Raw genomic sequence first — 139,056 nt, 5'->3', positions numbered from 1 at the left:
GCTGGACATTGGGGCTTGGAGCAGCCTGGGACAGTGGGAGGTGTCCCTGCCCATGGCAGGGGTGGCTCTGGATGGGCTTTATTGCCCTTTCTAACCCAAACCATCCCAGGATTTTATGATTCTGACTTTGACAGCAGCACAGCCCCAGCCCTGGGATCTCTGCCTGAACAGGATTTGTGTGGAGGAAACCTGGATGTGGAATGGCTCCCAGACAATTTGTACCTCAGGAACAGTGACAAGAGCAGGAGAAAATGTTCTCTGGTTTAAATCCCCGACATCCCAACAAACGGTGTTGGAGATTAACTCAGTGGTAAGTGGGGTTAATGCCCAGGTTTCATCAGAGGTGTGTAAAGAAGATATTGAACTCTTTTAGGGAACCAGGTGACTGAAAAATGAAGCCTCCACTGTTGATCAAAGCACCAGCAGAGAGCTAATCCTGAGGAGAATCCATCTGGTTTAAAAGCATTTGGTTTCAATATGGGAAAAAAAATAAAAGAGAACTTGGGCTACTGATCAACAGATCTGGCTTTCCTTCTGCTGTTTTATTAGGAATTATAGCAGGAAAAATCAGAAAAGCCAACAAAGAAAACAGCAAGGAAGCACCAAACAGAAGCTGTGGCAGGGTGGTGCAGAGAAAAAGCTGAGAGAGTGAATTTCGAATGCCAGCACTGTCAGGAAAGTCTGGAATCTGTTGCAAAGATGCTTCTCCTGCTTTATCCAAAGACATCAGACATTGACTGAAGCCTCTGTTTCAAACTGGAAACACCTGGAAGCCCAAAGTGCTTCCCAAATGCTTGAGGCTGAGAAGGGGAGAACAGGGTGTTCTCACCCACTTTTGGGAGATGCTCCAGAGCATTATTTTCCAGACAACCTTGCCTTAGGTGTTGTAATAAAGAGGGAGGGCTCAGTCAGGTGACCAAAATGGTCAGGGAGTCACCCTTGGTGCTGTCCCTGGGGCCTGCCAGGCTCTAAATGAGCTCAGCAGAGCCTCAGCCCATGATGTCCCATTTTTCCACCACAGTGGTCCCAGTTCAGTGTGTCATTGACAGAATCTGCAATGTAAAAAATATTGAATTTCATTTGTTCTTCACCAAGAAGCAGGAGGAACCCACTGTGCAAAAATCACTGGTTCTTCCACAAAGTTCAGCCACTTTTGGGTGACACAACCTTGACTGTGCTAAGTTCTTTTAGCCTGGAACAGGAGAAGGATTTGTCTGGTGATGTTGCCTCATTTTCCAGCTGATTATGATGTTAATGATGTTCTGCTGGATTGCTGCTGAGGAGGGAAAAAAAATCTCAAATAACTCAGCTTGGAAGGACCTGGGGAAGAAGAGGAGGTTTCAGGGAGTCCTCATTGAAGCTTTCTAGAACCTCAAAGGGGCTGTAAAAAGGAGGCAGAGGGATTTTTTAGAGGGGCAGAGAGTGAGAGGACAAAGGGCAATGACTTTTAAATGGCCTTGGGCACTGCCAGGGATCCAGGGGCAGCCCCAGCTGCTCTGGGCACCCTGTGCCAGGGCCTGCCCACCCTCCCAGGGAACAATTCCTGCCCAGGATCCCATCCAGCCCTGCCCTCTGGCACTGGGAAGCCATTCCCTGGCTCCTGGCCCTCCATGCCTTGGGAATTGTCTCTCTCCAGCTTTCCTGCAGCTCCTTCAGGCCCTGCAAGGCCACACTGAGCTCAGCCCAAAGCTTCTCCTCTCCAGGCTGAACAATCCCAGCTCTCGCAGCCTTTCCTCCCAGCAGAGCTGCTCCATCCCTCTGCTCATCCTGGTGCCTCCTCTGGCCTCTCTCCAGCAGCTCCACGTCCTCCCTGTGGCTGGGATGCTGGGGCTGGATGCAGTAGGAAGTGGGAATGCTCTTATTCACCTCAACGGAGCTTTGGAAGTGTCTGCAGCTGACAGGAATTCACAGTGAATTAATATCATGCATCGGCATAGCTGAAAATTCCTGTGTTTCCACAATTAGCAGCCATCACAACTCCCCTGAAATGTTTTTATCCAATCACGTCCCTCTGCTTTCGTATTTTTGTGTGGTTTATTTTACTGCTGGTGCCTTTTTCTGCTCTGTGACTCAAACCAATAAACTGAGTCCATGCTGGTAATAAAAGCTTGGAGCTGGAGGCATCCCACTGTCCTGGTGGCTCAGGGCAGCTCTGCCTCCCAGACAGAACTTATGGGAAAAGATAGAAGAAGCACATTCTCATCCTTTCTTCTTCCCTGAGGAGAAAATATCCCTGGAGCCTTGCAAGAAGTGGGTGTCAACCCTTACGAAAATCAGGTTATAATGAGCTGGCAAAGCTGCTCTTATTGGTTGCATGAACACACGTGTAAACAAAACGGAACATTTGGATTTTTAAAGCAGGATTAAAGTCGGTGTTCAGTGATCAGGACCCTTGGCACAGAGCGCTCCAAACACCACCGCAGACATTTTTCCTTTCCTTTCACTTATTAAGGCATCAAAATGAGATTTCATCCTGCAAACGCAGGGTAAACACGACCTTAAGACAGCAGTTAGGAAAAACCTTTGTTCAGTTCTAATCTCCTGAGATTCTCGCTCTATTCTGGCTGTCATTAGGGAGATTAAGGTGTTCCTCTGCTGTGCCCTGTTTGTTTTCAACACTCAGGCTCCAAACCCGTATCAAAGGTGAGATTTACTGTTCCAAAACATGAGCTCGGGGTTGTTTGAGGGAGACAACGCAGGGAGTCTCTGTACACTCTGCCCGTGACACATTAACCCTAATTTGGAATTATTCCATGTGTTTATTTCAGCCATCAGGAGCCTAAATCTACAGATTTCCAAGAGCTGGCACAGTTCAATTTTAATATATTTTTTGTGGGTTTTTTTTTGGTTGCAGCCAGGATCAGAGCTTAGACACAAGATCATAAAAACCATAAAATCACAGAATGGTTTGGGTTGAATCTGTGGCGTAAAAGAAGATATTTAAAAGCCTTTTCTGGAGAACAAATTCATCCATTTTTCAGTTTGTATCCAAAAAATAAAAAGCTAAAAACATCTCAGAGCTGCAATGAGGCCCAGCTCAGTGTCTTGGTTGGCAAACACCTGCAAACTGATCCCTCAAAAACTTCCTTTAAAACTGAAACCTCTCCTTTTTTTATATATACCACAAGCCCTGGAAGAAGGGTTACACAAATTCAGATATTGCAGGATTAGCAACCGACATCTGGCAGAAGAAATTAATTCCTGCTTTTCTTCTGAGCCTCAGTTTTAAGCAGCTGGTCCTGGCCTGGAGGACAAGATCCTAAAATCCAGCGAGGCCATGCATACAAAAATAAAGTTGTCAGCCTCTAAAGTGATGTGAAGAGGATGTGGGGTGAGAGGAATCTCGGAGGGAGGTTTGATTTCGAGTTTTCTATTAAAAGCACAAAGCATTTTTGCCATAACCCTGCTGTTTCTCACCGCGCTCGTGCGTCCTCGCGCCGAGTTTCTCCTCGCGGAATGACAAATTGCAAATAATTTTTTACTCCCGAGATATTTCCAAAGGGGAAAAAAAAAAAAAAATAACTGACATTTAAAATCTGCGTGCTTAGCAGGTCATTAATTACCTCATTTGGGAGCTGACAGGTCTCATGTCAGGCTCGACGCTGTTTTTCAAGCTGTCACACCCACGCTCTGCCTAAAAGCTGCGGAGGACAAGCGTCATCATTTATAATGCAAAAAGGGGATCATTGATTATGGCCTGATTATTCATCATAATGCTTTCTTTCATGTCTACTTAATCATTGTGGTTTCTTGGAATATGCAAACCTTTCAGGCAAATCTTTCTGCAGTAATCCAAACAGAGCTCGGAGCTGACACCAGCTGGGCAAATAGGGCACGAATGGGGAACAATGCAGGGCACAGACCCCACCTCTGCAGGACGAAGGCAGGTTTGGGGTGGGGTCAGGGAGGAAGGACCTGTGGGATCTGCAGGGCTGAGTTCCAGTGCTGGAGAAATTCCTGGCTCGGGGTCCGTGTTTGCTGTGATGTCTTCGGGATGATTGTGGCAAACCCAGCCCTCTCCACACAGGGGATCAGCCAGCAAGAGTGAAAGCATCAGGCAAACAGAATTCACAGAATTCACAAAATCATTTTCATTTGGAAAAGCCCTCCCAGCCCAGCCAGGCCCAGCTGTGCCCGATGCCCACCTTGTGCCCAGCCCAGAGCACTGAGTGCCACCTCCAGCCCTTCCTGGGACACCTCCAGGGATGGGCACTCCAAACCTCCCTGGGCAGCTCTTCCCAAGGCCTGAGCTCCCTTTCCATGGGGAAATTCCTGCTGCTGTCCACCCTGAGCCTGCCCTGGCCCAGCCTGAGGCCGTTCCCTCTCCTCCTGTCCCTGTTCCCTGGCAGCAGAGCCCGACCCCCCCGGCTGCCCCCTCCTGTCAGGGACTTGTGCAGAGCCACAAGGTCCCCCCTGAGCCTCCTTTTCTCTCCTCCCTCCTCCTTTTCTCTTACCTTTTGTTATCTCTAGACATAACAGTGAGGTCAGATAGTGATTTCCATCAAAAAATTCCCCTTGTCACTATTAACACGTGATTTCTAGGAAATCTGGTGGGCAGCAAAGTCTATCCATATCTGACCTCCAAAGAAAAGGATTTTATTCCAGTAAGGGGTGCAGGAGTGGTCAACACCTTCTTAGGTCCCTGTGGATGTTCTGATTCTTGGGGCTGTTGCTGCTGCCAGACTGATTTGTTGGAGCACTCGTGCTCCCCACTGTATTGATGTGCTCCACACCACGGATGTGGGACTGGGAGTGCCACCAGCAGTGTCACCAGTGTCACCAGTGTCACACGGCCATTCCCATCACTTTGGGCTCACACTGATCCCAGAGCATCAAGCCTTGGAGCAAAGCAGGAAGCTGCCTCCAAAATGAGATCCTCTTTGGAGCTCCACCTTTGCTCCTGTGAATGTGTTCTCAGAAAGCTCAAACCTTAAAATATTTCTCAGTGAGAGGAGCAGAGCCCTGAGGTCCCAAGTGCTTTGGGGAAGAGGCTTGAGGAGGCTGTTTGGCTGCATCTAAAAAAGGGAGCGAGAGCATCTCCAGACTCTGGCTCCGGCAGTGCCTCAGCCCACAGAGATGGAATTATCCCCAGGAGAGCTCTCTCCTATTAATACCTCCTTGCTTTTCACCTCTGTGAGCAGCAAGCTTGGGCTCTTTGGCAGATGGATAACAAAGTTCTTGGAAAGGCAGAGCATCCTTTTGTGGGATACTGTGGATATTGGGATCACTGCATGGCACAGGTCGGAGCAGGAGGCACCCAAAGCGTGGATGGCACCTTCCCTCTGGTGTGGGAGGCAAAGAGGGAGGGGGGGCTTGGAGTTTGGATCCTACAGGAACCCTTGTCACCTCAGGCAGGTCCAAAAATGCAGCACCTCCAAGGGCATGTTTATGGTTTTTAAACATTCTGCAACATCTGCTGTACCTTTACTAAAAATAATTAGTGGCTTGTTTCAAATCACTTTCCTTTGTCCTAAAGAGGCCACAGCATCAGAGGGGTTCAGATTAGGTTAGATAAGAAAAAACTTCCCTGCCAGAGTGGTGAGGCCTTGGGATGAGCTGCCCAGGGAGTGCTGGAGTCACTGTCTCTGGGAGTGCTCAGGAGGAGTCTGGATGTGGCCCTTGGGGACAGGCTTTGGGGCGATGCTGGTGCTGCTGGGATCTTGCCAAATGTGAATTCCTTAATCGAATAAAACCCATTTACAGAAAGAAATATCCATCCACAATCCATATATTTCATTCGATGGGTAATTCTACAGTCCTCAGAATGGGGTTTTCCAGTTTTACAAAGGAAAACTGAGACACACAAATACTAAAAGGCTGCCCAAAATCCATGGAGAAAAATCAGGGAGCTGAACAGACAGTGCCCAGTTTGCTGCCTGACCAACTAAACCCTTCCTCCTCTGTAAAATGCAATTTTGGGGACAAAGGGAAGCTGTTGTGGAGTCTCCAAAACCTGCAGGCTGAGAAAATCACCACCATTAAACGCTGAAGTTCCCGAAGCAGTGTCAATGTTGAGACTAAAACAGAGAAAGGCGTTACAGTTCATAATGGCAGAAAAAGTACTGCTGATAACATTATCTGCGAGGTTAGTGAAGGCAGAACCATTCCTGGGAAGCCTTTTCCTTTTGTCCCAGAGCGGGTTGTTTGCCCAGCAAACGCCAGGAGATATGTGAACCACCTACAGCAAATGTTCCTACAATGAGAGGCTCAGCGGTGAGCTGGGATGTTTGCTCAGGTTTCATTTCCAGCCACCTGCGCTGGGTTTACCAAGCGGGCTGGGAGCCCTCCCTATCTTTTGTGTTTCCAGCTTTTGTTGCCCAGCTCCCACTGCTCCTTCCCAGCTGTGGGAATGAAAATGAGCCTGGCCGGTTTCTTCCTCTGCCTGAAGCTCAGGGCTTCCAGAAATGGAGCCTGGAAAGGGGATTCCCTGCCTTGGGACTCTGTCAGATGCCACAGTTTGAGATCCACAGCAGCGATTGTGGAACAGGGGATCCCAGAATCATCAAGGTGGGCAGAGCCCTCCAGGATCACCCAGTGCCACCCCAGCAGCACCAGCAGCACCCCAAAGCCTGTCCCCAAGGGCCACATCCAGACTCCTCCTGAGCACTCCCAGAGACAGTGACTCCAGCACTCCCTGGGCAGCTCATCCCAAGGCCTCACCACTCTGGCAGGGAAAAATTGTTTCCAATCTCCACCCTGAGCCTCCCCTGGTGCCATTTGAGGCCATTTCCTCTCCTCCTTTCCCTTGGCACACGGCAGCAGAGCCCGACCCCCCCTCACTGCCCCTCTTGTCAGGAGTTCCTCCGAATATTTTGGTTCTACTCCCTCAGAAGGGCAGTGCACCCAGGTTTTATTGTCATGTTAAACGACGTATTTGCCAGAGCACTTTCAAAACAAACACACCCTCCCTGTGCGTCAGCCGAATTCTCTGTACCTGCTGCAATATAAAACAGGATAAAGAATTGGCTCGAGCAGGTCGTGGGGTAAGCAAGTGGTGGGGTTAAGGTGAGAGCTGCTGCTGTGCTGCTCAAGTTTTCTTTGAGCCTCTGGTCTTTATTTAAGAGGTAACAGATAACCAGATAATCTTGTAAAGGTTCAGAACGGAGATTGGAAACAATTTTTCCCTGCCAGAGTGGTGAGGCCTTGGGATGAGCTGCCCAGGGAGTGCTGGAGTCACTGTCTCTGGGAGTGCTCAGGAGGAGTCTGGATGTGGCCCTTGGGGACAGGGTTTGGGGTGATGATGGTGCTGCTGGGGTGGCACTGGGTGATCCTGGAGGGCTCTTCCCACCCTGATAATTCTGTAATTCTGTGATATTTAACATCTACCCGGGCTCTGTTGCCCTTTTCTGCAGAACCTGTCCTGTCTGTGAAGAGAGGGTGCTGTGCTTTTCAGGCTATCATTGGCAGCAGCTCTGACCTTGGGACCTTGAAACCTGAACTTCTTCAGCCTGAGCTGAAAGAAATAAAAATCGTGACCAACTTTTGAAGTAGCAGCAGCCACTCCTGTGGCCCACCCAGTGTTTCAAGCCTGCAGAGCACCACACTGAACATGTGTCAGGATGAGGAAAAGCCGCTCTGGCCAGAGCACCTCTTTCCGAGCTGAGGTTTCCAACTGTTTCCACTCGATCTGCAGGAACGCGGGCACCACGCCTCCTGAATATTTGAAGCTAACTGCAGGCTTCCAGTCTGAAGAGCAGAAACCTCCTTGATGATAAGATCTTTGATGACACATGGGGGTTTTCTGCACTGGAGGGTCACACGTGTCCTGCACTATCAGCTCTGCACATGGAACAGCTGCCACCCTGGCTGAGGAAGTGCTCCCTGGATGGGATATCCTCCTTCCCAGGGCAGCTGTGGAGAGCTGTGCATCCCAGTGCTGAGGGAAACGGCAGGAGGGGGCAGGAAATAGGATCAGGACCACACGTGCAGTTGTGGTGTTGAGCTGACAGCAAGAAACCCATGAAGAGATTGCAAAGGGGCAGCAAGATTTGTGTTTGGGCAGCAGGAGCTGACCTGGATTAGAGAGGTGGATCTCTGACTCATCAGGATGGGGATTAATTTGTGTCTACAGGTGTGATTATCCTGGGAGAATCACACAGAATTACAGAATCATCGAGGTGGGAGAGGTCTTCAGGATCACCCAGTCCCACCAGCAGCACCCCAAAGCCTGTCCCCAAGGGGCACATCCAGACTCCTCCTGAGCACTCCCAGAGACAGTGACTCCAGCACTCCCTGGGCAGCTCATCCCAAGGCCTCACCACTCTGGCAGGGAAAAATTGTTTCCAATCTCCAACCTGAGCCTCCCCTGGTGCCATTTGAGGCCTTCCCTCTCCTCCTGTCCCTGTTCCCTGGCAGCAGAGCCCGACCCCCCCGGCTGCCCCCTCCTGTCAGGGACTTGTGCAGAGCCACAAGGTCCCCCCTGAGCCTCCTCTGCTCCAGCCTGAGCCCCTTTCCCAGCTCCCTCAGCCGCTCCTGGGGCTCCAGCCCCTTCCCAGCTCCCTTCCCTGCCCTGGACACGCTCCAGCCCCTCCAGGGCTCTCCTGCAGGAGCCAGAACTGGGCACAGCCCTCGAGGGGCCTCTCAGTGCCCAGCACAGAGGGACAATCCCTGCCCTGCTCCTGCTGGACACACAATTCCTGATCCAGGCCAGCTGGACTAACCCTGCAGTGCTCAGTGCCAGGTGAAACTCCAGAGTGCCCAAATCCTCCAGACTTCTCGCTAAAACCTCTCCCAGAGTGAAGATGTCCTGGAAAAGCAAAAGACGCTGAAGTGGTTGGTTGGTGGTTCATGCAGAGCTCCAGGTGGGTGCAACATGGGAATGCAATGGAATCATGGAATGATTGAGTTGGAGAAACCCTCCCAGATCACTGATTCCAAGCACTCCCCAGCACTGCCAGGCCACCACGAACCCACGGCCCCAAGTGCCACATCCACACAGCTTTAAATCCCTCCAGGAACGGGGACTCCACCACTCCCTGGGCTGGATAATCCTTCCTCACCTGGCAGACTTGAACCCTCCACAAGTTGAACAAGGCTCAAGGCACCATCTCCTGCAAATCCATGAGATCCTGAATATCCCACATATCTGGGAAAGGACCACCATCCCAGGGCCGTGCTGCAGGATGCTCTCCCCAGGTATTTTTGCAGAAATCTTTCAGCACACATCCCCTGTCCTATTTCCTTGCTACAATTCCCTATAAATCAGTCAGAAGCACAATAAAATTATCCTTACAGGGAAGAAGCTGTAAAACTCCTGTCTTGAAGACATTTCTTTGGCTCTGTACCCACGTTGGGAGAATCATCCATGACATCGCCTTTGCTTTGGGCTCTCCAAGGTGCCTGAGGCAACGAGGCACTTGAAATGTTGATTTTCTTTGGGCACACCTTTGAAAACTCCAGCTGGTGGTTTTTTCCAAGCAGATACATCCCCCCGGGAGAGTGACAGTGCTGGGAAAATCTTCCAGCACGGATTTACAGCTCCCTCAGAGCACTCAGTGAGAGCCAAGGACTCGTTTTAATTCCTCTGCAGGAGTGTATCAGCACTGAGGTTTTCGTGGTGAGCTGGGAGAGGAGTTAACAGCGCTATCAAACCTCAGTTGTTTTATCCCAACACGGCTGTGGTTTGGTCTTCAAACAAGCCCAAAGATAAGCAAATATCTGCTGTGACCCCTCTTGCACCATGGATATTTGATGAGAGCAAACAGCGCTGTGTAATGTGTGATTCACACCTCGCTGCTGCACCACAAACCGTGCTCCAAGGGCTTTTATTCCTCCCCAAAAAGCACTGGAATGAGCTGCCCAGGGAGTGGTGGAGTCACCGTCTCTGGGAGAGTTCCAGAGGGGTCTGGATGTGGCCCTAGGGATGTGGTTTGGGGTGATGATGGTGATGGTGGGACTGGATGATGCTGAAGGGCTCTCCCAGCCTTGATTCTGGGATCTGCTCTCCCTGCAGCCATAAGAACATCCAGAGGATCCTGTACTGGCTTTGCTCCAATTCTCACAGTGAATTCCTAGTGAAAAAACTGGGAAAAGTCAGCTTTTCTGATCCTATTCCCTGTTTAACCCCCTCTCTGGCACCCCAGTTACAATCCCATATTTGATGATTTGGCTTTGCCTGAAAGCAACACCAGGACTACACCAAGAGGAGAATTTTATTCCAGAGAAATTGCAAAAGGATTCTGGGAAGAGCAGGAGAAGGCACAAACCCCCATTCACGTCATGAATCACACGAGTCCAAGCCCAAAAACAATTGCAATATTTCTCAAGTCCCTCCAGACCTGACATTTAAAGCTCACATACATTTCCTGCAAGACTTACAAGAGCTTCTTAAAAATATTCCTGGCTGCAGATGAGTGGTGAGGCACCAAATCCAAGCCATGCACACCAAGAATTTTAACCCAACTATTCCTTAGTATTTACTCTTTTTAAAAAATGATTAAATTAAGGAATAAAAATCTGTGTAAGGCACACACTGAGCCACATCTGGAGGATTCTAAGGCAGAAATAAAACACCACTTGGGTTTGAGATAGATGATCAGGATCTGAAGGTCCTGAAATGCCACTAAAATCCATTAAATGTTTTTCTTTCAAACCCTATTGAGTTTTAAATTACGTGCAGTTAAAGGAGTAGGACACTGTGCCCACTTTTCCCTTAGAAGCTTGTCATGATTAAGTCAAACTTGGGAACCCAGAAAGGATTTGCCAAAGAAAGGTTCCTCAAGACTGAAATAATAAAAGTCTTGAGCAATTGTTAAGCCTGGCCTTAAGTCACAAAGCCAGAGAGCTTAGAGCAGACCCGGGGATTTGCACAGGCCAATTCCCTGTGAGGGTGGGGAGGCCCTGGCACAGGATTCCCAGAGAAATTGTGGATGTGCCCTCCCTGGAAGTGTCCAAGGCCAGGCTGGATGGAGCTTGAAGCAGCCTGGGATAGTGGAAGGTGTCCCTGGCCATGACAATGAGGTGATCTTTAATGTCCCTTGCAACCCAAACCATCCCATGGCTCTCTCCCCTCAGGAAGCAGAAATCACACCCAGTGCCCAATGTGTGGCTTCTGGACACAGCACACACCTTCTGTGGGGATAGAACTCGAAGAGAGCGAGCAGCAAAAGCATCGGGGGTGAGGAAACCATCTGGCAGCTTCCCAAAAGAGAGAGAGGAACGGCAATTCCGTATGGGAACGAAGAGAATTCATCCCAATGTCCAGCCAGGACGGGGACTCCAGGGAAAAGCAGAGAACAAAGTGATGGTGTTGTTCCAGTTTGCATCCAGACCATTGGCGCTGTCCTTGTCTCGACCCTTTTGGAAACCGTTTCTCCTTTTGGCCTCCAGGACATCTTGAGGCAATAAAGCTCAGTGAACCAATTCCACACTGCTGGGAAAAGCTCTTCCCTTTTGTTTTTGGCTTTATAATCCCACCAGGCACCCCCCACTGCTTGTGTTTTGGGAAAGAAGATTTCATCTTTCCCTATCTGCCTTCTCCGTGCTATTTGGGATTTTATAGGCGCCCATCATGGCCCTTTCCTGCCCCTTTTGTCCATTTTCCCAAACTTAGGAAAATTTCTGGGTTTAAGCCTAATTTCTGCAGGGATCACTTCAGTCTCTGCTCTTCTCTTTAATTCTGCTGGATTCGAGAAGTGATGCCCAAAGGAGTGCGTGTTATGTTATTTATGTTATTGCATTATATTATATATATCATCTATTATTACATTTTATATGTTATTATATTATATTATGTTATGTTATATTATATTTTATTTTTTATTTTATTTTATTTTATTTTATCTTATTCTGTTTTATTTTATTTTATTTATTTTATTTTATCTTATTTTATTTTATTTTATATATTATATTTACTGTATTTACTAATTATATTATATTATATTATATTATATCATATTATATTATTCCTGTCTAAAAGGAGGTACATCCATGAGTTATAAAGGACACAAAAAATGCTCTGTTCATTCGTTTTTGGCTCTTGCTGAGCGCTCAACCAACATTTTCACCCACCACAACCCACCTACCCCAAGGTGACACCAGTACCCTGCAGGCAGCCAAATCCCCAAAATAAACATGCCAGTGAACTTCCAAGGTGAAGAATAAATCTGTAATGGAGTGAATCCATTTCTGAAGAACAGGCTGGAATATGGCCAGGGCATCTGGGATGGATCAGGACAGGCTGGATCCATGGGCTGAGGCCAACGGTGTGAGGGTCAACCAGGCCAAGGGCCAGGTCCTGCCCTGGGGTCACAGCAACCCCGTGGAGCTCCAGGCTGGGCAGAGGGGCTGGAAAGCTGGGAAAGGCCCAGGGGGTGCTGGTGCCAGCGGCTGGACACGAGCCCAGGGGTGCCCAGGTGGGCAAGAGGCCACTGGCCCCTGGGCTGGATCAGGAATTGTGTGTCCAGCAGGAGCAGGGCAGGGATTGTCCCTCTGTGCTGGGCACTGAGAGGCCCCTCGAGGGCTGTGCCCAGTTCTGGCTCCTGCAGGAGAGCCCTGGAGGGGCTGGAGCGTGTCCAGGGCAGGGAAGGGAGCTGGGAAGGGGCTGGAGCCCCAGGAGCGGCTGAGGGAGCTGGGAAAGGGGCTCAGGCTGGAGCAAAGGAGGCTCAGGGGGGACCTTGTGGCTCTGCACAAGTCCCTGACAGGAGGGGGCAGCCGGGGGGGTCGGGCTCTGCTGCCAGGGAACAGGGACAGGAGGAGAGGGAACGGCCTCAGGCTGGGCCAGGGCAGGCTCAGGGTGGACAGCAGCAGGAATTTCCCCATGGAAAGGGAGCTCAGGCCTTGGCAGGGGCTGCCCAGGGAGGTTTGGAGTGCCCATCCCTGGAGGTGTCCCAGGAAGGGCTGGAGGTGGCACTCAGTGCTCTGGGCTGGGGACAAGGTGGGCATCAGGCACAGCTGGGACACCTTGGGAATCTTTTCCAGCCTCAGTGATTCTGGGATTCCATGATCTGCTGGATGCTCCAACATCTCCATGGGTGTCTCGCTTCCCTTGCCTTTTCCCTGGCCATGCAGCCCTGCACAAAGTCAGAATTAAGTGACATTCTGTGGGTCTGGCATTCCACTCTCTCCTTCTGCTGGAAACCCTTTTTTAATAAAATCCTGATCACTTCTCACCCACATCACTGAATCCTCAGCTCCTCAGCAGAGGGGAGAAGAACGAAGGAGTCTTTGTGCATTTAATGTTCTGCTGATGGGTGACAAAAATAAAACAAGACATCCCTGAATACTCATAATAAAATTTACCAGGAGACAACAGGAACTGCTGGAGGATAATCACTAAACAGGCCCATAAAACTTTTGGGGACAGAAGACTGTCAGAGCTTGTCTTTCATTTTCCTCACAATATCACATGGTTTTGTCACTAATTGTGCTGTTGGCTTAAGAATGTCTGATGTGGCATTAATTTGGGAACTGTGAAAAATTGACAATCAACAGAGTCACAGCAGATGGGGCCCAATAGACACAAAAAACGCCAAAAAATTGTATTGTTGAATTGTGCACTAAGTGTGTTAAGGCACCAAGTTACTCCACAGGCAGCAAAAGTAACGATCCCTCATTTCCAGGGGTTTGAATCTGCCAGATCTACTGAGGTGGGGATTGGTGTCTTGTGCCATGTCCCAAGGGAAAGAAGGAGAGGAAATGGCCTCAAATGGCACCAGGGGAGGCTCAGGTTGGAGATTGGAAACAATTTTTCCCTGCCAGAGTGGTGAGGCCTTGGGATGAGCTGCCCAGGGAGTGCTGGAGTCACTGTCTCTGGGAGTGCTCAGGAGGAGTCTGGATGTGGCCCTTGGGGACAGGCTTTGGGGTGCTGCTGGTGCTGCTGGGGTGGCACTGGGTGATCCTGGAGGGCTCTGCCCACCTTGATGATTCTGTGCCATTCCCAGCACTCTGGAGAAGAGAAGGCTCTGGTGTGACCCTAGAGCAGCTTTTCAGTGCCTAAAGCAGCTCCAGGAGAGCTGGAGAGGGACTTGGGACAAGGCTTGGAGGGACAGGACATAGGGAATGGCTCCCAGTGCCAGAGGGCAGGGCTGGATGGGAGATTGGGCAGGAATTGTTCCCTGGGAGGGAGGGGAGGGGCTGGGATGGAATTCCCAGAGAAGCTGTGGCTGCTGGCAGTGTCCAAGGCCAGGTGTCCGGGGCTCGGAGCAGCCTGGGATGGTGGAAGGTGTCCCTGCCCATGGAACTGGCTGATCTTTAAGGTTCCTTTCTACCCAAACCATTCCATGATGCCACAATTCTATGCCAGCTGTGCAGCCATGATCCACAGGGTTAATGTAACGTTCCGTCTGTCCTTTCTCTGGGTGACCAAAACTCTCAGGGGCAGAGGTGAGCAGAGCAGTGCCACGTTTGTACCACTGCAGGAGGGAAAAGCTGATTTTCGGCACGGGAATCTTGGAGCAAGACATCACTTAGGAGGGAGCCACCAGAAGAAATCCACATTTAAATACAAACACAGCTGAAATGCAATAGCCACAGCTATCACTGAGACAATCTGCCACTTGCCAACGAGCAAACCACAATAAATGGCTAATAAAAACCGACCTCTGTGAAGCACAAAAAAAAATGTACACGACTGTTATGTTGTGGTTAATTCCCAGACAATACAGCAGAACGAGGGTGAAGTGCTACTTCCTGTCCCTGAAAGGCAGAGAAACCCAAACAGCGAGAATTCCTCGGGCTGAGGAATGCAGACATACATCATGTCTGCAGGAATCATAAAAAGATCAAATGCAATATTTTCTTTCAGTGCAGACAACAGCTTTGAGATTTTCCATCCAGACAGCCTCGAAAAGTGCCTCCAGCATTTGCCAATTACTCCTGACAAAGACCATTTGGTAGTGAGTGATGGTTTAAGTGAAATAAAGCAGTGGAGAAAACTGAACATGATGAAAGGGTTCTTTTCCTCCCTCTGAAGTGCCTGGAAGTTCTGTATCCACGGGGTTGGGTTTGCGCTTCCTGCCGGTGACAAATCCCACGGGATGCGAGCGGGGAGGTGAAGTTTGTTTGACAGTAATAGGAAAGGAACTGGTTTTCATGTTCTTTTAAGCAGCCAGAGAGTTTCTGGCTATAAACAAAGGAGGAGTTGCCGGGACCTCTGTTCCACATCATCCCTCAGAAATTTAAGTGCATTAGTGGAGGGAATGATTCCCCAATATCGAAGTGGTCAGAGGGCAAAAGAGGCTGGAGCTTTCTGCCACCAGCACTTGATTTACAAATCAGCTGCAACCAGTGATAACCAGAATATTCCATATTTTTTAATCATTTATTAACCGATGGAGAGCCTCAAGACAGGTAAATACAGCTCAGGCCCCACAACTGTGTTTAAAGAATGATTTCAATAACTCACTGTTAGCTCTCTTTTGACTTTTCTCCTTTTAGACAGAGGATTGGGGTCCATTTAGCTGCACATTTATATCTAAACTGTCAGGAGTGTTTGTCTCAGTCCTTGTGTCCTCTTTGCTGTCTGCCTGGGCTCACACAGCACCACAGCCCTGCTGCCTGCTGCCCCTAGAACACCAAATGAGCAGAAATTTGCCTCTTCCTCCCAAGGGGAGCAGCATCTTTTTCTAACTAACACAACCCACCAGCAGCAGCTGCTTTGTGAATTATCCAAGGAACGCTCCCATTCCCCCCTCCTTGACATTCAACAGTTGCATCTTGTTCTTGACTTAGATCCAACTCTTGAACCAGTGGGGAAAGCAGGGGGGAAGCTCCAGAGAATGTGGGTGCATTAAGAACATTTTTCACACTGTTTCAGTTTGCAAGGGTCTGGGGTTTCTTGGTTTCACAATCCTCTGCTCATTTCCTCCGACAAAAACATTTTATTTGGAAATTAGGAATGTTTAACCATTTGGTTTTTCAGTGTTGCTTCTCTTCGCTTTGTTTTTCTGGCTCTCCACAACTCCATGACCAATTTTTCTTGTGGAAGGTGTCCCTGCCTGTGGCAAGGGGTGGAACTGGATGGGCTTTAAGGTCCCTTCCAACCCAAAAAATCCTGGGATTCTGGGATACACTGATATAACAGAAGACTGGAATGGGAAATGAGAGATTTCCCACCTGGGTTCTGCGTTCATCTCCATCTGTGCATGGAGCAGTGACACACCCAGATGGACCAATATGACAAAAAAGGCTCCATCACTGCCAAAAAAATGCCAAAAGGTCCCTCCTGATCCCTCCCCAACATCCTCTGCAGGCCAGCCCACCCCCTCCAAGCATCTCTGTCCATGCAGAGCTCATCTCGTGGGAAGGATGCACAAATTCCCTGCAATTCCTTGTTGGCTGCTTCTGGACAAGCTCTGGATGCCAGCCCAGGCAGGCTGGTACAGCCAGGAGTGGCACCAGCCTCCTGCTGGGAGTGTCCCTTGTCCCCTCACCACTGCCTGCCAAGGGTCACAAGGGCCAAGCTGCCCCTGCCAGCTCCTGCCAGAGCAGCCCCAGCAGGAGGGAGCTCTAAAATAATACATCCAGAGCCTCTGGAATGTGTCTGCAAGGGATGCAGAGCTCAGCTGATGATTCCCCCAGCCCAGCTCCAGCATCATGGAATCATGGAATGTTTGGGTGGGAAGGGACCTTAAAGATCATCCAGTGCCACCCCTGCAATTGGGACACCTCTCAATGTCCCAGGCTGCTCCAAGCCCCAATGTCCAGCCTGGCCTTGGGCACTGCCAGGGATCCAGGGGCAGCCCCAGCTGCTCTGGGAATTCCATCCCAGTCCCTTCCCACCCTCCCAGGGAACAATTCCTGCCCAATATCCCATCTAGCCCTGATCTCTGGCAGTTCGAAGCCATTCCCCCTTGTCCTGTCACTCCATCCCTTGGAAATTGTTTATCTTTCTTTCAGCTCCTTTAGGTCCTGGAAGGCCACAATGAGGTCACCCCAAAGTTTCTCTTCTCCAAAATCACCCCAGTCAGAGGAAGTATTTCAATGTGCTCCATCAAAGGACATTATTGAAAGGGATCTGTGCCGAAGATCCGTCCGGCCCGGAATTCTGAAGGAATAAAACACAGGAGCAGACCCTTCTCCACTGCAATCCCACTGATTAAACCAGCAGAGTGGAGTTCATGGAATCACAGAATCATCGAGGTTGGAAGAGACCTTCAAGATCATCCAGGCCAATGATTTGAACTCTGTGTTGAGTGACAGTTCCAAAGGGAATGATTAAAGCTGAGAGAGGAACAACTCCAACAAAGTTAAAAACCAATAAAACTGAGAGAAGATAAAAGACTACAAAGCTTCAAGTTTCACTTGGAAGCAGCAGAAAGAAAACGACATTTTCAACTATTTTTCTCAATTTGGTTGTGGTTTATCACTGATGACAATACTTTTTACTGTTAAAAACATAATACAGTAAATAGGATTATAATTGGATGTGGATATCCTGTAATTTCTTATTTCTCTGCAGTACAGCTGCATCATCTAGTGGAGAGCACAGAGATTGCACTGGTTTTGTATTTTATACAACGAACTTGGGATTAATTATCTTTGGTTTTCCCCTGAATACACTTCACTGCAATGCCTTCTAATAATTCTGGAATTATAGATATTCACCAGATCTTACAGTGGAACGAGTTGCAAATGTAATTTTTTCTTTCCATTTATGGAATGGTTTGGGTTGGAAGGGACATTAAAAATTATTCCACCCCCTGCCATGGGCAGGGACACTTCCCACTGTGCCAGGCTGCTCCAAGCCCCAATGTCCAGCCTGGCCTTGGGCACTGCCAGGGATCCAGGGGCAGCCCCAGCTGCTCTGAGAAACCTGATCCTGTTAAGTGTTTAAAGAAACCCATAAAGTTTTGTTGGGATATTTCCCTGTGTCCCAGAGTTCATTTAATCCATCACAAGAGTCAGACACTCTGAATGCAAACAAACTCTTCAAATTCTGCCCAAGCGTGGCACTTTTTGGGCAACAACATTTTTGAAAGTTCTTTTCTTTGGGAATGTCACCTTGGCAATGTTTTCAGAGTTTATTTAAAAGCTTTAAGTATCGGGCTATGAAGTTGATACTCCCTTATCTCGTCCCAAACCAGACAGGCCTGGAGGCACTCAGCAGTGCTGGATGAGCTCCACAAATTACAGAAGAAAACTCTAAACTGGGAGCCACTTTCTGCAGAAGATCAAAGAAAATCCATGTTGTATTTACACAAACTGATGCAGCAAAGATATTGTCAGGAGGTTTGGTGTTTCTCATTTTTCAGTGACTTCAGTGACTGCACTAAATCAACACCTCTCTTAAAAAATAAAAAATCAAGCTGTGCTGTTTCTGCCTCGAGCTCTTATCACAAGAAATCAGGTGGCTCTTATTACCCTTAGCAAACCCAGTGTCTTTGCTGCAGCCACTGAGCATTCCCACTTTAGCTCTCCTTGAATCCCAGAATCATCAAGGCTGGAAGAGCCCTCCAGGATCACCCAGTGCCACCCCAGCAGCACCAGCAGCACCCCAAAGCCTGTCCCCAAGGGCCACATCCAGACTCCTCCTGAGCACTCCCAGAGACAGTGACTCCAGCACTCCCTGGGCAGCTCATCCCAAGGCCTCACCACTCTGGCAGGGAAAAATTGTTTCCAATCTCCAACCTGAGCCTCCCCTGGTGCCATTTGAGGCCATTTCCTCTCCTCCTTTCCCTTGGCACACGGCAGCAGAGCCCGACCCCCCCTCACTGCCCCTCCTGGCAGGGACTTGTGGGGAGCAGTGAGGTCCCCCCTGAGCCTCCTCTGCTCCAGGCTGAGCCCCTTTCCCAGCTCCCTCAGCCGCTCCTCCCAGGATGGGTTTTCCAGCCCCTCCCCGGCTTTGTTGCCTCTCTCTGGCCACGCTCCAACCCCTCAATGTCATTTTTGTGCAACACTGCACAAGCTGGAAGAGAATCCAACTCCCTGCCCTGTTTGTGTCACTCCTGGGCAGAAGCTGAATTTATTCCCACTCTTGCTCAGATTTGCAGGTTCAATCTGAAAGGGAAGTTATACAAAGAGGGAAATCAAGCATTTTTTCCCACAGTAAGATCCCAGCTAAATCCCTTCTCAGGGAACAGAGAGCCAGAGTCAAATGTTAACAGCACATCAGTGAGGAGGTCTGTTTGCAGCTCACAGTAGGGGCTGAGAGGGACAATTTTCACTCTGAAAACTTAATTTAATGTCCTGTAAAACAGGTGGAGAGCACTCCCAGGGCTGTTGCTTCCTCAGGCACCTCAGCTCCCAGCCCACCTTCAGATGCCCTGTCTTGGACATACTTTAGTTTGAGTCAAAAAAGTTTAAGCTTAAATTTAAGGTATATTTTTATATATACACATGAACTGCTGGGCTCTGCCTTCTTTCCTGCACTTCCAGACCCCCTTCCTGCTCTCCCTGGAGGGTGTGTAGGAGTTCCAGGAGCAGAGCTCCTATCCAAAACCACCTGGAATAAATGTGGAGCCCCCAGTAAAAGCAAACAAACTTCTGTCAATCTCATATTCACCTCACCAAACACATTGTACAGGAGCTGGTCTTATGAAATAACCATCTCCAGGAAAAAAAAGAAACCAACCAAACATCCTTATCTCCTTTACCTCTGGCATCATTTTGTTATAAAATTATAAAATTAGAAACACAGCTGGTGTTAGAGAATGAAGAAGGGTTTATTAGAGGAAGGCAGGAGGTCAAACAGTCGCAGGGGCCGAGCCCCTCTTTGCTGTTGCCAGTCAGTGGCACAGAAGGACCTTGAGGCAAACTGGTGAGAATTCCCTACAGTACAGCATTCCCAAATCCAATGGAATCTCAGGAGGCACTTCAGAGCCAGAGAATCCCAGAATTGTTAAGGCTGGAAAAGACTCTAAGCTCAAAATTCAACCAGCACCACCACCATGGTCACCATTAAACCAAGTCCTCAATGCCACATCCACATTTTTGAACACTTCCAGGGATGGTGACTCCTCGCTGGGTATCCTATCCCAGTGTTTTACAACCCTTTCCATGAAAAAATAGTTCCTGATATCCAAGCTAAACTGACCAGGACTTAATGGGACTGATTAGAGTGTAAAATATGGTGGTAAGTGACTTAAAAATATAATTAAGGCAAATCTGAAGGTAAATTGGCCCCAAGGATGTAAGAAATGGAGTTTCCAGCTCCAGCAAGGATTTCAGAAAAATAAAATGGAGAAGTCTTGTAGAAAATGAAGTAATATATTTATAAAAATAAGCACTTTTTAAAACCACATCATGGAAAATAATCACAACACAACCACAACTACAAAGAAAGTTTCTGCAGCTTAAATATGCCCTGAAATGCTTTTAAAAATTCTCTTTTCTCCAAACCACACAAGGAGCTCGAGCGCTTCACTTCAGCAGAACCTTTCGTGTGAATGTCAGCAAAGAACAAAATTATTCTGATGAATTTTTAAATTATTCTTTGCTGCTCAGGTCCATTAAAAGAGTAATAATCTGGCAATAATCCCAGACCAATTACAGCTGTCACAAGTCCAGGGGGGCTCAAGCTGTTGCCAAATTCAAGTTGCAAAGAATCTCAGCTGATTTTTGAAGGATCTTGAGGTCTTCTGAGCGCAGCATTTCCACCAAAGCCAGGTGGGTTTTGAGGTTCTCTTTGTCCTTTTTCAATTGGGAAATCTGGGGTTTAGACAAATGGGATGAAAGGATTAAAAATTGAGATTATTTAATAGGATATGAAGAGAAAATTTGTGGAAATCTTTAAGGATTTCATTAATTATGTTAAAATAGTGGGGGTTTTAAATTCCACAAGAGAAACTTTAGTAGTAAAAAAGGGAAAAAAAAGGGGGAAAGGGAAAAATCATCACAGTTCTCACCCAGAAAATGACATTGCTATGATGGAGAAAGGAATCTGAGCTCCCTTGTTTTTCCAAATTACCTGGAGAAGGACATGCTGGGTCTCCTCTATTAAAAAATGACAAATTTTTGCTGCTGTGTCCAGAGCCTGCTGTTCATTCCTGGCTGAAGTGACATCACCAAGCAGGGTCCTCCTCCAGCAGGCACTGGAACCAGAATGTTTAAACAACACAGAATTATTTGCTGCACTCCCCAGCTGGATGCCAAACGTGGTTCTGCTGCACTGCCCCTCACCTGGGCTCGTAACCTATCCCAGGGATTTATTTTTAGTTCTTCTATCAATTTATTCCACTCAGCAATGAACCTTCAAAGCACAAACAACTCTGAACAACCCTTTTTTCATTAATTTATTCCCTCCTTTCATTTATTCCAAGCAAAGTGCAGGTTACTATTTTCTATCTCTGATTCTATCTCTGATGTTTGAGGCAGATTTGCCATTTGGAATAAATGTTCCAACTGCACTGACAGTCGCTGGAGATGAATTTGAGCAACTTCCTTGGCCCTGGAATTCCAGCCTGTGGAACACATGACTCAAGGAAATCAAGGCAGGTTAAGAGCATTTAAAATTTCATCAAACCAACAGAAAAAAGGCCTAGAGTCTGAACCTTGAAGGAATATCTGAGGCTTGAAATAGAAAGGGAAAACAATGGGAGTGTGGTTATTAATACAAGAAAGAAAAACACCAAAGCAGCAATAGGGAAGTGACTTCACAGTGAATGGTGTTTTCTGTCTTTCTTCTTCTCACTTCTCACCTGGGGTCAATAAAACAGACACAGGAGACCCAAAAATTGTCCCAGTATGTCCCACACAGCCAGCAGAGAGCAAGAATGAAGGGAAACAGAAAATACTGAAGGGTCTGGAAAACACATCCTGGGAGGAGCAGCTGAGGGAGCTGGGAAAGGGGCTCAGGCTGGAGCAGAGGAGGCTCAGGGGGGACCTCACTGCTCCCCACAAGTCCCTGCCAGGAGGGGCAGTGAGGGGGGGTCGGGCTCTGCTGCCGTGTGCCAAGGGAAAGGAGGAGAGGAAATGGCCTCAAATGGCACCAGGGGAGGCTCAGGGTGGAGACTGGAAACAATTTTTCCCTGCCAGAGTGGTGAGGCCTTGGGATGAGCTGCCCAGGGAGTGCTGGAGTCACTGTCTCTGGGAGTGCTCAGGAGGAGTCTGGATGTGGCCCTTGGGGACAGGCTTTGGGGTGCTGCTGGTGCTGCTGGGGTGGCACTGGGTGATCCTGAAGGGCTCTGCCCACCTTGGAAGAGCCTTGGTGATTCCATGAAATAAAAGCAAATGGCACCTGCACATCCACCAAATATTCAGGGTGCTACAACTTACAAATCATCTGCTCCCAGACTCAACACCTTGAGGGCTGTGAGGAGTCTCCAGGATGGTCCATCCCATCCAAAGGTCAGGTTCCTACAAAGTCAAAGTGATGATGAAGAGAAGGTGAGCTTTAGAGTGATAGTTTTCTTCCTGAGACATGCCAGCCATGGAAGATCTCCAGCTTTGATGGTGGTGTTTACAACTGCTCTATCTCTCACAAGCAGTGAGTTTGCTAAAAAACAGATTTTTTTTTTATTGGATTTTGATACTAGAAGCAAAATCAGACTCCCAGAAAACCTGAATAAAAATCTCACCAGGAAACAAAGAAATTCAGATACCTACTCTAGGAAATCATGATCCTTTAGAATGGCAACTTTGGCCTTTCTCTGCTTGTCCAGTGGTGAGAAATATTTGAGGAGAGTTTCTGCAGAAAAATACAGTTTAAATATTTAAATATTTAAATTTAAATTGTATGTAAAAGAAACCACAACTATCAATTCTGAAATTACATTCCAACTATATTTTTCATGTAGGACTAAGATCAAAACCTGTTAAATTCTGGTGAACTTTCCAGAATTCTCAAAAGCTAACAGCAATCTCCAGGACTGTGTCCTTATAACAGAAATCCTGATTCAAACTGAAGTTAGGAACCACCCTCAGCAAGTTCAGCTTGTGGAAATCAGGATTTCAATCCTGAGGTCAAGGATGCAATCTAAGACATCCAGCTGGAATCTCTACACAGATGCTGTTTATAATCACAATTTTATAAAAGAAAATGTTAACAAAGAACATTTTTAATTTAAAAAAAAATTAAATAATTAAACTCTATGCAAAGAGGTATCAAACCCTTTTCCACTCCTTGAGAATCTACATGCTCCGTTCTCTGTTATTGTGCCTTTCAATGTGCAGCCAGTCCATAAATCCAACCTGCTGAGACATAAACGCTGCTGTGAGGGTTATCCATGGCAACAAATCCATATTCCAGCAGCAGCCTCTGATTATCATGAGGTCCATAGCAGATAAAAACCTCCTGATATTTTTTGCACTGTGAATTTGTCCGAATTTCATAGCTCCTTGTCTGCTTGTTAAACGCAGCCTTGACCTTCAGGGAATGAAAAAGAAAAGGTTTTACTCTTGGCAGGGTGCAAAAGGAAACAAACCTTGAATTTTAAGACCCCAAGGGATTGAACTTCTTGTTCAATTGTGGGGACTTCTTGGAGAGGCCCCAAATCTGCAATCACAGCTGGTCCCATGCAGAGCTGGCCTCTCCTGTGCTGTCCCAGCTCTCCGTTGGCACACAGAGCCTGACAGAAGGTGGAACTGCTCTCTGCACTTCCCTCAGGCTGCTCTGAGGCTTCAGCCAGAGGTGAAGCAACACAGGGACCGTGGAACTTGGAATTCGTCTCAGGACAAGGAATTTGTCTTGCTTTTAGGAGCAGATCAGGGCTGTGTTTACAAGTGGCTCTTCCCAAAACCCGCTCTGGATGCAAATCTCCCCCAGCCACTGTGGGCTCTCCCTGTACCTTGGCTTTGCTGCACAAACTGAAACATCTGAATTACAGAATCCCAGAATGTTTGGGTTGGAAGGAACCTTAAATATCTTGTTCCACCCCCTGCCATGGGCAGGGACACCTCCCACTGTGCCAGGCTGCTCCCAGCCCCAATGTCCAGCCTGGCCTTGGGCACTGCCAGGGATCCAGGGGCAGCCACAGCTGCTCTGGGAATTCCATCCCAGTCCCTTCCCACCCTCCCAGGGAACAACTCCTTCCCAATATCCCATCCATCCCTGCCCTCTGGCAGTTTGAAGCCATTCCCCCTCATCCTGGCACTCCAGTTCCTGAGGATCTGAGATATCTTTCCCCCTGCAAGATCTCTCCCTGACCTCCCCACACTCCTCATCCATCACAGAAATGCAGGTGGCATTGACAGAGTGCATTTACAGATCAAGAAATTTACTGATCTATTTTGAGTTTCTTACCTGAACATTTGGGCTGTGGTTTAGAAAATCTAAATATGGTGCCAATGCATAAACATCTGGCTCCAGGGAAAAACATTCCCTGTGTGGATGTTTCATGTAGATTGTCCTGGTATTTATAGTGCACCAAGCCCACTCCAAAGCGCTGTAGTTAAAAATAGTTCCTGTGTTCTCAGCAAATAAAGGCTGCAGGGAAGAGAAGAAAGCTCTGGAAGATCTGAACAATTCTTGGATCATCATTTTTTGCTCCTGAGCCTTCTTTTTTAAGGGTTTTGGGAGAACATTTATTACATCATGGTCCAAACAAGCAGGGCAAGTGTAAGTTTTGGGTAGAACATCCAGGTAGGGCTTCCATGGAGATTTCTCCCCAGCGTGTTTCTCTGCTATCAAAAACGTGCACAGCGCCAGCAAAGGAGACACACGGGGCTTCCATCTGTTGGAAAATAATATAAAATAAAAATAAAAGTAAAAATAAAAATAAATACCAACACAGCAGATTGGCAGAGGTAAGATGGGAAATGGACACAGCAGTGTTTCATCTCTCTCAGAGTTCTTTGGAAGTTATAAATAGCTTCTGTTTGAAACTTCTTTGTAGCTAATCTCCAAGACTTTTTTGGCTGATTTCAAAGGGGCAATAAAAGCTGGTTTGTAATAACAACTTCAGGTTCACCCCTTGGGTTGGTTTTTTTAGGATACACTACAAGTATTCGATACCCAACATGGGGCTTTGTTCCAAACTTTCTAAAAGGCCATGGCTTTGCAGCCCCATTATATCTTCCTTCTCCTATTGAAGCTTACTCACAAATTCCCAAAAAAACATTCCTAATTGATGTTTAGGTCCAAGCAGGCTCTGAGGCAACTCAAGCTCCAGCCTGTGCTCCCTCTCTCCAGCTCTGCCAAGCAGAAAGGGGATGCTCAGTATCCAAACCTCTCCTGTGTGAGCATTCCACACCCACGAGATGCTGGCACCACTCAGGAGATTCAGTTTGAAGCTCCCGCACCCCTTCAGATGATTCATTACTCCTGAACAACCCCCACCAAAGGCCATCAAGTGTCACTTGTCACTTACTTCACAATGTATCCTCCCAAGCAGCTGCTGAGGACAGTGCCCGTGGTGAGCAAACACTTCTCAGGCAATGAAATAACCAGATCTCCTGCCTTTGAGGGAGGAGAATAAAAAAATCACACACAAGGAATAGTAAAAATCAAGTGTAAAGGACTCATCTAATTACTGTGGGGACTGGTGGTTTCACATGATGGCTGCAACAATCTAAAAGTCAGAAATTACACTCACTACAGAATTCTGAGCTTTGCTTGCTGCAAAAACCATTAAATGTCAAAAAAATCTGAAGAGCTCCTGCATCAGAACCAACATCACTCACCTGAAGAGCTTTTGTTGCCATCAATCCTCTTCCTGTCCCTGAAGAAGAGGGAACAAAGAGCAGGAGTAAATAAAGGTATACATGGAAAATCAGCAGTCGATGATCAGGTCAGCAAGGAAAAGCTCCAAAAGAGCAGACATTATGTCTTACAAAACATAAATCCAATTATGGACTGTTCCAGAGATATACCTCATTTCTTTTTCCTCCAGTTCTCTTTATTTTTCAGGATCTTTTCCCTGCATCTCCCGCAGCATTTGCTGGCCAGTTCTAGCAATTATTTGACTTTTTTTTCCTCCCAGTTATAGCAATTATTCAACTTCTTTTTCTCAATTTTTTCCTCAAACACATCTTTCATCACCAGCTGCAGCTCTTGGTGTCAGATTTCTAACTAAACTTCAGGATTTCTAGTCACAATATTTTTCTCTGATCCATTCTATTCTTGATATCTCTGTCTATAATATTACAAAATGTTTTAAATATAACCTACATAAAGAGAAAAAATATAAGTATAAATCTTTACTGTAAACATTACTAAGTGAACCTCAGCTCTCTGCTGAACTTGCCTAGGGAAAAAAAGATGAACAAGTTACCACGAGGTTAAATTCCAATACTGGAAACTCCTTTATTCTTTAAAACTGTATTATTAACACTTCAAATTTTGGCTTTTTCAGGCCTCCATATCTACTTTTTAATGTTAAATTGACATTCCAAAAACCCTTAAAAGAGTAACTGGCTTTTTTTCCAGATGCCAGCCAGGTGCATAGTTCAAAATGAAAGCAGGAATCCAAAATTCTTAGACAAATCAGAAATTTGTACGATCAATAATTAAAGCATTACCCCAGAACTCTGCTGGCCTTAAATTAGTGCCTTCAAATCCTCTCTCTTTTAGCCATTTCTGAAGTTTAATGTATTCCAGCTTGTGACTGCAGTTGACTAAAAATAGGAAGAAAAATTCATGCTATTAAAGAGCATTCTGTTGGAAAATAAAAGAAATAGAAACATTTTACTCTATAGTCAGAAAAACCGTATTTTGGACATTTTAGAGCATAATAGAATAGCAAGAAAGGCTCCCATTGAACGAAACAAATTCTAGGCCTCTGGGAGTTCTCAGAACTGTGTGAGTTATTCAGCATATTGAAGGAATTTTAGAATAATGTAATATTTGCCATTAGGCAGAAAAGAGAGCTCAGAAAATTCACCGTGCTCTGCTTGGGACTGCAAAGCAATGCCAGAACATTTGTATACAAAAAAAGGTAACATTTATGGATGTATTTTTCCAAGCACAAAGGCTTTTGCCAAATACAAATAATAAAATGACACCTTGGGAAACAATTGGTTATTTTATTATTTAACTCCCAGGGATGAGGATACCTCCATCCATAAAACTCTTCAAGTGTTTTCTTCTTCTTTTTCGACCTGTTCGACCTCTATTTTTCTTCATATTAGGCAACAGATTTCGCCTTTTTTTAGACAACCTGAATTAAAAAAAAAAAAATAAAAAAATCAGTGATTTAGAAACATTTAAAGTCACTTTCAAATTTCTTACTGTGAGGGTGGGCAGGCCCTGGCACAGGGTGCCCAGAGCAGCTGGGGCTGCCCCTGGATCCCTGGCAGTGCCCAAGGCCAGGCTGGACATTGGGGCTTGGAGCAGCCTGGGACAGTGGGAGGTGTCACTGCCCCTGGAACTGGATGGGATGGGGTGATATTTCATAGACTCATGGAATATCCTGAGTGGGAAGGGACCCACAGGGATCACCCAGTCCCACCCCTGTCCCTGCCCAGACCCCCCAACAATCCCAGCCTGGGCATCCCTGGCAGCGCTGTCCAAACGCTCCTGGAGCTCTGGCAGCCTCGGGGCCGTGCCCATTCCCTGGGGAGCCTGGGCAGTGCCCAGCACCTTCTGGGAAAATAATATTTCCCCGATCTCCTTCCTCTTGCCAAAACTGCCCTGAACTGAACCTCAAAGCGCAGCTTTTCCCTGCCATGAGGGTCTCAGGAAACCGGCGTCACCCACAAGCGTTCGGGCTTCTCCAGCGGTGGGGCCTCCACTCCATCCCATTCCATTAGGTTGAAAAGACCTCAGAGATCATCGAGTCCAAACCCCATCCCATCCCACCCTCAGAAGTGGGAATCCTGTGCTATCCAGACCCCCATTCCCGGCTTAGCACAAACGCCCGGGACTGGAGGGAGAGAAACGGCCCCGGCAGCGCTGCGAGAGCGGGAACTTCCTGAGGGACTGCCCGTGCCCCGCGCACCCTCCCCGGGACACCCAACCGCATCCTCCCCTGCGAGCCCAGATTATGAATCCCGAGTCTCTCCCGGGCTGGAAGTGCTGCCCGGTGTCCCAAACCCACCAGCCGGAGGGGACACAAGCACCGACATTCCCTCGCTGTCTCTTTCCGCGACTCCCCGCCCGCTCCCCCGCCCCTGAGGCGGAGCTGCCCCGCCATCTTAGGGGCGTCCCCGTTTCCCTCCTCCGTGGTTTGGAAGTGTCTGTGCTTTGGGAATAACGTGTCCTGTCTTCGCTGTGTGGAGCCGAGGGACGAGGGAGAGGCCCCCGCGGTGCTAGAGGTGGGTGATGGGATGCTGGGTGTCCCCCCGGACCCTTCACCCCCGCGTCCCCCTCAGGGGGTTGGGGTTCATGGCGGCCCGCAGGTTCCCTCCCCGTGAGGGGGACAAGTGGGGACTGAAGGAGACTTGCGGTGAGGTTGGAAGAGGGCTCCTGACTTTGAGAAGTCACTCCGGACCTACTAGAAGTGTTATATCCTCGCTGGATGCCTGCTTAGGGTTACAAGTAAATTTGGAAGAGATACGGCAGTGATGCCAAAAGGGAACAAGCGCAGTGTTTAAACTTGCTTTAGGGGGGGAAATGCAGCTTCTTTAAATGCACTATATCTGTTAGAAAAGCAGCAAGCAGGTTTTCCTGATGGTGTGTTACACAACCAACCATTGTAGTCAGCCTGTGGGCTGCTGCTTCCCCCAGAAAAGGCTGTAATTGCTCCTCCTTCCTGGCACTGGAAGATAAAGCTACACCATCCCTTTTTTTTCATGGTTTGGGACCTTAAAGATAATCCAGTTCCAACCCTTGCCATGGATAGGGATACCTTGCACTACACCAGGTTGCTCGGGTTTTGGGCCTGAGTTTTTAAGTAAAACTTGAGCTGAACCAATTGAATATTCCTAAAAGATGGGAAGCCTTTCTGTGAGGTGTAAGTGCAGAAGAACTGACTCCCACAAAAAGTTAATTTAGTACTAAAAATGAGTCATTAACGTTTTTTAGTCCAGATGTTTCTTTCTTCTTTTTTACCCATCACCAGCTGGCCTTTCTTCAGAACACTTAACACCAGATCTCTCTGTGAATACCTCCTGCTCCCTTAGGAATTTACATGTCTTGAACAGGAATGTAGTTTCTTTCACATAATCCGAGGTGGAACTTTAAACAGTATTTTAAAGAAAAACCACTTGCCTAGGGAGGCTGTGGACTCCACGCCTCTGGAAGTGTTCAAGGCCAGGTTGAACGGGGCTTGGAGCAACCTGGGATAGTGGAAGGTGTCCCTGGCCATGAGATGATCTTTAAGGTCTCTTCCAACCCAAACCATCCCATGATTCTAATTCCTTTTCAAACAGCCGTTTTGTCTGTCTGGCTGAATTTTTCTTTGCTGTTGGCAGTTCCTGGCACCTCGGCTCGCGTCCCGAGGGGACAATGTCTAACGTGCAGGTGGCTGTGGTGACGGGGTCCAACAAAGGGATTGGCTTGGCCATCGTGCGGGCCCTGTGCAAGCAATTCCCGGGGGATGTGTACCTGACATCCCGGGATCCCGGCCGTGGCCAGGCTGCCGTGGCACAGCTCCAGCAGGAGGGGCTGCGGCCGCTCTTCCACCAGCTGGATATCGATGACCTGCAGAGCATCCGAGCGCTCCGGGACTTCCTGAAGGAGAAGTATGGAGGGCTCAATGTGCTGGTGAACAACGCAGGCATCGCTTTCAAAGGTAGGAAGTGCTCTGCTGGGATAGTCCTGTGTTCTGCCAAGCTGTGGGGAGAGGGCAGTGGGTGCAGCCAACACTTCTGTGCCAGTGCTGTGCTGCATTTTCGCTTGGGCAAGCTTCCCATCTTAAGTATGATGTGAGAACAGTGTGCCAGGGGAGGTTCAGGTTGGACATCAGGAGGAATCTCTTCCTGGAAAGGGTGGTTAGGCCTTGACAGGGGCTGCCCAGGGAGGTTTGGAGTGCCCGTCCCTGGAGGTGTCCGAGGAAGGCCTGGATGTGGCATTTTGAGCTGGGGACAAAGTGGGTGTCAGGCACAGCTGGGACCTGATGAGCTGGGAGGGCTTTTCCAGCCATAATGACTCCGTGATTCTGTAAACATGCTTCCCTGGTGGGTTGTGTTTGTACCACATGGAAATATTGAGGCACACAGGGCAGGTGAGCTGGGTTGGATTAATTGTCTCAGTGCCCAGGAGTTTCACCAGGGCCATGGGAGCCCATCACCATCGGGAATATCAGCCCTGTGCCTCAGGGATCTGTATTTCCTCTCTTCTCCACCCCCATGCTTTGGGCTTTGCATTATGTGCTCAGGGACTCCAGCTGATAAAAAAGAACTTTTGTCCCACGGTGGCTTTTGTCATCTCGAACTTTCTCAGGCCATTCAGTCACCTCTAAACCAGTTGTTCACCCAAATCCTGCTGTGCTGAGCAAGAATTTAACCCTTTCACCTTCCAGTGGGCAGAAAGGCTGGGAAAGTGAGAAAGACACAGCAGTTTCAAGGTGGAAGGATGCATTTCTGTTATGTGTATGAAATCCAGAATCATGTTAGCTCCAGACAGAGTCTGGCTGATGGTTCTGTGGAGGGCATTGTGCCCCTGTGTCCCTGTGCCCAGGTGAGAGCCCACCTGCAGAGCTGCCCCAGCCCTGGGACCAGCACAGGGAGGACGTGGAGCTGCTGGAGAGAGGCCAGAGGAGGCACCAGGATGAGCAGAGGGATGGAGCAGCTCTGCTGGGAGGAAAGGCTGCGAGAGCTGGGATTGTTCAGCCTGGAGAGGAGAAGCTTTGGGCTGAGCTCAGTGTGGCCTTCCAAGAGGCAATGGATTCACACTGAAAGAGAGAAGGGAACTTCTCATGGAGTGGGAATGCAGTGATGTTCTGAAGCTCAGTCACTTTTTTGCCTGTTACTTTTTAGGGAAATTGCTTGTGTTCAAGATAAGCTTAATAGGGGGCAACTCTTAATAGAATTGTCTGAGCTTCAGGGTGTGCTCAGCAAAGATTCCAGCAGCAGTTACAGTATCACTTCCAGGTGTTTAGCCTAGAGGTTCCTCAAACTGACAACAACTGAGTCAGCAGCAGGGCACACAATTTAGAATGTGATAAAGGATCCTCTCGTAACTGTTGCTGTTTAAGAATTTGCTGTGATGCTTCTCTCGTAGTTTTGTTTTAATTCTTGCTTCCCAGATTGGTGTTTCTACCCAAGCTTGCTTCTTGCCTCATCAAATTTCTGCTGCCATCCCAGAATTTATGCTTTCCGTTCTTTGTTGTAGCATTGTGAGCTATTGCAGTCTGTCCCAAGACTTGCCATTTGGCAAATCCCAAGATTTGCCATTAAGTTTTGTTATTTTGGTTTTGTGCTGCACTTATCCAGCAAAGAGCTTAATCCAACAAAACCCATTCCTGTATGAAATGGTGGTGGAGCTGTGATTGTCTTCTGGATAACCCTCTCTGGGAAGAGTTGTCTAATAAAGCTCCTCAAATCAAGTGTAGATGTTACAATATATCCTGTTAGACACATGAGTGGCGTTTGAAGGTGGGGAAGTTCTCTCCCACAAGGAAGGGAGGGTATGGAAGCCAGAGTTTGGACTTCTGTAGGTTTTTGGCTCTCCTACTGCCATAACCCCGGCCATGGGTCATGATCTGGCTTCAGATGTGAGATTTAAATGCAAGTAAGTGATTTGCAAGTGAGCATGAGTCATTAAACTGTGTTTTGCAATAAAAACCACATCAAATAATAACCTGTTACTATTTCTCTTTTGAATTATCATGGGTTTGGAGACAAGTGAACACCTGCCCAGTCCGGGCAGGTGGCTCCATCCCTGCCCAGACGGAGCCTGGAGCAATGCTGGGACTTTAACTCTTGGTTCCCCCTCCAAGTGCAGGTGCTGAGCCCACAGCAATCCCTCCCCACTTGTGGTGGTGCCCAGCTGCCACTTCTGTGTGATGAAATCATCCCCTTCCAGAGCAGTTCCATGGTTTCCTTCCACTCACCTCAGCGAGCTCCTTTTCCTGGCTCCAATTCCCACATTTCACTTGTGATCTGTCACCTCAGGGGTGATTTGTGACACAAGTGTTGCTCACGTTTGGGGATGGTTGGGGATTTCTGTTAGTTTGGCCAGACTGCACCAAATCCTGCCTCTGCCCTCTTTGTAGAAGCTTTTCTTATATATTTTGATTCATCATATGCCTGTTTTCTAATTATTAAAAATGCCAACTAAGGTAGACTTTTGGGGCTTGGTAACTTCTATTCAAACAGTATTACAATTCTGATTTTTGTTATTTTTTCCCATTCCTCCCACCTCTTATGACCAGTACATGACACAACTCCATTTGCTGTCCAAGCTGAGGTTACACTGAAGACAAACTTTTTTGGAACCAGGAATGTTTGCACAGAATTGTTACCTCTTATGAAGCCTTATGGTAAGTGAAACAAAGCAAGTAAAGAAATAGTTTTGAGGGAATTTTGGCCCTTTTAAATGGGAAATTCTGTCCAGTCTCAGGCACTGCACCAGTGTTTTGGAGTTTGATGTGGTGCTGTGATGTGTTTGCTGCTATAAATAAAATATGTCTCTCCTAACATTTAAGTACATCGAGGTTTTCAAGAAAAAAAAAAGTCAAGTAGATGAAAAACAAGTTGTTAGTTCCCAGGGAAGAAGGAAAAAACAAAGTAAATGAATTTTGGGGAGAGAAGAAACAGTGCCAACGTTGCAGTCTAGTCCTCTTGTACTAAAGTGAAGGATGACTGTGTTAATAAAGTCATTAACAGAAAGAATTAATTTCTGTGGTTTTTAAAATTAAATCCCCAACTTCACCACCAGAATGGCTGTGAAGTTGCAGGAAAGAGGGGAAACAGTGCAACATAATTTTGGAGATGACGAGTGATTTACTGATTCAGCTGACTTGTACCTCTTGCTGAAGTGCTGGGAGATAAATCCTTAAATTTGTGAATCTCTAGGTATTGTTCCTACTGTGAGTGTACCTACAGATTGTGAGGTTGTTTCCTGGAGGTTTAGCTGAAACTTTTGCAGATTCACACCTTAAATTAACCTCTGTAATGGAGTTTATTAGAAAGAAGAACATTGACTTAACTCTGATCTTACAGGAGCTCTGCAAAACAACCCACCAAATTATTTTACAGGTATTCACCTGAGGAGTGAATCCAGAACTGTGGAGCAGCCCCACTTCAGTGCTGGGCTTAAAATGTGTGAAAATAATCAGTTTTTATTCTCTTTTCAGGTCGAGTGGTGAATGTCTCCAGCATGGTGAGCAGCTCAGCCCTGGGAGGCTGCAGCCAAGAGCTGCAGCAGAAATTCCGCAGTGACACCATCACTGAGGAGGAGTTGGTGCAGCTCATGACCAAATTTGTAGAAGACACTAAGAAAAGTGTCCATGAGAAAGAGGGTTGGCCAAACACTGCCTATGGGGTGTCCAAAATTGGGGTCACGGTCTTGTCCAGGATCCAAGCCCGGTTGTTAAACGAGGAAAGGAAAGGTGACCACATCCTGCTCAATGCCTGCTGCCCTGGCTGGGTGAGGACAGACATGGCAGGTCCCAAAGCCACCAAGTCCCCAGATGAGGGAGCTGAGACCCCCGTTTATTTGGCCCTTTTGCCTTCCAATGCTGATGCTCCTCATGGCCAGTTTGTGAGTAACAAAACTGTCAGACCCTGGTGAGCTCAGGAAGGTGGGGGTGGAAAGGTGCCTGACATTGTTTTCCTGCTTTCACTCCTAATTCCATCATTGCCAGCCCTTTCCCCACTCCCCCTGGGATGGATCTCAGACATGGAGCTGGGATGAGGAAACAGGTGCCTTATCTCTCATCACAGTAGATCTTTCCAGGATCCAGAGCTGCTGTTTGAGGCTGCACAGGGTTTCCTAAAGAGGATGGGGTTGTTTTAGAGCTCCTGTGATCTGTCTGTGGGGGAGACTCAAGACCAGAATCACAGTTGTGCAGACATTCCTTACTATCAGAACTAAATGGAACTAGGTGAAAATAAAAAATAGCACTGATCCACCATTTATAGCCAAACATAATCAGTTGGTTTTATTAATATATCAATAAATAATTTCTGATTTATATTCATCCAAGTGGCTTATTCTGGTAGTAAAAACTTAGAAAGTTTGAAAATATATTTTCATTTTTTGCAGCTAAGTTTGTGGCTGGAATTTGTGATGTCTGCACTGGATACAGAGAGAATAAACTACAGACCTGACACAACAAAGTGTTCCTCAGTTCCTTTATTGCACAGCCAATTTCCTTAATAAATTCTGGATTAAGTGCTTTCCACATAGCAGGAGTAAGAACTGTAAGTGGTGTGGAGAGCTCTGCATGTGCTTTAAATGCTGCTTATGGCCTTTCATGTGCTCAGAGTTGAAAAATTACCTCTTCTGAGGCTGAAGGAGCTGGAAACAATTGTGCATAAAGCTGTTGTTAGTAATGACAAATCAATAATGGGCTTGTTAATTGTTAATCAGGAGTCAGGGAGGCGATGCCAGAGAGCCTCACCTGACTGGGTTTGACATTAGCCTCCCCCAGAATAGGTTGGATTGGGAAGCCTTGGAATGGAAATAAACATTGGAAATTAATATTGTGTGGGGTTATTAATTGCTTATCAGCACAGAACAAAGGGTGGTTATAAGTTGTTTTTTTAAGCATACAGGAGCATTGTTTTTGTGAAGAATTACCTCATCAGTCATGCCCCAGAGCTCCTTGAAGGGAAGGCCAAAAGTTCTCATGGTGATCTATTCTCTGGGAAGAAAAAAACTCAGAGGCCTTGGGTTTAGGGGAAAAATTATAGAATCTGTGTAAAGTTTTGGCCGCTACAATGTAACTCAACCCTCCTGATGTGCCACAGAAAAAAAAAAACCAGTCTGTGTGTGCCCTCCCGGTTGTGCTACTGGGATCTCAGCAAAACACAACGTGGCTCTTGGCTTTCGTCAGAGCTTTAAGAGACTTAATCCAGCAGTGGGGAATCCTGCCTAATTCTTCTTCCCTGAAATGCAGCCTGAGTCACTGAGCTTCAGAAGCTGTGTGTCTATCTGCTTGGCATCTCCAAACATTCCAAACACATGTTGTTTCATGCAAGGACCAGAGTGGAAGAGTCCTTGACCACAGCCACGTAATATCCAGTGCTAAATACAAATTAGTTTTTAAGTATCCCCTGTGATCTGTAAAGCTCCAGCTTAAGTCTAACTCAGGATCTGCTTTGTTGGTTTGGGTTTTATTTTAGTGTGAGCCAAATTCTAGGTTTAGGATCTGCTTTGTTGGTTTGGGTTTTGTTTTAGTGTGAGCCAAATTCTTGGTTTGCAAGTTTTACAAAAGGTGTTAAATTCATCCTGGAGAGTTTTGTTGAGCTGTAAAACTTCTCTTAGAATGCAGCCTGGAGAAGAGAAGGCTCAGGGGGTGACCTCAGAGCAGCTTTTTAGTGTCTAAAGGGGCTACAGGGGAACTGGAGAGGGACTTCCCATAGGGACATGGGGTCAGAACAAGGGGGAATGGCCTGAATTGGAAAGAGAGCAGGTTTTGATTGGATATTGGGAAGAAATTCTTTATGTGAGGGTGGTGAGGCCCTGGCACAGGTTGCCTAGAGAGGTTATAGACTCCCTATCCCTGGCAGGATGGACAGGGCTTGGAGCAGCCTGGGACAGTGGAAGGTGTCCCTGCCCATGGCAGGGGTGGCACTGGGTGATCTTTAAGGTCCCTTCCATCCCAAACCATTCTGTGCATTTCAAATTCTTAAATTAAGCTCTTTGTTAAACCAGCTTCCTCTGTGTCAGGGTGAGGAAGCAAAGTGGGAGGTGGTGGCTGGAGAGTCACTGTCATCTCTCATGGAGGTGTTGATGAGAAACAACTTCCAGTGGGATGAGCAGAAGGAAGGACAGGGGACAAATGTTTTCCCCACCTTTGCAGCTGTGGTGTGCGACTTGGGGAAGGAGAAGCAGCTGTTGGAGGTGGGAACAAGAGGCAGAACATATTGGTCAGGAAGGAGCGTGTCCAGGAGGAGCTGCACCCATTCCCTGCTGCCCCTAGAAGAGGGAATGTGCCCTGGGAAGAGAGCTGGGACAGGGCAGAGTGCCAGGGGAGGGCTGTTTGCTGGCAGCAGGCTCAAGCCAGACTGTGCCAGGCTGGGGCTCTGCACAGGGCATGCATTGTTCAACACAAATTTATCAATTATTTATTTCCTTTCTCTTTTTTAAACTGCCTTCCCGCTTCTCTCCCAGCTCTGTTGTGTGGGAATTGTTTTGTTGCTCTCAGATTTTGGCAAACTTGCTGAGTGTCAAGTTTAAGGGTTAGAAAAGGATGAAATAATAATGAAATAATCACGGTCCGCACAAAACTTTTACACGTGATTTACTGGTCTTCTTTTCATGGCACGTCACTACCATTGAAGGAGAATCATGGAATCACAGAATATTTGGGTTGGAAGGGACCTTAAAGATCATCCAGTCCCAGCCCCTGAGAAAATAACTGGAAACCATCCTAAGTAACACACCGTACTTTAGGACATAAATGTCATGTCTTAAGGAAATCACCAAAAAATCCAAGTTCTTTGCTCAGTCAGGCACATGCTCAGAAGCTCTGACTTGCATTTCCAAGAATAATTCTAAAATTTAGGAACTGAACCTTGAATTGGTGCAGCTTAGAAAGATATTCCTAAAATCTAGTTAGGAAGGGGAAAGGCAGGTATCAAGAAAAGAAACCAGCATACTGATGTAACAGTTAATGCACTTATTGTACTTAATGTAATGTAACTTAATATTTAATGCGTTACTTAATACTTAATGTAACTTATCGGCGGTCCTTGCTGAAACAGTATCCATCCAAATCTGAACAGTTTCTCTTCTCTCACCTTGAATAACTAAATAAATGCATTTCTCTTGATTTTTTTTTCCCCAGCTGCTTTGAACAACCACGATTTTCTGCCTGCATGTTAAAAAAAAAAAAAAGAGAAGAGGAAGAGGGAAGAGGGAAGAAAAAAAAGGGGAAGGGTAAAAGGGAGGGAAGAGGGGAAGAGAAGGGATAGCAAAGGGGAAAAAAAGGGAAGGGCAAGAAAACCCGAGGTTAAATAATATGTTTCCACAGTGTATGAATCCTTTTCGGGCACGATCCTGCATTTTACTTCCCACGGGTATTTTGATTTTGTTTGTTTTGTTTGTTCCTTTGTTTTGCTGTCAGAGAACTAAAAATCCTCCAGCACAATCACTTTCTGCCAAGCCTTTTGTAGCGAACAGATGGCTCCTTACATCGAACTCGAGCCCTCTAGAAATTCGACATTCGACCTCTCGTAAAAACCATAAAAATTTCCCAAAAACGCCTCTTTCCTAAATCCAGCTGGACCAGAAACGAAGCTGGAAGCGCTGACTCTCCTTTACCTGCAGGGCAGGTCCCGGCGGGGCGGGGACAGCTGATGTTGTCCTTATTTCCAGACCACCGGCGGGAGAAGGGAGCGGCTCGGCCGCGATGCCAATGCTCCGGTGCTTCCCGGGGCTCTCCTGGTGCATCCCGGGGCTCTCCCGGTGCATCCCGGGGCTCTCCCGGTGCATCCCGGGGCTCTCCCAGCGCCGAGCGGCCGCGGGGGGAGCGCGGAGCCGCCGCCCCGCCAGCGCCGCCAGGGGGCGCTCAGAGCCCCGGCCTGCCCGCCGGGCTGTACCATCTCCCCGCACGGTGGGGGGGGGGTCGAGGCAGGTGACGCGCTAGGAGCTTTGGCGCTCCGCGGCACGACAGCGGGTGACACCTGCAGAAGGGTGACAGCGACAGCGCCTGACAAGGACAGCGGGTGACAACGGCGGCGGCCTCGGCTCACAGGGAAAGCTGGAGCCGTCCTGCGGCGGGCGATGCCTCGGCGCTCCCCGCGCGGCGCTCGGTGGTGCGGCCGCACTGCGGCCCTGGCGGCGCGGGCGGGGGCGGGGGCGGTGTTCCTCAGGGCCGGCGTTCCTCAGGGCCGGCGTTCCTCAGGGCCGGCTCTCCGTAGCCACTGCGAGAGCCGCTCCCGCCCCGCCGCGGCCCGGGCTGCCTCACGTCGCCGCCGGCGCCCCGGGAGCTGCGGGGGCCTTGCGCAGGTACGGGGTGGCGGGGAGGGCACGGCAGGGGAGCCGGCTGAGGGGGCAGCGCTGTCCCCCCGTTCAGCTGCCCCAGGACAGAATCGCAGGATCCCGGAATGGCTGGGGTTGGAAGGAGATCACCCGCTCCACCCCCTGCCAAGGCGCGGTCACCTGGAGCAGGTGACACAGGAGGTGTCCAGGTGCGTTTGGAATGTCTCCAGACGGGGAGATCCACAGCATTGCCAGGGAATGGGCACGGCCCCGAGGCTGCCAGAGCTCCAGGAGCGTTTGGACACCGTGCCAGGGATGCCCAGGCTGGGATTGTTGGGGTGTCTGTGCAGGAACAGGAGCTGGACTGGATGATCCTGACGGATGTTCCCCAACTCAGCATATTCCATGGTTCTCCTGGGCAGCTGTTCCAGTGCTCCGCCACCTCCATGGAAAGAAGCTCTTCCTCGTGTTGAAGTGGAATATCTTGTTTTAATTTATGGCGATTGCTCCTCGTCCTGACCACTGAAAAGAGCCTGGCACCATCAGTGCTGGAAGTCGACGGATAATCATTTACATCGGGATTTACTAAGGAAGTTTGTGACCTGGGATTTGGGATACGTGCCTAAAGGTCACTGACAGGGGACCTTTGTTTGGCTTTTAAAGAATTTTTTTTATTATTTATTTTCCTGCCTTTGTGTCCAAGCACAAACCCGATCTATTGGCCTTATTTAGATAATTGGATTTTATCAAACCTTGCTCACATCTGGCAGCTGAGGGGAAGGAACATCAATCCACACTAAATCATTACTTCCATCCCTGCTCTTCTGGGTGGAAAGCAACTATTTACCTGTCTTTTCACTGCAAAAATCCAAATTAAATATCCTGAGACCTGATGTGTCCTGTCAGCAAACCGGCTCCCTGATTCTAAGTGATCCAGACAAATCTCTTCTTCATGGAAGTGGCAGCAGCCCTGGCTTGGCAGAGAGCTGCTGCAATAACTTCCCAGCTCCTGCTTTGTTCTCAGGAGTATGAAACAATCCCATGGTTAAGATCCTTAGATGAGATGAAGGAAACAGGGTTCCATTTCTTGCCCAGTGTTTGTATCAGATTACTCTTAAGTTTTGCTGACAGTATCTTGCAGCTTTTCCACTTTGTTGGGTTTTATGGGAGGATTGACTTTCTCTTTTTTTAAAATCCTTGTTGGAACAAGAAGAGCTGGATCTCAGATAAATGTTATTCTCTGATTTCACTGTCTCTGCTGGGAGAAGCACTGCAAACATCCTGATAAAAACAAAATTAAGTCCTCTCTGTAGCCAAACAAACCAACCCAACCAACCCAATCTGGCCCTGATGACACTGTGTGATAATTTTATTTTTCCATGGAGGTGGATCCAGGTTGGCTGGCACAGAGTGGTTTTATTGGCAATGCCTGAATCCTGCTCACGGGACTGCAAAGGTGGCTTAAACCTTTCTCTTTTTTGAATTCACCCAGCATTTTGGGAGAGTTTCCTCCCCAAACCTTTCTATTGATAGAGTTACAGTTGTTTATTACAAAATATTTAAAGTTGTAAAGGATATGGAGGATGGCTTGGGTTTATTTTTGTGTCCTAACAGCAGGAGACTGAATGCAGATGTCTTTCAGAAATGTAAAATATTTTGTCACAGAGCTGTGATTTCTTTTCTGCATCAGTGATGCAGCAGGGATTGACCTAAACCTAAATCTAAGCATATTTAAAATATCCTAGATAAATATTTTTATGTCTTCTAACAGAAGTGGTGTCAGAGGTAGCAAAGGAGACAAGGAAGGGTTTTTAAGCAGGGAAAATCCCACCATGCTTGTTTCCCATTGTTCTAAACCAGGTGTATGTTGGATTTTCAACCTAAATGCCTTGCAAAACACAGGAAAATCAGGTCAGAACAGCTTATTTTTAAATATAAAAATATACAGATCCTTTTTGTTGAAATGCAGGAAGATTATAATGCATGGCTTGGCATTTTGGCACAACACCTTGGACTTGTACTTGAGCATCTGCTGCTGCCAAGTTGAGATCAGAGCTCTGAGAGCTCCTTCTGCTGTGGGCTGAGAGCCCTTTAGCAGCATTCCTCTGGAAAGCAGGATTTTGATTGGGAATATTTCCCATTCCATGCTCCAGGTAGCCTTGCAAAGCCCAGGTGATGAGCTATGAGAGCCATTCCCAGCTCCCCAGCTCCTTGTCAGCGCTTGGAGTGGGACTTTGGAGTCCTTCCCTTTGTTACTGTGTGACATCCACGTGCATGGGAGGGAACAACACGTTCCAGAAATAGGAAAAAGTGACTGCAAAGCTTTTGGAAGAGCAGTGCGGAGTTACAGTCATGGCCAGGGAATTATTTTTAACTTTGTGTTGAAATTTGGATCTGCTGACCTGTTATTTGTGCTCTGTCAGTGCTTCTGCATATTTATCGTTACCTCAAGTGTGCCAGAACTGAAATTTGGGTGATTTTTGTAACTCTTTGCCTGTTTTAGTTTACCAGGAGGTTCCACCTTGCTATGAGAACCCAAGATGGATCCAGAAGAGCAGGATTTACTTGGGGATTACAGATACAGGAATTACTCTTCAGCAATTGAGAAAGCTTTGAGGAACTTTGAATCATCCAGTGAATGGGCAGATCTGATCTCTTCCCTTGGCAAACTCAATAAGGTACAGTGTGAAGGGAGTATTTTGTTATTTGTTTGTGAGATTTGTATTGTTATGAACTTTTCTGTTGCTTCCAGCTCTTGGAAAAATTGAAAATTCACTCAAGAAAAATAATGGAAAGAGCTAAGTCAGTATTTTTTATATAAATGTGAGAAATTCTGGTGAAAGCAGCAGAGCTTTCCTGCAAATGGTATTTGCTGTCTTTATGCTGCTAAATTAGTTTAATTTTTGCATCAAAATGCTGCTACTTATTCTAGAGCAGCTAAAAAGCTTTTCTAGAAAACAGGAGGTGACCAGTTTTAGAATATTTTCTGAGTCAAAGCTTGTATTTAAAGGTCACATTTACTTGACTGTGCCCTCCCCTTAGATTTGGGGAAATTTGGTGGTGTCTTTTGTATGACCATGGAGAGAGACAGACAGAAAGAAATATTGGTTTGGAACAGGAGCTCCATATTTTTGCCTTCACTGTTTCATCCTGATTGCTGTTGAGTCAAGAGCCAGAGACCTTCAAAATGCTTTTCTCAAAAGGGAGAATAGGAAATAATTAGAGTGAGAGGTGGCTTTGATCTTTTCTCTTGATCTAGATGAACACACTGAACTGGTGAGCACCTACCTGAGACTCTTACTGAGGTGCAGAATTGCCAAAAGATGTGGCAGCAGAGGAGAAGCCAAGGGAAAAGCTTTCAGCTGATCCAGCAGTCCATCTGCTGTGGGATTTTATGGATTTAATCTTTTTAAGAGCTTAAGAATTGGTGGAGCAAATCATCCCCAGTGTTCATCCCTGTCTGTTATCTGAAAATCAGGATGGTGTGGCAGGGGAAGGTGTTGCCAAAAGGAAGACTGGGAAAGAAGATGTCACTAACTGTTCCCTGAACTCCTGGGTCTCCTACAGCCTCAAACAGAAATATTATTGTTGAGTTTTATCAGGGTTGGAGTTTCTGACAGAAAACCTCTTTTTTCCTGTAGTCAGTGGGGGAGGTGGATGAGCAGGAGGGAAGAGATCAGCAGGATCTCAGTGAGAAAATTGCTTTTACACACTGCATGTGGTTATATTAAAGATCCTGGGGGTCACTTGTGTGCAGGGAAAACTGACAATAATCACACATGAAACTGCTGAGAAAGGGAAGGACAAAACACAAGAAATCAAGAAGTTCCGAAGCTCTTTCCCAGAGCAGTGTGAAATCTGTTCTTGCCTCTATGGGTGTAATATTTTCTGAGGCTTTTTCTCCTGCAGGCACTATTAAGACACACAAACACTCTCTTATTTCCACAAAGCTCAGTGGCATCACCCTCCAGGTAATCCAAAGTCTGGAGAAAGCAAGACAGGCTCTTACTCCTTAAAAATGAGGTAAAAAAATGGAGGTTGGTGAAGAGAAACAACTCTGCTACTTCTCTGTTGTTATTTGATGATCTTAAAATCTCTTCCAACCATGATGGTTCTACTCAGGATAAACTGGAGGTTGTTTTTCAGTTTCTTTGTTGCTTCCACAGCTCTAAATAATATTTCGTGGAGACTTGTAGAACCAGGGAAGCAACATCTGAATGCTCAGCCAGAAGGGTCAGTTGGCAGATCTGGAGAGATTTTATTTCATCATTTAAGGGAGATGAGCTTTATCTGACTTGACACGACTTCAGCACAGACAGCTTCACCTTGAATTGCTTTTAGACAGGAAGAGGAATAAAAAAATAAAACTATTTTTTTGTTTTGTGACTCATCTCTTCCTTAAAGTAGGTCAGATGAACATTATCCTAAAATTGTGTGTGTTCCTCATGGGTTTTATGGGGAGCCTGAGGTGAGTTACTGCAGTTTTACCCATGGTTTTGGCTGATTTTTGGGTTTCTGAGGTCAGGTGAGATGAATCTCCCCTTCAGAGTTAAAGAACTGCAGGCACCAGGTGTGAGCATGAGGGAGTTGGCAGAATTGGCTCGTTTATTTTACACCCCAAGTTGATAAGGGAAAGATCTAGGGGGGTTATTTTGAATAATGTGGCTGTAATATAACATTATGGGAAATGAGAAACAGTGGAAAGTAATATTTATAATAAGAATATAATGAGCAGATGCACACAGGCGGATGAAACAGGCAGTCAATATGGGCACCAATGTTTTAAGGAAGCTTTCAGCTTCATTTTCAGTGAGAAATCACTTTCATACTTTGATCAAAAAGCTGCTGGGCTGGAGAAATGTGGCCTTCTAAACTTAGAAACAGGTGGTGGTTCAGTGTAGGTGGGTTTGACAATGAAACTGGTGCTTTTAACGTTGTTTTTATATCCACAATGCCTGTCACTCTATTCAGAGTATAAACACATAGCAAATGCATATAAAATGTTCATGTAGTGGGAACTTCAGGCAATTAAGAGGCTAAAAATATGATGAATTTAGGAAAATCCAAATTTTTAATCCTGATTATAAACAGAAATTTTCCATAAATTTCAACTCTGGGTGTAGGTAAGTAGTAGATAAGTGGCACAATTTGCAAAATGAACAACTAAGGAGTAGAAAATATTGGATTCTGCATCCTGGTTTTGTAAAGAAATTAGGAAAGGGGGGATTTTTAAAAACTCTGAAATTTGTGGTGGGCAGGCCCTGGCACAGGGTGCCCAGAGCAGCTGGGGCTGCCCCTGGATCCCTGGCAGTGCCCAAGGGCAGCTTGGATGGGGCTTGGAACAACCTGGAATAGTGAAAGGTGTCCCTGCCATGGCAAAGGTTGGAACAAAATGATCTTGAAGGTCCCTTCCAACCCAATCCAATCTGTAATTTTAGTAGTATTTGCTCTGAAAACAGCACTTTCAAACTGTTTTTATCCTTGGACGTAACACAGCTCTGTAAATCCAAGTTTTAATCTTTACTTTGCAATTTCAAAGTAAATTTTTAAAAAATCAAACTGCTAACAGAAAATAAATCGGTGACTTTTTAGTTCTGAAGACTTTTCTTGCCTCAGGAACTTTGAGGTGAACCTGATCTCACCCAAATCCTTGTTCTGTTTGGAGGGAAAGGCAAAACAAGCCCCAAAACTCATTGCAGCTGCACATTCATTGTTGGAACAGCAGCACTCAGTGTCACAATCCGTCTGTAATTGAGGGAGAGAAGAGGAGGATTCTTCTCAAGCAGGGATTTAACGAGTGCAGCCATTAATTAAGCACTTGCTTCATATGAAAACTCAGACATCCAGGGCTTTAAACCAGCTGCTGGCTCAGCTTCAGACTTCTGCTGAAGACAAACTTTATTTCTATTTTTGAGAAGTTCCTTTATTTTTTCCCCAAACCCAATGGACAAATTCAAGGTGCGGGATTAAGGATATTTTAAACACCTCTTTCCCCTCTTTTTAAATAGAACTCCAGCTCCAACCACCTTTAAAATTAATTCTATTCATGGTATTTCTATGGAAGCTGGAACTCTGTTTGCAATTTTTTTTTTACTTGGAAAATGAATCAGTGGAAAATGGAATCACAGGTTCTCCTTCTCCCCCTCTCCTCACAACCACTGTTGTTTAAACAAGAATTATGGTATCTCCTAGTTGAAGGTAAGCTTAGAAATTGATGCTACCTGTTCCTGGAATTCTAGTAATGGAAATAAAAATATTTGCTTGATTTGCACAGGGTTTTTTATCATTTTTTTAAACAGGTTTCTAGTGCAGAAGGAATTAAACCAGGAACTGAGGAAATGCAAATATTGCTCTGTGTGCGTGGTTTAATTTTAAGGCACAGGTGCAAAAAATAGCAAGTTTTCCCTTTTTAGACAATTCTGTGCTTTTTATAGCCCAACTTCACAGAAATTCTAAGCATCCTTATGTGCTAGTGTTGCAAACAACGGTGTGGGATGGGATCTCAGGTTTATTCACCTCTCACAGCCAAAGTTGTCATTTCAGCACTCCTGGATCCTGCTTCTGTGTTCTTTTTTTCACTTGTGGAAGCTCAGGATATTTAAAAATCCACCTTCTCGACTTTGCCTGTCAGCTCAAGGGGACTATTTAGCATTTAGAAACCTGTCTATTATCGTGTCACTCTTATTTCAGTGAACACTTTGAGATCCCTCTGCTAATTCGTGCCTTTCAAGCCTTTTGAAATCCTTGGATCTCTGCAGTTCTGGGGAAGCTGGGAAGAACCTGGACCTTTCAGCAAAGCAGCAGCCAGGGGCTGCTGGGAGGGCTCTTGGGGCAACCACAGCCTTCTAAAATGTTGGAGTGTGGTTTAAAATCCCTGAATCTGCTGGGAGATCAGGGATAACTGGGAATTTTTAACACAATGGGATCTTGGGCAGGAATTGTTCCCTGGCACAGGGTGGGCAGGCCCTGGCACAGGGTGCCCAGAGCAGCTGTGGCCGCCCCTGGATCCCTGGCAGTGCCCAAGGCCAGGCTGGACATTGGGGCTTGGAGCAGCCTGGGACAGTGGAAGGTGTCCCTGCCCATCCCTGGCTGATCTTTAATGTCCCTTCCAAACCATTCAGTGATTCTAAATATTCTGCTTATCTATCCCTGATGTCTGGGGGAGGGAGTTCTTATTTTCTTCAAATCCGTAGGAAAGCTGGAGCCAAACCAGCCATTTGCTGAGATGCCATTATTTCTGTAGTGGATCTGATTCTCTGTATGATAAACAGTGAATGTTTCCATTTTCTGCCTGGCTGATATTTCAATTCAAACTGTTGGAATATTAAGATGGTATTTGTTCAGGCTGAACACCGAGAGGGAAAATATTTACCACTGGCCTTTTTTTTTTAAATTAACTCCTTTTAGATCTGTAAATATACAGAGAGGGTGTGGGCAAACACATGCCAAACAATATAAATAGAAAGTTTCAAAGTCCAGCTTTCCAGAAATCTTCGAAGTTCTTACAGGTATTAAGGATTTTAATGTTGAAATAATATTCCTCGTGTAACACACAGGGAAATGTCTCAAATGTAAAAGTTATAAAAAGGGTAACTGCACAAATATAACCTGGTTTAGCTAAATATGTGCAATATTACTCTATTGTTGGATTCTGGTTTTTATTACCCATTAAAATGCAGCTCTGCCCATCCTGGGGGAGGGAAGGAAGGAAACGAAGTGGCTCTGAGTGACATCTGTGTGTCTGCTGGGATGGGGTGACATTTCTGTTTGCTGTTGTTATAAACTCTCAACCTTTTCTCTTCTTGAATAAATTTACTGCTAGCTGCTCTTATTAAAAGGTGATGGATTTTATCTCTTCCCCTTCCTGCTGAGAAGTGTTCAGGGTTAAGTGACCTGGTCTGAGTTTATTCCAGGAAGGGTTATTCCACTTCCTGCTGCTTTTCCAAGCAGGATAGAAGAACCTCAAGTTAAAAATGATTACATAGGATAAGGCCATGATTTAACTTTAGGGAGAGATAAGAATTTGCCTGATCCTGAAAACCTCCCAAATGTCCACGTGCTCTGGAACATCTGCTTGTGTTTGCAGACCGATCAAAGCCTGAAGTGCCCTTGACTTGCAACTTTTCTTTTTAATTGTCTCTGACTTGAAGAGAAAACTTACTTATTTCCCTGCTGAAATGCTTTGCTGGCTCAAGGAAAGGAGGAACCTTTCCCAAGAAGAGAGGCACAGTTTTTCCTAAAACCTGGCCCAGCAGCAAAACTTACTTAAGTATTTCCTGTCGTAAAGATCATTTACTTGTACATCAATGCAGTGAGTTACTCAACTTAGTGAATGCAGCCACACAGAATTCCAGATCAGAGGGTTTTGTCCCATTTCACCGTGTCTGCTTTGGGTGGAAGGTTTGTTATTTTTGTTTCAGCTATTAGGAAAAAAATTCTTCCCTGTGAGGGAGGGGACACCCTGGCACAGGGTGCCTAGGGAGGTTGTGGGGTCCTCATCCCTGGAAGTGTCCAAGGCCAGGCTGGACAGGGCTTGGAGCAACCTGGGATAGTGGAACAAGATGATCTTGAATGTCCCTTCCAACCCAAACCATTCCATGATTCCACTCATTAAATGAGAATTTATGAGGAAAGATAAATCTGTAATTCTTTCTTTATTCCTTAAAAGCTGAGATTCTCTTCTTGTCACTTCCCTACTTCCCCTGGAGGTAGGATAAGGATACCCTGTCCCAGTCCTGTTCTTTGACTTCCTTTTCCCTCCTCTCAGCAGAGTCAAACCAGGCTTTTCTAAATTTTCCATGGCTGATTCTATATAAAAAATCAAATGCAGAATTGTGCTGTTTCAGTGTAACAAAATGCAGTTAGGAGTTAAAACTCTTCTCAACATTCCTCTCAACCTCTAACTTTCAGTCATTATATATTTTGTATTTCACATTCTAACTATTTATTCTCTCCTTTCTCCCCCAGGCTCTGCAGAGTAACCTGAAGTATTCTCTGCTGCCCAGAAAACTGATCATCAGTAAAAGATTATCCCAGTGCTTGCACCCAGCCCTGCCCAGTGGGGTGCACTTAAAGGCTTTAGAAACCTATGAAATAATCTTCAAAATCATTGGCACAAAATGGCTGGCCAAGGATTTATTCTTGTACAGGTAATTTACATTTTTTTCTAAGGCATAAAATGGCTTGCCAAGGATTTATTCGTGTACAAGTCATTTAAATTTTGTTTTCTAAGGCATAAAATGGCTTGCCAAGGATTTTTTCTTGTACAAGTCATTTAAATTTTGTTTTCTAAGGCATAACCATCTCAATCTATTTTAATCAACTCATTTTTTTTGTCTTTCTTTTGGATTCAAAGCTCTGGTTTGTTCCCTCTGCTGGCAAATGCAGCAATGTCAGTGAGACCTGTTCTCCTTGGGTTGTATGAGAAATATTTTCTCCCTCTCCAAAAGTCTCTCCTGCCTGGACTCCAGGCCTTTGTAATTGGGCTGCTGCCTGGCTTGGAAGAAGGATCAGAAATTTATGACAGGTAAGATTAATTATTCCATATTAATTGAAGCAATATGCAGTATTTTGATTTTGAAGGGAATTTTCGAGAAATTTCTGTCAGATTTCTATAGATAAAAGAGCTTCCAAAGGGGGATGAATTGTGGGACATGGGAAGATGTTGAAGTAGAAAAACCCTTTCCCCTCTGTTGTCATCCCAGGAGGAGAAGAGAAGAGGAAAAGGAGGGTTAAAAATAGATGTGCTGAGAGAAAAGAATAAAAACTATTTCTTCAAGCTCCTCTGAACTCCTAAATAATTCACCTGACTCCCCAAACCACTGCTCTGGAGATAAATTCTATTTGAATACTTTAACATGAGAGAGCAGCTGAATTCTTTCCAATATTTCTATGTAACTTGACAAAAATATGGAGCAGGGAGTTGATGGGAACTGCAGATGAACTTCCAAGATCTGACCTCTGGTTTTATACCTTTCTTCCCCATTTCTGATGGCATCATTTTCCTCTTTGCCTTGAGCAAACAGGATCACATGGTACTGACCACATATTTCATAAATCTTGTGAAGTATTTGTGCTAAAATTCATTTAATGGGAGGTTCTTCGGTGAAATACAAATTTCCATGAGGAAGTTTTTCTTTTGTTTACTCATTGCAATGGTTCTGGTGCAAGAATATCATGACAGAAGATGTGTTAGGTTAATTTTCAATTCTTTTTCATGAGAGGCTCTCCACTGAGTGTTTTCAGAACCTTCAATACTGCAGACTAAAATTAATCCATCTCCTGCTGATCCTGAAAGGGAACAAAGTGCTGAGGTTGTGCTTCAGCCTAGACACCATTTCCTGCTCAAAATATTCCTGAGTTTGTGCGCTCACACACAGAAAATGGAAAAGGAAAACTGGTTTGAGGGATTTTTTTATAAGGAAATGGAAAAGAACATCACACTGGGAGGATGCTTCCTCTTCTGAGCTGGGCTTTTTCCTCTTTTCTCCATTTGCATTCCTCTCGTGAGGTTTTAATTCCTCCTTTATGGTAAAATACCAAAGTATTCCAGAGCAGGGAATGTGCCTCCAGTCACAGGACTTCCAGTGGGATGGCCTGGAATTCATTTCAGGGTGTCCTGTGTGCAAGGTGTTTTATCTCATGGAATCATGGAATGGTTTGGGTTGGAAGGGACCTTAAAGCTCATCCAAATTATCCTATTCCAATCCCTTCCAAGGCCAGGGACACCTTCCACTATCCCAGGTTGCTCCAAGTCCTATCCAGCTTGGCCTTGGACACTTCAGGGACCCAGGGGATTTCACATCTCTTGTTTTTCTTCATCCAGTGTTTTAAAAATTAACCCTGTTGTTTTGAAAATAGAAATTTTTAGGATAACTTCCAGCTCCCAGACTTATAACATTTGCTTTCAGACTTCAGCATCTGCTTAAATTCCTTCCAATTTAGTATTTCACACCTCTGCCCATAAACCTTTTGCAGTCAGAGGTACTGCAGTTGTTTGGTCAGAGCTAAATATTTGCAGATATTTCCTGAAGAAGTTTCCAGTGTATGAACAGAAACTTTGTTTTAGTGACAAAGAACTGAGTGGGTTTGATTGTTTTTGTCCAATGAGATTTATCCATCATCACCTGGTCTAGGGGAAGCTTCCCTGCCCATGGCAGGGGGTGGAACAAGGTGGTTTTTAAGGTCCCTTCCAACCCAAACCATCCTGAGATTCAAAGAAATCATCTCAACTCTATATAATTACATTCCTGTGGTACAGAATCAGCTAACAAAGGGGTTTTCTCTCCTGTGGGCTGTGTCTGTGTACAGAACAGATGCTCTGCTGGTGAAGCTGTCCCTGCTGATGGGCCAGGAGGTGTTTTATGGGGCCCTGTGGGGCAGTGTCCTGGGCAGCCCCTCCATCAGGCTCCCTGCTTCCCTCTTCGTTGTCAGCCACATCAACAGAGAACTCTCTGGCAAACAGCAGAAATTCATGCTTGGCACTGATTATAAACTCACAGTAAGTTCATTTTCCACTCCATAATCCCAGCAGATTGGGTTTTCTCTGGATTAAATTAGGATAGCATGCAGTTAACAGTTTTTGGATAAGAGAGGCTGAAAGGTGCATGATATGAAATTGCTTCCTACATTTAATTTGAAGAGCAGCTTTTCTGGTTACAGTGTTTAATGTGCAGCTCCCAAAGTGTTTGCTGTTCTGAAATTTAGTGTCTTTTTAGTTTTGCACTAAAATGGAAATCTTCTGTAGGGAGTAATTCATGTTGAGTGATGGAATAAGTGTAAGATTAATTAGAGTACTTTAATATCTGCATTTTGGGAGGTTTTACATCTTGTAACTCTGGGACATTCTGTATTGTTACAAACCCAATATTAACAATTCTTTTAATGGCCACAAAAGTTTGTTTTAACTCATTTTGGGTGCAGGAGTTAAACTGTAATTTTCCTCTTATTTAAACAAAATATTGTTCATAGGTAGCCAGATTTTCTTCCTTTCCTTCCTGTGATTATTTGATGGTCATTCCAATGTTGTGTTTTCCTTTTACAGATAAAGTCTTTGTGTGTGTCAGTGCTGGATTCCAATGTCCTTGTGCAGAGGAACACTCTGGAAGCAATCCTCTTCTTTTTCCCATTTTACACAGCTCTGGTAAGGGGATTATTTTGGGATTGTCCCATGGAAGGTGTGTTCTGTGCAAGCAGCCCAGCTCCTCACCTCTGTTATTGCCAAAATTTGAATTTTGAACCTTCAAAATCAATGAATTTTGTGGTTTCTTGTGCCCCATCAGTTCTAGGAGTAGAGGAGACTCTGCTGATTCTCAAAGTCTTTACAGCTTCCAAGGCTGAAGATGTGATTTCGCAGGGGCTTTTGGGGGATATTTGGGATGTGCTTGAAGTATTCAGTCATGTGGAAAAAATACGGAGTTTATTCAAGTAGGATTTTAGAATTTGGAATTGTCCACATTAAGTTATTTCTGGTAAAGACCAGGGTAGAAAATATTACTTAAAACAAAAGTTGTTCCATTGTTTCCTCACTTACCTGTGGGACAGGCAGTGTTTTGGATGGAGGAAGGATTTTTAAGTCTTAAGGAGAGGAGAAGCTTTGGGCTGAGCTCAGTGTGGCCTTGCAGGGCCTGAAGGAGCTGCAGGAAAGCTGGAGAGAGACAATTCCCAAGGCATGGAGGGCCAGGAGCCAGGGAATGGCTTCCCAGTGCCAGAGGGCAGGGCTGGATGGGAGATTGGGCAGGAATTGTTCCCTGGCAGGGTGGGCAGGCTCTGGCACAGGGTGCCCAGAGCAGCTGGGGCTGCCCCTGGATCCCTGGCAGTGCCCAAGGCCAGGCTGGACATTGGGGCTGGGAGCAGCCTGGGACAGTGGGAGGTGTCCCTGCCCATGAAGGGCTTGGAATAGGAGGATCTTTAAGATTCTTCCCAACTCAAACAATCCTGTGATTCCATGATCACAATTGTGTCAGATCCTTTGAGACTGTGTCACATTTCTCGAGATTTTTAGCACACAAACCATTTTCCTGTTGATGGTTTGTTACCTTTATCCCAAAACATTACTATTCCCAGGTAAAAACCCCACCCCATCACCAATTTGACTCCTTTCAGTGCTCACAAACAGCACTTTATTTTCCACCCTAGGACTGCAAGGAAAGCACCATCCTGCTCCGAAGGGCTGATCTGGTTTATATCCTGTCAGCAGCCACCCAGACACTGCTGAGGAGAGACATGTCCCTCAACAGGAGATTGTATGCATGGCTGCTAGGTACTGTACAAAATCCAGGGATTTTCAATATTCTGGATATTTGAGAGCAAAAAAAAAAATCAGTGTTTAAAATTATAATATGGTTTAGCTGTTAATGAATGATAGTAAAATAAAATGGTGTTTATTTGCCGTAAGTGCCTTAATGCAATGAAACATTTGGCAAACAGGGCTTCTCTTGGTGAATTTATTTCCCTCTGAATCCCTGGGTATCTGATAAATTCTGGTTCCACCCACAGTTTGTTGTGAAGTGGTTCAGTGGATGGAAGGAATAGGGCACTATTTTAATCTTATTTTTCTGGAAGAAATAGTAATTCCCACATTTATCTGGCCTTGATTTTGATTTATGTGCTGTGCTGAACATCTGGATGCCCTCGAACTCATCATTTTGTGGAAATGACAAAGGTTAAAAATGCAGTGTAATTTCAGTGTAATCCCCTGTGTTCAGTGCTCTGTGCTGCTCCCTGAGCTCCTCCTGCCTCTGCTTTCTTGTAGGCTCTGATATTAAAGGTGGCACTTTTGCTCCAGACTCCACCACTTCTGAAGACCATGCTGTTTATTTCTTTGCAAAATACTCTAAAGATCTTTTGGTTGAGGTTGGTGTCCATTTTATACAGATATAGTCCAGATAAATTCATGATCCTTTAAATTTTAGCACAAACTGTGTCCAGAATTACTCCCAATTATTGCTTTGTCCTTCCCTCTCTGTCCCTGTGGTTACATTTCCATCCATCTCAAAGCCTCTGGGCTGTGTTTATCCCAATATTGGATGTGCTTATGGAATCTAAGGAAACCAAAGGGAAGCATCTTGGCTGAACTACCTGAATTATTTAAAAATGTTTCTCTGGGTAAGATCAGCCCTGAGTAGAGCTGATGGAAAGATTGCATTGATTTGTTTACCCTGGATGGAAAATTGGAGTTCATTTGTAGTCAGTCCTAAACAAAATCAAATTTGGAAACACTTCAGCACTTAATAAGAAGACACTCTGTCTCTGATGTATAACATTGGGATGTTTTCCTTTTCCTAGAGTTTGATTGTGATTCTGCATCAGAAATTCCCAGAGTCTGACCCAGAGGAACAGCACCAGGCTTATCTGAAACCCTTCCGGATCCTTATCAGCCTCCTGGACAAACCTGAAATAGGTAAAGTGTTTGTCCCAGCTCTAAATAGGACTTAAAACCCTGCACAATCCTTCCTGACCCTGACTCTGTTTTCTGGGAATGTGCAGGAGGCTGTTCCTTCCCTTGGCCCTGCTCTGGAACAAGGTTCCCTCTCCAGGTTGTCTCTGGCCACCCCACAGAGCCCTGCAGAGCAGGGATGGATCCCAGTGAGGGAAATGCACATCTGTGCCCTCCTGCTGGGTCAGCACAACCCCAGGCTGGGGACAGAGTGTCTTGAGAGCTGCTCAAGCTGGGAAAGGCCCTGGGGGTGCTGGTGCCAGCGGCTGGACACGAGCCCAGGGGTGCCCAGGTGGGCAGGAGGCCACTGGCCCCTGGGCTGGATCAGGAATTGTGTGTCCAGCAGGAGCAGGGCAGGGATTGTCCCTCTGTGCTGGGCACTGAGAGGCCCCTCGAGGGCTGTGCCCAGTTCTGGCTCCTGCAGGAGAGCCCTGGAGGGGCTGGAGCGTGTCCAGGGCAGGGAAGGGAGCTGGGAAGGGGCTGGAGCCCCAGGAGCGGCTGAGGGAGCTGGGAAAGGGGCTCAGGCTGGAGCAAAGGAGGCTCAGGGGGGACCTTGTGGCTCTGCACAAGTCCCTGACAGGAGGGGGCAGCCGGGGGGTCGGGCTCTGCTCCCAGGGAACAGGGACAGGAGGAGAGGGAACGGCCTCAGGCTGGGCCAGGGGAGGCTCAGGGTGGAGATTGGAAACAATATTTCCCTGCCAGAGTGGTGAGGCCTTGGGATGAGCTGCCCAGGGAGTGCTGGAGTCACTGTCTCTGGGAGTGCTCAGGAGGAGTCTGGATGTGGCCCTTGGGGACAGGCTTTGGGGTGCTGCTGGTGCTGCTGGGGTGGCACTGGGTGATCCTGGAGGGCTCTGCCAGCCTTGATAATTCTGTGATCCTGTGCCCTGAACTGAGAGGGCCCTTTAAAAAAAGCACTTCCACCCTCATCTCCATATTCAGCCTCATTTGTTCCATGGAGTTTGTCTGCTGGAATGCTCTTCCCTGTGCCGGGTCTGTCCCGTTGTGTCCATGCAGCACCAGAAGGATGAGGCTCTGCCCATCCTTATTTTCAAGGGCAAACTCACCTTTCTGCACTAAAGAATTAAACCAAAGTGACATGACAAATTTATTAGGATTTAAAAATATTTGGGGTGGGGAGTGATGTTGCCAAAGAGGTTGTTTCCATTACAAATGTATTGATTCACCTAATTTAGAAAGTAAATGAGAGACATCGCCCTACTGGCTGTGTTGCTTGGCTGTCTGACAATCAACATTGATCTAAAGTACAAATAAAGGGATAATAAATCCCTTTTAAATCAGGGATATTCAGCTAAACTGCACTATCCAGTTTAATCTTTCTGTTCCAGTCAGCACACAAAGTTTAACTCCTTCAGCCTTAAGCCATTAAGACTTTCACTCCCTTTGGAAATGGATTTAACGATGCAACTATTATTTAAAGGCATCAAATTAAACATCACAAGAATCTTTGACTTTTCTGCTGTTCTTAGTCACTTAAACTTGTTCTTTTCATTTTTGAAAGCACTCATTGCAATGCTTTATACACTACTTTTTAAAAAAAATTTTTAAATTTTTAATTATTCTATTTAATTATTTTAATTATTTAATTAGAATTATTTTTAAATTATCATAGTTTTAATTACTATTTATTTAATTAATTATTTTAAGTTACAGCCATTGGAATTATTATTTCTTCAACCCCTCTGTAGACAACTCTTGGATTCTTTTTTCCCTTCCCTTGCAGGGCCACAGGTTGTTGGGGATCTGTTCCTGGAAGTTCTTAGAGCTTTTTATTCCTACTGCAAAGACACCCTGGGTTCTGATCTCAAACTCAGCTACAATCAAAGTGGCAACATCCTGGCAAGGTAGAGACAAGTTTTCAACTCTGAGCTGAAACTGGACCTTTTTTTTGAAGCTAAATTGTTAAAATCAAGCAATTTAAGGAAGGTTTAGTTTGTAACAGGATGACTTTCTAGAGAGGGGATCAGTTTTTTTCCCTGACTTCCCCTTTTCCCCACACACAATGGATTTCTCTTGGATTAGCAGAGAAAAAATTAAGTTCCCTGCGTGTGATGAGTGTTGAGTAACCACAGGGACATCAGGCTGCTGACAGAGCTCAGCCTTGTGATTTCCATCATCTGAAAGATGCTCCAACTCCAGCTATTCCAGAATGATTTAGTCTTTGATTTAAAATAATCAATGTTTTTTTAGCTTGTAGAGAAAGGGGGAAAGAGATTTCAGAGTGCATCAGCTCATGGGATGTGGATCCTCACTGACATCTGGTTTTCTTTTCCTTTTCTTTCCCTTCCAGTGCAATCAAAGAGAACAAAAATGCTTCAGAAATTGTCAAAACAGTGAATTTGTTGATCACATCCTTAAGCACTGATTTCCTCTGGGATTACCTGACCAAATGCTTTGAAGATTGTTTCAGGTGTTTATGTTGTGTTCTCAAAAATGCCACTTCAGAGCTGTCTGTTAAGGATAATAATATTTACTGAAGCTTTTAAGGGACATCCCACGTGGTAGAACCAGCCAGATCTGTAAGTTGTGTCCACAAATAATTCAGGAATGCAACCAGGTAAACAATTAGATGGAAATTTCAACCTGGGAACAGAAGAAATTCCTTTCAAATCAACAGATAAAGGAAAAAGGGTTGGGAGGGGAGGTGGAGAGGCCTTTATAGAAGAAAAATAAAGATGCTAACTGGTCTTTAAGGCCCCTTCCAACTCTGATTTTATGATATCTCCCTTTTTATAATTTTCTAACTCTAAGAAAGAAGATTCTGCTTCAAGTAGTGAGACACAGTCTGAAAATTAGCAGCTCTTCATCATCCCACACAGAGTTTAGGTTGTTTTGACAGAGTATTTTCTCCTGCTGTGTTAGAAGCCCTTTGCCTCAAAGCTGTTCAGTATTTTGTGCTGATTTTAATGAAGCTTTTTGTTTTTAACCAGAATTTTGCCATGAAAAAAACCAAACAAACCTTACATAAGAATGTGTCTTTCACTCCAGAAACAAATCCACGGAGATGAGATATCCTCTGGAAAGCGTGAGCACTCCTCCCACCATTTCAGAGCTCTGCACCCTGCTGGTGTTCCTGCTGGATGTGATTCCTTTGGTAAGGCAGCCTGGTTTATCAATCACTGCTCAGTGATGGAAGAGATGTGAGAACTCCTTTAAACATTCCTGATTTATTTCAGGAGCTCTACTCCGAAGTGCAGACCCAGTACCTCCCCCAGATGCTCAGTTACATGGTGCAGTCTCTCCTGGAAAACATGGAAGTGTTGGGATTGCCAGAACTCACCCATGCCTTAAAGACCTGTTTTAAGGTGCTCAGCAAGGTGCAAATGCCCCCTTCCTACCTGGACGTTGAGACAGGGAGTGGCAATGGGGTAAGTGATTTTTCAACCCCTCAGAGATGGTTAAAACCCTTTAAAACTGTTGGTTTAAATAACTTTGGGACATAATTTAAAATGCTAATTGTCCTTCAGCCTAGATGAGAACTGCACCTGAAGGGAGCCACAGGAAAGATGGAGAGAGACAATTTCCAAGGGATGGAGGGACAGGACAAGGGGGAAGGGCTTGAAGCTTGAAGAGAGCAGGGGTAGATGGGATATTGGGAAGGAATTCTTCCCTGTGAGGGTGGGGAGTGGCTGGGATGAAATTCCCAGAGAAGCTGTGGCTGCCTCATCCCTGGAAGTGTCCAAAGCCATCCTGGACAGGGTTTGGAGCAGCCTGGGACAGTGGAAGGTGTCCCTGCCCTTAGCAGGGAGTAGAACTGGATCATTTTTAAGATCCCTTCCAACCCAAACCTGTAATTCTATGAAATTTGTAACTGCAACAGTAAAGATTTTTTGAAACTCCCCTTTGGCTCCTTCCACAGCACTTTGATGCCTTGTTACTCTCACTGGGTGTTCAGTTGTGGCCTGTTTGAGTTATTTGTGGCACTGAAGGAGTTCAGTCCTGTCTCAAACTGGGGCTATAATTCTGCCCCTGAGAAGGACGGGATCGAAATGGTTTTGGAAACAGAATGCAGTAGCTAAAACCTGGAGCTGCCAAATGCAGCCCAGCTTCACAGCTGGTTAGGTCTGCAGGGCTTTCAATTAATATTTCAGTGGAACACAATGGGGCATTGTTGGTGTGCAAAGGACCATGCTAAGGAATGAGGAATAAATGGGATAAAGCAACCCCACAAGCACAGCCTGCCAAAGAACAAGTACCTGCATTTGAGCAGGAATAATGCAACAGATGGAACACTGCTCTGGGGGGAAATTGCTTTTAAGGGAACACACCCCTCTGCTAAGTTTCTGTTTGATGAGTCAGTGTGTGAGGTTTATACAGACATTTGTTGGGTTTTAAAGGGAAGTGAATGGAGCTGCTTACAAACAACTGTGATCCTGGAAATCACAAACCGGAGGTTTTTTTGTCATTGCTGTTCCCCAGTTTAAATCTCTGTTGGCAGTGCCACATTAACCACATCCGTATCACTGTTCCAGAGCCCAGTGCCAAAGGAAGATGTGGATATAACCCTGGAGACCAAATCTGTGCTGCAGGAGGAGGATGAGGCTCCCTTCCCTCCCCTCAAGTCAGAGGACAGTGGCATTGGCCTGAGTGCCTCCTCCCCAGAGCTCTCCCAGCACCTGGGGGTGCCCACAGTGACCCTGGAGAGGGATGATGTCTGGAAAAAAGGAGGGAGCATCCAGAAAACTCTCTATTGCATCCAGGAGCTGGTGGCCAAGTTTTCCAGCAATTATATTTTTGGGGTGCAGCTCCAAGAAATGAGTAACGAAGGGATTGCAGCAATAAATCTGAGTGGGAAGGAGAAAAAGGAGAATGGCTACAGGTTACCTGAGAGTGGCAACAAGAAAAAGAGTCCTTGGGATGCCAAGCAAATCACGGTGCCTCAGGTGAAACAAATGCTCTCCGAGCTGTTCTCAGCCCGGGGCTCACCCTTCAGGAGCAAGAATTCCAGTCCTCTGCTCTCTGAACATAGCTCTGGTCACAAAAAGGAAAAGGAGGAGGAAGAGTGGGACTTGGAACTGGTGTTGGGACCCCTCCGAGGTGACTGCAAGGAAGCTTTCTCTGCAGCTTGTCACCTGCTGCTGGATTGTACCACATTCCCAGTTTACCTCTCGGAGGAGGAGATGGAGCAGTTGTACCTCTCTCTGTTTCAGGGGCCTGGTAAGAAAAGCTTCCTTTCCTAGACAACCTGAGCATTTTTAGGATACAAACAATGAGAGCTGGGCTCTTTTCAAGGCCAGAGCCAGTAAAAAAGCACTTTGACAGGGTTGAAGGCAAATTGTGAATTAAAGACTCACCCACCTCAGCATCTGGGGTATGTCTGGCAGCTGAATTTTGTCAAGCTTTTTAAATTCACTTTTTTTTGGAAAACTTCCACTAGAAAATTTGGAGCTGAAGGGATAAAAAGATCTCCTGGCCTGTGCAGCCTTGTATGGTTCAGGATTTTCAGGATATCCATCCCCTACTGTCCATAGGTTGTGTCCCCCCCAAACAACGGATGTTTTAGATGAAGATGGGTGTAGGTGTAAAACTGAAGCTCTAAAACATAACAGAGGCAAAAATCATCTCTTTTCCCAAACCCTCAGGATTCAAAGGAGTTCAATGTAACAAATAAGAATAATTTTGTATAACTGGGGGGCCTGATTGCTGTTGGAATTCCAGTTCATTCCTTAGCTTTAGCAGGAGCTGTGATTGGCCTGAAGGGTTAACTCACAAAGAGGTTTGTAGGGAATGGAGAGGTGGGAAACTGGAAAATCGGGTTCTGTTCCTCACCTCACTCCATATTCCAGCTGTCTGATGATATTCCCATCATCTCCATGGGTGAGCATGGCAGGGACATGGAATACTTCCATTGTTCCCTCAGGAGAGGCAAAGATGGCTTGGATTGATGTCAGCCACTTCAGTTAGAAATTTATACATCCGAAATGAGGGGCCTCAGTGCTACTGGAAGAGCATCAGGAGCCCTCTGGGGTTGTTTGTGATGATGGCAGCTGGAAAACAGCAGCTGTAAATAATGCTTGGGAATAAACACAAATGGGAAAGCAGAAATCCTGTAATTATTTGGGTCCTGCAAGAGCTTTCTGCTGGGAGAAGTAGAGAAAACACAGAGAGGTTGTGGCTGCCTCATCTCTGGAAGTGTTCCAGGCCAGGCTGGAGGGGGCTTGGAGCAACCTGGGGTAGTGGAAGGTGTCCTTGCCATCTTTAAGGTCCTTTCCAACACAAACCTTCTGTGATTCCGTGAGATACTGACGATGTCAGCATGACAGTGGGATCCGGGCAGTCATTTTGGTCCTGTGACCTTGATTAAAGGATTTTTGGGAGTATGACCCCAACCCTGAGGTTGTTTCAAACCCTTTCTGTCCCTTCCCTTCTGAGCAGGAGGCGATCCCAGCTTCCCTCTGTGGCTGAAGTCCCTGATGACCATCTGCTGCTGTGTCAACGACTGCTACGTGCAGAACGTGTCCATCTTCACCCTCCTGGAGGTCATCAACCATTCCCAGTCCCTGGCACTGGTGATTGAGGACAGGATGAAGAGGTACAAAGTGTCTGGCCACAACCCTTTCCTTGGGAAGCTGCAGATGGTCACCCTGCCTCCCATTGCTCCTGCAGTTCTGAAGATGATCTCAGAGAAAACAGATTTCTACCAGGTGTCCATTTTGTTCTCCTTTTTAACTGTCCAGCTACACTGACCCTCTAATTCATAGAATCCTGGGATTCTGAGGCAATTTGGAAATGCCTTTTGCTAACAGGAGGCCAGGAAAGAAATGGCTCTTATTATGAATATAATTATTCTTAATTATTGATATAAATATTATCCTTTTTCCCTAGAGAGTTGCCTGTGTGCTCTGGAATCAGCTGAACAAGGAGACTCGGGAGCACCACATTGCCTGTGTGGAATTGTTCTACAGACTGCACTGCCTGGCTCCATCAGCAAATATCTGTGAAGACATCATCTGCCAGGCCCTTCTGGATCGGGATAAAGTAAGTCCTGGATGCACTGAAGCCCCTCCAGCACTGTGGAATTGTTCCAGTGCTTCCCAAATTTCCTCCTGTTCCCTTCTCCATGTCTTGACTCCCGTGGTTGCTGTGTCTGACAGGCTCTGTCCATGCTTTTACAATTCCCTGGGATTTGTTTTAGTGCTGGATTTAATCCCTGGATACAAAATCTATCAGTACATATTAGCTGGAGTTTTTAGTTCAAGCCCAAATCCTGTAGTGTCTGAAAACTTGCAGCTTTTGTCTTTATTTCCCACTGCCCCAATATGTGTAAAATCACTTTATTTTAACTTGATTTTATAGTATTTGGTTTCACAATGAGATGTATTTTAAGTGAGCCAGTTATGAAGTAATTTCCTTTCCTTTTCCTTCCCTAATTTAATGACAGAGCAATTCTTTGACAACCAACACTACATTTTGCACAATAAAACTTCAACCAGCCACTTCCAATCTTTGCTATTGTTTTCCTTCCCTTGCAATTTTGAAACATAAAAGTTTGGAAACCTTTTTAAAGCTTTCCACCAATAACCACTGCCTGGATACCAATGTGTTCCCATTTTCATCCAACTTGGAAACCTCCCTAAATCTCCCTTGTTTCCTTGCCAAGGGGACAAGGCTGGAAGCTCTGTTCAGATTCTCTGTCATGTGGCACCTGACCAGAGAGATCCAAGGCAGCAGAGTGACTTCCCACAATCGCTCCTTTGACAGGTATTTCCACTTCCATTTGCATTTTTATATTGAATTATACTGGGCTTTATTCTCTTTTTCTGAGGGGAGGAGGAGCTCTCTGTAGGGAGAGTAAAAAGTGAGCAAAAGGAAGATCTTCCACTTCTTGGAGTTTATCTTTGCAGGGCACTCTGTGCATGCTGTGGTTTTTTGGGTGAAGGAAGTTGCTGTAAAAATAGAGAGAGCTTCATAAATAAGGAGCAGCTTTTCTGGAGAGCAGCTCTTCTTTATTTTGGAGTGAATTAAATTTGCCTTCCAAAGAAAACAGCACCAGCTCCTTGTGAAAATAAAAAGTTTAGTTTTACTTCCTAGGGGATAAAATGAGATAAAAGCAAATAAACATGGGAAAGAACTTTAAAATCTGCTGCTTTGCAGAGTGGGAGGATTTGTGTGGCAAATTCCTGACCTCAGTGCAGGAAAAAGTGCTTGACCAAAGCTGTTGGGAGCAGACCTGAGCCATTGGCTGGCGCTTCCTTCAATACACTCTGGGTGTTCCCTGCCAGGATTTTGCTGCTCGATTTAACTTTTTTTCGGGATTTCAGCTGTCCTTGGTGCTGGTTTCTCCCTCAGGTCCCTGTTTGTGGTGCTGGACAGCCTGAACTGCTCGGACGGGGCCATCGGGGCGGCGGCTCAGGGCTGGCTCATCCGGGCGCTGTCCCTCAGCGACGTGGCGCGGATCCTGGAGCCCATCCTGCTGCTCCTGCTGCACCCCCGGACCCAGCGCACCTCCATCAGCTACATCAAGCACAGGAACTCCCCAGGTACAGCTGGCACCGCTCACAGAGCTCCTGCTGAAGGGAGCAGTTGTTCCCCTGCATCAGATCCATGGATTCCTGCTCATCCCGTCCCTGTAGTGATGCCTAAGGCAGAGCTCAGGACTAAATCATTCTAATTGAAGGATCTTTCCTGTTCTGGTGGCTGCACCTCCCTGATGGTTTGGATTGCTCCCTGCTTTGCTCTGGGATCTTGTCCCACACTTCTCATTTTTTTCCTAGATGATCCACACTGCTCACTGTTTTCAGGATCCCTTCCAGAGCAAAACTAGGTCTGCAGCCAAAAGGAGTCCAGGAGCAGATGGGTGATGGTGTGAGGAATATTTTGCTGTTTTAGGCACACAAAAACAAACCCCTTCCTCATCCTGATGACTTCTGAAAATTGAAATATGTGTCCAAAGATCTGTTTTCATTCAAGAGCAGAGCTGAGCCTTTGTGGCAGAGGCATCCCAGAGCTAGGATGTGGAAGCAAAATATTTGGAATTGAAGATGATGTCCAGCCACCCAGATTTAAGGTTTGGGATTGCTGGAAGTGGAACGGATATGAGACACTTGTATCATTTACAGGCTGGGGCCAACAGTGTGAGGGTCAACCAGGCCAAGGGCCAGGTCCTGCCCTGGGGTCACAGCAACCCCGTGGAGCTCCAGGCTGGGCAGAGGGGCTGGAAAGCTGGGAAAGGCCCTGGGGGTGCTGGTGCCAGCGGCTGGACACGAGCCCAGGGGTGCCCAGGTGGGCAAGAGGCCACTGGCCCCTGGGCTGGATCAGGAATTGTGTGTCCAGCAGGAGCAGGGCAGGGATTGTCCCTCTGTGCTGGGCACTGAGAGGCCCCTCGAGGGCTGTGCCCAGTTCTGGGCCCTCAGTGCAGGAGAGCCCTGGAGGGGCTGGAGCGTGTCCAGGGCAGGGAAGGGAGCTGGGAAGGGGCTGGAGCCCCAGGAGCGGCTGAGGGAGCTGGGAAAGGGGCTCAGGCTGGAGCAAAGGAGGCTCAGGGGGGACCTTGTGGCTCTGCACAAGTCCCTGCCAGGAGGGGCAGTGAGGGGGGGTCGGGCTCTGCTGCCGTGTGCCAAGGGAAAGGAGGAGAGGAAATGGCCTCAAATGGCACCAGGGGAGGTTTAGATTGGAGATTAGGAAAAATTTCTCCATGGAAAGGGTTGTAAAGCATTGGAAGGGGCTGCCCAGGGCAGTGATGGAGTCGCCTTCCCTGGAAGTGTTGAAAAATGTGTGAAGGTGGCAGTTGGGGACATGGCTCAGTGCTGGGTGATGGCTGGACTCTGCTCTTGGAGATCTTTTCCAACCTTAACAATTCCGGGATTTAGCCCAAATATCCAAGTTTTTTTCCTGGAGCAGAGCAGGAAACAGCAGAGAAGTTTCTGGGAGTTTTATGTACAGAAGGCTGCTGTCACCTGCACTGTGCCTGTTCCCAGGCTGTGCTCTCAGCGTGATTTTTTGGTGTCAATTGGCAAATAAATGTCACGCAATTACAGCATCCACAGGGATGCTATAGAAACACAGAGCTGATCTACTCCTTCCTTGTCCCACAGCATTTAATCAAGGAAAACATTAGCTCTTTAATTAATTAATTAAGCAATCCCTCTGTTGCCATCCTTCTCATTTCCCTCCTGATCTCCACAAACACTGAATATTCAGGAAGCATAGAAACAATTGTCTCTCCTAGGGAGTCTCAGCCTAAAAGTGTTTCATGTTTTGATCCTGCTCTCTTTGCAGTAGGTTAGAACTGCTCTCTAACCACTTTAAAAGAGAAACAATTCTTGCCTTAAGAATAATTCTTGCCCATTTTTTTAGCCCCACTCATTACAATTAATATGGGACTGGAGCAGAGTAGCTTTACAAACCTTTTTTAAAATGATTTATTGAATATAAAGCACGTTGTGTTGACTAAATGACCCTTAAAGGTCCCTTCCAAGCCAGACTATGATATGATTTTATGTGTGAAATAGAAAATTAAGTGAAAAAAATTATTTTTTTCAGACTATGTTCGTGATTGGCTTTGCAAGAAAAAGGCTCCTTTGAAAGAGTCTGGCATCTCTGAGAGCAATTCCGAGGAAAACCTTCCCTTGAGCCACTTCACTGCTGTGGATAGAGAAGCAATTTGGGCTGAAGTGGAAAATGATCCAGAGAAGGCAGAGCTGAAAGCTGAGCAGCCTGAAAACGATGGATCTTATCAGGACGCAGAGGCTGATCCAGACACCAGCGAGCACACGGAATCTGCAGACACCAGCACAGGCCATGACAGTGACAACACCTCCTCCTTCTCCCCTTCCCTGGAGCTGCAGGAGCTGAGCAACGAGGACAATGAGGCCACTGCTGATGGCAGAGAGGCCCCAACCCACGGGAATTCCCTCAATGCCTCCCTGTCCGAGAGCTCCAAATCCAGCACGGGGCCCAACCTCGTGAGGGCCGACTCCGAGAGGACTCAGGCCTCGGAGTCTCTGTCCAGTGATGAAGAGGTGGACTTGGAGCTGCAGGAAATCACCCAGTGCAGGCTGCTGAAGCAGCAGAAGGAGAAGCAGGAGATGGCAGAGGCCCTGTTCAAGCACATGCTGCTGTATTTGCAGCCCTACGACTCCCGGCGGGTGCTCTACGCCTTCTCCGTGCTGGAGGCGGTGCTCAAAACCAACCCCAAGGAATTCATCGAGGCCGTGGCCACCACCAGCATGGACACCAGCTCCACAGCACACCTGAACCTCATCTACAACCTCTTGGCTCGCCACCAGGAAGCTCTCGTAGGGCAGAGCTTTTATGGGAAGCTGCAGCCTCAGTCGCCCACCATGTGTCCCCATTCCCTGCTGATCGAGCTGCTCACCTACCTGTGCCTGAGCTTCCTGCGCTCCTACTACCCCTGCTGCCTGAAGGTCACCCACAGGGACGTCCTGGGCAACAGGGATGTGCAGGTGAAAAGCGTGGAGGTGCTCATCAGGATGATGGCCCAGCTGGCCACCGCGGCCAAGGCGGCCGAGACCAAGAACGTGGAGTTCATCCACAATTTGCTGGGAAGGTGCAAAGTGCAGGAGTTTGTTCTGCTCTCGCTGTCGGCGTCCATGTACGTCAGCCACAAACGCTACGAGCTGCTCGTGGCTGATGGCGCCCACCACGGGGCCCAGGAGGAGCTCTTTGAGGAGAGCCTGATCAATTTTGGCCATGATCAGATCTGGAGTGAGCACCCGCTGCAGATTGAGCTGCTGAAGCTCCTGCAGGTGTTGATTGTCTTGGAGCACCACCTGGGACAGAGCCCTGAGGAGCAGGAGAACCAGTCTGACCTCTCCAAGGAGTGGCGGCAGGCTGTGAACTTCCAGCAGGCCATTGGGGCCATGCAATACGTGTATCCCCATCCCATCACTTCCCAGGGGTTGTTTGTCTCTGCTGTGGTTAGGGGGCTCCAACCAGAGTATGGCCATGGGATGCATCCCACGTGGGTAGGATTGGTCACCAGTTCCCTGCCCTATTTTGGGAAGTCCTTAGGCTGGACCGTGGCCCCGTTTGTGGTGCAGATCTGTAAGAACCTGGACGAGCTTGTCAAGCAGTATGAAAATGAAGCTGTGAAGACTTCTGCCAAAACATCTGCCAGGTAAGAGCCACCGGGGGGGATTTGTTATCCTGAGAATTCCCCTCACCACAGAGCAGTGAGTGTGTAGGAACTCCCTGGGTCAGCTCCATGGCTCCCAGGGTTTGATCCTTAATTCCTGCTGCACCTGTCCCTAGAGTGAGCTGGAAGCAGGATTGTTGCAGCAGCTGGAGGAGGAGAGGAAAGAGGAGCAGCAGCTGTGGTACTTCTGTCCCCCTCTGCCTTCCATCCAAGTATAAAAGTTCCCAGTTTTATGGATCCTTTTGTTTTGACATTCCTGACCTGATATTCCTGACCTGACATTCCTGACCTGATATTTCTGATATTCATTCCAGTTTTAGCTAGGGAATAGAAGCAGGAGTGGCATTTTTAATCAAGGAAATACCTCTCGACTTATTAACCTGTTTGGTTTTTTTTTCCCCCCCTCCAAAGCTTAACTTCTAAAAGAGAAAACGTGACTCCTGATTATCCCCTCACCCTTCTGGAAGGGCTGACAACCATTGGGCACTTCTGTCTTCTGGATCATCCCAATCCAACAAAAAAGGTACATGGGAATCCCCTGACAACAGAGGCACTTCCCTTTTCCTTCCAGGTGAATAGAAGCAGTGAATTGTACAAGAAAATAACCTCAGAGAGGCCTCATAGCACACCCAAAGAACTGAACTGAGTCCAAGTGGAAGGACTGAGCTTCATTTTCTGCATTTGAAGCCTGCAAAGTGAATTTTAAATCGTTATTCATGACGATCATGGTGATGCAAATATCAGTCCTCTGTCATCAACAACCTTTTCTTTTCTCTTGAGTTGATGTTTTGATGTGTTCCCTACAATTTTTAGGCTCTTGTGCATAATAAATTATTTTCATATTGATATTTTTGGGGTTTTTTTCCCAGTCATCCTGTTCAGCTGAACCTGCCAACCTGAGGAATGCCAGGAATGCCATCCTGGAAGAGCTGCCTCGCATTATGAACACCATGGCCCTCCTCTGGAGTGTCATAAAGAGAGAAGACTCCCAAAAAAGACCAACTGACTTCTTTGGGACAACTAAAGGCTCCTCTTCAGTCTACTTTAAAGCAACCAAAGTAGGAGCTCTTTTAAAATGCTGATTTTTTTTATCTCTGCATCCTCCCCAGTGCATTTTACCCAGAGTTCTTTAGTTGTTATTTTCTGTATATCCTGGGAAAAGAAATGATGCTTTATAAGATAGGAGGTGGCCTTTGCCTTACATTGATAGTTATTTTTCTCCCCTTTAAAGACACTAAGAACAAAAATATTGGATTTCCTGAATCCCTTGACAGCACAACTTGGAATCCAGCTGATGGCAGCAATTGCAGCAGTGTGGAACAGCAAGAAACCTCACAGGAGTCACAGTAAAACCAAGGTGAAACTAAAGAAAGGCACCCTTCCATTTCCTAGATAAAGGCAAATGTTACATTTATAGGGTCAGTTCTCAGCTCTGTAGATTCTTTGGGGGTTTTCATATATGACTGAAAAATCTGAGATGCTCTTATTTAGAAAAAGCATCAGGACTACAATTAAACCTCAATAACCAGTCAAATAAAACCCACACCGTGGCACTCTAAATCTGAGAGCAAAAGCCTTTTTTTTCTTCAATACTGGACTGCAATTGGACAATTATATTTTAAAGACCATGAATCAATTTGCAGAGAAAGTGAGAGCTGTCTTCTCTGTAACTCATTATTTATTCTGGGCAGAACCTTTTTCTTTCCTGCTTTTACTGGAGCAGAATCCAGATGTTTCCATAAGGTGTTGGGAGAAGATCTTTATATGGCAAGGGCTGTGTGTTTGATTTAACCTCTGTAATTTACATTTAATTTTGATATTTGGGTAATCACACAAAAAGCTGGTTTGGTCTGAGGGATGTGTCTTTTGTTTTGTTCTCTTTTGTCAGATTCTCCCAGTGGCCAGTGCATCTCAGCTTATCCTTGTGGATTTAATTTGTGCCCTGAATACACTGAAAACTGACACCATATTATATCTGGTCAAAGAGGTGGTCAAGAAACCAGCACAAATCAAGGGGGAAGAGGTAACCAGGAAGCTAATTCCAATTTCTTAATGTATTCCACCCTGGATCTGTTCCAATGGGTCTTTAAAGCATTGTTAGGAAGGTTTTCTTTTCAATGTGGGGATTCTCTTTTGCTCCTGAATAAGTTTTGTTATCCACAATGTGGTTTGATCCACAATGAGTAGGTTCTTTGGAATATATCAGGAGATGGTGATGGGAAAGGGGGAATGGTTTTAAATGATCAGAGAGCAGGGTTAGATGGGATATTGGGGATAAATCCTTCCCTGGGAGGGTGGGCAGGCCCTGGCACAGGGTGCCCAGAGCAGTTGGGGCTGCCCCTGGATCCCTGGAAGTGTCCAAGGTCAGGTTGGATCTTCTTTTTCCTTCTGATGGCAAATAAATGTGGGTTTGCTTTTCTTTTCCAGAAATCTTCTCTTGTGGATATCCCAGTGCTGCAGTTCAGTTATGCTTTCATTCAGAGGTAATTCAGTCCTGCTAAAAGAGAATTTTCTGTTTGACTCCAGTGAGAGAACAGCCAATATTGCCATTTCTGCTTTCCTCTGATCTTCATGTCCCAGAACACTTCTCTGCAGGAAATGTGCTGTCACTTGGTTGGTGACACACAGACACAGAGTGCCAGGGCTGTGACACTGGAAGGGGAAGTGACACTGACAGTCAGCAAGGACAGGATCCCAAAGACTGATCCTGAAGCTTTTAGGCCACCAAGTTACCCCTGTGTGTTGCTTTTTGTTCTTTCCCTAACTCCACCTTCACTCAGGTGTGGTTTGGTTTTATTTTTTTTGCAGACTCCCTGTCCCAGCCCTGCAGGAGAACTTCCAGCCCTTATTAGGGCTCCTCAGAGAGTCTGTGCAGTTGAACTTGGCTCCTCCTGGACACTTCCTTCTCCTCAGGTACTGCATGAGAGAGGAGAAGTCTTACAGAGGTTTTACACTGCAATTCCTAACTCAGAGTGCTCTGCTCTCCCCATAGCACCCTGAATGACTTTGTGACAAGGACACCCACCCTGGAAAACAAAAAGGACCAGAAAGATTTGCAGGTACAGTGGGTTCATGTTTACCTTTGAGTTCCTAAACCTGGCACTGTTCAGGTGAGGAAAAGTGGAGATGACCTGATCTGCCCTTTGTACCTGCATTCCTGTGCTCTTGGGAATGCCTGAACGTGCATCCACACATTCTGGCTGAGGCCTGGTGAACAGGGGAGACTCCAACACGAGAGACAAACAGAATTTTGCCCCAAATACCTGAAATCTTTTCCAAGCTGTTTTCACTGTGCAATATTATGATCTTTCTCAGAACTGAGCTCATAACACAAGTGGGATGTCATGAGTTCATGTCCTGTGTGTGAATATTGAAATCTCCAAGCTGTCTAGGAAAATCAGTGGCCTAATTACCCTTGGAGCAATGGGAATGACTGACCTCAGCTGTTGTGTAAAGAAAGGGTGGAGCAGAGCAGGGTTCTCCTCCTGTACTGCCTGATTTCACCAGGACAGTTTGAACACTGCTTACCTGGCTGGTTTTGGCTGTGAGGAGCTGTTGTGGTTACAGGACTTTCATGTGCCAACAGAGAAATTCGATCTCCCCTTCTGCTTCAGAGTCCTGCCAGCAAAATGGCAGCAATGACAGAAAATGGTGTCATTTTACAGCCTCTGCTTTGCTTTGGCTGGATGGTGTGGATACAAATATGCAGCTGGCAAGAACTTCTCTTGCTTCTTTCCAGTCCCGTGGGATACTTTTCTCTCTCACTGAAGATATTAGCAGAGTTCCATAAGCTATGAACACCTGCGACCTTGCAGAGCTTTGTTTATGGTACAGTAGAAAAATATTTTGACAGTGGATGTTTTAGGATTTTAGCCAATCACCCCAAGGAGTGGCTGATCCTTTGATCAATTTGACTATGAAGAAAAAAAGTCTATAAAAGAGTTGTAAAATAATTAAATAAATGAATCTTGCTGCACAATTCTGCCTGTTGGATCTCTCTTCTCCTCCCTACCACTGCGGGATGCCGTGATAGGATGGGATTTGGTTTCATTGCAGCTCCTCACTTCCCTGGGAATTAAACACACCAAGTGTTCATCTGATGCCACTTTGGTTATGTTACAGGAGGTGACCCAAAAGATCCTGGAGGCTGTGGGGACCATTGCTGGTTCTTCCCTGGAACAGACCAGCTGGCTGAGCAGGAACTTGGAAGTGAAAGCTCAGCCTCAGATTTTACCAGATGAATTCAACGTGGAGGATGTGAATGGTAACGTGGCTTTCCCTGAATCCTGCTGCTCCCTCTCCGCTGCTGGAGGCACTGAAGAGCACGAGGGGTTTGATGATGTGGGGTTTGCATGAGTTTACATTTCAGTGTAACACCAATGTGCAAATAAATGTTCTGTTTGGGCAGCAAATTAGGAAACAACAACATTTAGACCTGTCTGAGGAGAAAACTCTATTATTTTGCCTCTTTTAGATACAACAGTGGCACCATCTTCCATGGTTTCTGCCTCTGCTCCTTCAATCTACAGTGTCCAAGCCCTTTCTCTCCTTGCAGAGGTGAGACCCTCTCATCTGGGGGGTTTTTGGGGTTATTAAGGTGAGGAAGATTTTCCCAGTAGATAAAATGGGAGTGTAAATCTTTTGGGGACCATTCCATTGCCCAAACTTCCAGCCTGAAACATGGCAGGCTTTCCCCTTTGGCCAGAAGTGCCAGCTGTGGGTTTGAAGAGTTTTCCTTTGCCTTTTGCAGGTCCTGGCCTCTCTGCTGGACATGGTTTACCGCAGTGATGAGAAGGAGAAGGCCGTGCCCCTCATCTCCCGCTTGCTCTATTACGTGTTCCCGTATCTGCGTAACCACAGGTGAGCCTCTCTCTGCTCCTGGGGTTTCCCTGTCTGATCTTTTTGACACTTGTTTTTCCCTTGTTCCTCCATTCCCTGTTTCCATTCTAACAAGGTTTGAGCTGTGTTTCCCCAGGAGCTGAACCTGTTGTTGTTGGAGCTCTGTGCCAGCAGTTTCTGCTCAGCTGTGGGGGTTCCCCACCTGGGATTCTGGGCTTCCCTCAAAGCTCCCTTTCTGTGCCTGTCAGGGAATGGGGATGAGGCAACAGAGCATGGGCAGATCCCAGGATCCACCAGGAAGCAGGGAGAGAATCATCTCTCCCTATCCCCTTCCTGGTTTTTCACCAAAAGCACAGGTGTGGGAGAGATGGATGATATCCAGTGGAGACACAGGGCATGGAATCCAGACTGGTTTGGGTTGGAAAGGACCTTAAATCCCATCCAGTCCCACCCCTGTCATGGCAGGGACACCTCCCACTGTCCCAGGCTGCTCCAAGCCCCAATGTCCAGCCTGGCCTTGGGCACTGCCAGGGATCCAGGGGCAGCCACAGCTGCTCTGGGAATTCCATCCCAGCCCCTTCCCACCCTCACAGGGAAGGATTCCTTCCTAAAAATCTCATTCAAACCAACCCTTCTGTCAGTTGGAATCTATTCCTGAACTTTTGAAAAGCCTATATTGATCATTTTTGTTCTCTTCCCCAGTGCCTACAACATTCCCAGTTTCCGTGCTGGTGCTCAGCTGCTCAGCTCCCTGAGTGGATACGCCTACACCAAGAGAGCCTGGAAAAAAGAAGTGCTGGAATTGTACATGGATCCATCTTTTTTCCAGATGGATACTTCCTGCACTCAGTAAGACGTGGGGTTGTACCACTCCAAGCTTGGATTCTGAGTTTGCAAGGAAAGGATTTAAAGGAGAAGACTAAAATTGGGAAGAAAATTCCATTTAGTGCTTTCTTATGGAATGGGATAATGTTAAAAATGGGTCTTGCCACTAATTCTGCTCCATTCATTCTTTGTTAACCCAGATAAGAGTCTGCACATGAATCCTGTTGGGAAACTGTTTCCTTGTATAAAAAGTTTGACCCAAATCATTTCTGAGGTGAACCCACACCACAGCTTTCCCTGGATATCTAATTCCTTCTTTCTCTCCTGCAGCTGGAGATCCATCATTGATCATCTCCTCACACATGAGAAAACGATGTTCAAGGATTTGATGAGTAAGTATCAGCTGCTGATGATTTATTTCTACCTCAATTTGTAACCTTTTTGCATTTGAGCCACTTGGGTGCATTTTTAATACCCTGCTGTATCCATAAAGTGCTGACTGTGCATAATTGACCTTTTTGTTAACTTCATTCCCAGCTAAAGCTGAGTTCAGTCCAGATTTTGGTCATGTCTAAAACACACCAAAGGAGGCTTTGCTGTGCTCCCACATTCACATTTTGCCCTAATTTTGAGTTGTCTGAGTGTGACCTTTTCCAGGAGGAGACTTTGGCAAACGCTGCCCAAACTCTGCAGGTGTCTGCCGTGAGCTGCAGGAAGGTGGAGCAGCAGTGCAGCAAACTCTGGATGAATGTGCTTTGACCTCTAATTCAGGCTTGAGGAGAGTGTGGAAGAACAAATCCTGAGGGAAAGGATGGGATAGGACCCCTTAAATTGGCCTCAAGCAGCTTCAGTCTCTTTTTAAGCCTTTCTAAAGGAATAATGGAGAGGTTACAACACAAATTCATGGTCAGTGACCGAGAGAGTTTTCCTCTGTAGAAGATTTCAGAACACAGGGATTACTTTCAGCCCCAAACCCGAGCAGTTTTTCTGGGGTAGCTAACTCTGCTCTGTGTTGCAGACATGCAGAGCAGTGCCCTGAAGCTGTACCCCAGCTTTGAGCAGAAGGCAATGCTGCTGAAGAGACAGGCGTTCGCTGTCTTCAGCGGGGAGATCGACCAGTACCACCTGTACCTGCCCCTAATCCAAGGTGAGGCTTCATCCCTGCCTTTCCCTTCAGCTGCAACACAGATCCCTTGGTCCAGAGCAGCTGGGGCTGCCCCTGGATCCCTGGCAGTGCCCAAGGCCAGGCTGGACATTGGGGCTTGGAGCAGCCTGGCACAGTGGGAGGTGTCCCTGCCCATGGAACTGGCTGATCTTTAATGTCCCTCCCAACCCAAACCACTCCATGATACAGATTCTGCAAGAAAGCAAAGCCACCTCTTTGCCAGCACAGGCTTCTGTTTTTTTAAATTTTGAACAAAATTTATGAATCTCTGAATTCCAACAGATAAATGTTCTCAGCAAGGAGAGACAGCAATCTTGGTTTCAAGGCCTTTGAAATGTTTGGAAATACAACTGGGAACGTGATTATTTCATGGCAATGTTCCAGCCACTCTTGAGCTGTTGTTCTCCTCAAATGTCACTTTGACCAAATTTTGTGCACTATAAACCCTTTCAGGCTGTGTCTGAATTTCAATTTAGTTATCTGTCTCGGTTTTGAAAGACAGGTGTCTGCTAAGGAAGGCAGAGGCCCCCCTTGAAGTGGCAGATATAACCCCTTTTCCCTCCAAGTTATTATATTTTGAAATCAAGAGCCTTTAGGCGAAGATGTGGGAAATAGGAATAACAGTTCTTTACTATATATATATATATGTATATAACCAGTCAAACAAAACAACAACAACTATGGCAGTAACAGCAATCACAAACCCAGTGCCAGCCTTCTCGGCTGTCAGGCTATTTCCCCTCGGGTGCAGTTCCGCTCGCAGCCGGCAGGGGCGCTGGCGGCTCCCGGTGAGCAGGGCAGGTGCGATGGTTCCCCCGCGGCTGCAGGGGGCGCTCCGGAGCGAGCTCGGGACACACGCGGCACCGGTGCCCTGGGATCCCGGGAAGGGATGGAACAAAGGCTTCACAAACCGCTGGGCAGTTGATCCCGGGCTCTCAGGGACAGCAGGCTGGAACGGCAGGGACGAACGCAAATCCCGGGTGGCAGACGAGATGTATCCAGATGGGAAAAACCCACGGAGGCCCAGGCAGGCAGGGCGAGCAGGGCTACAGCGTAGCGAAAGCTCGAAGCAGCAGCGGAGCAGGGCAGCCACAGCTCGGTCTCCAGCAGGGCAGGGAAAGCGGCTTTTGGGGTCCCGGCGTTGTTTCCAGCAGGAAGAAAGAACGGCCAAAAAAGAAAGAAGCAGCAGCTCCTTTCTCTGCAGCTTCTCTCCCCGGACGCTCAGAGCGAACTGAACTCACACCCAGGTATAGACAAAGGAGTAGCCAGGTCCGCCCCACTCCCCTTTTGTCTTTCTTAAGTACAGCTATTTGTCCCCTAGCAACATGCATATGGGAGAAAATTCCTTTAACAGAGAAAAAACAGACTAAACTAAAACCCCAACATTATCCACCCCGAATTTTTTCCCATACTAACATGTTACATGAAACTTAACTTTTTTAACCATATAAGTCTATGCATTACCCAAATTATATACAAATATACATGCTGGTACTGATACAAGTACAGAGCCATGGGTAGTTCACCCTAAAACAAGGTCCCCTTGAGGTAAGCATCGGGTCTCTCCATCCTTTTGCATCACCCACCAGGTGCAGCCTGGTCCCTGAGCAAAAACAACCCCACGGATGGGTTTGTCTTTGCTCAAGGCAGACTTTACCCAAACAGTTTTTCCAAGCATACCTCTCATGTGCACCACTGGAACCTTATCCCCGTCTGTTGTTTGTAGGGGTTCAGATTGGGCAGGGCCTGCTCGGCTGGTGGAACCTCGAGTGTTAACTAACCAGGTGGCTCTTGCTAAATGCATCTCCCAGTTTTTGAAAGTCCCCCCACCCAGTGCCTTCAAGGTGGTTTTAAGCAGTCCATTACACCGCTCAACCTTCCCAGCTGCTGGTGCATGGTAAGGGATGTGGTACACCCACTCTATGCCATGTTCTCTAGCCCAGGTGTTTATAAGGCTGTTCTTGAAATGAGTCCCATTGTCAGACTCGATTCTCTCAGGGGTGCCATGCCTCCAAAGGACTTGCTTTTCCAGGCCCAGGATGGTGTTCCGGGCAGTAGCGTGAGGCACAGGGTAGGTCTCCAGCCACCCAGTGGTGGCTTCTACCATTGTGAGCACATAGCGCTTGCCTTGGCGGGTTTGAGGCAGTGTGATGTAATCAATCTGCCAGGCCTCCCCATACTTGTATTTGGACCATCGCCCGCCATACCACAGAGGCTTCACCCGCTTGGCCTGCTTGATCGCAGCGCATGTCTCACAATCATGGATCACCTGGGAGATACTGTCCATGGTTAGATCCACCCCTCGGTCTCGTGCCCACTTATAGGTGGCATCTCTGCCCTGATGACCTGAGGCATCATGGGCCCATCGAGCTAGGAACAGTTCTCCTTTATGTTGCCAATCCAAGTCTATCTGGGACACCTCTATTTTCGCAGCCTGATCTACCTGTTTGTTGTTACGATGTTCTTCATTAGCCCGGCTCTTGGGGATGTGAGCATCTACATGACGGACCTTCACGGATAGCTTCTCTACCCGAGTGGCAATGTCTTTCCACTCTTCAGCAGCCCAGATTGGTTTTCCTCTGCGCTGCCAGTTTGCCTTATTCCACCTTTCCAGCCAACCCCACAGAGCATTGGCTACCATCCATGAATCAGTGTAGAGGTAGAGCTTTGGCCACTTCTCTCTTTCAGCTATGTCCAGAGCTAATTGGACAGCTTTGAGCTCAGCAAATTGGCTCGATCCACCTTCTCCTTCAGTAGCCTGTGCAACTTGTCGTGTGGGGCTCCATACAGCGGCTTTCCATTTCCGGCTAGCGCCTACAATTCGGCAGGAACCATCGGTGAAGAGGGCGTATTGTCTTTCACTCTCTGGTAGCTCGTTATATGGTGGGGCTTCTTCGGCACGTGTCACCTGCTCCTCTTCTTCTTCAGAAGATAACCCAAAAGTCTCACCTTCCGGCCAGTTCGTAATTATTTCCAAGATCCCAGGGCGACTTGGGTTTCCAATTCGGGCGCGCTGCGTGATGAGGGCAATCCATTTGCTCCAAGTAGCGTCGGTGGCGTGATGCGTGGAGGGAATCTTTCCTTTGAACATCCACCCCAGCACCGGTAGTCGGGGTGCCAGGAGGAGTTGTGCCTCTGTGCCGATTACTTCTGAGGCAGCCTGGACTCCTTCATAAGCTGCCAGGATTTCCTTCTCTGTGGGAGTGTAGTTGGCTTCAGACCCTCTGTAGCTTCGGCTCCAGAATCCCAGTGGTCGGCCCCGAGTCTCACCAGGCACCTTCTGCCAGAGGCTCCAGGATAGACCCTTGTTCCCGGCTGCAGAGTAGAGCACGTTCTTCACCTCTGGTCCTGTCCTGACTGGGCCAAGGGCTACGGCGTGAGCAATTTCCTGTTTGATCTGGGCGAAGGCCTGCTGCTGTTCAGGGCCCCAGTGGAAATCATTCTTCTTGCGGGTAACCAGGTAGAGAGGACTCACGATCTGGCTGTACTCGGGAATGTGCATCCTCCAGAAACCTATAGCACCTAGGAAAGCTTGTGTTTCCTTCTTGTTGGTCGGCGGAGACATTGCTGTGATCTTATTGATGACCTCAATGGGAATCTGACGTCGTCCATCTTGCCACTTTACTCCCAGGAACTGGATCTCTCGGGCAGGTCCCTTGACCTTGCTCTTCTTGATGGCAAAACCAGCTTGCAGGAGAATTTGAATTATTCTCTCTCCTTTCTCAAACACTTCGGTTGCGGTGTTCCCCCACACAATGATGTCATCAATGTACTGCAGATGTTCTGGAGCCTCACCCTTTTCTAGTGCAGTCTGGATCAGTCCATGACAGATGGTGGGACTGTGCTTCCACCCCTGGGGCAGTCGATTCCAGGTGTACTGCACGCCCCTCCAGGTGAAGGCAAACTGAGGCCTGCACTCTGCTGCCAGAGGAATGGAGAAGAATGCATTGGCAATGTCAATAGTGGCGTACCACTTTGCTGCTTTGGACTCCAGCTCGTACTGGAGCTCCAACATGTCTGGCACGGCAGCGCTCAACGGTGGAGTCACTTCATTCAGGGCACGATAGTCCACAGTCAATCTCCATTCCCCGTCAGACTTGCGCACAGGCCAGATGGGGCTGTTGAAGGGTGAGTGGGTCTTGCTGACCACCCCTTGACTCTCCAGCTCGCGGATCATCTTGTGGATGGGGATCACAGCATCTCGATTTGTCCGATACTGCCGGCGGTGCACTGTCGAGGTGGCAATTGGCACTCGTTGCTCTTCCACTTTCAGGAGCCCAACTGCAGAAGGATTCTCAGATAGTCCAGGCAAGGTGTTCAATTGCCTAATGCCCTCTGCCTCCACAGCAGCAATCCCAAATGCCCATCTGAGTCCTTTTGGATCTTTGTAGTAGCCATTCCGGAGGAAGTCTATGCCCAGAATACACGGGGCCTCTGGGCCGGTCACAATCGGATGCTTTTGCCACTCCTTCCCAGTCAGGCTCACCTCAGCTTCCAAAAGGGTCAACTGCTGTGATCCCCCAGTCACCCCAGCGATGGATACAGGTTCTGCCCCCACATGTCCCGATGGCATTAAAGTACACTGTGCCCCAGTATCAACCAATGCATCATATTTTTGTGGCTCTGATGTGCCAGGCCATCGGATCCACACCGTCCAGAAAACTCGGTTCTCCCGTGCCTCTTCCTGGCTAGAGGCAGGGCCCCTCTAGCCCTGGTTATCATTCTTTCCCTGGGTGTACATGCTCGAGGTACCTTCAAGGGGATCCGACATATCATCCTCCCTTCTGTAATACCTGGCAGCTCGGTCACGGGAGGCTGAGGCTACCTTCACCTTAGCGGAACCCCCTCGGTTAGTGCCTCCCTCCTTGAGTTCACGCACCCGCGCTGCCAGGGCAGAGGTGGGTTTCCCATCCCACCTTCTCATGTCTTCCCCATGCTCACACAGGAAAAACCACAGCTCAGCTCGTGGGGTGTACCCTCTCTCTCTAGCAGGGGGACGACGGGCTCTGACTTGGGGGCCTGTGACTCGCACTGGTGCCACACTGACCCTCCTCATCTCCTCCCTCATCTCCTCCATCTTCTCCTTCATCTCCTCTTTGAGGTCCTGGACCACAGCAGAGACATGAGCTTTTAGCGGGCCATTGATCATGCTGTCATAATGCCTGAGCCTGTTGGCAACAGAGCCCACTGTTTCTCGGGTATTGTCAGCATCAATCGTTGCAATGAAGGTGGTGTATTGTGATGGCCCTAGCCTTGCCAGGTTCCACATCATCTGTCCTGTGCACCTGACCTTATCGGGGTCATTATCATGCTGTCCATCCTTCCCAAAGAGTACCTCTAATATTGCCACCTCTCTTAGCTGTTGGATCCCTTGCTCGAGTGTCTTCCACTGCATTCTATGATGATACTCCTGCATTCTTTCTTTGTGAATGAACCTTTCTCTCACACTCATTAAGAGCCGCTCCCAAAGAGAGAGAGGCCCTGGCTCCCTCACAAATATCTGGTCCACACCTGGGTCCTGGGTCAACGATCCCAGATACCTTGCCTCACCACTATCCAGTTGCACACTTGTGCCCATAAGGTCCCAAACCCGAAGCAGCCAGGTGGTATAAGGCTCACGCCCCCTTCGCACAATGTCGTTTCGCATAGCACGGAGACTGTCGTGCGACAGGGACTCAGTGATGACTTCTGGCTCTGGCTCTCCTGCTGGTTGTGAGGGCCCTGGTTGCCCATCATCATTAACTGGTCGTACTGATTTGGTCTTATACTTCCTCCTTTGCACAGGGGCGACTGCTGCTGGCTGTGGTTGTCCTTGTGGTTCAGCTGAAGCCTGGATGGTTGTAACATCCGTGGGTTCCACTGCTGCACCATCGGACTCACCCTCTTTGGGGCAGGGAGAGGGTTTTTCACTAGCTGAGGAGGTGTATTCCCTTAGCAATTGGCATATCTCCTGGCGCACCTGGCCCATCTCCTGGCACATCTCCTTGCGCACCTGGCCCATCTCCTGGCATATCTCCTGGCGCACCTGACCCATCTCCTGGCATATCCCCTGGCGCACCTGACCCATCTCTTGGCACATCTCCTGCATCCCTTTTGCCAGTACCCCCACCCAGTTTGGGTAGTCCATTTCTGAGGTGGACTGTTGGGCAGTATCAGTCTGTGGGGCGGGATCTCTAGTGTCTGGGGCTGTGGCAGGCTCTGGCTCTGGGGTAGGATCTCTAGTGTCTGGGGCCGTGTCAGGCTCTGGGGCAGGATCAGGCTCTGGGGTAGGAACTCTACTCTCTGGGGCCATGTCAGGCTCTGGGGCAGGATCAGGCTCTGGGGTAGGATCTCTAGTCTCTGGGGCTGGTGTCCGGGTAGATATCCAAGCCAATCTCAACTTATCCTTGAATGCTAAATAGAGTAGGCCTATCAGCAGCAGATGGTTAGTATTCAGAGGGAATTTAAACCCTTCGAAAATTGATGGGGTGGGCCCAAAGAACTGGTTGAGGGGTCGGGAGAAAACTTCTCCTGGTGTCATTTCCTCACAGAAGGTACCATTGTTAACATAACCCCAAAAACATGTGCTCAGTGTGTGATAGCTGTTTATCCATGTGCCCACATTCCAGAGGAAGTTAAAAACCCATGAATTCCTCACCTTCTCGACCCATAACGCAAGCTGGATAACAGCAATGGTAGCCTTAGTCAGAGGACCCATATTCAAGTAAGGAGCTGCAAAGGGGAAGAATATAGCCACGGCTACATGCCACCCGAACCAGGGTAAACTAGACCACATAGTGCTGCCTAACAAGGTTCCAATATCCAGCACACAAAATAAAGTTATCGAGGAACTGTTATTCCTTTTTCACCTCTATCTCTTAATGCCCTTAGGCCCCACGTTGGGCGCCAAGATCTGTCTCGGTTTTGAAAGACAGGTGTCTGCTAAGGAAGGCAGAGGCCCCCCTTGAAGTGGCAGATATAACCCCTTTTCCCTCCAAGTTATTATATTTTGAAATCAAGAGCCTTTAGGCGAAGATGTGGGAAATAGGAATAACAGTTCTTTACTATATATATATATATGTATATAACCAGTCAAACAAAACAACAACAACTATGGCAGTAACAGCAATCACAAACCCAGTGCCAGCCTTCTCGGCTGTCAGGCTATTTCCCCTCGGGTGCAGTTCCGCTCGCAGCCGGCAGGGGCGCTGGCGGCTCCCGGTGAGCAGGGCAGGTGCGATGGTTCCCCCGCGGCTGCAGGGGGCGCTCCGGAGCGAGCTCGGGACACACGCGGCACCGGTGCCCTGGGATCCCGGGAAGGGATGGAACAAAGGCTTCACAAACCGCTGGGCAGTTGATCCCGGGCTCTCAGGGACAGCAGGCTGGAACGGCAGGGACGAACGCAAATCCCGGGTGGCAGACGAGATGTATCCAGATGGGAAAAACCCACGGAGGCCCAGGCAGGCAGGGCGAGCAGGGCTACAGCGTAGCGAAAGCTCGAAGCAGCAGCGGAGCAGGGCAGCCACAGCTCGGTCTCCAGCAGGGCAGGGAAAGCGGCTTTTGGGGTCCCGGCGTTGTTTCCAGCAGGAAGAAAGAACGGCCAAAAAAGAAAGAAGCAGCAGCTCCTTTCTCTGCAGCTTCTCTCCCCGGACGCTCAGAGCGAACTGAACTCACACCCAGGTATAGACAAAGGAGTAGCCAGGTCCGCCCCACTCCCCTTTTGTCTTTCTTAAGTACAGCTATTTGTCCCCTAGCAACATGCATATGGGAGAAAATTCCTTTAACAGAGAAAAAACAGACTAAACTAAAACCCCAACATTATCCAATGCAAGGAACTCAGCCCAAAACTGATGGTAAAGTAAAGAATTTTGTTTTGCCACCTTCTGTAAGGTGGAGAGGGACCTTTCACAAGGGATGGAGTGACAGGACAAGGGGAATGGCCTTAAGCTGAAGAAACTGGGATAGATGGAATATTGGGAAGGAATTGTTCCCTGGGAGGGTGAGGAGGGGCTGGGATGGAATTCCCAGAGCAGCTGGGGCTGCCCCTGGATCCCTGGCAGTGCCCAAGGCCAGGCTGGACATTGGGGCTGGGAGCAGCCTGGCACAGTGGGAGGTGTCCCTGCCATGGCAGGGGTGGCACTGGGTGGGCTTTAAGGGCCTTTCCAACCCAAACCATTCCATGGTTCTACATTTCAATTCCCAAAACACCACAAATTCAGGAAAATGCTACTTTTATTTCATTTTTTCCCTTTTTTTATGCTTCCTCCAGAGCGCCTGACTGAGAACCTCCGTGTGGGCCAGACTTCTCTGGTGGCTGCCCAGATGTTTCTGTTCTTCAGAGTTCTTTTGTTGAGGATTTCCCCTCAGCATCTCACCTCGTTGTGGCCAATCATGGTTACAGAATTGGTAAGGAAGAAGTTTTGAAAAAATATAGAAAATATTTTTAAATATAAATATAAAAATATTTTAAATACATTAAAATTATTACCTTTTAATTTTCTATAGAAAAAAATGTAATATATTTAATATTTATATTAAATATAAAAATCTATTTGAAAAAATCAGCCTGTGGGTTTTCCCAGTTTACCTTTTTCCTCTTCCCTGTTTGGAAATGCTTTCACAGTTTTACATTAGTCTGATAATTTGGGGGATGAAGTGAAATTGTCATTAGGAAATTCCTTTTGGATCAAATTTGTTGCTGTTAATGGAATCTCTTGCCTGATTCATGAGTTTGTTACAAGTCATAAAGGTTCCTTTTCAATGTAAAGCATCACTTTTAGTTGGGATTGAGTTGTATGAATATTTCAGCATCTCCAAAATTGCTTCTTTAAAGATCCAGACATTTCTACAGCTGGAAGAAGATTTGACTGAGGAAGAGGAACCATCAAAGTAAGAATTGCCATTTGAGAGATTTCTTTAAAATAATTAATTTAATTAATGCGCTGGGATAGGGAGGAGTCAACAGGATATTTTGCTATTGCACTTTTATATTCTGGTACTGATAAATCATAATTTAGGGATATTTTTAGCAGTTAAATTAGTGATATGCTTAAAAATACAGGTATTAGTTATTGGTTGTGCACAAAAATAAAGTTAAATGCTAAGTCAGCAGTTGGCTATTTTAAAATGCTGCCCTTTTTTGGTATATTTTAGATTATTTTGCTCCCACAGAATAAAAATAATTGCACAAAAGCTCCTTTGTGTAAGTGTGGGCATTTCTCTTGTGCTGACTGAAAAACCTTGAGTGGATTTGTGTTTTAAGGGGACATTTCTTAATTTAAACACAGGAGCAACAGCAAAATGAGCAAAGCTAAAGGCTCTGGAGATGGCAGTGGGGCTGAGATCCAGCCCAACGAGCTGTGCCTGTACCTGGCAGCCTGCAAATTCCTGGACACAGCACTTTCCTTCCCCTCTGACAGGATGCAGCTCTTCCAAATGTAAGTCCCTCTTCTCCTCTGTTCCCTTATCCCTTAAAGGAATCCTGTTTTCCTCAAGATTGCATTTTGCCTTTCATCAGTTCCTCCTACAAGTGGTGATATTGAGATCAATGGAATTTAGGGGATTTGGGAGAATAATTTGGTCTTGGTATAGGAGGATTTCACCATCGTTTTTAGGGCATTCCTTAACTTGGAAAATTGGGAGAAGAGAAAGGTGGAGATTGTTTCACATCTGCCACACACCTGGGAATGTTTTGGAGCTGGCTGTATTTAAATATTGACAAATTAGTAATGTGATAGTTCATTAATAGCAAAAAAGAACATTTATGACAGATCTTTCTAGAAACAACCAGTGCTGCACTAAACCAGGCATGATGCAAACAAGGGTTTTCATCTTCTCAAGGAATCAATCCATTTGTTCCAGGTACAAATGGGCCTTCGTGCCAGAGGTGGACACGGAATCATCTCCTGTCACCTCTCACCTGGTGGAAAACCACCAGGAATGCAGACCCCACATCGTGAGGATCATGGATCTGCTCAAGATGAAATATGGGGTAAAGAAACTTCTCCTTTCTTTTTCTTTAATCCATTAACTTACTTTTCCAAACACAAGATTTAAAGTCATTCAAGGGATTTTTAGATATTCCCTGTGAGGAAGGGGAAAAGGCTGCCCAGAGCAGCTGTGGCTGCCCCTGGATCCCTGGAATGTCCAAGGCCAGGTTGGATGGGGCTTGGAGCAGCCTGGGACAGTGGAAGAGCTCATGGATGAGCTTTAAGGTCCCTTCCAACCCAAACCATTCTTTTTCATTTACCTTTAGTAAATCCCAGATCTTTTTTTCCTTGCAGAACCCAAACCACCCAGAGGGAATTCCCAGGAATCCCAGATTCCCCCTGCTGACCCTGCGCTCTGTATCCAGCATCACCCAGCTGCTGCCTTTCTTCCAGACTCTGTGCTGGGCATTCACAGCACGTGGCAGTGACTCCCAAAATTCCCAGCCCTGCGCAGCTGTCTCCATGGATTCTGGTGGCAGCAATGGCATCAGGATCCTGCAGCAGCTGGAAGACAGTGTGGAATGTGACTTCCTGGAAAACATGGAAAGTTGAGCCTCATGTGGGACCCTCGTGGTGGATCAACAGCAAATACAAGGAAAGCTTGGCTGAAATTCCTGTTTTTCCCCCAGATTTCCAGCTACATTTTGGGATTCTCCCTGCTGTTGCAGAGTGCTCTTCAATTATCCAGGAGCTGGTGGTAAAAAGCAGGAATCTCTAGTTCCTGTGGTGGGGAAAAAAGGGCAGTTTGGTGGGAATTTCTCAGAGTTACTGTATTTTCCTTGTTTTCCATGGGAAGGATTAAAGACATTTTGTAAATAAGGGAAGAATATTTTTGACTTGGTGGAAGTAGCAGCTGCCCTGTGACTTCTCCAGGACTGTGAAGTGCTTTTGGAACTGTGTTCTGAAGGAAAATTGAAGGAAAATCCAATGTTGCATGTCAGTGTACAATCAGTTTGAAGGTGAGTCATTTGCTGAGGTGAAAGCCCCTCAATTCGGCCTAAACTGAGCAAATCCTAAACAAGTCCCCCAAATTCCTCACAGGTGGATTTTCTAAGTCTCAGCATTGTGCAGAGAACTGCAGCTTTGCCATGTCTGTAATTCCAGCTCTGTGCTAGAACAGCATCTTCAGGCTTAGCAATTCCTAATGAAACAGAAATGTGCATAAATCACGAACCTATGCAGGGACACTTTGTAATCAGCATTGCTTGAGGGGCTTTAGATTTTAATTAATGGATCGAAATATTAAAATTCTTTTTTTTTTTTTTTTAATTAAAAACTTTGGTTCTTTCAGTGACTCAGGTCACTGCAGCTTCTGAAATGCAACTCAATGAAGATAATGCTGTAAAACCAGAAATTGCTGTATTCCATCAGCTTAACTAAAATGAAAATAATATTTTTTTTTTTCTTTGTAAAAACACTTTTGGTACAGAAGAATGTATTTGGCTGTTCCTGGATGGTGAGAGAGGTAGGGAGATCACCCCAGTGCTTCTGCTTAATTAAAAAGCATTAATGAAAAGGGAAATACGTGGTTTAGTGTCAGTAGGTTGGGATCCAGTGATTTATTTTTCCCAAACTCCCAGAACAAACATGGGAGGCTTCTCTGCAGTGGCTTTTAGGTACAGATGGATGAGGTTCTCATCTTGGGATTATAAACTAAAATAATAAAACATCCTTTACTCTGCTAATACTGGAATGCTGCACAAATATAAAGCCACAATAGGCTTATGCTAAACTTATTTAAATTCTTTACACTTTTACAGTGAAGGAAGGTGGTGGACTGAGGTGTGGTCATGAAGAATGTGAATTATTTGTATTAATATAATTTATTAATGGTCTATAATGCTGTTGGAATGAGCACAAGTGAAAAGTTACCCTTTGAAAGCATTACTTGAGTATTGGAGCAGGCCACTTTTTTTAAAATGTTGGTGTTTATTTCCAACCTATCTTCAATAATTTTTATGGATAATATGAATACTCAGGAGGATTTGGTAGTTTTACTTTCAGTTTCCTGCTGGTTGCATTCTATACTTGGATATTTCCCTTAAAATGCTGATAAAGGAGAGCAGGGCTAGATGGGATATTGGCCAGGAATCATTCCCTGGGAGGGTGGGGAGGGGCTGGGATGGAATTCCCAGAGCAGCTGTGGCTGCCCCTGGATCCCTGGCAGTGCCCAAGGCCAGGCTGGACATTGGGGCTTGGAGCAGCCTGGCACAGTGGGAGGTGTCCCTGCCCATGGCAGGGGTGGCACTGGATGGGCTTTAAGGGCCTTTCCAACCCAAACCATTCCAGGATTCCATGATTCTATTATTCCGTGATTTTATCAAATGGCTATTAAAATCTAAGACAACTTTTTGTCATTAAAAGTTCTGTAAAATTTAGTATCTAAACAGATCTTGTGTAATTATCAACAGCCTGGGGATAAGGAGGATAGGTCTCAACTAAAAAAAGCCCTGCTTGAGTGCTGGAGGGGCACAGTTCCACAGGCCCAAAGGGGAATATTTTACTCCTTCATTCCATAACTTTATTGCTTTTCCATGTGGGACTAACAGTAGCTGTTTTCCCCTTATGCTCCTGCTGATAAATCCACTGAGGAAGGGCTGTCCTGCTCTAAGCTGGTCCTACCAAAGCAGAACAACTTCACTGTCCATGAATCTGGAACAGTTTTGCCTGGAGCTCCAGCCCAGGAGAGGAAATGCTTTTGCTTTGCTGTGCTTTTGCTTTTTGGTCTAACCAAGCTCAGCTTTATCTTTCGGATGCGCCAGCTCCGATACAGCAGAGCCACAGTGCACAGAGGGAGACTTTGAAATATTCCAAAGGATTTCATTTCCCTGAAAGAAAAAATTAGGAGGTGCAAGCAAGGTAAACTGCTGAAGAGCAGCAGGACTTGAAGTGTAGAGCATTAAGTGATGGTTGTGTATCCCATACCATATATGAATGTAATTCTTCTAATAATATTAAATGTTATTTTGCAATACCTTTTCAAATGCAGTTCTTATTTTTCAACCTTCCTTCACTGCTCATTCACCAACTTTTTAATTTTTATCTGACTCTGGAAAAGCTCCCAAATTCAATTCCAGAATCATTGGAAATGATCTCCAAGACCATCAGGTCCCAGCCGTGCCCGATGCCCACCTTGTCCCCAGCCCAGAGCACTGAGTGCCACCTCCAGCCCTTCCTGGGACACCTCCAGGGATGGGCACTCCAAACCTCCCTGGGCAGCTCTTTCCAAGTCCTGACCACCCTTTCCAGGAGTTAATTCCTCCTGAAAATCCCATTTTAGGGGATGAGGGCTCTGTATCCCAGCAGCAGAGCTCACTGCTGGCCCCTGCCTTGGGGGAGGCTGTGCTGCTGCCTCCCTTCCCTTCTCATCATCACACGGCCCTGCTGCTCCACCTCCTGTATCCCTGCTTTTACATCCCTGGAATTCCCACACTGAGATCCCTGTCCCTGCCTGGGACAAGCTTTCTGTTGTGACTGGAACATGGAGCACGTGGAGGCAGCTGCTGCTGCAGGGATCGTGGATCCTGTATGGAGGGAGAGACTTCCCAGGGAATCGGGGGCTGCTGCTGCACAACTCCAGCCTGAACATTTTCACATATCCAAGGGAAATGCCCTGGAAGTGCTGCCTTTCCTCCAGAGGGAAGAAAACTCTTCTGTACCGTGAGCTTTAACACCTCAGGCTGGAGCAGCGTGGTTTAAATGACTCTGGGAAAGCTGCTTTTCAGATTTCACCCTTCCCCTGTATCCAGGGCCTCCCCTGGAATATGGTGTGAGGGATTGATGTGGATGTGCCAAACACCGAGAGCTGTGGAGCCATCCAAGGATTGTTGGTAAGGACACATTATGAGAAAGAACAGGATGTGGCCGGGGAAGGGGCCATGAGGAGGTGGAGCAGCAATTTCTGGGACAAACGGCATTGTTCTGGCTCCTGGAGATCAGCACAGGCACAGGGATGAGGTCAGGGAGTGGGTAAGGACTGTCAGACAAAATTCCCAGATGCTCCTCCAGGGTCACCCTGCTCTGCTCCAGGAGACAACCTTGGCTGCTGGGGTCAAAGAAGAGAATCACGGAATCATCAAGGCTGGAAAAGACCTTTAGGCTCTGTCACGGTCCAGTTCTTAAAGTTCTTAAAAATGCCTCTGCCTGAATTAAGGTGCAAACGATACTATATGCCAAAGTCAATAGTAGGTGATAGTAAATATGAGAGGGGAAAGAAAGAGATAGAAAATAGGTGTGGGGGGAGACAGAAAGAGAGTGACAGAGACAAACTAAAGAAAATAGCACCATCCGTGGATCCCAACGCTGGACTTCTGGTGGTGATGGTCCCACAAAAAGCACAGAATCCCATGGGTTAATAGAGCTCAGGCCAGGCGGGAATGCCCGGGTGTGTCCCCTGGTGGGGGAGTTTGTCACTTACAGCAGACTCTGGATCTGTTGCATCCCGTGCAATCCTGTGGTGCAAAGCCTCTGGGGAGCCTTTGGGGGGTCTTTGATGGATTCTGACACCCCCTCAGCTGCCTTTCACGTCAATGTCCTGTGGATGTGGCCTGTGGGGTCGGGGGTTCCACGGCTGGGCCGGTTTGTGTAAGGGAGGATGGGTGTTCAGTGCCTCTGAGCAGAGGTTACACCCCAAACCTCCCCGCCCTCTCTGTGTAAACCTGGCCTCCGCGGGCTGTGGAAGAATCTCCGCTGTGTTTGGCTCTTTCGTGGACGCATTCCTCTCCCTCAGCCTTGTTTGTTTTTCCCGAGGCTGGGATGATTGAACAATAGCGTATCTAGGCAGCTTAACTTACAGTCCAAAGTCCCACTCACATATCCCCAGGGAGGCTTCTGTGGTTGTAGCTTCTTTGCACAGTTTTTGTTATAATGGGCAAAACTCTTTCATAACAATGTTTAAGGCATGGACCATTTCAATCCCAGCACCACCATCATGTTCACCATTAAACCCCATCCCCAAGTGCCACATCCACAAGTTTTTTTGAACGTTTCCAGGGATGGTTACTCCACCACATCCCTGGGCATCCTGTTCCAATGCTTTACTACCCTTTCCAGGAAGAAACGTTTCCAAGTATCCAACCCGAGCCTGCCCTGGCCCAGCCTGAGGCCGTTCCCTCTCCTCCTGTCCCTGTTCCCTGGCAGCAGAGCCCGACCCCCCCGGCTGCCCCCTCCTGTCAGGGACTTGTGCAGAGCCACAAGGTCCCCCCTGAGCCTCCTTTGCTCCAGCCTGAGCCCCTTTCCCAGCTCCCTCAGGAGTTCTCCAGCCCCTTCCCAGCTCCCGGAAGCAGAAGAAATGCGAAAGCAGAAACTGCGCTGGGGAGCCGGACAGGGACACGCCGAGAGTCTGCCTGGAGAGCAGCAGCGCTGTGGGAAAGTGCCCCGGTGGGAAAAGCCCTGGGGGTGCTGGTGCCAGCGGCTGGACACGAGCCCAGGGGTGCCCAGGTGGGCAGGAGGCCACTGGCCCCTGGGCTGGATCAGGAATTGTGTGTCCAGCAGGAGCAGGGCAGGGATTGTCCCTCTGTGCTAGGCACTGAGAGGCCCCTCGAGGGCTGTGCCCAGTTCTGGCTCCTGCAGGAGAGCCCTGGAGGGGCTGGAGCGTGTCCAGGGCAGGGAAGGGAGCTGGGAAGGGTCTGGAGCCCCAGGAGCGGCTGAGGGAGCTGGGAAAGGGGCTCAGGCTGGAGCAGAGGAGGCTCAGGGGGGACCTTGTGGCTCTGCACAAGTCCCTGACAGGAGGGGGCCGCCGGGGGGGTCGGGCTCTGCTGCCAGGGAACAGGGACAGGAGGAAAGAGCTTTAAGCTGTGCCACGGGAGGCTCAGGTTGGACACCAGGAGGAATTTCCTCTTGGAAAAGGTGATCACGCATTGGAAGGGAGTTTGGAGTCCCTATCCCTGGAGGTGTCCCAGGACGGCCTGGAGGTAGTGCTCTGGGCTGGGTGACAAGGCGGGGATCGGGCACAGGCTGGACTGGGTGATTCCGGAGCCCTTTTCCAGCCGGAACAATTCCACGCCTCCGTTTCCCCTCCCACCGCCCTCAGCCCCGGCCCCGCGCGCCGGGGAGGGGGCGTGGCCTCGCGCCAAGCCCCGCCCCCCGCGTGCGCGCGCCCGGCGCCGGAAGCGCCAAAGGGCCCCGGGGAGGCGGAAGCGCGCGCGGGGCCGCGGCCTAAAGATGGCGGCGAAAACACAGGGAGGGATCCGCTTGAGCGCGGTGAGTGTGAGGGGGCGGCGGCACCGCGGCCGGCCGGGGGGAGCGGCCTGAGAGACCAGCTCGTTCCAAGCCGCTGCCATGGGCAGGGACACCTTCCATCATCCCAGGTTGCTCAGAGCCCCGTCCAAGCTGGCCTTGGACACTTCCAGGGTCACTCCCTCAGCGAGGGCGGGGAGCGCCGCCTCGTCTTTCCGGGGGGACGTGGGGCCGGGAGCTTTCCCGCCCTTATCCCGGCTCAGATCCTGGAAAATTAAGTTATATCGGTCCGGCTGGGCTGTGCTGAGGGGACGGTGAGGGCTGGGGGTGGGCTGGGTGTTGGGGGCGGGTTTTCCCAGCCTCTGGTGAGCGCCGTGACCTCTAATTGCCAACTTGTAACTTCAAATCTTAACTACTTTTATTGCAAGCGGCCTAATTACATTTTAACTCTAATTACAAATAAGGGGGGTGAATGTTCACGCAGTTAAATGCTCCTGTGTTGTGCTTTTCAGTTGCAGTATTGTTGCCGAGCTGTTGCGGCAGTTGGTCGTTTCTTTATTTGTGCTGATATAAATGAAGTTAAAGCTGCTTTTTCAGATGAAACAGGAGGGTTTTTTTCAAGTCAGTGCCTCTAAACCTCACCTTGAGCTACACCTGGCTCATCACCTTGCTTACAGAATGGTGGAAAGAAGCACGAGTACTACGATGAGTAACTTAGCAAATATTTGAGTGAAAAAGGTGTGTTAGGATATGCTCAGCACTGCTGGAATTACAGAATCATTTAGGAGGAGAAAAACCTCCAAGATCCTTGAGTCCAACCTCTGTCTGAAATTTTATCACCTAATATCAATTGATGTTATCTGAATTTCAATTTATATTACCCTAATAAAAGTTGCCTTGATTCTAGAGACGAGCTCTAAACATCATCTTCTTGAAGTTCAACAATTGCATTTTGATTGTGATTTCAGGCCTTTAATTCTTGCAAGTGTTTAAAATCCACAGATGGTGTGATATTTTATTAGAGCTGGGTTGTTCTGCTTGTTCAGATAAAGACTTTGATTTATTATTACTTTTTGGACATATCATGAGTCTTCTTGAGAGAAGAAAGTACCGATAATCAGCCTTTGCATCTGGCAGTTCAGAGTTTCAGATCATTCTCAGGTTGAAATCACTTTGGCAAGCTGCACTCTCAGAGGTACAAACGAAACAAGATGCCCTTGGTAACTTTCTGAATTATTTTTAGGCTGCTCTTTGGTTTTGTCTGTCGCAGGCTCAACTAAGAATTTGCATTCAGTGGCTTTCCAGTGAAAGCTGTGGGTTTTGTAGGGTTGTTGGGGTTTTTTTTTTCCTCAGGTGAAGCAGCTGATGCAGTTTGGGGCAGGTTTGTAAAAGGCTTTGTAATCCAGAGAATGGTGGGGAGAGCTGATGGTCCCAGTTCTTTGGGAATAGAAAGTATTTCCCGTGGTTTCAAAAGCACTTCCAAACAGCACAGGCACTTGGAAGGCCTGGTAACTCATTCCCACGCTGGAATTTCTCTCCTGCTGTTGCTCTGGCAATATTTTTGTCCAGCTGAACAATGAAGCAGCTGAGGGAGGGGATCCAGGTTAATATTTTAAGAGCGGCTTTTACTTTGGATCGGTCCCTTGATGTGGTTCATTGCACAGTCGTGGAACTGGGATTGTGTAGCTGGGAGGGAGAGGAGGAAAAATTTCGAGAAGTTTCAGGAGGAATTTCTTCCTGGAAAGGGAGGTCAGGCCTTGGAAAGAGCTGCCCAGGGAGGTGTGGAGTGCCCATCCCTGGAGGTGTCCCAGGAAGGGCTGGAGGTGGCACTCAGTACTCTGGGCTGGGGACAAGGTGGGCATCGGGCACAGCTTGGGCTCAGTGGTCTTGGACGGCTTTTCCAACCTAAACAATTCCGTGAAAATGGCAGTGTTGTTCCCAAGAAGTTGTTACATAAGTGGAGGATAAACCAACATGCATTTTTCCACTCAAATGTGGGATAAGTTACTGCAGTGATGCCGTGTAACAAAACAGAAATTTATTATGTGCAAGCAGTAAGTTCCAAAATGAGGCAAACTCTGCAATGGTTTTGGATTTGTGCAAACCTTGGGATCTGCAAGGGATGGGACAGTTCTGGTTTGCTTGGAAAACTAAAATTCCCAAAGCTGCTTGTCATTTTTGAGAGATAAACTGTTTTGTTCTTCAGTATTTGCTGGTTGTAACTGTAGGGGATGCTCTTCTCAGGACACTTTAAGTTCAGATATACCCAGCTGGAAGAAGTGGGACATTTGAGTTGTATTTGGCTGCACTTGGTCTCCGGAGGAAAAATGAAATTACTAAACAAAGCCTACTTAGTAATGAGATATGTTTGGCTGAGTGAGCAAAACAGCTGGATTGGCAAAGTGAGTGTTCATCTGGGGACCAGCTCTTACTGAACGTCAATTAATTATGAGCTAATTAAAGTGGTGCATTGATGAATTAAGTGTAAGGGGACAAATGGACTTAAATATTTCCTGATGAGTTCATCAGGACTTAGGGAGTGGTTGCTGACAGCCGGATTGCTCTGGAGGAAACTACAAAACTGATGGCCTTAACCCACTGTTCTGTTCTTTAATCTGGTTTTGTGCCCTTGTTTCAATGCCTGGTATGATGAAAGCCAGGCTGGATGGGGCTTGGAGCATCCTGGTCTGGTGGAAAGTGTCCCTGCTTGTGGCAGGGATTGGAACTGGATGATCTTTAAGGTCCCTCCCAACCCAAGCATTCTGTAATTCTGTGATCAGATGGTGCTGTCTGCTCTGAGATAACTTTCCCATGAATTTCCTGTGGGATACTTGCTCGCTTTTTGCTGAGGGATGGGAGATGTTAGAGCCAAGACCCCAGTTGTTCCAGTTCCCATCTTCCAGCCCTTCAACGACCTGCTACAATTCCCAGTTCTGGGAACCACCTTCCAGCCTTTCTCAAACCCTCCCCCAAGCAGTGGTCCAGAGAATATCAACGCAATTCTAGTGATGTTGTTTTCAGAATTCCCAGTGGTTCACAGCAGTGAAATGAAGGGTGTGGAGCTGTTGTGTTACACAGGAAGGTTTTATCTCTGTGCACCCAGAATGATTTGGTTCACAGGGAAAAAAGGACATTTATTGGTGATGATGGCACTCTGGGTGACACTGAGGTTCTTTCCATCCTTCCTCAGCATTGTCTGATGGTCAGAGGAGGTGCTTCTTCCTTTTCAGGAGGAATTTCCTCATGGAAAGGGAGGTCAGGCCTTGGCAGGAGCTGCCCAGGGAGGTTTGGAGTGCCCATCCCTGGAGGTGTCCCAGGAAGGGCTGGAGGTGGCACTCAGTGCTCTGGGCTGGGCACAAGGTGGGCATCGGGCACAGCTGGGCACAGCTGGGCTGGGAGGGCTTTTCCAGCCTCAGGGATTCCATGAGATTCCCAAGTGTGAGTTGATGCCTCTGTCAAAACCACAGTCAGGACTTCTTGCCAGGTCTGTATTGCTGAAATTCCAGTGCCAGCAGGGAATCCTGCACTTCCAGCCTCCTGTGTGGCTGGAGTTGTTCTGTGTTTCAGCAGGGAGCTGATCAGATGCAAATCCCTGAATGTGCATCCCTGTGGTGGGTTGGGATTTTTAAAAGTGATTTTGTTTTGCCAAGAAGGGACTTCAGGTGGGAAAAATCCCACTAATTGTTTGTTGTGTGTTTTGATCCTGAAGCTTAGAAAACAAAGGAGCAGATGCTGCCAGTTCTGTGGAAGTGAAGAGAATCACCCAGGGATCTGAGGATCCCCTGAGTTCCTGTACAGCAGAGGGAGAAATCCAAAGATCCTTTTGCCCACGTGCCATGGCACATGTGAGGTTTCCATTAATAGCCCAGAGGAATTTTCTCTCAGATTCAAAATTATTTGGAAGCATCTGTTGGGGGCACCCCTGCTTAGCCTGACTCAGTGCACCAGATTTTGTAAACCTGGAGCTCTGCAGCACAGATGGCAGCGAGGAACGTGGTGTCTGTTCCCACTTGTGCTCCAGAGAGAAGTGCAGGGATTAAGTTGCAGTTGGAAGTGTGTCATGTGCTGCTGTGACCTGAGAATCAAGGTGATGTTTCTGTTGCTCTGAACCAGGGGTGTTACTGCTCCCTCTGCCTTCCTCCTGCTCTGGTACCTGGTTTGTGACTCTAGGATTTGCTTTTAGCATCATTCCTTTTCAACTTGGAGCCTTGAAGTGGTTGCTCGCTTTTATTTGAGCTTTACTTTTATTTACACTTTATACTGTTATAAAAGTGCTTGTCAGTGAGTAACCGTAAAAATTAAGTATGGATGTGTACACAGTATTTTAAAACATCTTTCTGATTTTATGTGTATAATAATGTGGATTATATTCTGGTTTTTGTGTAACTCAGTGGTACAAGGGCTGTTTTCAGTGTTATGTGTCCATAGGTGCTGCTTTTTCTGCCATCAGCACAACTCTGGCAGTAGGGCTCGAGCCAATTGGTGCAGGGGGGTTTGTGTTAAAGGCCTTGTGAAAAGTGTAACCACAGATTTCCTCAGTGATAATGCAAACACAACTATCAGTTGCAGCAGTTAAAATTTCACCAACAGTTGCATGGACAGATCCTTAACTTACATGGATATTTAGTTCTGGTTTTCCTAGTCTTGAAGTGAATATATGTGAACCTAGGATGGGATGCTTGGCAATGCTTTTGTCACTAAGTTACATCCCATAAAGAGGTGCTTTTTTGCGTATTCCCACCTAATTCTGGTAGTGGCTGTGCCTTTGGTTACATAAAATGTGTGAGATCCAACTGCTTAAAGCACAAAGCACCCCTGGAGAGGGTCTGAGAGGTGATTTTGGTCACTGTGGGCACAGACAGTGACCCACGGAGGGTATTGGGTGCTGCTCACTCTTGGCATGAAGTTTGAATCCTGGTTTAAGATGTGAGTTTTTAACATCTGAGAGCTTCTCTTAGTGGATTTGGAACCACAGCTTTGATGTTTTCTATAGTCCCTGCCATCATTATATACTAGTAGTTCCTTATATTTCTATAAAGATGAAGACTGCTAGGATGACAATATAACCCATGCTCAGAATATGCTGAGACTGTGCTGGATTTTCTCTTCAAGAGCTGAATCAACGTTCCCTGCCAATACCCAGAAATAAATTCAATTACAGCCTTTTGATGGGGGTGTCCAAAACAGCTTCATGGAATGTTCCTTCCTTTAACAGACTGTTTTCTGCCTTGGAGAGCACAAACTAATGCCCTTGCTTGTGGTTTATTCCAGCTGTGCCCAAAGTTCTTGCACACCAACTCCACCAGCCACACCTGGCCCTTCAGCGCAATTGCAGAGCTCATAGGTAGGTGATCAATAGCTTGGAATAATTTTTGTTCCTTGTTACAAAACCTTTTTCCTTCAGGTAGAGGAAGACCCGGCTGAAGATCCTCAGTGTTTTGCTCTTTGTTCTGGTCCTGTTACCTGCATTACCTGGGGCTTGTGCATCTCTTTATTAGCTCCACCTTGCCTTTGATTTTGAACAGAATTTAACGGGACATGTCCAGTGTTCCTCTTTTCCACAGTCAGGGAATGATGAGCAGCCTTCCCTTCCCACACCTTCCCACACCTTCCCACACCTTCCCACACCTTCCCACACCTTCCCACACCTTCCCACACCTTCCCACACCTTCCCACACCTTCCCACACCTTCCCACACCTTCCCACACCTTCCCACACCTTCCCACACCTTCCCTTCCCCCTAACAAAAGAAAAGAGGGATTTTTCAGCTGGATGAGGCCAAAGCTGTCGTAAAGGAGGAAACCAGAGCCCTGTGGCTGTGGAAAGGACTGGCTGTTTTGGGAGTAAAATATGTTAAATCATTTCAGCTCTTTTAACACTCCAGCTACTTCCAAACTTTCAGGTGTACCTGTACATCCTCTTTTGTGATGCTGAAATACATTTTACAAAATATTTCACTGTGATGCAATTTGGACTTAAAGTTTGTAGGAAGGAACCTGCCAAGCTGCAGTTCCTTTTATTGGCTTGAGCTGTTTTATGTCTCTCAGTTGAACCTGCAGAACAGGCAGTGAGGCAGAGGTGCCATCACATCCCACCTTTCCTCCCTCCTCACAGATCCCAGGGGGATGAGGGGAAGAGATGGAAGAAAGTGGTGTTGGGGCAGATGGGGTTGGGCCTGGCTTTGCTGCCAGGAGTGGTTTGTGGTGTTCTGGTTTCTGTTGCACTCATGTTTCACTCTTTCACATCCTGTAAACACAAATTTGAGTCTGAAGCATTTTGCAGTTCCCCTCTGCAAGAGCTGAGAGAAAGTAAACATTGCACCAGCTGCTCTGCAGACAGGAAATGAAACTGGAACCTTGTCTTGCTTTCATTTTCTGTTCTCATGTGAGCTGCTCACCTCCAGCTACACTTTTTGCCTCTGTGTTGCTGCCATCGATAATCTGGGGAATTTTGTGCTGGTTTGGGTGAGGTTCTCCTGGTTTAGATGCAGCTGTTCCATCCCAACATTTTTAAAATGTGTTTGCACTTAAACAGTTGAATTTGTGCTGTTTAGTCTCCCACCCTGTTTGCTCTCCTTGCCCTCAGATAATGCCTATGATCCAGATGTGAGCGCCAAGCAGATCTGGATTGACAAAACCGTCATCAATGACAACATCTGCCTGACATTCACGGATAATGGGAATGGGATGAACTCGGAGAAGCTGCACAAAATGCTCAGGTAGGCAACCTCTTTACCTGCCTTGTGGAAATTCCAGTTCTGGTTCTGTTACTGCTCAGCTTATTCCTGTTTCTCATCTCTAATTCACTGATTTTGCTCATAAATTCAGCATTTCTGAAGGTAAGTGAATGTCCAGGTGAGACTCCAGAGCAGACAGGTACTACTAAAGCTTCCCTGTAACTTTGTCAGGGAACTTTCACCTCATCGTTTCCTTTTATCCCTTCTCTCAGTGTTCCCTTGATGCTGTGGAAACTCTGTAGTGCCTACTAGTGGAGATAAGGAGAATTCAGAGCTTTTTCTAATTACTATCATCATAATCATTATTATTATTATTAATTGCTTTAGTTTAAGTTAGTGAATGAGAAAAGAAGGGAGATTCAGCTCAAACCCCTTGGAGTATTACTAATAGAAGCTATTGGAGAAGTTTTAATGAATGATAATGTGACTCGTCTTTTTATCTTTAAATATTCTGTGGGGTTTGAACCGATTTTTCTCTTATTTTTACAGTTAGCAAAGAGCTTTCTGTCCAATTTCTCTTTAGGATAAAAAACTGCTCTGCCTGCAGATTTAAATTTGAGTAAGATTGAGTTCAAGCTGTTATTTCTCTGTCAGATACCATAATACCACAGTAACAGCTTCCTAAATTCCATATGCAGTTCCCTGCTTTACTTTAAGTGTGACCTGTAAATGGAAATGGCAAACTTGTGGATCAAACATTTCCTAGGAAGTGGAGAGAGGAAAAAGACAGGGTTAGGGGCTTTTTTTAGAATGCCATAAGAATGCTTTTACACCTAATTCCAGACAGATGGTATTTCTATGCCATACTTAAAAGCTGGACGTGGATTTTCCCAAGTTTTTGCTGTGTGGTTTTAGCAGCATTGTCCAGGTGATTTTAGGATGTAATTGTGCAGGAGTCCCTGACCTCTGAAACAAGAGAGAAACTCGTTGGGTTATGTAATTTGGCAAGTCCTGCACTCGCATCTGCTGAACTCTCAAGTTTTCCAGGGATTTTTCCACTCTCCTCATGTTTCCCATGTTTCAGCTTCGGCTTCAGCGAGAAGTCGGTGATGAACGGCCGCGTTCCCGTGGGACTGTACGGGAATGGCTTCAAGTCAGGATCCATGCGCCTGGGAAAGGATGCCATTGTCTTCACCAAGAATGGGGAGACCATGAGTGTGGGGCTGTTATCCCAGACTTTCCTGGAAGTCACCAAAGCAGAGCATGTCATGGTTCCTATCGTGACGTTCACCAACCAACATATCCTTTCAGCATTCCCAGTGAAGGGTTGTGGGCACATCCCAAATTTGGGAGATAGCATCACCAAAGGAAATCCTTGGCTGCTTTTATGGATGTTTATATCAAAATTTTCTCCTTGGAGAGGAGTCAAAAGGCAAAAAATTCTGTGAGATGCCATAATTTGTTAAAACCTTGAAGCTTGTAGGAGCTCTGAGATGTGGAATGAGAAGCTGGGAAGTGAGTCCAGAAATTTCCTCATTTTTTGGGATCATCACTCCATTCCAAGTCCCTCTCCTTAACACGGTGCCCACGGCAGATCAGTGATCCAGCAGAATCCAAGAACAGCCTCAAGGCCATCCTGACACATTCCTTGTTCTCTACTGAGGAGAAATTACTGGCAGAGCTGGATGCCATCATAGGGAAAAAAGGCACCAGGATTATCATTTGGAATCTTAGAAAGTAAGATAAATCCAGTCTCTTGTCTCTCATTAATTTTACATTTTATTTCAGTGTATGCAAACACAGAAGGGTTTGGGGGTTTTTTGTGTGTGGAATAACTGGAAAAAGGCTGTGGGCACTTAAATAACTGGGAAGCTGGACTCAAAATCTATGAGGAATTCCCCTTTTTTTCCTTCTTTCCTGGCTCCACCACAATACCTCCCCTTGTATTTGCTTTTTTTCCCCTATAATTAATACATTTTTCCATCTTAATTCTTAGAGATAAAAACGACAAACCAGAATTTGACTTTGACAAGGATAAATACGACATCAGAATTCCAGAAGACTTGGATGAAACAGGCAAAAGAGGCTACAAAAAACAGGAGAGACTGGACCAGATTGTTCCAGAAAGTGATTATTCGCTAAGAGTACGTGTTGGAATTTTAAAATTGGATTTATTTGTGGAATAAAAAGGGTGTATATGTTTTAATTTTAATATAATGTCTGTTTTGTAGGCTTACTGCAGTATTTTGTACCTGAAACCAACTATGCAGATCATCCTGAGAGGACAGAAAGTGAAAACACAGCTGGTTTCCAAAAGTTTGGCCTTCATCGAGCGGGATATTTACAGACCCAAATTTCTCAACGTATCCTTTAATATTTCCATTGCTGAGCTGAATTCTGTGACTTGTTATGGCTGGATTCTTCTGGGTGTGTTGCAGTTCCACTGATAAAATTTGGATTGTTTTGGGGGGTTTTTTGGTTTTTTTTGAAGTCATACTGAAGGAATTATCTCAATATAAGAAAAGAAAGTTTTTAGACCCACTCAGAGTAACTCTGGTTTTTGTGTTCCATGAGATTCACCCTATTTTTCCTTAATACCTGCTAAAAGGCCAAAACAGTCAGAATTACTTTTGGATTTAACTGCAGAAACAAAGATCATTATGGAATAATGATGTACCACAAAAATAGACTCATCAAAGCTTATGAAAGAGTTGGCTGTCAGTTAAAGGTAAGAAATTGAGCCTTCAAAATATTTTAACATCTTGACAAATTTCATTCAAATGCTGATTTTAAAAAAGAATATGGATGGAAAGTAGGATATTGATGTATACTTTATAAAATCACATTTTTTGCTGTGTGCAGCAGTTAAAAATCATATTAAATTGTTTGGTTTTGAGGTTGTTTGATACAAAAATATCTGAGCATATCTTTCAGGACAAAAAGAGGGGTGGAAGAGAGGATTTGTTATTTAGGGGGTTTATATCAAGATTCTCTCCTTGGAGAGAAGTCCTAAGCCTAAGAAAATCCTTTTTACCCAATGTAGATGTAGTTAATGATTACCTCCAGCAAACTCTTGCAATATTGGCACGGAATTTGGGTTGGTTTTCCTGATAAACCTTCATTCCTTGCAGGCAAACAACATGGGCGTGGGTGTTGTTGGGATTATTGAATGCAACTTCCTAAAACCAACTCACAACAAACAAGATTTCGACTACACCAACGAATACAGGTATTTTTATCTGCACTTTCTACCCCATATTGTCATTTCCTGGGAAATACTTGATAAAGCTGCTTCTTTAAATAGGAAGAAGAAAAGTTTATGGTGTTCTAGCAAAACCTGGTTTAAATGCAAACAACTCCTTTTAGACCCCTTTTTTCTGCCCCCTCTTTGTCTCCTTCTGTTTCCTTATAAACTTTCTCCCACTCCACGTATCCATACCAGCCTTGTTCCCATGTTTTTCCCTGGATGTTCTTTTCCCTGGCTGTTTCCCTGGCTGTTTAGGAGGAGGCATTTTCCATGTGCCCAACAGTACTTTTCATGTGGATATGGAAATTTGTGATCCCTGAACCATTTCCTGTGTGAGGCACCAACAGTTCCCTTGGCAGAGGGGCAGGAATTGGGAATGCCCTTGGCAGGCACAGTGAGCAGGGAATGTTTTCCACTTGTTGGGCTTTTTTTGAACACTCACATGAAAAGGGGGTTTCCTCAATCCCTTGGGTTTGATTTGTCTGTCAGCCCCCCAATAAATCTGGGACCTTTTGTGTCCAGCCAGTCTGTCCAAAATATAATTAAATCAATATCCAGACAAGTGGGGAGAATCACAGGATCCTTAAGGTTGGAAAAGACCTCCAAGACCTCCAAACCTTTGAGTTCCTGGACATAACTTTGGGGTGGAGGTGTGAGTTAATCTTACAATTAAATTATAATGAACCAAGTTGTTCTGAGGAGAGTGATTTCACCCCAGCTGCTGCTTCAGCAGCAAAACAGCTTCTCCTGTCTTGGCTGCTCTGTGCTTTCTGAGCTTCTGGTCCCGTGGAGTTCCCATTCCTGCAGAGATTCCAGCAGAACCTGGCTGTGGTGTCTCTGCTTTGCTTCACCCTCCTCTCTCTCAGCCTGTGCTTCAGGTTGCTGTGTTAACATCCAGGGACAGATTCCCTGCATGGCAACTGCATTCCATCCAGGAAGCAGAAAGTGCATTTCACCTTTAATTTCAGTACTGTTACACTTTTGTTACAACGGGAATGGAACTTCCCAGCTTTCTCTGATTTTTACCCCCACATTTGGCATGTGAGTGGGCACAGTGATATCACACTTGAAAAGTCTTCTAGAAAGGTTTTTCTGCCAGGAGTGCTCCAGGCTTTCAAAAGATGGTTTTGTTTTGGGCTGGGAAGTTGTGAACCTGATGTAAAGGTGCTCTGCACTTCCTGCCTCCCCAGAAAAGGGATGTGATTTGGAATGTGATCCCATCCATGCATCCCGTCTCATTTCTGCCCTTCTGGTGCCTCCTGGCTCAGCAATCCCTGCCTGGGTTCAGAGGTGACCTGGATCCAAACTCTCTGGGTCACATGAGTTCACTGCACAAACATTTGTGTTGGTTCAAGGCCCGGGGCAGTGTCAGGTGGCTGGGCCTGGTTACTCATCCACTGGATTGCTCAGAGGTGAATTCCACAGGCTGACAGGAGGCTGTCCTCACCTTTAGCTCACCTGTGGGGTTTGTTATTGTTCCTCACCTCTCCCTCCTGTGTGGGAGTCCCTGAGCTGCACGATGAGCCCTGAGCAGGAAACAAAGCTAAAAATGAACCTGGGTGAGACTGGCCTGCTCCTTTAGCAGTGTGGAGACTTTATCCTGCGTTAAAGTGACCAAATGTTTGCCAGCTCCAGCTTTTTTCTCACTGTTGTGCAATTAGAAATACTAAAGTGCTTCATGCCCTTATTCTGTCACTGGAGTTAATAAAGGTTCTTTCTGTGCTAGAATTGGATTATTCAAGGTGGTCTTTCAATTCTTTTCTTTGTAGACTCACGATAGCAGCACTGGGAGAAAAGCTCAATGATTACTGGAACGAGATGAAAACCAAGAAAAACGAGGAATATCCCTTAGCTCTGCCCGTCGAGGAGATCCAGTGAGTCCCACCGTGACGGCAGAGAGCTGAACACACTGTCACTGCTTTATCTGACATGAGAACACTCTGCCATGTGCAAACCCTGATTCATTTTGGTTTTTTACCGCAGGAAACAGCCTGACCAGACGTGGGTGCAGTGCGACGCGTGCCTCAAGTGGCGGAAGCTCCCGGACGGCATCGAGCACTTGCCAGAGAAGTGGTACTGCTCCCTCAACCCTGACCCGCAATTCCGGTAAGGACACAGGCCAGGGGCTCCTCCCAGTCCTTACTGATCACCTGGCAGCAGCAGGGGTGTTCAGCTCTTTCTGTTGTGGGTTTTTTCCTGTTCCTGTCCCTCCCCCAGGAATTGTAATGTGCCAGAAGAACCAGAGGATGACGATTTAATACATCCGACATATGAGAAAACCTACAAGAAAAAGTGAGTTCTGGAGACTTTTACAAGGGGCTCAACACTAAAAACTACCAAGGAGAGCAGTGCAGCAGTTGGGGTGAAAGTCCAGCTCCCACAAGGATGTAGCTCCATAGGAATTGGCAGTGTGGGAATAGGTTGGGATGTCCCAGAAGCAAAATCTGAGGGCTGTTAGGAGACCTTGGCTTTGTTACTTTCAAGGTCCACATTGAGGCAGCTGAAAAGCTCAATACATTTATTTAAGAATTAAAGGGTTCTTTGCTAAGGTGTATTACAGTGTATGACAAAAACTGATTTGGGTAATTGTAATGCTGGCTCACATTCTAGAAAGGAGAGTTTGGGGTTGTTTCAATATTTTAAAAATAAATAATCTGAGAGGGAACTTACTTGAGGTTAAGCTAACTTCAGACCATACAAGCTTCCAGGTTCCTGAGGAAATTTTCATTTAATAAACAAGAGTACTTTGATTATTGTATCTAGCTGAGATGAGGAGTACTGTGTTTGCTTTTAGATCTTAGATTTCGTCTTTATAATGAATGAACAGTTTGAATCTAAGCTTTTAATTTATATTTTTTCCTTGCTGCTGTGCAGGGACAGGGAAAAACTGAAGAGGCGACTGGAGTACAGCCACCAGGTAACTCCTGAAGCTGGCAGGAGCCTGCCCTGGGTACAAATGTCTGCTTTAACATCCAGTTTTACTCTGATGGCTCTGCAGGATTTGCTCACCATGAGGAAACCCAAAATCCCCTTTCTTTGCTGCTCAGTGATGGAAAATCCACCATTTCTGTCTCATTAGGAAAGTGTTTGAGAGGGACAAAGGCCTTTCGCCAAAACTAAAAGATATGTCCGTCACTTGTGGCTGTTTTTATGGCATGAACCCAATTCTTGAAGGGGGATTTGTTGGAGAGAGATGTCATGAGGATATGAAAGTAAAGATACCCTTAAAAGTGGGGATCTCAGGAGGTGGGGATGGACAGAGCTGGAACAGCTACACTTGTGCAAGGAGATGCTCAAATTCAGATTAAATCCAGATGCAGACCAAGGTGTTTGATGGGAATGTCTGAATTGTAACTCAGAATCAAATTTGCTAAGTGTGATTTAATTTCAGTTGCATTCAAAGTCAATTGCTGACCTAAGATCACATCATTTCTAGAGAAGAGATGCTGCATGTGTTGTTTTAACCTATTTATTTCATTTTATTGTTTCTCTGCCATTAGATCTCCCCCAGTACAAAAGTAATTTCTAGAAGTGAAACAAAAATTGCTCATTTTGGGCAAACTGAGTGAACCCTGAGCATCTTTCCCAGGGATGTCTGTCCTGGAGTTTGTGTCTGATGGGCAAACTCCAGACAGAGACACAGCTTGGGAAAAGCTCTTGCCTGGGATTCTGCACAGCACTTTCAAATGGAAAACAGGGATTTGCAATAGTCTAGCCAGCCTTTCTCATCCCAAAATCCTGAGCCTGGGTTCAAGGAGGTACTTGGATATGTAGGTGTCAGAATTTTAGGTGCTGGTATATAAAGAACTGCTTAAATCTATCCCGAAGAATCTACTAATATCTGTTTATTTCCATTCTTAACTTACATTGTCTTATAGATCAATAATGAAATGTTTTTAAAAACATCTGTTTCTTCAAGTAAAGACTTCAAAACATTCTCAACTCCGAATGCAAAGGAAGCTCTTCCAAGATTACTTTTACCAAAATCATCAGATGCTTCTGTTAGAAGATCTCTGCCTATTTTAATTAAAGTATCTTCCCCTCATTTGGATCCTGACAGCAGGTGAGTGGACCTGCACAAAGTAGATTCCTGTTTATTTTTAAAATTAATAACTTCTTAAGGAAAATGATGGTGTTGGGGGCAGCTTCAGCTGCTAAAATTCCTGTGGGAATTCTGGGAGCACAGGAAGCTCCAGGTTAAAGGGACCTGGAGACTTTGTCAAGTACAAAAGTGAATGCAACAAAATGACAAGGAGCATTTTTAGTGATTTGTCTGCTTAGGAGCAGAGTTTGTGTTATCCACAGGCTGTTCTCCTGTAGGGATGTTCCTGGGAATACTGAGTCTGTTTCAGAATAATGTGTGAGTGTGCTGATGGCAGGCACTTGTTTTTACAGGAATTTAGTCTGGCTACACAAATTGAAATCCCCTGCAGGGGGACATCCCTTTCTAGTTCTGGAGTGGTGGTTTTTGAACAGTGCTCAGAAAAACACTGAACATGGCTGGAAACGAATGATTTGGCAGCATCTGAGCAATAAACTGATTATTTTAATGTTTTCCTCCTCAGTCTCAAAAGGAAGACACAGAGTTGTGTGACACCTGTGTCCCTAAAGACACCTCGGCTCGGTGACAAAACATTCAACAACCATGAGGAGGAAGATGATGATGAAGATGTCATCATTTTAGAGGAGAGCAGCACTCCAAAGCCTTCAGCAGATCCTGATGTTCCCGTGGTAAAAACGGAATGTATCTGTTTGGATCAGGAGGAGAAGCAGAATGTAAACTCTCCCGTGGGAGAACCCTGCAGTGCAACCACTTCAGAGGCAAAAAGTGAACAGCTGAGCTCAGCAACACAGACAGAGCTCCCAAACCTGGTGGTGAAAAAGGAAGAGGTGGAAGACATCCCAGTCCAGGTTCCTGTGGCAGGGTTGGAAAGGGAACAGCAGAAGGTGAATGGTGTTCCTGAGACATCTGTAGAGATGGAAAATGAACTGAAAAATCAGCTGCAATTATTGAACAGAGAAAAAGAAATGTACCAAAGCAAATGTGAAGCGTTAACCAAACAAGTGGAAGCACTGGAACAGCAGCTTTTGGAGATGAATAATAAATATGTAAAAAAGGAAATGTGCCATCAGGCAACGGAGACAGTTCCCTCCTTTGGAGAAGGAAGCGCTGATGGGAGGAGTTTGGCCGAGGTGACAGCTCTCTATGAGCAGGCCTTGGGGGAAATAGCAACGCTCAAGGAGCAGTGCAGCACCCTGCAGAACCTAAAGACTGAGTGCAGCAAATGTGCTGATGGTGAGAGCAAGAGTGAGGTGGATGAGATTGCTGTGCAGCTGGATGAGGTTTTCAGGCAGCTGGACAAGTGCACCATTGAGAGAGACAGATACAAAAGTGAGGTATGTTTGTTAAAACACTTCTATCACTTAAATTATCTCTATTTTTACTGCCTTTTCATAGCACACAGCGTTTTGAATAGTTTTGACAGCTTTATTTTTATTTTGATTGCCAGATTGAAGTCCTAGAAGTGGAGAAAAATCAGATGGCCTGTCAGTGTGAGGAGCTCAAGGCAGAGCTGGCACAGTTAAAAGCTTCAATCCCACAGGCTGTAGCACATGCAAATGAGTCTACCACCAGTAAAGTAGAAGACTCTGTAAATTTTTCTGATGGAGAAAGGTATCAGTTTTGCTCTTTCTAGATGTTATTTCAAGATTTTTGCTTGTTGGTTGTATTTGAAATGTTTTGATGAAGGTTATGTCTGATAATTGTATAATAAAATGTGATGCTTGGAATTCTTTTCTACTGCCTTTTGTGACTCCTAACGAATGTTGATTTTTTTTTTTTTTAATCAAGTGATGTTTGTGATTTATGATTTGTGTGAGCAGGGTTAGCCACTGCACAACAGAATGGCAAACTGATACTTCTTAAAGTATCCAAAATGTTGGATAATTTCTGAACACAACTTGCAAACCAAGGAAAGAAAAGGGAGGCAGGAAAGAGGGTGATCATTATTTCATGCTGTGTAATGAACTTCACTTTGCGAATCTGTTTTTCTTTTGAATCAGCTGAAAAAGAGTCTGGATTTGAAACCTTCCTGTATCAACTCCTTGCTGCAGGCAAATCCTGTGGAATCAGGGTCCAGGGCATGTCTTGGAAGGGCTGAAACTTCCAACTAGAGAGCTTGCAGCTCTTGGAAGTGGGAATAGCACACATGCGAAAAAACCCAGAGCAGGAGCTGAGGTCCCAAGGGGGGAAGCATCACCTGTGATAAAAAGGGACTCAGTTAAAGGACCATTTAAACAAATTGATCCCTGGGATAAGAGGCATTTCAGAGGGAGCTGGCCTTGTAGTATCTCCAAAAGTTGACATTCCTGGAAAAAGGCAGTTGTTATGCCCATATTTAGGACAGCCCGAGCTCCATTCTGGCACTGTAGCTTCAATCCTGGGGAAAACATGGAATAAATCTACCTGGAAGCCACCTGCAGCCCCTTGAGAGTCAAAAGGGAGTAAGGACAACCAGCATGGGGTGACTGAGGGCAAACTGGGGATGAGCAGCAAGGCCAGGAATGGAAAAGGCCTTTGCGCCTCAAGTCCTGTGTCCAGTTCTGTGTCACTTCAAAAGGACATTGAGGGGCTGGAGTGTGGCCAGGGAAGGGAACGGAGATGGGAAGGGGCTGGAAAACACATCCTGGCAGGAGCAGCTGAGGGAGCTGGGAAAGGGGCTCAGGCTGGAGCAGAGGAGGCTCAGGGGGGACCTCACTGCTCCCCACAAGTCCCTGCCAGGAGGGGCAGTGAGGGGGGGTCGGGCTCTGCTGCCGTGTGCCAAGGGAAAGGAGGAGAGGAAATGGCCTCAAATGGCACCAGGGGAGGCTCAGGTTGGAGATTGGAAACAATTTTTCCCTGCCAGAGTGGGGAGGCCTTGGGATGAGCTGCCCAGGGAGTGCTGGAGTCACTGTCTCTGGGAGTGCTCAGGAGGAGCCTGGATGTGGCCCTTGGGGACAGGCTTTGGGGTGAGGGTGGAACTGGGTAATCACAAAGGTCTCTTCCACCCCTGAGGATTCTGGGATTCATGGCTTGGGTGACAGACCAAAATGAACTCAATAAATTCCTGATGCCATCAAATTGGAGGGAACTCAGGAGGGCAGAGCTGCTGCTGAGGGACTTTGACAAACTGGAGAAATGGGCTGGGAAAAAAGCTCCTGAAAATTCCACAAGGGCGCCTGGGAAGTGCATGCAGGAGAACCAGCTGGAGACAGCTCCTGGGAAAGCAGCTGGGAGGAAGGTGCCTGGTGGTGCTGGGGGCGTGGCAGTGCAATGTGAGCTAGCAGTGCACTCTGCTGGTGGCACAAACCAGTGCCTACTGGGCTGGACTGGCCAGGGCTGGAGAGTGACTCGTGCTGGGCACTGAGAGACCAACCAGGGAGTGTTGGATCCAGCTCTCGCTCCCTGCTGTGACACTGGCAGAGGGTGGCAGGGGAGTGGAGGATGAGCTGGATAATTTCCAGAGACCCTTTTCAATCATAAAGAAGAAACTTACCCACATTAAAATTGATCTGTCAGCATTAAATTTTATTTTTCCTTATAGCTCTGACTTGTGTTTACTAAAAGAATTAGCAAATAAATGCAGGACTTGGAAGTAACTTCCCCCACAAGTTGATGGAGATATGGCAGCACTGGGAGAACTGGTTATGGAGATGATAAAGGATCTGAGAGTAGAAGGAATTGGGCCACAGAAGGGATGGCTCATGGCAAAACAATTTGATCAGGAAGAGGACACAGCAAGGACATCCAGGAGTGAAACCAAAAAAGGGAGGCACAGCCTTTTCCCTGGAGTATAACTCTTATTTCCTATTCGTATTTTAAAGTCTTTGGACAAATTCCTCCTTCTTGCCTTCTCCTCTCTTTTTCTCTCCTTTTGTTCCTGTGGGTTGTGGTAGTTGGGGTTTCTAAATGGATAAAAATACCAGGATTTAATACTGCTTTGAGAAATAAAGCTGGTGTGGGGTAAAGGATTGTACTAATGCCTACTCAGAAATATTTCTGATGGGAGTTCAGTTTAGTATTGGTTTGAAACTAAGGGAATATTCACCTTCTAGCTGAAAAACTGAAGAGAAGCTTGGAAAAACTGGTACATTTAGAAATAATCTTGATGCAGTTTTACCTGCATCGGTTTTTTTCTTGGTTTATGGGGGTGATGGAGCCTCTCCAGTCTGGATTATCAGTCCAGCTCTGTTAGGTGAAGGACTCTGAGCATTCCACCTCCATCTAATCCTGTCTAATTCTCTCTCCCCAGCCTGAAGCTCCGCTCTCTCCGAGTGAACGTGGGACAACTCCTGGCCACAATCATGCCTGACCTGGACCTGCAGCAAGTGAATTATGACATTGATGTGGTGGATGAAATCCTAGGGCAAGTTGTAGAACAAATGCATGAGATCAGCAGTACTTAATAGCTCAGTGTTTCAGCAGTGTTTTATTGCTCTTCCATTATAACCTTTAGGTTCCAGATTGTAAATAGAGCTGCTTCACTTTATATATTTGACATAGGTGGATCTCTCAGTGTAAATATTCCACATGTTTAGCTGTTCCCTTCACTTCCTCTTCAAGGAGCACTGTCAGTACTGACCGACCCTGATGTACTTAATTAAGGATTTTGCTTTGGAAATGTATTTGTAATTAAATTTGCAGATATTTTTACTATTAGGAATCTTAATACTTTTCTACAGACACCTTTTCATTGACTTTGGATCTTATATAAGCATTAATACCTGTGAGTATTTCCTCTTCCAAAGTAGTGGAATATCTTAGAAATGCAAAAAAACCAACTTCCTTGATTTCCTTCCCAGAGTTGTTGTATCCCAGTGTTGTTCCATTGCTCCCAGCAATGTTCTGTGTTGCATCCATGGGATAGAAATGTAAGTAGTAGGTGAGAATTTGGGGAATATTTGTGTGTTTCTACCAAAAGAATGCTTCTTTAAGGGTTTTATCCTGAAAACTGGTGATGGACCAGTTGGATGGAAGCACTTGGAAAAGGAGGGATGTTTCTTCATCTGTGGTGTAAACTACAGAGTGACCTGGAGCTGAAAATGTTCAACTGCTTTAGACAGTTTTTATTATAGGAAAGGTAAGGGAATTCCTCTTTTTCACATCTCCCCTTTTAGAGTTCTGTGCTCTAAATCTTCCCATTTGTCCATGGAAGATGGGTGGGAAAACCTGGAAGCAACAGTACCGAGAGAAATTCCCAGCCAGCTGCAGGGGTTTCTTTCCAAGTCACTGGGAATGACAAACTGGGTGGCAAAGACAGCAAATCCATCTTTTCCTCTGTGGTGGGACTGGTCACCCAAAGAGCCATCCAGAAAAATGGGTCTTGCTTAAATATAAAAAATAAATTTAAAAAATCATTTGAAAATCATTTAATTAGTGTTCAATATGTTAATTCTTAGGAAGTATCTTGTTGTTTTTTTTTTAATTCAGCCAGTATTGGCTTTTGCACTGCTACTGTCCTGAGTTAATTCCTTGGTGTCCCTTTCAGTTGTAGTTCAGTGGAATTTTTTCCATGGACAGTATTTCAATGGAAGATCTCTCTCTGTGCCAATAAGGGGAATGCACTACTGTTGTACTTTATAAAGGAGAAATTGAATGTTTGATTTGGGAAGAGGTGGCTGTAATATAACTACGTATGACTTTTGCAAAGTTTATATTTCCCATTTCTTGGTGTGTAGCTTTTCCATTTCTTAATCATTATTTATTACGTTTCATCAGACTGTAGCTGAATTTCTTGTAGACAACTGGCAAAATAGAGCACATGTCTATATAAAAAATGGCAAATTTACAATGTACATTTACACTTTGGACAACGGTGGACTTATGGAAATGGTTTCTATTTACTTGTTAAAATGTATTTTTTGTAAAAAATAAAAAGATATAAATCTGAGTTTGCAGAATCTCAGCTTGTGTTCGTTTCTAAATAAACCCTGTGCGGAATGGCTGAAGTGTTGGGTGTTACAAGGAATCCTGGCTCAGTCTGGTGTGGGACTGGGCACACCAGTATGGAAATGGTATGGGAATGTCCTGGAGATGGAAAAAGCAGCACTGTTATAATCCAGGGGCTGTTAATGGAATGGAGCTGAATTTCAGGAAGTTCTGGTGTTGGATACATGGATGTGCTTCCCTGCCTTCTGCTGCAGGAGTGGAAGTTCACCAAGCACGTGGACTTGCACCATCCTGGCTTCCTAAGGGAGGTCCTACTGCCATGGAACTCCTCACGACTTTGTAAAAATAATTTTAAAATCCCCTATGCCGTACACATCCTTCTCCCTCAGCTGGAACGAGGATAAGGAAGGGGTTGGATGGTTGCATCCAGAGGGTTGTGGGTCAGGGTCTGGAGAGCAGCATTGGGGGTCCCTGGGGTGTGGAGACTGGGATTAAGATCGATGGAGATGGATGAGGAGAGGACATCTGTCAGGATTTAGTTCAATAAATGGTCTCAAACACTGCTGAAGGAGGGAGTTCCCACTGGATAACTCACCTAAGACATGGATGGCAAACAGGAAGGTGTATATTCCAGGCCTACATGGAGGGGAAAGGTTTGGGATGAGCACAGCACAGGGCAGATTCCACTGTGCAGACAGTGGGAAAAGTGCAGATTCAACACCAGGAAGGTGCCAGGCTTGGTGAAGCAGATTTGGGTGACCTGTTTGGACAAAAATTCCCACCATGGCAAACTGGGGGAAGAGGAAACAACTGCCATCCCAGTTTGTGGAGGGAAGGGCAGCTGGAGCCGGGCCTCATCCCTCCGTGGGGACAGGCTGCCACCTCTGCCATGGCTGCCCTGCCCAGGGACCTGAAGGGACACTCAGAGCTGTGGCACAGAGGTGGCGAGTCTGGGGGAGATGGAACCACAGCCCCACAGCCCATCCTGGGCTTCTCTTGCAGCCCAACAGCCCCGTGCTCAGGTGTTATTGTCCCCCCTCAGGGTGGCACAGGAGGGCACAGCTCCTGCCATGGAGCACTGGCACAACACAAGGCTGGGAAGGATCTGAGCATCCTGTTGGCCCCGGAGCTGCAGCAGGAGCTGAAGAGGAGGGCCCTGGCACAATGTGGAGCCAGAGGGACTTTTGGGCTGTCCCAAGGAGAAGACTCCAGAATGACAATGACAGTGAGCTGTGCCACAGGGATGACAACAAAGAGCTCTCCCATGGGGATAGAAAAGCTGAGAGAACTGGGATTGTTCAGCCTGGAGAAGGCTTTAGGGTGACCTAATTGTGGCCTTCCAGCACCTGAAGGGAGGTGACAAGAAAGATGGAGAGAGAAAATTTCCAAAGGATGGAGTGACAGGACAAGGGAGAATGGATTCAAAGTAAGAGAGTTGGTTTAGATTCGATATTAGGATGAAATTGCTCCCTGGGAGGGTGGGCAGGCCCCGGCACAGGGTGCCCAGAGCAGCTGGGGCTGCCCCTGGATCCCTGGCAGTGCCCAAGGCCAGGCTGGACATTGGGGCTTGGAGCAGCCTGGGACAGTGGGAGGTGTCCCTGCCATGGCAGGGGTGGCACTGGGTGGGCTTTAAGGTCCCTTCCAATCCAAACCATTCCATGATTCTATGATACAGAATTAGTCTTCCTTTGTTCTCTGCTGCTCCCTCGCCTGCTGGGGGCTTGTGGGGAGCTCTCAGAGCACCATTTTGGGCTTCAACCGCCTGCCCAGCAGCTCTTCTTCCCGTGAGCAAGAAGTGAAAGCAGATGCCATTTTCTCACGATGTAATTTTTCATTACTGTTTTCCAGGCAAAAATTTGCACTTGAAACAGGGACGTCTGGGAACACGTTACCCTTAAAGACTTTTATATATTTACACCGGTCAAGCACAGAAATGCCTGGGGGGGAAAAAAAAACCAAAAAAACCCACTCTTTTGAGGAAGTGCGAGCATCGGGCTTTTTTCATTTTAGGTTTATTCTGCCGATTTGAGGGCTTTTCCCTCCGGCAGCCCCCGACGGCTCCTGAGGCGGCGCGCGGGGCGGGCGCGCGCATGCGCGGGGCGGCGCAAGGCGGGAGCGCGCGGGAGCCGCGGGCGGGCCGCAGGTGAGGGAAGGGGAAGGGGGGGGCCCAGCGGGGGGAGCCGCGCCGGGATTTGGGGGTCTGGGGAGTAGGATCGGGGGTCCCCGCGGTCTGGGGAATGGGATTGGGCATTCCCGGGGCTCCGGGAGCGGCCAGCGGCGCCTCTTCCCTTCCCCTGCCCGCGCCGGGCCGCCCGTGCCCGCTCGTTGTTTGGATTGCTGACGGGGTTGTTACTCCAAAAAAGTTTTTCCCTCACGTCTTAGACTGATGCACAGGGCTTGATACCGTCCTCTTGCAATCCCCAAACATGAACTTTAGCTATAAGAATCATAACTTTTAGGAACAGCCTTCCTCAAAGCATCTTGTCAGTCTCTGCAGCGCAGTTCCAGGCTCTGCTGGCGGTGCCTGGGAAATCTGCACAAAGTTTGGCCGACTGAGCCATAAAGAACAAGAATTGATGTGGGGTTTGCTCTGTTGTCTCCAGGAAGCATGAAGGTCATCACCTGTGAGATAGTGTGGCATAATAAGGAGCCGGTTTACAGCTTGGACTTCCAGCATGGAGCGGATGGGAGGATCAATCGCCTGGCCTCGGCAGGGGTGGACACAGCCGTGAGGGTGAGTTAAACCTGTCAGGGTTGGGTCCGGAGCATGTGCAGGGTGTGGGGGTTTGTTATCCAAAATATTGGGTTATTGGCAGGTACGTGCCACGGGGAGTGGATGGTTTGGGGAAAGGGTGTAAGACTGCACAGCTGTCTGCAGAATTATAGGGTGGTTTGGGTTGGAAAGGGATTTCATCCAGTGCCACCCCTGCCATGGCAGGGACACCTTCCACTGTCCCAGGCTGCTCCAAGCCTTGTCCATCCTGGCCTTGGGCACTGCCAGGGATCCAGGGGCAGCCCCAGCTCCTCTGGGCACCCTGTGCCAGGGCCTGCCCACCCTCCCAGGGAACAATTTCATCCTAATACCGATCTAAACCTACTCTCTAATAATTTGAAGCCACTCCCCCTTGTCATTACATATTCTTGTATATAGTCTCTGTAGTAGTTTATTCCAGCTGTCTCAGCTGTCTTTTCTCTGCCTCACTGGCAAATTGACCTCTTCTTCCCTGGTGGTGCATATGTTTCAGGGATTTTTTTTAATACATATTTTAGGGCTAGAAAAATGTCTGCTTTCTTTGACATAAAAGATGCTCCCTGACAGGAGGGGCAGTGGGGGGGGGGTCGGGCTCTGCTGCCGTGTCCCAAGGGAAAGGAGGAGAGGAAATGGCCTCAAATGGCACCAGGGGAGGCTCAGGTTGGAGATTGGAAACAATTTTTCCCTGCCAGAGTGGTGAGGCCTTGGGATGAGCTGCCCAGGGAGTGCTGGAGTCACTGTCTCTGGGAGTGCTCAGGAGGAGTCTGGATGTGGCCCTTGGGGACAGGCTTTGGGGTGCTGCTGGTGCTGCTGGGGTGGCACTGGGTGATCCTGGAGGGCTCTGCCCACCTTGATGATTCTGTGACATTACATCTTGTCCTCAAAAGCTGAAACACTCTTGTAACTAGATCTGGAAAGTGGAGAAAGGCCCAGATGGAAAAGCCATCGTGGAATTCCTGTCCAACCTGGCGCGCCACACCAAGGCCGTGAACGTCGTGCGCTTCTCGCCCAGTGGGGAGATCCTGGCCTCTGGAGGGGATGGTGAGAGCTGCTTGTCCTCTGTCTCATCCCAGATAATTTTGAAGTTAAACTAAATGAAATCCACCTGCATTACGTTTTGCATGAACAAAAAAGAGTGGGGAATAAAGCGGCCTCCTCTGATTTCTTCTATAGATGCTGTCATTTTGCTGTGGAAGCTGAATGACAGCAAAGAGCTGGAGCCGTTGGTTTTTCAGGATGAAGATGAAGCTCAGCTCAACAAGGAGAACTGGGCAGTCATTAAAACTTTAAGGTAATTTATTATTTGATGAGTCTGGTTTCCTTTTCAGTGTTTTTCGTTTCCCCAGTGCCTTTTATCACGTGGTGCAGTCTTCAGTGTGTGTAGAACTTCAGTGCTCTCTACAATTCGCTTGCTCTAATATTAATCCTTTTAACTCCCTGTTAATGGGGCTCAGAAAAAGGAGGGAGAGGGACATTTTAAATAATCAGAGGGTGACAGGCCAAGGGGCAATGCTTTTAAGTTGAAGAAGCAGTTCCTGGCAGCTGCTGAGGTTGATGTGAGAAGAGTTTCAGAAGTGCTTGAAGCACCAGCAGGAGTTTTTATTTGCCTCTGATTTTTTTTTTTTTAACCTGAAAATTCATAAAACTCATGTTTACACGTAGCTTTTAATTTTCAAATTAATAATTGGTTTCTCCTGCCTTCTAGAGGCCACTTGGAAGATGTGTATGATATTTGTTGGACCTCAGATGGAAATTACATGGCATCTGCTTCTGTAGATAACACAGCAATCATGTGGGATGTCAATAAAGGTAAATGCTGCAGTTATCCCTTGAAATTCCAGACGTGCTGGAAGTGCCACATGGCATTTCCCCAAAAAAATTTGAAACATCTTTCTTGTAATTGGTTTTTTGTGTGAGTTTCTGGGCTTGTGAGGCTGTGCTATATATAGGTATAAAATATTCTCAGGCCAACAAAATTTACACCTGAGGCATCTCTTCACCTTGGAGTATTTAGGATAACTTCACACATTTTTTCCCCCCAAACTCTTGCACAAACATCTTTTATATTCCTTACTCCACTTTTTGGTGTTGTGCAGCATGGCCTCAGCTGTGTTTTTATCATCCTTTTGAAAAGCTGTTTATTTTCTTTGAAACTTCTCAGCTTCTGGGATTTCTTTGCAAGAAAGCAACACTTAAATAATAGGAAAGAATCCTTCCTGTGACCAGTATTCAACAAAGTATTTCTAAGATTCTCTGTAACTTTGTCTCATCAATGTTTTGGCTCTGAGACCTTCACTTGTGGAACATTACTGGGGTCAGAGAGCTCTTGACTTTACTTATCTGAGTTCTAATATTAATCTAAAATTAATTCTAGTTACTGATTAAGTTTGTAGTGAACAAACCTTAAACTGGCACTTGAGAAGCAACTTTCTCTGATATTCTTATCAGCCACCATCCAATGAACACTTTTATGTTTAAAAAATTATTTCTCTACATTTTGAAACATTTTTGGTCTTGTTTTATTTCTGCAATGTTTGGAAACACATTTGAATTTATGATCTGAAAGCTGTTTGTGATTTCAGGACAGAAAGTTTCAATATTGAATGAGCACAAGAGTTATGTCCAAGGAGTAACCTGGGATCCTCTGGGCCAGTATATCGCGACCCTGAGCTGTGACAGGTGAGCTCTTGGTCCAAATGCTTTGCCTTAATATTTTAACTTGTAGTTAATTGTTTTTAAGGTGAGTTCCCACTCTTCAGGAACCTACAGTGCAGGTAGGAACACCCTGGCAGTTCCCTGTTTCCTAATTCCCTCATTCCTCCATAAATCCATGTGCTGGGACTTCCCAAACCTTATGGAGTCCAAACATTGCCAGGGGTTCATTGGTTCTTTAGACATCAAAACACGTCCCTCTGGAGGTGTCTTGTGAGGAGAATTTTAATTAGTGATTATTTGGTGATCCAGTTTTATATTTCGTGGTGCTGACTGAGAAGGGAGGTCCTGGGGCATTTTGTGGAACTTGGGGTGAAAGGAAAGGCTGGGAGAGCTGGGATTGTTCAGCCTGGAGAGGAGAAGCTTTGGGGTGAGCTCAGTGTGGCCTTGCAGGGCCTGAAGGAGCTGCAGGAAAGCTGGAGAGAGACAATTCCCAAGGCATGGAGGGCCAGGAGCCAGGGAATGGCTTCCCAGTGCCAGAGGGCAGGGCTGGATGGGAGATTGGGCAGGAATTGTTCCCTGGCAGGGTGGGCAGGCCCTGGCACAGGGTGCCCAGAGGAGCTGGGGCTGCCCCTGGATCCCTGGCAGTGTCCCAGGCCAGGCTGGACATTGGGGCTTGGAGCAGCCTGGCACAGTGGGAGGTGTCCCTGCCCATGGAACTGGCTGATGTCCCTTCCAACCCAAACCATTCCATGATTCCCTGCTGGCTGACTCTGCTCTCCCACACAGGGTCCTGCGAGTTTACAACACCCAAACCAAGCGAGTGGCCTTCAATGTCACCAAGATGCCATCAGGATCAGGAGCTGAAGGAGAGGTACGTGGTTCTGCTGGGGCTGGAGACTCTGCTGGGTGCTGTTTCATGTGGGCTTTCTGTTCCATGGAACCAAAGGATCAAATATTTTCCATTCAAATAATTCCTATGCCCCAGAATCATGGAATCATCGAGGTTGGAAGAGACCTTCACGCTCATCCAGTCCCACCGTCACCACCCCAAAACCACATCCCCAAAATTTCTTGCTGATTCAAGCAGTAACACAATCCCTTAGTTGTAAATGTTAAAAACTGAGGAAAAAGGTAGTACTTAACAGGAGAAACTTCAAACATACCTGGCAGTAGTTGAGTTTATTAATGGATGTGACATCTCAATAATATTTGAAAGTTAACAGCCTGGAATTTTCAAGAAGGTAGTTAGGTTTTTAAGAAAAATAGGAACTTTGGATAATTTAGGAAATTCTAACCCTAAGAGGGAAAACAAAGAGCTTTTTTTTCCCCTCCCAACCAGTTCCAAGTGATAGTAAAATAACACCTCCAAGCTGGCTATAACTTCATTCATTCCTTCTATTCATTCCTTTTCTTTTTGGGGGAAAACATTTGTAAGAGTTTTATAGACACTGAAGAACAGGCCTGAGAGCAGGCACTTTGCCATGAGAGAAGTTCTCTTTTAACCTCTAATCCTGGGGTTAGAATCAAATGCCTGAGGAACACTGGGTGTTAAATAATGTTGTTCTCCAGGTTATGACTATTTTTTGATGACTGGTTTAAGGCGACAGCTCTGGGAGTGTTTTACTTTGCAGCTGAAGAGGGATCAAGGACTATTTTTCTTAGCTGTGAAGAATTTATAGCGAGGTTGAAGGAGCCATGGCTTTTGAAATGTTTTAGTTGAAAAGTTCCATCAGGCTGGATTGTCCAAGTGGATGTTTTGTCTCGCTGGGATTCCAGCTGGCACATTCCTGGCCCTTCCCACAGTCCTGTTTTCCGTGTTGCAGGCAAGGAGCTTTCGGATGTTTCATGATGACAGCATGAAGTCGTTTTTCCGCAGGCTCAGCTTCACTCCTGATGGCTCCTACCTGCTCACTCCAGGTATGAGAACATCTCCTGCGACTTGGGTTGTGTCACAGAGGTTGGAAAAGATTCCCAAGGTCATGGAGTGCAGCCTGTGCCCCATGCCCACCTTGTCCCCAGCCCAGAGCACTGAGTGCCACCTCCAGCCCTTCCTGGGGCACCTCCAGGGATGGGCACTCCAAACCTCCCTGGGCAGCTCTTCCCAAGGCCTGACCACCTTTTCCATGAGGAAATTTTTCCAAATATCCAATCTAAACCTCCCCTGGCCCAGCCTGAGGCCGTTCCCTCTCCTCCTGTCCCTGTTCCCTGGCAGCAGAGCCCGACCCCCCCGGCTGCCCCCTCCTGGCAGGGACTTGTGCAGAGCCACAAGGTCCCCCCTGAGCCTCCTTTGCTCCAGCCTGAGCCCCTTTCCCAGCTCCCTCAATCTATTACATTCTAGTTTGAATGTTCTTCAGTATTTCCAACATGTCAGGGATGCAGATTTGTCCTAATTAAGCCATTCCTCCTTCTCCTTATTAACTCCACTAGCAATCCACAGCATCAGTTTTCTCTTGTGATAAAAGTGATATTTGTGGCATTTTGCTGCATAAATTGCAACACCAGAACTCTTAAAATAAAAATGAAGGATAATGAGTGGTTTCTTTTGACTGGCCTCTCTTTGTTTGGGTCCTTCCCTCAGAACATTCTGCATTCAGAGTGAAAACAACCCTGCAAGGAGGGATCAGTTTGTGCCTGTCCAAGCTCTGCTGTTATTGATGTCTGGCAACATCAAAAAGCAGCTGTGAGGAGGGAAGTGTATAAGGGAAATAAAACCAGCACTAAATAAATATTTGGGATGCCTTTTTAAGTTGTATTCGAGTTGCACAGCTTTTGCCCAACTGACAAGCCTAATTCCTGGGAATTAGAATGTTTATGGACAAGCCTAATTCCTGGGAATTAGAATGTTTATGGACACAAGGTGTGTGCTCAGGAGCTCTCTGAGGTGATGAGTAATGTTGGAACCTTTGTTTTTGCAGCTGGCTGTGTGGAATCAGGAGAGAACGTTACAAACACCACCTATGTTTTCTCCAGAAACAATCTTAAAAGGTAGGGTTTAGTGACATAAAAATAGGTTTTTATTAAAAAATAAATAATTCAAATCGTGCAAGGCTGTTTCCTGAACTCCTGATTCTCTCTGAAGGCCCGTGGGTCACCTGCCCTGTCCTGGCAAGGGAACTCTGGCTGTTCGCTGCTGTCCTGTCTACTTTGAGCTGAGAGGAGCATCTGCTAAAGGTATTGGCAGGCTTCAGGGAGTGGGAACTCACAGCAAATCTGGGAAAAGATGTGGCTGGTCACTATTTTATGCCCCAGCCTTTTAGCATTCCTCTAAGGCAGTGCTGTACCACATCTTAGAAGCTGTTTCCTGATTCTGAGACTCTCAGTTCACCGTGAGTCCCCCGTGAGCAGCTTTTGGTCAAGTGGATAAATGTTGTTCCTTGGCTTCTCAGGCTGCAGAAACACTGTTAAATATTTTGCTCGAACTGTTAACCATTTTGTGTTCAAAATAAATAACCTGGTTTAGCACCAGAGGAGCAATCCCATGAAATAATTCCTGTTAGTCTCAACTGCCCACATCACAGGGAGTTGGAACAGTTTGCAGCAACCACTGGTGTTTATTCAAGGAAGCAGTGCTGGTGTTACTGGGCAGAACAGGAGTTCTGAGCTGGGGATGGGATTGTGTGAAGTTGCACAAGAATTTATCTGGGGATTGAAATCCAGCTTTATTGTGTGGCTCCAGGAGTGTTTATATTTTAACAAGACTGACATTACTCAGGTGAAAAGGCAGAGCTTGGCTCCTTTCTTTAAAGGTTAAATCTGGAGTATTCCTTACAGGATTTACCTGTTCTATTTCCATCATAATTTTAGATCCATTGTGCTGCAAAGGAAGGAGATGAGGATCTGCAGTTGCTCTCTGTAGCTCCTCTAAAGGGCCACTTTAGTATTAAAATTTATGTAAATACACTGAAAAATTCCAACTGGAAAATACAGAGCAAACTTTACAAAACAAAACAGCAGCAAACCAGAGGGAGAAAGATTCTGCCAATTTTTCTTCAACTAAGAAAATCAAGTAAATTTCAGACAACAAAAATGTTAAATTTTACGTTTTACACAAGCGCTGTCTTCTCAGTGTTTATCTTGGTACTGATTAATAATGTAATTTTAGTTAAATTAATGGCCAAGTGCAGTCACTATCTTGCAATAAATACAAGAGAATTCTCCCTGTTCCTTTCTTGGCAGATGAAATCAGTCCCAAATCCCCCCCTGCCCTGTTTAACCTGCCCTATCGGTTGGTGTTCGCTGTTGCTTCAGAAGATTCTGTGCTGTTTTATGACACTGAGCAGTCCTTCCCCTTTGGTTATGTTTCCAACATCCATTACCACACCCTGAGTGACATTTCATGGTAAGGAATTGTATTCCTAAGATTTTGGGGGGGGGAAATGTCCTTTTTCCATGTCCAGGTTCTGTGCAGCACCTTGAGCCTTGCTTTGGGTTTATATTTCATTTATGACACACACATGGTCACTCATCAATGTCTGAGCAGCAACCCACCCCTTTTTTACAGGAAATTAGAGAATTGTGGCTCTTAATCAGTTGGGTGAAGGTTGAAGTAAAATCCTGGCCTTTAATGGAAAAAAATAAATCCCAAACAGGTCCAGCGATGGATCCTTCCTGGCCATTTCCTCCACGGACGGGTACTGCTCGTTCGTCACCTTCGGCAAGGACGAGCTGGGAGTGCCCCTGAAGGAAAAGCCCCAGATCAATGTCAGGACTCCTGGTGCAGCAGACAAGAAAGCCAAGAAGAGCCAGTCCCACAAAGTGATTTCCCCAGGCCCCCGGCTGGCAGAGGGGACCCCTCCCAGCAGGGATCCCCCCGTCCAACCTCGACCCCCTGGCACTGCTGGCAAGGACCTGCCTTCCACACCTGTTGGCATCAAAACCATTCCAGTGCCATCCTCAGAGGAGAGGAGAAGCAGCCAGGCAGCCAACCAGAGCAGCAAAGCCCCCCAGCCCAGGAGGGTCACCCTCATCACTCTACAGTCCTGTTTCAAAACACCCAGGTGAGATTCCAGTCGTAAATTCAGGGGCCAAGACAAGCTGTGCTTGTGCTACATTTAAAGGCTGAGCTTTGCACACAAATTCCCAACCCTGGCTGTGGGTAGGAGCTGTCGTGATGTGAGGATTTTTGTTGTACTGCCAATGAGAGGTCAGAATGTCTCCTAAATGTGGAGCTTTTAGGTTTCTGCCTGAAATGTGAGGCAGCAAATTCACGTGACCCTTCACAACAAAAGGCGTTTGGCTTGGCCACGAGTTGGACTTTGATCCTTGTGGGTCCCTTCCAGCCCAGAATATTCTCTGATTCTGTCTTCAGGTCCAGTTTTCTGTACAAAAATGATATCTGAAGCCTTCAGCTGCCAAGAACTATTTAAAGACCCTTCTGCCAAAGAATATTTTAAGAAGTGAAGAGTGCAAGCCTAGACAGGCCCTCTGGTTTTTAGAAATGGCCAGTAATCCAGGTATTGATTGTATCAGGGCTCTGAGCACCCTGCTCCAGTGGAAGGTGGCCCTGCCCATGGCAGAGGGGATTGGAAGTGGATAATGCTCCATTCAGCTTATAAAAAGAAGGAAAAATGTGCAGTAAAATGTATCTGAACTACCTTTGCAGTTAACTGATTCTATATGAATTAAATCTTGAAGTGAAATAGTCATGGAAATGATGTCTATAAAGCAATTCAACTGTTTCTGTTCTTTTAAAGGAGAGTAAACTTGATTTCCTTGAAGCCAGACACTCCAACCTCTGCATATCCAGACCCAGCTCCTGTCCCTCCTTCCTCAGAACAGGAACATGGTGAGTTTCTGTGGCTCTTAATACCCAGCCAAGTCTTTTCCCAGTCAGTTTTTTTCCATTATAGATTTATATTATAAAATAATCCTCACTCTAATCGCAAATTCTAAAGCTTCTCCATTGTCTCTATGTGTCTGAAAGGTGCTTTGGGCAATATGAAATGTGTTCTCACTGCTCTGGGGCAGCTGATTGTGACTGTTCCTACAGTTTTATAGCAGTGAAACCTAGGATAAATTCATGGATGTGACGTTCTCCAGTTTTTAAAGACTTTTGTACTTCGACCACATCATTGTTTCAGGTTCTGGACTCTCTCAGACCAGGGTGGGGGTTTTTTTGATATGGATTTATTCACTTGAAATGATTTCCCTGTCTGCTTCTTCCAGAGAGATCACTGCCCTCTGATGAGAGCCTCCAAACTCCCCCAGCACAAAAACGTCCCAGGACTGAGGAATTGTCCCTTCCTGCCCCTGCTGGAGATCAAACCAGCTGTGATCCCAACAAATAAAGGCTGAGCAGACTCCTCACAGCCTGAAGTCAAAGCAGCCATGTCTGAGTGCATTTCTTCTTGCAAAAGTTCAACCCTCAACTCCCAATTCAAGTTCCCTGTGCATATTTGATGTAGAACTGTGAAGAAGCTGCCAGTGGAAGACACAGGTTTCAGGAATGTGGTTCTGCCGTAGAAGAAATAATTGGGAAGTGACTTCAAGAATAAGGAAATCAGGGAAATCTGGGGATTAAAAATCCATCCAGTAAGCTGTGAGTCTCCATCAGAGTTCCTAAATCCACATTTATAAAGCATTATGTCTGCCAGTAATGCGTCTGGCAAAAAGAATTGAATGCATTCATAAGATTTGATGTGGTTCAAGACCTAAAAAAGGGGGAAATTGCAGCATTTTGGTTTATTTCTTCAACACTGTGTCAAATAATGCTCCTCGGTAGCTGTGGAGTGGAGCTGATTGACTCTGAAAGCAGCAGCAAAGATCAGGGCTGAGATGTGGAAGCAGAAACGGGAAGATTGAACTGCAAGAAACAAGCAAAGGGAGGAAACCCTCTGAAGAGCTGCTGTAAGAATGAAACAGCAGCAAGTTCTTGTTTAATTTCTGGACTTAAAAAAAGAAATGCAGGTATGAGGTTTTCCTGAGGCAGCAGCATTTGAGTGTGTACATTGAAATTTCCCCTTTCCTTTTTTCCCCAATAACTCCCTTAGCCAATAAAACACACTCCAGTGGATGGGAAACTTCTAAACCTGACATTTTTTAGCATTTAATACTTCATAAAAGCAGAAATCTCAATATTCCAGAAGTGACTCACAGAAGTCTCACAGGGAGGAAATATTAACAAACACCTCTGTCAGTCTTTCAGGCAAATGAACTCTTGCCTACAATTAAATTTCAACAATTAATAAGCAAGAAGTTGCAGGAAGCTTGATGGGATCTTGGTTTTCTCACTGTGCTGAGGATGGATCTTCATTAGACTTAATTAAACCTGGGTTTCCTTCTAGTGAAGAATCATAAACAGTTAATTCTTACATTTATTTCTCTGGCTTGCTGATAGATCTTTTAAAAAATTACATTTGTGTCCTAATTCTGCATTCTTGATTTTATATCTGTCCATTCTCTGCAAAAAAAATTGTTTCTATTCCTTCTAGAATTACATTTTATAGTTGACTGAGGAAGATTCGTCCTTGAGAGCATTTCTCAGTTGGGAGATGCAAACTGAAAATCCTGAAATGCCACAGGCAGCTCCAGCTTTTCCATGGGTGTCTTTAGCATCATTTCTGTGGGATAGGGAAGCCCTGTGGATCATCTCCAGTGCAAACTCTCCCTCAAAACCCGCTTTTCCATGGTTGAGTTTCTGCTCATTAAAATCTTGAGGATTTCTTGCTCCTCCCCAAAAGCACGTGGACATCCCACCTTAAAATGCAGATATTTCTGGGAGCCACTGAACTGGGCAGGCCTTGTTCCATAGAGCTTTGTAGGTAACTGCACCAGGGGTTTCAAGTAGATTTTGATATTCTTCAGATAGGTTTCAAATAGATTTTGCAATTTTTTAGTTGGGTTTCAAGTGGATTTTGCGGTTTTTCGGATGGGTTTCAAATAGATTTTATAACTTCCTAGCTGGTTGAGGATTCACGTTTGTCTTGTTCCTGAAAAGACTTTCTGCTGTGTAATAATGGTGAATTTTTAGACAGCCAGACCTTGTACTCCTGTGCTGTTGAAGTTTTAATTTTTAGCTATCCAGATGTCAATATTAATTTATCTTGTCGTTAATTAACCACTGCAATTTGGTCAAAGTTTCCTTGATCCTTACCCATGGATTCCAAACAGACTCTGTATTTTCTGTGCACATTCCCTGTGTTTATATGAACTTTGTTACCAAATAAAGAGCATAAAGACCATAAAATTAATCAAGAAAAACAGACTTTTCAGGGAACTCTGTGTGTTTCCTGCTCTGGCAGCTGCAGGATCCTGAAGAAGAGGCAGATGAATTATGTGACAACAAAGTGTCATGAATTAAATGACATCAGGGACGTGATTCCACCACTTCCCTGGGCATCCTTACTTTGCCAGGAAGAAATTTTTCCCTAATATCTGATCTAAACTGGACACAGCCCTCGAGGGGCCTCTCCATGGGACAATTTTTGGCAGTCCCAAATCTCCTAAGTGCTGCCTGTGCACTGAAAAATGGAAATCACGGAAGGCAGGCAGGTGTGAGATGCTCGTGCCCAGGGGGAGCTCCTGATTTTCTCTGGCCACGTGGAAGGTGGGAAATGGTTGAAAAGGAGGAGGGTGTCCATGGAAATGGCTGGGGGAGGAAAAGGGACAGGTAGGGAGTAGTTGGAGCTGGCATGTGGAGAGAGGCTGGAGAAGGAGACAAAACTGGCATTTGAGGAGAAGAAGTGGATGGGAGGGAAGCTGAGAGGGAGTTTGGTATCTCTGGGAATTCCTGTGCAGGACTCAGCCCAGCGAGGATCCTTCTTACCCAAGAGCACCTCATTTTCCAGGTTGGGTTTTAGCTTGGAGGTTTTTTGTGGGTTTTTTTTTCCCCTCTGGGATAGGGAAGCTCTTTTTTGCCACAAAAAACGCCGGTTTTTCAGTCTCCTGCCAGCAGGTGACAGCGTTCCCTAAAGCAAAGCAAACGGAGCAGAGCTCCCCTCTCCTCCACACTTCCATCCCTCAAGACATTTTTCATCATCTTCATTTTTTTGTTGTTCTACCAAGTGATTATTTCTGGCTTCTTTCCACGTGGTTGAAGAAGAAAACAGGGTTCTACAGGAAAGAATTCCTCCAGGAGGAAAACACCACAGGATGACTTCAGTCCCGAGTTGAGCAGAGCACGGCCCCTCCTGCTTCACTCAGTGAATCCAAAGGTTTTTCCAGGAGGAATTGGCACTCCAGAGTCTGCAAGCAATGGGCCTTGGATTAGCCATGGTCATGGGCTGAGGTGACACAGATTCCCAGGACTGCACATCCAGCAGAGCCTCTGGCTGCGGGTACAACCCACAGAGGTCCTGGCAGTCTTTATGGAGAGACTGGTGTGGATTTGGGGTTTTGGAGAAAAGTCCACCGAGGGAAGAGCATTCAGTGCCTGGAGGAGGTGACGAGAAAGGAGAAGGAATGACAAGACCCAGGGAATGGCTTCCCAGTGCCAGAGGGCAGGGCTGGATGGGAGATTGGGCAGGAATTGTTCCCTGGGAGGGTGGGCAGGCCCTGGCACAGGGTGCCCAGAGCAGCTGGGGCTGCCCCTGGATCCCTGGCAGTGCCCAAGGCCAGGCTGGATAAGACTTGGAGCAGCCTGGGCTAATGGAAGGCGTCCCAGGGGGGTTGGAATTGGATGATTTTTAAGGCTACTCCCATCCCAAACCCCTCTGTGCTTCTCCAGGTATTTTCCCTGCTCGTTCCAGACCTTCCTGCTTGGGAGATCTCTCAGCCCTGACTTGGCAGCACTTTTGCCAATCATCTCCGAAGCAAAATCCCCACATTTGGTCCTAATTATCCCCTCCCTGAGCAGCCCCGAGCCCCACACAGCAGCTCTGTTCTTCCTCAGGTGTGGGATTTTGGGATGCTGCCATTCCCCTTCCAAGGGGAGCTGGCAGAGCTGCAGAGAGACGGGGCTGGGGGTGCCGAGACTTCTCCTCCTCCTTCCCAATCCCTCTGGGAGAAGTTTATCCATGCAGCCTCATCATCTTGGAGTCTCCCTACAGGTGCTCCAGCACCAGCAGAAAAGCTGGAATGGGCAAACTGGGAGCAGTTTTCCCTCCTGTGGCTGCCGAACTTCCAGCCAAGGGACACTGATATCGCTGAGCTGCTTATTCCCTCAGCTGAAAAATCCCAGGAAAAGCCACGGCCCCAAGGCCTCCGGGCCTGCAACCCGAGAGGATTCTGCCTCTCAAAGCATGAATAATTAAAAAGGTTCACAGATTTCTTTATGTCTGGAAACTGGGCATAAACTGGGGCTCTTCAGTGCCTGGGAAAAGCTGATCCTGGTGCTCCTGAAAGGAGAGGAATCGGTTTCTGTCTTTTAAGTTGTTGCCATCTTTTCTGGGAGGGCTGATTGGTGTTTAACACCCCACATCTTCGTGTTTGTGCTCCAATTGTTTGTATTTCCCACTTAAAATGTTTTTCCTTGCTGAGAGTTTAACCAGGAAAGCTCCATTTTGAAGGGAATTGTTTCTCTGTGCATTTTCCCCCCTCAAGACTCCTCAAGATTTGAGTTTTAAGCATAACAATGATAAATTCTGATGCTAAATAATGTCAGGTTTTGTCTCAGCATAAACTTTCCCCCTTCGGCCACCAAAATAAATAAATAAGCTAGGCAGGCATTTTTGTTTTGACTTCTGCCAAGCTGAAATAAGGAATTTTGGTGTTGTTTGTGAAGGGAAATGGAAACGTGCCAGGCTGGATTGGGAATGGCTGTGGGATCTCAGCCTGGTCGATTGATCTCATTTAAAATGGTACTTTGAGCTCACTGAGTGCTCCTCCTGCAAGCCAAGAGCTGCAGGAGCCCGTGGATGGTTTTGTTTTCCCTTTTCCTGGCACCAGTGGGGTTGCACCAGCTGGATGCGCTTACAAATAAATAGCAGGGTAGGGAGGAAGGTGTGGATTTACTCTGCAAGGAGAAGGGAGAGAAGGTGTTGGCTGGGTGCTCCAATATTCTAAATTTTCAATCCATAAAATAGCTGCATCTCTGCTGTGGGATGGATTATTAAAGGAAGATAAAATTGACAGCCAGGAACAGCCAAGTCCGTGTTCCTTGCTTGGAGAAGCAGGAATAGCCCAAACCAGGCTCCTGCTGGAATACTTGACTGGATAAAATATGTAATTCTGAGCAGACAGTGCAGGAACAGGGATGGGTTATTGTCCATGACAATTATTCCTTGGAATGGGGAATCCTGTGTAGTGGGAAAGAGTTGGCATAAAACAACTGCACCTTGTGCCCAGACAGGATTTTCCACCAAAAAAACTGGAGAAGTTTGCCAGGACCTGGGATATGTTTGTTCCTGGAGCAGGTGGGGTGGGAAATTCACCATTGTTTCTATCCACTCTCAGCTTCCCAGGAGTTGGGAAACAATTTTCCAAACAAATCGCAGGATCACGGCATGGTTTGGGTTGGAAGGGATCTTAAATATCCAGTGCCACCCCTGCCATGGGCAGGGACACCTGCCACTGTCCCAGGCTGCTCCAAGCCCCAATGTCCAGCCTGGCCTTGGGCACTGCCAGGGATCCAGGGGCAGCCCCAGCTGCTCTGATGTGGGCTGTGGGAATTGCTTTCCTTGGATTTTTCTTGTCAGTGTAGAAGAACTTGGTGTGATACTGCAGAGAAGGGATTGTAAGAGAAAATACAATAAAATCACTGAAAATCACAAGTTATTCTAGCAGTCATAGGATAAAGGAATTCAAGAGCTGGAACATTACAATTTCACTTTCAAGCCATGTCAAAGATGAAGGATATTGAAAATGATTCCTTATCCTTTTTTCTTCCTTCTTGTTTCTGCAGGAAGAGGGGATTTTCACTTCTAGGATTTCTGCTTGGACAATTTAAGATGAATTTTGGAGTGAGGTTTTAAATATGATCTATAAAATCCCTGAGGATCAGGGGCACAGTGGAAGGGCTGGGATCCCCTTTTCTGTTGTACACACGTTCTTGCTATAAAAATAATTTCTCTAAATATATCCTGTAATAGTGACAACTTTAAACGGTGTCTCTGAGCTTCCACAGCAGGATCCAGGTGCAATCTGCTCTCTGCTGATTAATAAATTCAGGCTCACGGCCGAGCCTTTGCTGGGAGCAGCCACATGATGGCAACATTGCTAATCTTTAACTTTGTTCATTGGAGCAGCTCCTGGAGCTGGGGTTTAGCTCAGAACAAGGTGGGGAGTTCTGCAGGAACACTGAAGTTCTCTGGGATTTAGAGGAAACCTTTCTTTCATGGTTGCTGGAGTGACAGGACAAGAGGGAATGGCCCTAAGCTGAGGGAGGGCAGGGTTAGGTGGGGTTTTGGGAGGAAATTCTTTATTATGAGGGTGGTGAGGCACAGGTTGCCCCTGGATCCCTGGCAGTGCCCAAGGCCAGGCTGGACATTGGGGCTTGGAGCAGCCTGGGACAGTGGGAGGTGTCCCTGCCCATGGCAGGGGTGGCACTGGGTGGGCTCTAAGGTCCCTTCCAACCCAAACCATTCCATGATCCCATGAAATCAAACCACTTTACAAGACACTCTGTGGCTCTCAGCTCAACATGGGCAGGATTTTAAGAGGCAGGAGCAGAAAATGCCACTTTCCTCTCTTTTTTTTTCCCTTTCCCCCCCTCTTTTCTTATTTCTCCCATTTTATAAGCCACAGTGGAACCTGTAAAAGGTTTTTCCCTGGTGACAACCAAGCAATTCCTGAACTGGTACAACTCTGAAACAAAAGAACAGGATCTGGCACTGCTGATGGAGCTCAACAAAGTTCAAGCAAGATCTTCATTTATGCCCTCAAATCCTGGACATGATAAATACGGGGGAGTTTTGGTGGAGACTGGAAGAAAAATGTGTCCTTCCAGCCAAAGTAACTCTCTTCCTGACAAATGTTTTGCTGGATTGTTATTTGAATGAATATTTAATAGAAAACATGCAACCTGCTCTAATAAGAGCACATTCATAATTTCGAGCAGGCGAGCCCTGTCCAAAATTCCCTTGGCTTTGCTCTGGGTAAGGAATAACTTAAGAAGGAAATGTTGGACTGCAGCTACTCTTGGCTGAAGGACACAGTACAGCAGGAACAGCTGTGGAAGCAGATTTACTGCAAGAAGTGAGGCTGCTAAAATCCTGACAGTACTTTGATTTTTTTTTTTGTTTTTTTTTGTTTGTTTTTTTTTTTAATGAAAAAGTCCAACATAGAGTTTATGACTTTTCATACAGTTATTTATTTTAGGAATAAGAGAGCTGCCAAACACAGCAGGTAGTTAATACCCAATTCAGACTGTGTTTAAATAGGGAAGGAGCTATTGGCTGCATCCTTTGGGATTCTGTGATTGACCCACAGGGAGCTGGAGGTGGCTTTTTCCAGAGGCTTTCAGGTGAAACGTGAGCGGGAGTGTTGGCTCCCTTGGAGGGCAGTGGAGTTGGAATCAGATGTAGCAGATAACTCAGCTCATCCTCTACTGAAATGAGCTTTTCCTTTGAACAGGGAAGATGGATCTGCTGGAGAGAACCTGGAGCTGGGATGGAGATTCAGTCTCTGCCTTGTTCCAGACATGGATCTTTCCTGGTGAGGGTGGTGAAGGTTCTGGAGTCAACCCTGTGAGGAGCGGCTGAGGGAGCTGGGAAAGGGGCTCAGGCTGGAGCAAAGGAGGCTCAGGGGGGACCTTGTGGCTCTGCACAAGTCCCTGACAGGAGGGGGCAGCCGGGGGGGTCGGGCTCTGCTGCCAGGGAACAGGGACAGGAGGAGAGGGAACGGCCTCAGGCTGGGCCAGGGCAGGCTCAGGGTGGACAGCAGCAGGAATTTCCCCATGGAAAGGGAGCTCAGGCCTTGGCAGGGGCTGCCCAGGGAGGTTTGGAGTGCCCATCCCTGGAGGTGTCCCAGGAAGGGCTGGAGGTGGCACTCAGTGCTCTGGGCTGGGCACAAGGTGGGCATCGGGCACAGCTGGGCCTGGCTGGGCTGGGAGGGCTTTTCCAGCCTCAGGGATCCCGGGATTCTGTGACTCCTGTGCACAGGAAGGAGGGTCAGGGTGCTGTGCCCCAGCTGAGCTGCCCATGAGTCATTGGTGTGAGCTTTGAGAGTGATTCTCCCTGAAGATCCCATGCCAGGCAGCACTTTGGGACCAGCTCTGGAGGCTCCATGTTTGGCCCCTGCTGTTCCCAGTCATCTCAGGCTGGTTTGGGGGATGAGAGAGCTCAGCCACATCCCAACCCACAAGGGACTGGGGGTCACTGTTTGGTGCTGTACAGTGGCCACTTTTTAAAACCCCTGTAGTGAACTTGGCAGCATTCACTGAACCCTCCTCTTTGTTTGGTATTCACCATAAAAAAGGAGGGACAGCAATCCTTGCATCCCTCCCGAGTTTGCTCTGAAGTTAAATCATGGAATCACAGAATGGTTTGGGTTGGAAGGGATCTTAAAGATCATCTGGTTCCAACCCCCGCCATGGGCAGGGACACCTCTCAGGAGGTGATGGAACTCATCAAGGAGAAAACAAAGAATATAACAAAGTTGGCCAAAACACATCTTCAAAAGGTGTTGCAGGAGGAATAGAGGAAACTTTGGCTGAGACTGGGAAAAGGGAAGCAGCTCTTGCAGCAGGTGGGGTTGACAGAAATTGCTACAGGTCTGGTCATACTGAGGGAAAGCTGGAGCTGATGCCCAGAGACCACAAAACCTCCAGAGGAAGGGAGGGTGCTGTGTCCATGGAGTGTGAGCTTCTCTAAAGACCAACATTCTCCTGTTTGGCCCTTGGAAGCAACGAGACATTCCAGAAGTTCTGTTCACAGCCCATTTCGGGCTTTATGGATCGGTTTGCTCGTGTCTGCCAGGTAACTCGTGCCAGGAGGTACCAAACAACAGCTGGAAGACTCCAGATTGCTTTGGGATTGTGGGAGAGGAGGAGTTTAGGCTGTGGGAGGACCCTGAGGTGCCATCAATGGGGTTCAGGGACTGGTGGCTGCCTGCGCTGCATATTCCAGTGCTTGGGATGTGCTGCTGGACATGGGATCAGCACCACGTGCTGAGAGGTCCCAAATGAGGATGTTTGGGATCCAGATTCCAAACTGGATCCAGATTCCAACCACTGGATGAGTTGAGAACTGCCAAGAGCTTCACTCCAGGGGTGAGGGAGTGGCATTTCTGGTGGGGCATCTGCCAGCTCACGGTGCCAGGACTTATGTGAGGATTTGGATCCAGCGCAGCCGTGTTCGTTACGTGTGCAGACCACTAAAGGAACACTTGGGTATTACTGGGGATGGAAATTCCTTTTCCTTGCTCCCACTTTTCTCCTGCTGGCAACATCTACTTGATGGTTTGCCCTTGTAGAGGAAGCAAATACCAATTCCATAAAACTCTAGAAATCATCAACAATTGCAAAGCTGATTCCCTGAGTTCATAGTGTTCAGTAAAAGGAAAATATTTCACTGAACTGTCCTGATTTCCAGGTTCTTCCTCCTCAACTTCCTTTCAAGAGTGAGGGGACTTAACATGATCTAACTTTGCATCCATGATGAAACCCAAATCTGGTATTGCCTTAGCTGACCTTTACCATGTATTTCGCAGAATCATCCACCTTAGAAGGGGCCTTCAAGAACATCCCTCCCCTACCATGGGCAGGGAAACTTCCACTATCCCAGGTTGCTCCAGGCCCTGTCCAGCCTGGCCTGGGACACTTCCAGGGATCCAGGAGCAGCCACAACCTCTCCCAAGCAATTTAGTTCTAACTCTGTTTCCCAAGGTTTGTGAATACCTCTTGATTTTTGCTCTCCATGTTTTCCATGGAACAATAAAATGGGACTAAATAAAACAAAGAGGCAGCTCAGGGCAGGTGGAAGGCTGGGACTGCTCTGTCAAAGAGCCTTTTTCTCCCACAGAGAGCCATGAAAAGCAGCTGAGGTTCATTAGCAAGGCAGCCTAATTGGGCTGGAATTTCCAGGGATAGCAATAGTGGCAATAGCCCGAGCCTGGATGGATTTGAGAGCACCCCCAGTGATCAATACCAGTGATTATGACATTTTAAAAATAAAATTGCTTGTCCTTGACTCCAGTGGAAGGGAGAACTCCCTCACACATCCCACAGGCTGCAGCTGCTCTGCTCAATACCAAACACTTTGTGAAATGGCCAACAAAAGCCTTTCCTTGCCATCCCATCCTTCTTAGCGGGAAAAATCCCCCTGACTTTGATTCTCTTTGCTCTGGAGGCCTTTTAGTTAAAAGCTCTCTAATAGATTTGGGAGTATTGACAATAATAATGAGCTTATGGGTGAAACTGTGACCTCAGAGAAGTCAATGGAGCTGGAATTCCAGCGTTTTAAATATACACACATCTCTATGAAGTCCACACATGTGCTCTCAACAGGTCAGATCTCTGCATTGATTCACTCTGTTTATTCACTCCACTTTCTAACAGTTTGCTTACCAAACATCTTTGAAGTGTGAGCTGATGAAATTAATGTGTTTTCTTCCTGCTTAAAGCAGAAAATAAAATTAACAACCTTTCCCCCCAGGAAAAAGGAGGGAGGTTGGGTTTATCCTGCCTTTCTTGTCCATAAAGCATTTAAAACCCATTCAGATGCCTGAGTTTATGGAAAAGTCAGTAAAGGGTTTAAACAAATCTTCTGATGCCATGTGCTGAAGCATTGGAAAGGATGATCCGAATTAAACTGGGAATCAACATGTCCAGATGCCTCTTTAGTGATAAGAATAGGAAATGTAGATAATAGGGACATGTGGACTAAGTTATATTAATCATTTTCAAGAAAACAAGTGAAAAGAACATCTCTCTCATGTTGCAAAGTGAGGTTTGCAAGGAAGGGGGTAATGTCTTTTGGTAGATCAGAGAAGGAAAGAAAAAAAGAAAGAGAGAAAGAGAGAAAAAGAGAAAGAGAGAGAAAAAGAGAGAAAGAGAGAGAGAGAAGAAAAGAAAAATAAAGAAACGAAAAGAGAAAAGAAAAGAAAAAAGAAAAGAAAAGAAAAGAAAAGAAAAGAAAAGAAAAGAAAAGAAAAGAAAAGAAAAGAAAAGAAAAGAAAAGAAAAGAAAAGAAAGGAAAAGAAAAGAAAAGAGAAAAGAACAAAGAAATTTATGTCAGTTTTAGCATGGAGCAAGATTCACTGGCTACCAGCTCTGTGAAAGAAACCATTTCCCTCTTTATTGACATCCAAGCACTTCCAGGTATTTTTGCCAGGACTTTATAAACTCTTCCCACTCCTGTCACATATCCTGCCTGGCTGGGAATTGCTGCAGTAAGAACAGCCCTACACAGGAGTATTCCCACCACACCAACACTTGGCAAGGGAAGGAATTTATCAGTATATGGCAAAGAGCCCCCCTAATGACCCACAGCCCATTTCCTCACTTGGAATTGCGCTCCAGCATTCATGGCTGTCCAAAGCCCTGGCTCAGGTTGGTATCTAATCACTTGGCAGGATCTGTTACAATGGAAATACAGGAAAAGCCCACGGAATTGACCACCTCCATTGGGCTGAAAGTCATCCCAGAAATCCATAGTGGACTACGAGCAGTTTGTCTCCATCTTCTCTAAGAAGCCATTGTGCAGTTTGTGTTCATTCCCTGCTCCTCAGGGTCTGTCACTGAGATGTTTGCAGGGTCAGTGATCACAGAATTTGGGCTGGAAAGAACCTTAAAGCTCATCCAGTTCCAACCCCCTGCCATGGCAGGGACACCTCCCACTGTGCCAGGCTGCTCCCAGCCCCAGTGTCCAGCCTGGCCTTGGGCACTGCCAGGGATCCAGGGGCAGCCCCAGCTGCTCTGGGCACCCTGTGCCAGGGCCTGCCCACCCTCCCAGGGAACAATTCCTGCCCAATCTCCCATCCAGCCCTGCCCTCTGGCACTGGGAAGCCATTCCCTGGGTCCTATCACCAGAAATAACCAAACTCTGGTCCCAGATCCCTTTTATTATTATTGGTCTCAGCAGATTGCTTAGAAATTCCATTTCTTTTTAAAAATTCTGGTGGTATTAACTTGGATCAATGCTGAAAACCCTCTGTCCCAGTTCAAATCACCTTCAAACAAAAGGCAAAGGCGATCAGCCACAAAAAGGAAGGTTCAGGCTGGAACCAGGGGAAATGCTGAAAATTGCCCAGCTCTGGAGGTGACACAAGGTGATAATATAATTACAAACAGAGATTTTTGCCAAATTAAGATCAGTTGCCTCACAGATCTTGTAATTAATTTTTTTTTCAGTATGTTGGTCCATATGTTGCATGTGGGAGACCTGTAAATTTCTGGTTTAACAGGAATACAGTGATTCTATTTTTTGTTGTAATTTTATGTCATAATATGTGTGCCTGGGACTTCACTGTAACGTGAAATGGAGAGGGCTGGGCTTCTCTGCTCATTATTTTGATTTTTGATTGTTTGAATGCATTGTGGAATGATGGAATTTTGTGAGGATTTTAGAAGGAAATGTCTGGATTTGATACTCCTGACAAGCAATGGTCACAGTCCATGAGTGTTGGCGTGGAGGGTGCCCTGTGCCCCAAATGAAAATTCCCCCAAAATCTCCAGAGGGGATGGAGATACCCTTGCTAACCCTGACACAAAATACCAGCACTCATCCCAAGAAATGAGCACATTTCATTACATGGGATTTGGGAATAGGATTTAAGGAACTGTTTTTCCACTCTCTATAATGCACAGATTGTGCAGAATGCTAAATCTGCCCAGAATCTAAATGCCCATTCTGTGACAAATTCTGAGAAATTTGATTTTAAATTTTAAAAATATGTTTAATATCAAATGTCTGGTTTCATTCTATTCCTGACATCTGTAAAAAACCCCAGCTCTGAGCCACTGAGAGGGTTTGCTTCCCTCGTGATGCATTTCAAAAATGCGCTGAAATTTTATTTTGATCAGGTCAAAACATTGTAATGTAACTTCAAATATTGCCTGTAACAGGCTGTCAAATACGTCTGTCACGGTGCCATTGAAATTCATATTGCAAGGGACTGTAAAAAAAAACAAACAAAAAAAGTTAAGTCGAAGCAAAATTAATACCTTGTCATGACGAAACGTTCATGAATTATGGAAATGAGGAACCAAGCAGGAAATCAGTGCTGGAAATCACTGTGTATCCCCAAGACATTCCAGGTTTTAGGGAAAACGGTGTCTTTTGGGAAGAAACAAGGAGTTGTGGCCAGTTCTGCCTCACAGGGCACCAACTCCAAACCAAAGCATTATTATTAACAAAACCCCCCTTGATTTACCTGCCTGCAAAGCCCTGATTGGAGGTAGACAGGAACGTGCTGCCTTGGGAATACCCCAGCTCCTTTGCCTTTATTTCCCAGGTTTTGCAGGCAGCAGTTCTGCATCCACACCCTTTCCTCCTCCGGGACGAAAGGAAAGGGATAAACAACTGTAACATCAATTCCAAGTTCTCTCATGCCACGCACAGAATCCTGAGGCAGCTGTGCCAGATCCCAGGAACTCACACGTAGTCACTCAGTCTGTAGCCGCTGTGGGACGCAGATGTCAGGGAAGGAGCGTGGTTTCCCTTGGAGGCGCCCGGTCCGCTCCCGGAATGTGGCGGGAAAGGCGGCTCCTCGCCGAGGCACGACGCTCCCAGCAGAGCCCCACCCAGCATGGTCAAGGTTGAGGAGACAAATCCAAGATAAAGAGCCTGCCCTATCTCATACTTCATCCCAGCGGGCAGCGTGGGGTTGTAGAAATCCATAACGATGTCGCTGGTGCTCCATGAGACCGGCACCAGGCAGAGGAGCCCGGCCCCGATGAAGCCAATCCCGCCGGAGCCGGCGATGGAGGCCTTGGCGGGGCTGCCCTCGGCGCAGCGCGTGCACCTCATGCCGACGACAGCGATGGCAGCGGCCAGCACGGACAGCAGGCAGGAGGTGACCATCATGGCACGGGCGGCGCGGAGGTCGGCGGGCAGCGCCAGCTGGGAGCGGTGCGCTTGGCACTGGTAGACGCCGGTGCTGTGCCACACGCACTCCATCCACAGCCCCTTCACGTAGGCCACAGCTGTGATAATATTGGTGCCCACGTGTGCCGAGCGCCACCAGTGCGGCAGGATGGTGGCAATTAACGTCCCAATTAGGCCCAGCAGGCTCAGGGAGAAGCCGAGCAGCTCCAAGGCCCAGCTCGCCATGGGAGTGTTTGTCCTGCCCGGTTCTCTTAATGAGGCACCTCCGCTTGGGTTCCCTCGGAAAAACACGAGCTTTTCTTGGAAGATGTGCGGCTGTTTTACTCTGACACCTCCTGCTCGCCTAATAAAAGGTAATTGAGGAAAAAAGCAGTTAATTATTACCCCAAAGCATTGCCTCTCCAGCCAGTGAGGTGCATTCCAAGTGCAGTGAGGGCAATAATTAGCATAGTTATCGCTGTTAATCGTATTTTTGTGGAAGTAATGGGAAAGCAAGCTTCCCTCTTCCCTTATATAAACAGCCTTCTGCTGCCCGCTGGGAAGAGAACTCAAGACAATTTATGAAATGGAAAAAAAATATTTTAAATGCAAATATTCCTCTTCCCAGCAGGCTCTTCAAAAAAACAAACATGATTTCCTCCCTAAAGCAGAGAATTAGGTAGTGTTAACACTTGGAATGAAGGAGATTTATAAAGTAGGGAACTCCAGGTTGCTTTACGCGATGAAAACATTCCCAGAAGGTCGTAGCAGGACTAGGAAAACAATAAGGGTGTATTTGCTCAAAGTAGGGAGCAAAGAGAGTGATTTAAAACCTGTGGAAGAGGATAACAAATATTGGATTAAAGTCGCTTTCCTGACTGGCCAGTATTTCTTGAGGTTGCATTTCAATAAAGCAACTCCAAGGGGAATAATTTTCATTAGGGTCTGTGGAGTTTCACGTCGTGATTTCAGTTTGTGGGTGAAATGTGGAATCAGGTGAACATCCTGGAACTTCTGAGGGGCAACACCTTCACAGTTTGGTGGTGTATAAATCCAAGCTGAAAAACAAGGAATGGCAACTTTTCCTTCTGGATAAATCCCAGATTGAGTGGCCTTTTCCAATGGCTGCCTTGCCAGCTCTGTTATACATCATGCATCATGTGTGTGGGCAGAAACCCGATATTTTAATATATAAAATAACCCTTGTGTCACAATCCAGCTTGGAATTCAGAAACAGGAACAAATTTAGGCTCCAGTTCTGTCAAGCCCCATGCACGTGCTGAACTCCTGCTCGGAGGAGAAAGTGGAAGTGTTCGCAGGACCTGGCCTGAGCAGGAAAAGGGAGGAAAACCATCTGGATCAACTCATCAATGCCATCAGGACAGCCGAAGGATGCAGAGGGAGCAAAGTGAAAGCTGCTCCACATTCCGCTTGTCTCAGACTTGTCTCTAACGAGTCTGGAGTGCTTCAGGTGAACATCAATCAGTGCCAGGGTTTGTCTCCGTTGTTGTGGCATTCACTGATCTCTGCCTGACAGCAAAATCATGGAATCATGGAAAGGTTTGGGTTGGGAGGGACCTCAAAGCTCATCCATCCCATGGGCAGGGACACCTCCCACTGTGCCAGGCTGCTCCCAGCCCCAGTGTCCAGCCTGGCCTTGGGCACTGCCAGGGATCCAGGGGCAGCCCCAGCTGCTCTGGGCACCCTGTGCCAGGGCCTGCCCACCCTGCCAGGGAACAATTCCTGCCCAATCTCCCATCCAGCCCTGCCCTCTGGCACTGGGAAGCCATTCCCTGGCTCCTGGCCCTCCAGCCCTTGGGAATTGTCTCTCTCCACCTTTCTTGTAGGATGGGGCATCTCTTCCCAAAACAATCCCTTGGACATTGAGAAAATAAAGGGAAAAATGGAAAAGCACAAGGATTTTATGGCCTAGGCAGGACAACACCAGAGGCTGAGGACTCTGTACTTCCACTCATTCCTTTCACTTGGAGTGTGCCATGGGATGGGGAGGAATGGGATGTTGGATTTGCTGGCTGGAAGGGAAGAGCAAAGCAAAGAGCAGCTTTCCTTTAGTGTGCCTGGTTTTAGGAAAGCTTTTTCCTCCTGCTGTGACTTCCTGGCGTTTCAGATCCTCTTTATGCAACACTTAAGTGAAAACACCTGAGTTTATGTGGCTGCTGAAGTAATTTGCCTCATTTGCATATCCCGAGACAAACACAGAGGGTTTTATATCCGAAATCATTGTTCCAGGGGAGGTCAGGCTGCAGATTTCTCTCAGCTACCACAGATATGACAGGCCATGGGTTAGGGCCAAGCACAGCACAAAGGAGCAAACCATTACCTCCAGCACTACTGGAGATATTTTATTTCTGTTCCAACCACGAGAAGTCCTCAGTGTTTGTTTTCCCTGCAGGTTATATGGGTTTGGTTCCCATATTAAGGAAAATTAAGCAGCATTTTCCCTTTTTATGTTATTATTTGTTTCCCGTGAGGCACATCTGTATCCAAGCATGCCACCCATCTCAGGGAAATTATCCTGGGAATATTCCTCCAGGATCAGGGAGATCTACACATGGTTTTGGGCCATAGCAGGACCATAAGGGACCTCAAGACATCACACAAGATGTTGGCAACCGAGCTGGAAATGGAGCTTGTGTCTCCTGTGTCCTCAATCCTCTCACATCCCCGGTTTTGCCTGGTCTGGGAATCTCCCACTCCCTCATGATGAGCAGATAGCACGACCCAAGATTATCCTCTCTAATTCCTCATCCCACACACGACATCCACACATTGCCCACATCCAGAGGAGTGCTCCGGGTCGCTCTGGTGTGTTTGCAAAGAGGCTCCCGAGGTCGGGCACGAGGCTTTGCAGCTGATCCCGGGGAGAACACGACCTCAAAGGAAAATGTGATTTACACCACCAGTCCTGGGAAATGGACCCCCGATTTAATGGAGGTCAGAACACTCTGGGGCTCGGCAGCAGCTATTTTTAGACGTCATTAAGGTGTTACTTTTAAACATTAGCCATTAAAAGCTTTCTAATTTAAGCAGCCAGTGTTAATTAGCCCCGCTTGCTCGGCGTCATGTTTTCCATGTGCCTTCCTCAGCAGTTCCAGCTGCCCCTGGTGCTCAGTAACACTTTCACTGCTGGGCACCAGCCTTCCCCTCCTCGCTGCCAAGTGGCAGAAGCAGCAGGAACTCAAGACATTTATCTCCAGGAACATCAGCAGCCTTGTGGAAATGTCTCACTTTACAGCTCAGCTCAGGAACATTCAGTGGGATCAGATGAGCGGCAGCTTGGATGTTCCTTGTGGGCTGAGCCAGTGAAATATTAAATCACAAATCAGCCCTTTTTTTCTGCATGGGTTGTGTTTGTTGATATTTCTTAAGGAAGTGAGCAAATTTTGCTTTCTCACTGGGGAGTCACCCTTTTCTAGCAGGGAACAGGAGGAGAGGGAACGGCCTCAGGCTGGACCAGGGGAGGCTCAGGTTGGACACCAGGAGCAATTTCTTCCTGGAAAGGGAGGTCAGGCCTTGGAAGGGGCTGCCCAGGGAGGTTTGGAGTGCCCATCCCTGGAGGTGTCCCAGGAAGGGCTGGAGGTGGCACTCAGTGCTCTGGGCTGGGGACAAGGTGGGCATGGGGCACAGCTGGGACTCCATGGTCCTGGAAGTTTTTTCCAACCTTAATGATTCTGGGATTCTGTGAACCAGAGCCAGCCTTTGTGGGGAAGTAAAGATGGCATCTGGGATAAAAACCAATAAAAAAAGAGACACAATGTCCATGTTTAGCCTTCATGACCTTCAAGGCCCATCTAAGCACTGAGTGACTGCGAAATGATGTGACAATTTATGAAACTTTTGAATTCCCTCACCCTGCCAGCTCCTGCCAGCTTTATTTTTATGAGCACAGGGGCTGGAAAGACAGTATTTCCATACAAACTTTAGTTCTGCCTGATGCCATGTCTGGGATAAATCCTTGGGCTGGATCCATGGGCTCTATCCCAGCTGCCTCCGCCTTGGGAGCCACGGCTCCAGAGTAAGCTCCAAATAAACAGCAGAATCTGATGTCACTAATCTGGGTATTTACCCAGGATTAAATAACAGATGCATGTTTTACTGCTGTCTCTTTCATTGTTTCTCATTTTACTGTTTCCCTGCCTGTAGCAGTCTTATCCTTTTGTTCCTGCTCTTTCCAAGCCCTTTCTCCAGACCTCTGAGTTGCTCCTCTCGTGCAGGCTGTGGCTGCTGTGCCCCTCCCCTGGGCTGCAGGTGGTTCTGCCAATGAATTCTGACCCAGGAATTTTGGTATTTCTCTGTGCACCCTTCCCAACTTCAGTTGTACCTTCAGCACCCACTAATTCTGCACCAATTCCCTCAGAAATGCCAGAAATCCCTTTCAGCCTCCACACTGGGAAGGCAAAATGATGAGATGTCCTTCTTACAATGTGCTGGACCTCAGCTGAGCCAAACCCTTAAGTATGTACTCATTTTACTTTTGAAATTAACTTTCCTTGATTAATCTCTTACAACCTGATTAATTAATGTTTAAGGCTCAGAGCTTTGGGGCGTGCTCAGGTTCACCAGACAGGTGAGTGAGGTTCCACACCCTGGCATTGTAAATTCTGCTGTTTCAACTTCCCAGGCCCTCTCACTGCTCGCTCCTGCTCAAATATTTCCAGGGGGAAAAAAATAAATTGCCTGGTAAGAAGAGCTCCCTGCTTGGATGTGGGCGAGGGTGGGCAGATCTGAAGGGAAACAAGGCCCGCCTGGCTCACAGCAAAATTCTTCTCTTCATTCCCACCCCTCTTTACTTTTTGAAAGAGGAGATTAGGAAATCAATAAAAGTTTGAGAGGCACATTGTAACCCAGCCTGATCCTACACCTACTCCCACCGCCTCGCTGCCACGGATCAGGGCAGTGCAGCTGCTGCTCTCTCTGCCAGATGTGCAGCAGGAGCCCTCCTCACATCCCTGAAGCCTCCAGCACCTTCCCTGTGTGGCTTCATGGATTTATAACCGGCCTTGCAGCACCTCAGTATTTTCCCAAATTTCCTCATGGGAGCCAGGGAAGGTTTTTGGCGTTGTCTTGGCTGTGGGTGCTGCCCTTCAGTTCATGGCTTGTTCCTGCTTGGGACCAGTCACACATCATCTCTGCTGGATTTAAAATGATCTCTCTTTGAAATACTCCTCAAAAGACACCAAACTTTTTGTTTCCATCATGGAATTATGCAGCTTTTCGTGGCGTGTTATTTGGGGTTTTTCTTAGAGGAGCAAACTGGAAGTTTCATCTTCACCCTGAATTTTTATAAAAGTCAATAAACCTGGAAAAACTGGACAGGCCGTGAAGAAAACGGGATCAGGTCCACATTTTGGCTCCATTTAATTTTACTCCCCAAATTTTAGAGTTTTGTCCCCTCAGTCCCACAGATAAAACCAGTGGCTTTAGGGAGAGTTTTATGTCACATATGGCATTAATTGCCAGCCCCCTCGAGGGCTGCCACCTGCTTTTTGGGGTGGCTGGGTGGATCATTTGTCACATCTCTAACTCATTCTCTCAGTGTCCTCCCATAAAATCTGTGGTGTGGCAAAAAAAAAAAAAAAAAAAAAAAAGAGTGAAAGATCAAAATTATCTGACTGTGGTTACAAAAGGATTGATGTGGTCGGAGGAAGGGATATACACATTTAGCTCTTTGCTTGGCACATGAACAAAAGCTCTTGCAGCTCACAGGATCTCATTTTTTTTTTGCTGAAGGAAGCCAAGGTTATTAGTTTTGGATGATAATAAACATCCACCAAGGTATAGCAGAGAGGAGGATATTATAGCTTATTATATCTACATTTGTATTCTGCATACAATGGGAGTATTTAATTCTGCCCTCTGTTTAGAATATTAAAATACACACCAGAAACCTTCATTTCTGTGCAGAAATTCACTGGAATTGGTTTACTGAATCCTGGAGGTGTTTGTTTGCCTGTAGGACAATGCTGGAGGAGTCAACACCCCCCCAAAAAATGGCTCTTTTCTTGCACTTGACTGTGGCTTTGGAAGAGTTATCAGTACCTGTCTGAATAATCTTAATTTGGATCTGCCTGCAAACACACAAACACTGTGAAATCCTGTAAATGAACACGATAAAGCAACATTTTTTCCTTTAGAGCCCATCCCTCATTTGGTCTGGAGTAAAGGATGGTATTCAGGGAAAGGAATAATTCCCAAAGCTCCTGGGGAGTGTTGGGCAGATCAGAGCTGCCAGATTTCATTTCCAGGGGGTACCAAACATGACAAGAAATTCAGTGGCTGGTGGGACAAAGTGATGTGCTATGAAATTCTCAGTGTTATTAAAATCAGGTGATTGGTTCCACTGGCCAAACCCCAAACACTGAGTGACATTTCTTGATAATTTTGACTTGTCTTCTCCATGAGAATAACTCCAGCTGAGGGTAAATTCATTGGTGCTTCAATCACTGATGTTTTAGAGTGAGACCACAAAGCCTTTGCTCTAAATTTCATGCAGCATTTTTTTAATAAGTTGGGAAAAAACAAGATAAGAGTTTATCTCAATATTTACACGTGGGATTGGGGTGAAAACAAATCTTTGCCAAAAAAAAAAAAAAAAAGAAAGAAAGGAGATGTGAGAAGCAAAAT

At 46.6% G+C, this 139,056-nt stretch overlaps 6 protein-coding genes and 1 long non-coding RNA gene across 12 annotated transcripts; 4 read left to right on the top strand and 3 right to left on the bottom strand.

Moving 5' to 3' along the window:
- Positions 1-19,580: 19,580 nt before the first annotated feature.
- Positions 19,581-27,913, bottom strand: SETD4 (SET domain containing 4). 3 transcript variants are annotated; one of them, XM_032101152.1, is made up of 12 exons: positions 27,852-27,913; positions 26,869-26,972; positions 26,335-26,430; positions 25,498-25,535; positions 25,185-25,273; positions 24,407-24,548; positions 24,119-24,301; positions 23,068-23,242; positions 22,483-22,564; positions 22,153-22,233; positions 20,846-20,969; positions 19,581-20,586 (listed from the first exon to the last, which is right to left on the bottom strand). In XM_032101152.1, exons 2-12 carry the CDS (start codon positions 26,936-26,938, stop codon positions 20,452-20,454), a joined length of 1,215 nt encoding a protein of 404 aa, XP_031957043.1. In that variant the 5' UTR covers positions 26,939-26,972; positions 27,852-27,913; the 3' UTR covers positions 19,581-20,451. The 3 variants fall into 3 exon arrangements, 2 of the variants coding, with proteins under 2 accessions (XP_031957043.1, XP_031957041.1); XM_032101150.1 differs by having other exon boundaries at positions 24,119-24,548; XR_004238578.1 differs by lacking the exons at positions 19,581-20,586; positions 22,483-22,564 and having other exon boundaries at positions 20,952-20,969; positions 24,119-24,548.
- Positions 27,914-27,939: 26 nt separating this feature from the next.
- Positions 27,940-34,342, top strand: LOC116440407 (carbonyl reductase [NADPH] 1-like). Its single transcript, XM_032101153.1, has 4 exons — positions 27,940-28,068; positions 29,167-29,486; positions 32,070-32,177; positions 32,994-34,342. The coding sequence occupies exons 2-4, from the start codon at positions 29,201-29,203 to the stop codon at positions 33,428-33,430; spliced, it is 831 nt and encodes a 276-aa protein (XP_031957044.1). The 5' UTR covers positions 27,940-28,068; positions 29,167-29,200; the 3' UTR covers positions 33,431-34,342.
- A 1,610-nt stretch (positions 34,343-35,952) lies between these two features.
- LOC116440408 lies at positions 35,953-37,410 on the bottom strand. Its single transcript, XR_004238579.1, has 2 exons — positions 37,130-37,410; positions 35,953-36,680 (listed from the first exon to the last, which is right to left on the bottom strand). It is a non-coding gene; the product is annotated as an uncharacterized LOC116440408 (long non-coding RNA).
- A 235-nt stretch (positions 37,411-37,645) lies between these two features.
- On the top strand, positions 37,646-84,111 carry DOP1B (DOP1 leucine zipper like protein B). Of its 3 annotated transcripts, none has more exons than XM_032101148.1 (37): positions 37,649-37,816; positions 40,301-40,467; positions 46,757-46,938; positions 47,145-47,315; positions 49,100-49,289; positions 49,833-49,931; positions 50,927-51,050; positions 51,543-51,643; positions 52,076-52,190; positions 53,968-54,088; positions 54,535-54,654; positions 55,233-55,338; positions 55,421-55,612; positions 56,717-57,401; positions 58,620-58,888; positions 59,070-59,222; positions 59,845-59,945; positions 60,534-60,724; positions 62,724-64,320; positions 64,750-64,861; positions 65,208-65,396; positions 65,570-65,695; positions 66,227-66,361; positions 66,766-66,821; positions 67,147-67,251; positions 67,331-67,397; positions 68,461-68,602; positions 68,813-68,895; positions 69,089-69,198; positions 69,880-70,026; positions 70,333-70,394; positions 71,021-71,149; positions 79,416-79,552; positions 79,980-80,035; positions 80,434-80,583; positions 81,008-81,137; positions 81,430-84,111. In XM_032101148.1, the coding sequence occupies exons 2-37, from the start codon at positions 40,330-40,332 to the stop codon at positions 81,685-81,687; spliced, it is 6,849 nt and encodes a 2,282-aa protein (XP_031957039.1). In that variant the 5' UTR covers positions 37,649-37,816; positions 40,301-40,329; the 3' UTR covers positions 81,688-84,111. The 3 variants fall into 3 exon arrangements, with proteins under 3 accessions (XP_031957040.1, XP_031957039.1, XP_031957038.1); XM_032101147.1 differs by having other exon boundaries at positions 40,293-40,467; XM_032101149.1 differs by lacking the exons at positions 71,021-71,149; positions 79,416-79,552; positions 79,980-80,035; ... (1 more) ...; positions 81,008-81,137; positions 81,430-84,111 and having other exon boundaries at positions 37,646-37,816; positions 40,293-40,467; positions 70,333-71,014.
- A 3,136-nt stretch (positions 84,112-87,247) lies between these two features.
- Positions 87,248-107,164, top strand: MORC3 (MORC family CW-type zinc finger 3). Of its 2 annotated transcripts, none has more exons than XM_032101145.1 (17): positions 87,248-87,336; positions 92,584-92,656; positions 93,898-94,030; positions 95,073-95,287; positions 95,578-95,725; positions 95,985-96,132; positions 96,220-96,351; positions 96,597-96,716; positions 97,120-97,217; positions 99,005-99,109; positions 99,219-99,341; positions 99,453-99,527; positions 100,110-100,152; positions 101,114-101,298; positions 101,801-102,632; positions 102,746-102,909; positions 104,819-105,520. In XM_032101145.1, exons 1-17 carry the CDS (start codon positions 87,298-87,300, stop codon positions 104,871-104,873), a joined length of 2,688 nt encoding a protein of 895 aa, XP_031957036.1. In that variant the 5' UTR covers positions 87,248-87,297; the 3' UTR covers positions 104,874-105,520. The 2 variants fall into 2 exon arrangements, with proteins under 2 accessions (XP_031957036.1, XP_031957035.1); XM_032101144.1 differs by lacking the exon at positions 104,819-105,520 and adding an exon at positions 105,527-107,164 and having other exon boundaries at positions 87,298-87,336.
- A 2,100-nt stretch (positions 107,165-109,264) lies between these two features.
- On the top strand, positions 109,265-120,773 carry CHAF1B (chromatin assembly factor 1 subunit B). The gene is made up of 14 exons (XM_032101143.1): positions 109,265-109,306; positions 109,767-109,897; positions 110,824-110,956; positions 111,089-111,206; positions 111,621-111,724; positions 112,498-112,594; positions 113,357-113,441; positions 114,394-114,487; positions 115,486-115,555; positions 115,650-115,741; positions 116,747-116,909; positions 117,160-117,567; positions 118,264-118,355; positions 118,736-120,773. Exons 2-14 carry the CDS (start codon positions 109,772-109,774, stop codon positions 118,855-118,857), a joined length of 1,704 nt encoding a protein of 567 aa, XP_031957034.1. The 5' UTR covers positions 109,265-109,306; positions 109,767-109,771; the 3' UTR covers positions 118,858-120,773.
- Positions 120,774-131,423: 10,650 nt separating this feature from the next.
- On the bottom strand, positions 131,424-132,764 carry CLDN14 (claudin 14). The gene has a single exon (XM_032094169.1). The coding sequence runs from the start codon at positions 132,655-132,657 to the stop codon at positions 131,980-131,982; it is 678 nt and encodes a 225-aa protein (XP_031950060.1). The 5' UTR covers positions 132,658-132,764; the 3' UTR covers positions 131,424-131,979.
- Between the last annotated feature and the right edge of the window lie 6,292 nt (positions 132,765-139,056).

This window comes from Corvus moneduloides, chromosome 2, assembly GCF_009650955.1.
Source record: "Corvus moneduloides isolate bCorMon1 chromosome 2, bCorMon1.pri, whole genome shotgun sequence".
NCBI lineage: Eukaryota > Metazoa > Chordata > Aves > Passeriformes > Corvidae > Corvus > Corvus moneduloides.
Note: the sequence above shows the minus strand (reverse complement) of the source record. Positions and strands in the feature narration are given on the sequence as shown.

Bases quoted from the DNA above. Each gene is read 5' to 3' on its own strand.
- CLDN14 (XM_032094169.1), bottom strand. From the start codon at position 132,657: ATGGCGAGCTGGGCCTTGGAGCTGCTCGGCTTCTCCCTGAGCCTGCTG.
- DOP1B (XM_032101148.1), top strand. From the start codon at position 40,330: ATGGATCCAGAAGAGCAGGATTTACTTGGGGATTACAGATACAGGAAT. The intron at 51,644-52,075 runs GTTGGTGTCCAT...TCCTTTTCCTAG, and splicing joins CTAAAGATCTTTTGGTTGAG to AGTTTGATTGTGATTCTGCA. The intron at 65,397-65,569 runs GTAGGAGCTCTT...TCCCCTTTAAAG, and splicing joins TCTACTTTAAAGCAACCAAA to ACACTAAGAACAAAAATATT.
- MORC3 (XM_032101144.1), top strand. From the start codon at position 87,298: ATGGCGGCGAAAACACAGGGAGGGATCCGCTTGAGCGCG. The intron at 87,337-92,583 runs GTGAGTGTGAGG...GGTTTATTCCAG, and splicing joins GAGGGATCCGCTTGAGCGCG to CTGTGCCCAAAGTTCTTGCA. The intron at 102,910-105,526 runs GTATCAGTTTTG...CTCTCTCCCCAG, and splicing joins AATTTTTCTGATGGAGAAAG to CCTGAAGCTCCGCTCTCTCC.
- LOC116440407 (XM_032101153.1), top strand. From the start codon at position 29,201: ATGTCTAACGTGCAGGTGGCTGTGGTGACGGGGTCCAACAAAGGGATT. The intron at 29,487-32,069 runs GTAGGAAGTGCT...TCTTATGACCAG, and splicing joins CGCAGGCATCGCTTTCAAAG to TACATGACACAACTCCATTT. The intron at 32,178-32,993 runs GTAAGTGAAACA...TTCTCTTTTCAG, and splicing joins ACCTCTTATGAAGCCTTATG to GTCGAGTGGTGAATGTCTCC.
- CHAF1B (XM_032101143.1), top strand. From the start codon at position 109,772: ATGAAGGTCATCACCTGTGAGATAGTGTGGCATAATAAGGAGCCGGTT. The intron at 112,595-113,356 runs GTGAGCTCTTGG...TCTCCCACACAG, and splicing joins GCGACCCTGAGCTGTGACAG to GGTCCTGCGAGTTTACAACA. The intron at 115,742-116,746 runs GTATTGGCAGGC...CTTTCTTGGCAG, and splicing joins GAGAGGAGCATCTGCTAAAG to ATGAAATCAGTCCCAAATCC.
- SETD4 (XM_032101150.1), bottom strand. From the start codon at position 26,938: ATGAAGAAAAATAGAGGTCGAACAGGTCGAAAAAGAAGAAGAAAACAC. The intron at 25,536-26,334 runs GTAATGCTTTAA...CCTCTTCTTCAG, and splicing joins AAGGCCAGCAGAGTTCTGGG to GGACAGGAAGAGGATTGATG. The intron at 24,549-25,184 runs GTAAGTGACAAG...ATTTTCCAACAG, and splicing joins TTGGGAGGATACATTGTGAA to ATGGAAGCCCCGTGTGTCTC.